This window comes from Ovis canadensis, chromosome 18 (assembly GCF_042477335.2).
Source record: "Ovis canadensis isolate MfBH-ARS-UI-01 breed Bighorn chromosome 18, ARS-UI_OviCan_v2, whole genome shotgun sequence".
Classification (NCBI taxonomy): domain Eukaryota; kingdom Metazoa; phylum Chordata; class Mammalia; order Artiodactyla; family Bovidae; genus Ovis; species Ovis canadensis.
Window position 1 is genome coordinate 14,013,202 of NC_091262.1, and position 144,179 is coordinate 14,157,380.

Consider the following 144,179-nt stretch of genomic DNA (forward strand, 5'->3'; position numbering starts at 1 on the left):
AAGTGCTTCATTGCTTCATGGTCATGTTCTTTCTACTGCACTGAGTACTCAAGAGCATAGTAAGCAAAAACATGCTAATGTATTTCAACATTTCAGATAGAAGCTTCTTAGAAGTGTCCATATTTTCAAAACTCATTGCTCAACAATATGCTGATTCTTCTGCAAACTTTGACTGAAAGATTTATATGCACCAACTTTAGGTTTTTGATTCATGGTATTTAGATAAAAGGATAATTCAAACAAATTCTACAAAATAAGACAGGCAAAACACCTGGCAGTTGTAATACAAAAAGGAATGTCAAAATTAGAATTTTCACTGTTTCCCTTTGAGTGCGAAAGGGTGGGACTTAGCATATGTCATTAAATTAAAGAATCATTAATTTAAGATGCTTTCAATGAAAGAAAAGTGCTCAATTGTAATATAGGCTAATGCTTACAATCCTTGGTGGTGGTGGTGGTTAATCACTAAGTCCTTAGTTTGTACTTATTGAAAGAATCCTTTGAAAATTATACAGAAATAAGTCCTATATATGTATTTATATGTGCAATATATAAATATCCTATTACACACACACACACACACACACACACACACACGGTATTGTTTAGTCACCAAGTCATGACTGATTCTTTTCAACCCCATGGACTGTAGCCTTTCAGGCTTCTCTGTCTATGGGATCTCCCAGGTGAGAATACTGGAGTGAGTTGCCATTTCCTTAAGTATCTTCAAAATATGTATCTAAATCTTCAGAATCAAGTTCAGACTCAGAACCATCGATATCCATGATGTTCTATGTAATATTGTTACCTGAAATGGTAACATGGCACTTCTTAATGAAAAATATGCCTTCTTTGTCCCTGAGACTTCCCTCCAAGACACTAGCACCAGTTCTGCTAAATATCATGGTTGTAATGTCACAAGAAAAATGTCAACAGGGGGTCTCAGACAAGTATATGTGTGCATATGCAATGACAACATGCTCTGTGAGATGCCAGAGGTTTATTTTTTTTTCCCTTTAGGATGGAGAATGTAAGAAAATGTGCACATCAAAATGGCTGAAACAAAATTGATGTTTGAATTGGTTTCTAAAAGGAGCACACATTTCTGAGCTGATTCTTGGAGAATTCATAGTTAGCTGGGATTCAGCAAGGTAAGATTCCCCACTCAGAAGGAAAGAATGGGTGTGAAGGAGATGGAAAGAAGCCTTGGGTGTCACAGTGATCTATAATATTAACAGGGTGGTGGTTTGGGAAGAAGCAGGAGTCTCACCCTATAGTGTTGACTCCCTCGGGGAGCATAATAAAACTCGAATCCTGTTCATAATTGCAGAATTTGGGGCTATGTTATACAGAATGCAGCAAGACTAGAGGCGACAGATGTGACAGACTGAAATAGCCATATTTGGTTTAGAATTCCAATGATAAGAGACTATTCTCTGTCACTTTGTGTCCATGCCATGTGTGGGGATCCTGGGGGATTAAAACACAGATCAAGCTCCCCATTCTCTGAGATTTCAATCCAGCGGGGATTCAAAAACTAAGGTTCTGGTAGAGAGCTGAGCTTGAGAACTCCAAGGATAGGAATCAGACATGGAATGGGGTGCCCAGGAAGACCTCTTGGAGAAGAACATTTGAGGAGTGCTTGCATGAGGAGCAGTGAGGGAAACCAAGACTGGAAGAGGGGGGAGACAGAAAAGTGTCTTTTACTCAGGCAAGGGCAGGTGAGGAAGCCAATCCATCTGAGGGCCCACTGGGCACAGTGACTTGTGAAGATATCAAGGGCATGAAGGGCAGACCTTGGTGGGACAGGACAGATGAAAGAGGGAAGGTCAGGAAGTGAGCCAGGTGAAGCCCACAGAGGAATGCCTGCGTGTTGAGGAATTTTGAAGGTCTGGGTCTTGTCCCTTATCAGTTATCCCAAGCCCATGAGGTTTACCTGTCAGAGAAGACAATCATAATAAACAGGGATGGCACCTGTCCACTCAGGAAGTCCCTGGATATTACAAGCAGGGGTTTCTGGGGCGGAGGAGGAGCAAAATTGAGGTAGACAGCGTAGGTTCTCAGTTTCAAGGACCGGCAAGGACCTTGAGTGCCCAGTTCACCTGCCTTCTGACCCTCAAGCCCTCCCCGCCCCACCGGAATGTAGGTTGCTGTTCCCTTGGTCATTTTTCACCAGTATGTGGTCCCGGTATTTCATCAGTATGCATTGGTCCCGGTGTTCAGATTGGCTTGCTCACAGCGCCATCTGGCGTCCACACGTGGGAGCTGAGAGCAGCCATAACAGGAAACTGGGGACAAAGCTGGTCCACAGCCGCGCACAGAAGGGACCACACTGGGAGCAAGACAGGTGAGGGTGGCCGCTGGAGCCCAGGCGCCTCAGTCCGGAGGTGGGCAGGGTTTTATGGGCCCCATCTCACTGGCTGCAGGATCCTTTTGTGTATGTGTTCTCTTAGAGACTCTTTGACTTCCTGACACAATCCTTGCCGATTTTCTTCATTGTCTCAATGCTAAGAGGTTTGTACTGCAATCCCTTCCTCAGCTTTTTGTTGGGGGTTTTCTTCAAATATATAATAATTGTTGGTAGATTATTAATACTTTGTCTATCAAGGATAAATAGTATTTCCTTTAGCTTATTTTAATCATTCTCAACTTCAGGGTTTGTTTTTTTTTCTTCTTCTTCTTCGTCTTCTTCCTTTCTCCCACCATTCCTCTGTCTCCTCCACACCCTTCTTTTCTGGCACATTGCCTCTAATAAATGTTATGTCTGACAAAACCCTAGCACGGCCTCTCTGAGCCCTCCTCTGGACTAAGCCTAAACTTCAGCCTATAAAGACAACAACAACAACAACAACAAAAAACCAGTTTCTAAGAGCCCATGCTGCCTCCCTAGGTTAACCCTGGACCTTCCCCACCCCCATTAAACTGTTAGCCTGAGAAAACTCGGGCAAAGGAATTTTCTGTTTATTCTGCTCCTGGAGATAAGCTCCTGTGTCTGTGGGAGCCTAACTTTGATAAATGCTGGCTGACAAACCCAGCCCTCCTTTCCCACTTCCTGTAACTCTCCCATTTCCTGACCCTCCTGAGCACCCCCTTGATGCTCCCATTCCTGCTCTTCCCTAGTTCTCCCATAAAAATGCTCAGTTACCTCAGAGCAAACAGAAGTGAAGTTTTGTTCGCACTGGCCCTTTTTCCTGTGACAGCAGTGTGTTTCTGATGAGAATCTATGTTTATCCTTTTAACTGCTGTTAGTTTTGTCTATCTTTGACAGTTAATCTGGCTCCATGGATGGGGTCTGGATCAGAAGGACCATTGAACCCTTGGAGATGACAGAACACTCAGCTGCAAAGAGACCCTTATCTAATCTCCCTTCTTCTTGCCCATTGCAGTATCTGGTGGTAAGCCCGGCTGCTGACCCAGTGCTCCAGACAAATGTATGCTGAAGCGTGATGAGGAGTAATTTTGGTTCCTACAATCCTGAGTACACTATCTGGGGTGAGGTTAGAATCTCAGACTTCTTGTCTGTGCAGAAATGGAGATCCTTGCCTGTCCCTTGTTTTGTTATTGTTGTTCAGTCACTCAGTCATGTCCGACTCTTTGCAGCCCCATGGACTGCAGCACACCAGGTTTCCCTGTACCTCACCATCTCCCAGAGCTTGCTCAAACTCATGTCCATTGAGTCGGTGATGCCATCCAAACATCTCATCCTCTGTTGTCCCCTGTTCCTCCTGCCTTCAATATTTCCCAGCATCAGTCTTTTCTAATGAGTCAGCTCTTTGCATCACATGGCCAGAGTATTAGAGCTTCAGCTTCAGCATCAGTCAGCAGTAGGCTTCATTCCTGGGATCCTGGGCTACAACAAAAAAGTTATCTGGATCTTTTTAAAATTGAGATATAATTGGCATATACTGTTGTATTATTTTTTAGTGTACAACATAAAGAGACATATATACCATCAAACAGTTTGTTAGCATCCATCACCACAAATAGTTACAATTTTTTTTATTGTGATGAAAACTTTTAAGGTTTACCTTCTTAGTAACTTTCAGATATTCAATGCAGTGTTGTTAACTGTAGTCATCACACTGTACCTTATATTGCCAGGACTTATTTGTCTTATCATTGGAAGTTTGTGCATTTTTACTTCTTTCACTCATTTTACCCATCCTTATCTCCACTTCTGACAACTGCCAATGTTTTCACTTGGCCCAAGTCCCTGTGTTTTGTTTTACCTTCCGCGTGTGTGTGTGTGTGTGTGAGTGCCAAGTAGTTTCAGTCATGACTGACACTTTGTGACTCCATGGACTGTAGCGTGCCGGACTTCTCTCTCCGTAGAAATCCCCAGGCAAGAATCCTGGAGTGTGTTTCCACGCCCTCCACCAAAAGATCTTCCCAATCAAGTGATCAAACCCTCGTCTCTTATGTCTCGTGCATTGGCTGATGAGTTCCTTACCACTAGTGCCATCTTGGAAACCTATTCCATATATAAGTAAGTATATGTATAAGTATTTGTCCTTCTCTGACTTATTTAGTTTAGCATAATCTGCTCAATATCAATCCATGTTGTGGCAAATTGTAGAATTTCCTCTTTTTTTCAAATTTAAATTTATTTATTTTTAATCGTAGAATAATTGCTTGACAATACTGTGTTGGTTTCTGCCATATATCAATGTGAATCAGCCATAGGTACATGTATGTCACCTCTCTCTTGATCCTTCTGCCCATCTGCCACCACATCCCACCACTTTAGCTTGCCACTTAGCACTAGATTTGAGCTCCTTGTGTCATACAGAAAATTTCCCCTGGCTATCTGATTTTACATATGGTAATGAAAGTGAAGAAGAACTAAAGAGCCTCTTGATGAAAGTGAAAGAGGAGAGGGAAAAAGTTGGCTTAAAGCTCAGCATTCAGAAAACTAAGATCCATGGCATCTGGTCCCATCGCTTCGTGGGAAATAGATTAGGAAACAGTGGAAAGTGTCTGACTTTTTAATTTTTGGGGTTCCAAAATCACAGCAGATGGTGATCACAGTCATGAAATTAGAAGATCCTTACTCCTTGGAAGGAAAGTTGTGACCAACCTAGACAGCATATTAAAAAGCAGAGACATTACTTTGCCAACAAAGGTCCATCTAGTCAAGGCTGTGGTTTTTCCAGTGATCATGTATAGATGTGAGACTTGGGCTATGAAGAAAGCTGAGCGCTGAAGAATTGATGCTTTTGAAATGTGGTGTTGAAGACTCTTGGGAGTCCCTTGGACTGCAAGGAGATCCAACCAGTCCATCCTAAAGGAGATCAGTCCTGAGTGTTCATTGAAAGGACTGATGTTGAATCTGAAACTGCAATACTTTGGCCACCTGATGCAAAGAACTGACTCATTTGAAAAGACCCTGATGCTGGGAAAGATTGAAGGCAGGAGGAGAAGGGGACCACAGAGGATGAGACGGTTGGATGGCATCACTGACTCGATGGACACGGGTTTGGGTGGACTCCGGGAGTTGGTGATGGACAGAGAGGCCTGGCGTGCTGTGGTTCATGGGGTCACAGAGTCGGACATGACTGAGCGACTGAACTGAACTGAATGTACACGTTCCAATGCTACTCTTTCGATTCATCCCACTCTTTCCCTCCCCCACTGTCCACAAGTCTGTTCTGTATATCTGCATCTGCATTGCTGCCTTGCAGATAGGATTGTCAGTAGCATCAGATATGTATGCAGCACCATATATGTATGAATATATGTATACATATATGAACACACATATATGTATGTATTTACAATATTTGTTTTTCTCTTTCCTACTTCATTCTGTAAAACAGGCTCTGGTTTCCTCCACTTCATTAGAACTGAGTCAAATGCATTCCTTTTATAGCTGAGTAATATTCCATTGTGTATATGTACCACAACTTCTTTATCCATTCATCTGTTCTTGGACATCTATATTGCTTCCATTTCCTAGCTATTGTAAATGATGCTGAAATGAACACTAGGATACATGTGCCTTTTTCAATTATAGGTTCCTCAGGGTTTGGGGGATTCTTAAGTCATATGGTAGTTTCATTCCTAGTTTTTAAGGAATCTCCATAATGTTCTCCATATAGCTTTATCAACTTGCATCCCCATCAATAATGCAAGAGGGTTCCCTTTTTCTCTACACCTTCTCCAGTATTTATTGTTTATACATTTTTTGATGGTGACCATTCTGACCTGTGTGACCTCATTGTAGTTTTGATTTGCATTTCTCTAATAATGAGTGATGCTGAGCATCTTTTTCATGTGTTTATTAGCCATCTATATGTCTTCTTTGGAGAAATGGCTGTTTAGGCTGTCTGCCCACTTTTTGATTGGGTTCTTTGCTTTTCTGGTATTGAACAGCTTGTACATTTTAGATATTAATGCTTTGTCAGTTGTTTTGTTTCCTATTATCTCAACCATTCTGAGCACCATCTTCTCACCTTGCTTTTAGTTTCTTTCACTGTGCAAAAGCTTTTAAGTTTAATTAGATCTCATTTATTTTGGTTTTATTTCCATTGCTCTAGAAGGTGGGTCATAGAGGATCTTGCTGTGATTTATGTCAAAGAGTGTTCTGCCTATGTTTTCCTTTAAGAGTTTTATGGTTTCTGCTCTTACATTTGGGTCTTTAATCCATTTTTATTTTATTTTTGTGTATTGTGTTAGAAAGTGTTCTAATTTAATTCTTTTACATGTCACTATCCAGTTTTTCCGGCACCACTTATTGAAGACACTGCCTTCTCTCTGTTGTATATTCTTGCCTCCTTTGTCAAAGATAAGGTGCCTATAGATATGTGAGTTTATCTCTGGGCTTTCTATGTTGTTCAGTTAGTCTATATTTCTCTTTTGTTCCAGTACCATACTTTTGTGATGACTGTAGATTTATAGTATAGTCAGGCAGGTTGATTCATCCAACTCCATTATTCTTTCTCAAGATTACTTTGGATATTTGGGGTATTTTGTATTTCCATACAAATTGTGAAATGTTTTGTTCTGGTTCTGTAAAGAATACCATGAGTAGTTTGATAGAGATTGCATTGAATCTATATATTGCTTTGGGTAGTATAGTCATTTTTATAATATTGACTCTTCCAATCCAGGAACATGGTATATCTCTCCATCTTTTTGTGTCATTTCGATTTCTTTCTTCAGTGTCTTATAGTTTTCTGCATGTAGGTATTTTGTCTCTTCAGGTAGATTTATTCCTAGGTATTTTATTGTTTTGTTGCAATGGTGAATGGAATTGTTTCCTTAATTTAAATTTCTGATTTTTAATTGTTGGTGTGTAAGAATGCAAGGGGTTTCTGTGTATTAATTTCATACTCTGTGACTTTTCTATATCCATCGATTAGCTCTAGTAATTTTCTAGTGGCCTTTTTAAGATTTTCTATGTAAAGAATCATGTCATCTGCAAACCATGAGGGTTTTGCTTCTTCTTTTCCAATCTGAATTCCTTTATGGGCTTCCCTGATAGCTCAGTTGGTAAAGAATCCTCCAGCAATGCAGGCGACCCCGGTTTGATTCCTGGGTCGGAAAAATCTGCTGGAGATGGAATAGGCTACCCACTCCAATATTCTTGGATTTCCCTTGTGGCTCAGCTGGCAAAGAATCCCCCTGCAATGTGTGAAACCCCTGGTTGGGAAGACCTCCTGGAGAAGGGAAAGACTACCCACTTCAGTATTCTGGCTTGGAGAATTCCATGGACTGCATAGTCCATGAGATAACAGAGTTGGACATGACTGAGCGACTTTCACTTTCAAGGATTCCTTTTATCTCTTTTTTCATCTCTGATTGCTGTAGCTAGGACTTCCAGAACTATGTTGAATAATAGTGATGAGAATGTTCACCCTTGTCTTGTTCCTGATCTTAGAGGAAATGCTCTCAATTTTTCAGTGTTGATAAAAATGTTTGCTGTGCGTTTATGATATATATGGCCTTGATTATGTTGAGGTATGTTCCTTCTATGTGTATTTTCTGGAGAGCTTTTAATCTTAAATGGGCGTTGAATTTTGCAAAATGCTTTCTCTGCATCTATTGGAATTATGTGATTTTTTCATCAAATTTGTTAATATGGTGTATCACATTGACTGGTTTGCATATATTGAAGAATATATTGTGATAAAGCCCATTTGATCATGATGTATGATCCTTTTCATGTGTTTCTGGATTCTGTTTGCTACAATTTTGCTGAGGATTTTTGCATTTATATTCATCAGTGATATTGGCCTGTAATTTTCCTTGTGTGTGTGTGTGGCAATTTTGTCTGGTTTTGGTATCAAGGTAATGGTGGCCTCATAGAATGAGTTTGGGAGTTTTCATCCTCTGCAATTTTTTGAAAGAATCTGAGGAAGATAGGTGTTAGCTCTTCTCTAAGCCTTTGGTATAACACCTGTGAAGGAATCTGGCCCTAGGTTTTTGTTTGTTGGAAGATTTTTTATTACAGTTTTGATTTCTTATGCTTGTGATTGATCTGTTCATATTTTCTATTTCTGCCTTGTACGACTTTGGAAGTTTGAGTGTCTTTAAGAATTTGTCCATTTCTTCTAGATTGTCCATTTTATTGGCATATATTAGCTCATAGTAGACTTTTGGGATCTTTTGTATTTCTGTGTTCTATGTTGTAAATTCTTTTTTATTTTTAATTTTTTTTTATTTGAGTCTTCATTTTTTTGGCTTGAGTCTGGCTAATGGTTTGTCAATTTTGTTTATCTCCTCAAAAACCCACCTTTTACTTTTGTAGATCTTTGCTACTGTCTCCTTCATTTCTTTTTCATTTATTTCTACTCTGGTCTATATGATTTCTTTGCTTCTACTAAGTTTAGGTTGTTTACTGCTGTTCTTCTTTTTCTAGTTGCTTTGGGTATAAGATTAGGTTGTTTGTTTGATGTCTTTCTTGTTTTTTTGAAGTAGGCTTGTATTTCTATATACTTCCCTCTTAGCACTGCTTTTACTGCCTTCCATGGGTTTTATATTGTTATGTTTTCATTGTCATTTGCTTCTAGGCATATTTTTATTTATTTATTTTTATTTCTTTAATGATCTGGTGGTTATTCAGAAGGGTATTGCTTAGCCTCCATGTGTTTGTGTTTTTTTTAATTATTTTTTCCTGTAATTAATATCTAATCTTATAGTATCGCAGTCAGAAAAAAATGCTTGAAATGATTTCAATTTTAAAAAATTTACCAAGACTTGATTTGTGGCCTCAGATGTGATATCTTCTGAAGAATGTTACATGTGCACTTGAGAAAAAAATGAAATTTATTCTTTTGGGGTTAAATGACCTGTAGATATGAAATAGGTCCAACTGGCCCAATGCATTGTTTAAAGCTCGTGGTTCCTTATTAATTTTCTGTCTGGATGATCTGTCCATTGGTGTGAGTAGGGTATTAAAATTCTCCATTATGATCATGTTACTGTCAGGTTTCTCTTTCATAGTAGTTAGCCTATGCCTTTTGTGTTGAGGTGTGCCTATGGTGGGTGCATATATATTTGTAATTTTATGTATTCTTCTTAGATTAATCCCTCGATCACTGTGTAATATCCTTCCTTGTCTTTGTAATGGCCTTTATTTTAAAGTCTATTTTATCTCATATGAGTGTTTCTACTTCCACTTTCTTTTGATCTTCCATTTGCATGCAATATTCACCCCTCACTTTCAGTCTGTGTGCCCTAGGTCTGAGGTGGATCTCTTAGCCACTCAGTCATTTTTGACTCTGTGCAACCCTGTGGACTGCACCACGCCAGGCTTCCCTGTCTTTCCCTATCTCCTGGAACTTGTTCATTTAGTTTGCTCATTTCCTTTGGGATCAGCTGGTTGATCTCCTTGCAGTCCAAGGCTCTCAAAAGTCTTCTCCAGTAACACATTTTGAAAGCATCAGTTCTTCAGCACTCAGCCTTCTTTATGGTCCAACTCTCACATCTGTAGATAACTGCTGGAAAAACCATAACTTGGACTATATAGACTTTGTCAGCAAAATGATGGCTCTGCTTTTTATTATGCTGTCTAGGTTTGTTTTTGCTTTCCTTCCAAGGAGCAAAAGTCATTTAATTTCATGGCTGCATCCAGCCACCATCCACAGTGATTTTTGAAGCCCAGGGAAATAAACTGTGTCACTGCTTTCCCCTTTCATTTATCGTGAAGTGATGGGACCAGATGCCTTTATCGTAGTTTTCTAAATGTTGAGTTTCAAGGCAACTTTTTCCCTCTCCACTAAGCCCTCATCAAAAGGCTCTTTAGTTCCTCTTCACTTTATTCTGCCAACAAAGTGGTATCATATGCATATCTGAGGTTGTTGATTCTCCCAGCTATCTTAATTCCAGATTGTGATTCATCCAGCCCAACATTTTGCATGTTATACCCTGCAAATGAGTTAGATAAGCAAGGTGACAATATACAGCCTTGCAGTACTCTGATCCCAATTTTGAAATAGACAGTTCCATGTCCATTTCTAACTGTTGCTTCTTGATCTGCATATAGGCTTCTCAGGAGACAGGTAAGGTGATCTGGTACTTTCATCTGTTTATGAATTTTCCACAGTTTATTGTGACCCACACAGTCAAAGGCTTGAGCATGTTCAACAAAGCAGATGTAGATATTTTTCTGGAATTCTGTTGCTTTCCCCATCATCCAACAAATTTTGGCAATTTGATCTCTTGTTCCTCTGCTTCTTCTAAACCCAGTTTGTACATCTGCAAGTACTTGGTTAACATACTGCTGAAGCCTAGCTTGAAGTATTTTGAGCTTAACTTTGCTAGCTAGCATGTGAAATGAGCACAGTTGTATGATAGATTGAACGTTTTTTGACATTCCCTTTCTTTGGGTATGAAATGTAAATTGACATTTTCCAATCCTGTTGCCACTGCTGTTTTCCAAATTTGCTCATATATTGAGTGCAACACTTTAACAACAACATCTTTTAGGATTTTAAATAGCTTAGCTGGAATTCCATCACCTCCACTAGCTTTGTTCATAGTAATGCTTCCTGAGATCCACAATGTAAAATTATAAATACCATCTGAGTATGAAATGTAAAATAAAAATGAATTTCATGATGCATATCAAACAGTAGGAATTTTTTTAACATAAAATCACGAGAGCCATATGTTTACATTTTTGTGTTTTTAGTTTTTTTATTTTTTTGGATAGTTACCTAATTTGTGGGCAAGGAAAATAACTCAGGGTGATGATTATATTTGTTTGTTTACTTCATGAAGTTTTCGTGATCAATTCACACATTATTGTTCAGCACAATTGGACTAAATAGATATAGGTGTGATAAAATACATAAATATTTCAACAATTATGTTTTATGTTTATATCTACTTAAAATAGTATTACAAACCTTTCTTTTGTAACTTGAAACCATAAAACTAATCTAAATTAAGGTAAATATTACATATTCATTAACATCTAGATCATTTACAGATAGAATAAAATATAGGAACTTTTAATTGCTGAACAAAACTTTGTTGACTTTTGGCACATTTTAATATATAGTATGTTGCTAAGTCACATCAGTCATGTCCGACTCTCTGCAACCCCATAGACGGCGGCCTACCAGGCTCCTGTCCCTGGGGTTCTCCAGGCAAGCATACTGGAGTGGGTTGCCATTTCCTTCTCCAGTGCATGAAAGTGAAAAGTGAAAGTGAAGTTGCTCAGTCCTGTCCAACTCTTCACGACCCCATGGACTGTAGCCTACCAGGCTCCTCCGTCCATGGGATTTTCCAGGCAAGAGTACTGGAGTGGGTTGCCATTGCCTTCTCCAAATATATAGTATAGAGAAGCTAAATATGTTTGGAATCCATTTTCAAACATGATAAAAAGCACATGCATCTAGAAATTTATGAAATCATGTATTCATAAATTTGCTGCAGAGTGGTAACATGTGCCAGACAGTTAACAATTACTTCCTAGTTTTCTCTGTAAAAGAAAGGCATCTGATGGTTAAAAAGTTTATTCAAGATTTATAAATGATACTACTAGGTATAATAATGTTAAAAAATAGCAAGGAAAAGAATACATGTATTTTTTAAATTGAGGTATATCTGATTTATAATATTGTGCTAGTTTTAGACATACAGCAAAGTGATTTAGCTGTATGTGCATGTGTTTGTGTTTATATATTCTTTTTAAAATTCTTTTTCATTATGGATTATTACAGGGTATTGCATATAGTTTCCTGTGAGAAACAGTAAATCATTGTTATTTATCTATTTTACATTTGGTAGTGTATATCTATTAATCCTATACTCCTAATTTATCCCTTCTCCCACTTCTGCTTTGGTAACTGTGTTTTTTCTCTATGTAAGACATGTTTATGATAGTGAAAGATAAGGAGAATATGTTTTCATTAACGTTAAAGGAGAGTAATTTTTCTGGAAGGATAATGATTTGTTGTTTCAGAATGATATATAGAAGGGCAAAACAAAATTAAACGGATTATTTTTAATTTTTAGATTGTTTATGGGAAAGGAATTTTGGAAAATGAATCATCTTGTGTGGTCAGAACTGGCTAAGATTGCAAGAATTTTACGAAGTTTATAAAACTCTGCCTTAGAATTAATAATACAATGATGCAAAACTAGAATTTGGTTCTCTTTCTCTCCTAAAACAAACAAAAACAAAATTAGTTAGATTAGTAGCATGAATTCTAAGAAAAGTTTGTGCCTCACCTATTAATTTTTTTGCCAAGGAAACCAATATTTTGTATATGAAAATAATTGTCTTTAAAACACCTTTGGCTACTTATTAAAACTGAGTTCTTATTATTAAAAGAGATTTTTTACAGCTCTAGAAATCTTATATATTTTGCTGTGAAAGATTTTAATTGTCACGAGGGATAAACTTATTGTTTCACAATGACTGATCCTATTTAGTGACGTTTTCAACCTTTGACATTTTTTACAATTTCCCAAAATAGAATTTTAAATAGAGTCTTTTTGACCTCAGACTAACTTTGAGAATGTACAAAAAGGCCCCTGGAAAATCTTAAAGTATTTATAGCTTATCTTGTAAAAGATGCCAAAGTTATTTAGTTCCTTTCATGTATGTTAAATTATGTAGACTACATTGTCAAATCAGAAATTATAAAGTTTTCAATATTCTTTTTGTCAGAATACTATGTTACAATGTATGCCACAGAAATAGATAATATCCCTTATCAAGTAAACTATATCAGAACTTTAACCATGGTCATTCCTTTTGAAACTTTGCTTTTTTAAAAATGTATACTTTCTGAGCTGAAAGAAATTTCTCTCAAACTGTTCTTAAAAGTATAGCAACTTGATAAAATATCCTTGTGTGATATGCAGTTGTTTTTTTTTATCTATATCCCTCCAGATTTTGATTCTTGTATTTGTGGCACTGTAGTAATTTGCATATGTTCAACAAAAATACCTTTTAATTTAACAGGACATAGTTGGAAACATTGATTATATTAAAAGACTTCAGAATTGTGTATTTGAGAATGATATTCATAGAATCAGATATTGCCTGAGAGCTTTAATGAACTAAGATTGACTTTAAGAAGCTAGTAGTTGAAAGTCCCCTTTCCAACCCTTTTTTTTTTTTTTGGCCTGGGAAGAAGAAAAATATAGGGAAAAATGTCAGTTGATGATTGTAAGGTTAAGATAGTGATGCAGACGCTGTATCAGATGCAGTTTTATTGATATAGCAAATTCACACATACTCTGATATCCAGCATATAGCTAGCTATTGATCTGACAAATGCTTACCTCACCATACTGTCCACTAGGAGCAGTTTCCTTGGTGTGGGCGTGAGGGGTGGGGGTGGTTGCCCAATGGGCGGTTCAAATTTCACTACTCAGTGGACCTCCACTGCGGTGTAGGGAAGATGGGCGTGGTTGGACTTATGATGGTACTGTGTCGCAGTCTCTCTTACCTTCACTGTCCTAACTTAGGAATATATCAACTCTCTAGTCTTGTGTCACAGTTTGCAGAGATGTTCATCACTTCTCCCTTCACAATTCCATTGATGCATGACATTATGACATTATGCTGATTGGACCTAGAAAGGGGAATAGCAACTAAACTTAGTAGTAATACATTTGCATATCAGAGGATGGAGAATAAATTCAAATAAAATTCAGGAAGCAACTTCAGTGACATTTATAGGAATCCAAAAGTGTAGCGCATGTCCATAAATCCCTTTTAATGTGAAGGGTAAATTGTTGTATCTGGTCCACCCCAAAACTAGGAGGCACAACACCTAGTCGGAGTTTTGTGTTTTGGAGGCAACATGTTTCTTGTGTGAGAGTGTTAGTCTGTCCTGTGTATCACATGACCAGAAAGATACTAGTTTTAAGTGGGACTCAGACAAGAGAATTTGAACAAACTCCAGGAGATAGTGAAGAACAGGGGATCATGGCATGCTGCAGTCCATGAGGTCTCAAAGAGGTGGACGTGACATAGTGACTGAACAACAACAAAGAGAAGGCTCTCTTAACGGATCCAGTATCCTGTCCAAACCACTCTGCCACTTGGACCACATAATCCAGCAGCTCCAATGGTTCTTAGTTTCATTTTTTCACAAGGATACTATTTGAAGGCATTGGCAGCCCCCAGAGGCATATCTCAGAACAGGTCTTTAGGATTTTAGAGCAAGGTCCTGCTCTCATTCTCCAACTAATTATTTGGGATTTTTCTAGGACTGCCAGAATATGCAAGATAGAATTCACAAGTGCATATTATAGTTTTCTATTGAAACATAACTTTTACCTCTTGTCACCACCTCTTCTGTGAGAGAGAATCATAGACTAATATGTTTGCAGAATTAAGTCCAGTCTTATTAAAAATGATTGATTGTTTGCATAAGTAGAGCAAGATTAGTGATTGACCACAAGGTGTCTTGAGTTTGCTGGAACTTTTCATAAAGGTGGCATTGAAATATGTATATCATATATGAAACGAATTGCCAGTCCAGGTTCGATGCATGATACTGGATGTTTGGGGTTGGTGCACTGAGACGACCCAGAGGGATGGTACAGGAAGGGAGGAGGGAACGGGGTACAGGATGGGGAACATGTGTATACCTATGACAGATTCATGTTGATGTATGGCAAAACCAATACAATATTGTAAAGTAATTAACCTCCAATTAAAATGAATAAATTTATATTTAAAAAAAGCCTGTGGAGAGTGTGAAGCCAATCCAAGAATTTGCCACTAGATTTTAACCTGTAATGCTTAATAGATTTAGGTGAATTTCTTTATTCTATATATTCCCCCAAATATTCTGAGGTCCCAGACGTGCTATAAACTGAACTTTTTAAATGACATATAAGTTAGGAAACCCCATAACCCAAGTACAGGTCAGATTTTCCAAGGGGAACTTTCTAAAAATGGTCCTTAAAGTCAATCTTAGTTCTTTAAAGCCCTCAGGTGATATCTGATTTGATGCACATTATATTCAAAGCCTTAGGATTATAACCAGTGTTTCCAAATGTATCCTACTGCAAGGAGAAATTGTCGTTGAACTTACGCAAATAACTATATTACCATAAATATAAGAATACTCATTGAGATTTTTAGAATTTTGAAAATAGAGATAAAAAGTAAGTATTCTATCTTTGTACACAAAGCTATAATTTACCAAACTGCAGAAAGTTACACATATTAATAGCTTAAGAGAAAAGGATATTTTTCAATCTCAGAAACAATACTAAAGAAACTATGGAAGTTTTCCTCCCAAATGTCCAAAACATTATAATTTTCCTTGTCAGTTCATTCATTCACATGGAATTAATTCTTATTCTGTGTGATTGGTGGTTTGCAGTTTTAGTGACATTAATGTCTTCATGCTTTCTGTATATTATTACTCAGTCCAGTGATATGGATTCAAATTTGGTCACATTAGGCCAACATAGGGGATTCTTGCTTGTAGTTAACTTTTAAAACTTTTACAAAAGAATCAAAGCAAAACATTAACTATCTGTGACTGTTAAGTGACTTAAAATGGCCATGATTAAATTTCTTATGAGAGCTTGCTGTATAAAGAAAACTAGTTATTTATGTGGCATGCAGCATTTTAACATAACTGGACAGTGAGGGTTTTGACAGATTTTTATGAAATTCATACAGTTTCTGGAATATCTGTATCAGAAACATTTAGCCACCTCATATAACCTAAGAAGTTTATTATCTCTATTATTTGATAGCATTTCCTACATAATTTAACATACTACGTAACCAAATTATTTTAGCATCTCCCTTTTACAAATTAAGAAACAAATCCTTTGAAACTTTCCAATGGCACTCTGGGGAATCTCACATCAGTTTGAAGTAAAAAGTCTCCCTTTCAATATTGATTTTGAGACTCTGTCAATATTATCAAAAGGTTTGAACAGTTCATTAAATAGTATCAGAGGAAACTGTGAAAGCGTACTTAGTTACATATTTAACCAAAGTGACAAATAACCAGAGGAAATGCAGGAAATGGCATAGCTGTAAAAAAAAATGTAGCTCTCTAAATGTTGAGAAAGCTCTATTTTCTTAAGCGATCAAAGGAATTATAAAGACAATATGAAGGAGACAAAATAAATTTAAGACACAAAATCTTGATTTACCAGGCACAATATGTAAAAGGTAAAGGAAAACATTTTTTTTCAATTTCTTCTCAACGTAGACCTGAAATCTAAGAAACCTTCATTTCTATAACAGAACTAAATTCTGATTTCACATCAATGTAGTATTATTCTTAAGACTAAGTTTAAAAAAAATAAATCCATTCATCATTAGCCAGATTTGATCATAGATTATGAAATTCCTTTTCAGGATTTTTCCCACAGTCTTTCTACAACACTTTAAAAATACCCATTCCATTTTAATCTTCTGTGTTCCTCTTTCATATTCTGTAATATTAACTAGTCAGTCTTTTTTAGGATAAAATTCATACAGTTGTTTTCATACATTGTTCATACATTGTTTTCCTCAATTAAAACACATCCTTCATCCCTCTTCTTATCAAAAACAAATCTTGCTTTCCATGCCTACAGAGTTTTGTTTTTTCTTTACCATATTAGCCCTAGAGTTTCATTTATATATGTTGAGACTTTCTCAACACTGGTCATGTTCTTTTACATAGAGAACTAGGAAGTAAACAGTTGTTAACTTTGACCAAATAGTATCATTCTGTAGCAAATTTATATCATTTCATAATTTTCTAGAGGCATATGCTCTTTTGCATGTAATTAATACTTTATCTTAAAAGTTTGGCTTATATACTCAGGAAATCATCACTGCTCTCAAGACAATGACTATACTACTAATACTCTCCTCCCCTGCAAAGTTTCACTGTGACCCTTGACAATCCCTCCTCTTTGCCCTTCTCTGACATCTCATTCCCAAGCAACCACTGATATACTTTCCATCACTATAGATTTTTTTTGCATTTTCTAAATTATATCAATAGGATCATACACTATGTATTTTTTTGTATGCTTGATACATAGCGTTGATAGCTTACAGTGAACGATGTTGGATTCATGATCTTCAAAGATTTAGCTTCAAGACCAGGGACCAGGATTGATCACTCAAGAGCTTTTGTGTAGCAGACTTTATTATTAAAGTATAAAAAGGGACAAAGAGAGCTTCTGACATAGACATCAGAAGGGGGACAGAGAGTGCCCCCCTCACTAGTGTTAGTAAAGGAGTTATATAATTTTTTAATAAGTTATTACAATAAAGCAAAATAATGTCTCAAGGTTGTAACGATCTTACTAGACTCACTCCCATAGTTTACATTTTTTTTTAATTTTAAAATCTTTAATTCTTACATGCATTCTCAAACATGAACCCCCCTCCCACCTCCCTCCCCATAACATCTTTCTGGGTCATCCCCATGCACCAGCCCCAAGCATGCTGCATCCTGCGTCAGACATAGACTGGCGATTCAATTCACATGATAGTATACATGTTAGAATGTCATTCTCCCAAATGATCCCACCCTCTCCCTCTCCCTCTGAGTCCAAAAGACAGGGAAAGAGACACAGATGTGCATAGTTTACATTTTAAGATAACAGGATTAGCCAGAAGGTTTTCAGGAGGGAGAAACTGTCCTCAAGCAGGATATATTATTGTTGTGTAATCCTTAGTACAGAGTTTAAACTGAGCTGTTTGATATGTAATCATCAGTTCTGGGCTTAAAGGAAAACAAAAATGTGTTATGTGACTATGACTAAGGAATGTAGAGGGAAAAAAAGAGATGCTTATCCTCTTCTCTTCCTTAAGAATTCCAGACCCCTTTCTCCTGTTTGGGGATCTTGGGCTTATCAACCTGCCTAGGAACTTACTCTCTCGGCGTAGCCATTCACTTAGTATAACCATTCTGATATTCTTCCATCCATATGACTTTTTCAAAGTCACATTTTTCTTTCTTAAATTTTATGGAGTATAGTTGATTTTAAAATATCATTTAAAATGATATTTCAGTTTTCAGTATACAGCACAGCAAAAGAGTTATACAAGTAAATATGCCCACTCCTTTATTAAAGATTCATTTCTGATACTGGCCATTAAAGAATATTGAGTAAAGTTCCCCATGCTATGCAGCAGGCTCTTATTAGTTATTTATTTTATATATAATACTGTATTTATGTCAATCCTAATCTCCCAATTAGTCCCCTTCTTAGTACTTGGATGCAATCTCAAAAACAACAGAATGATCTCTGTTCGTCTCCAAGACAAACCATTCAATATCACAGTTATCCAAGCCTATGCCCCAAACAGTAACGCTGAAGAAACTGAAGTTGAATGGTTTTATGAAGACCTACAAGACCTTTTAGAACTAACACCCCAAAAAGATGTCCTTTTCATTATAGGGGCTGGAATCCTAAAGTAGGAAGTCAAGAAACACCTGGAGTAACAGGCAAATTTGGCCTTGGAATGCAGAATGAAGCAGGGCAAAGACTAATAGAGTTTTGCCAAGAAAATGCACTGGTCATAGCAAACACCCTCTTCCAACAACACAAGAGAAGACTCTACACATGGACATCACCAGATGGTCAACACCAAAATCAGACTGATTCTATTCTTTGCAGCCAAAGATGGAGAAGCTCTATAGAGTCAACAAAAACAAGACCAGGAGCTGACTGTAGCTCTGATCATGAATTCCTTATTACCAAATTCAGACTTAAATTGAAGAAAGTAGGGAAAACCGCAAGACCATTCAGGTATGACCTAAATCAAATCCCTTATGATTATACGGTGGAAGTAAGAAATAGATTTAAGGGCCTAGATCTGATAGATAGAGTGCCTGATGAACTATGGAATGAGGTTCGTGACATTGTACAGGAGACAGGGATTAAGACCATCCCCATGGAAAAGAAATGCAAAAAAGCAAAAAGGCTGTCTGGGAAGGCCTTACAAATAGCTGTGAAAAAAAAGAAGCAAAAAGCAAAGGAGAAAAGGAAAGATATAAGCATCTGAATGCAGACTTCCAAAGAATAGCAAGAAGAGATAAAGCTTTCTTCAGTGTTCAATGCAAAGAAATAGAGGAAAAGAACAGAATGGGAAAGACTAGAGATCTCTTCAAGAAAATTAGAGATACCAAGGGAACATTTCATGCAAAGATGGGCTCAAAAAAGGACAGAAATGGTCTGGACCTAACAGAAGCAGAAGATATTAAGAAGATGTGGCAAGAATACACAGAACTGTACAAAAAAGATCTTCACGACCCTGATAATCATGATTATGTGATCACTCAAGTGGGCCTTAGAAAGCATCACTACGAACAAAGCTAGTGGAGGTGATGGAATTCCAGTTGAGCTGTTTCAAATCCTGAAAGATGATGCTGTGAAAGCACTGCACTCAATATTCCAGCAAATTTGGAAAACTCAGCAGTGGCCACAGGACTGGGAAAAGTCAGTTTTCATTCCAATCCCAAAGAAAGGCAATGCCAAAGAATGCTCAAACTACTGCACAATTGCACTCATCTCACATGCTAGTAAAGTAATGCTCAAAATTCTCCAAGCTAGGCTTCAGCAATACATGAACCGTGAACTTCCTGATGTTCAAGCTGGATTGAGAAAAGGCAGAGGAACCAGAGATCAAATCGCCAACATCTGCTGGATCATGGAAAAAGCAAGAGAGTTCCAGAAAAACATCTATTTCTGCTTTATTGACCATGGCAAAACCTTTGACTGTGTGGATCACAATAAACTGTGGGAAATTCTGAAAGAGATGGAAATACCAGACCACTGACCTGCCTCTTGAGAAATCTGTATGCAGGTCAGGAAGCAACAATTGGAACTGCACCTGGAACAACAGACTGGTTCCAAATAGGAAAAGGAGTATGTCAAGGCTGTATCTTGTCACCCTGCTTATTTAACTTTTATGCAGAGTACATCATGAGAAACGCTGGACTGGAAGAAACACAAGCTGGAATCAAGATTGCTGGGAGAAATATCAATAACCTCAGATATGCAGATGACACCACCCTTATGGCAGAAAGTGAAAAGGATCTAAAAAGCCTCTTGATGAAATTAAAAGTGGGGAGTGAAAAAGTTTGCTTAAAGCTCAACATTCAGAAAACTAAGATCATGGCATCTGGTCCCATCACTTCATGGGAAATAGATGTGGAAACAGTATCAGACTTTATTTTTGGGGGCTCCAAAATCACTGCAGATGGTGACTGCAACCATGAAATTAAAAGACGCTTTCTCCTTGGAAGAAAAGTTATGACCAACCTAGACAGCATATTCAAAAGGAGAGACATTACTTTGCCGACTAAGGTCCGTCTAGTCAAGGCTGTGTTTTTTCCTGTGGTCATGTATGGATGTGAGAGTTGGACTGTGAAGAAGGCTGAGCACTGAAGAATTGATGCTTTTGAACTGTGGTATTGGAGAAGACTCTTGAGAGTCCCTTGGACTTCAAGGAGATCCAACCAATCCATTCTGAAGGAGATCAACCCTGGGATTTCTTTGGAAGGAATGATGCTAAAGCTGAAGCTCCAGTACTTTGGACAACTCATGCGAAGAGTTGACTCATTGGAAAAGACTCTGCTGCTGGGAGGGATTGGAGGCAGGAGGAGAAGGGGACGACCGAAGATGAGATGGCTGGATGGCATCACGGACTCGATGGACGTGTGTCTGTGTGAACTCCGGGAGATGGTGATGGACAGGGAGGCCTGGCGTGCTGCGATTCATGGGGTTGCAAAGAGTCGGACACAACTGAGCAACTGAACTGAACTGAACTTGTCCTGTGATGACCATAAGTTTGTTTTCTACAACTTTGACTCTACCTCTGTTTTGTAAATATGTTAATTTGCACTAAGATTCCACATGTAAGCAATGTCATATGATATCTGTCTTTCTGTGTCTTACTTATTTCACTCAGTATGACAATTTCTAGGTCTATCCATGTTGCTGCAAATGCCATTATTTACTTCTTCTTTATGGCTCAGTAATATTTTATTGTATATACATGCCACATTTTCTTTGCCAACTTTTCTGTTTTGTTTTTTTAATTATTGGAGTATAGTTGCTTAACAATTTTGTGTTAATTTCTGCTGTACAGCAAAGGGAATGAGATATGCTATCCATATATCACCTCTTTTTTGGATTTCCTTTCCATTTAGTTCACCAATGAATACTGAATAGAGTTCTCCATTTCTGTGTCTCTATATCTGCTCTGCATATAAGCTCAACTAAACCATTGTTTCCTATATTCCACATCTATGTGTTAACATATATGCTTTTCTCTTTCTGACTTACTTTGCTCTGTATGACACTCTCTATGTTCATCCATATGTCTATGAATGACCCAGTTCCATTCCTTTTTATAGCTCAGTAATATCCCTTTGTGTTGTTTGAAGAGGGTGTTTGTTATGACCAGTGCATTCTCTTGGCAAAACTCTATTAGCCTTTGCCTTGCTTCATTCCTTATTCCAAGGCCAAATTTCCCTGTTACTTCCAGGTGTTTCTTGACTTCCTACTTTTGCCTTCCAATCCCCTATAATGAAAAGGACATCTTTTGGGGGTGTTAGTTCTAAAAGGTCTTGTAGGTCTTCATAGAATCATTCAACTTCAGCTTCTTCAGCATTACTGGTTGGGGCCTAGGCTTGGATCACCATGATATTGAATGGTTTGCCTTGGAAATGAACCAAGATCATTCTGTCGTTTTTGAGATTGCATCCAAGTACTGCATTTCGGACTCTTTTGACCATGATGGCTACTCCATTTCTTCTGAGGGATTCCTGCCCACAGTAGTAGATATAATGTTCATCTTAGTTAAATTCATCCTTTCCAGTCCATTTTAGTTCGTTGATTCCTAGAATGTTGATGTTCACTGTTGCCATCTCCTGTTTGACCACTTCCAATTTGCCTTGATTCAAGGACATAACATTCCAAATTCCTATGCAATATTGTTCTTTACAGCATCGGACCTTACTTCTATCACCAGTCACATCCACAACTGGGTATTGTTTTTGCCTTGGCTCCATCCCTTCATTCTTTCTGTAGTTTTGTCTCCTCTGATCTCCAGTAGCATATTGGGCACCTACTGACCTGGGGAGTTCCTCTTTCAGTATCCTATCATTTTGCCTTTTCATACTGTTCATGGGATTCTCAAGACAAGAATACTGAAGTGGATTGCCATTCCCTTCTCTAGTGGACCACATTCTGTCAGACCTCTCCACCATTACCTGTCTCTCTTGTGTGGCCCCACATGGCATGGCTTAATTTCATTGAGTTAGGCAAGGCTGTGGTCTGTGTGATCAGATTGGCTAGTTTTCTGTGACTATGGTTTTAGTGTGTCTGCCCTCTGATGCCCTCTTGCAACACCTACCGTCTTACTTGTGTTTCTCTTACCTTGGACGTGGAGTAGCTCTAGCAAAGCACAGCTGCTTCTCCTTACCTTGGACGAGGTCGCCCCTCCTGACCTTGAAAATGGAGTAGCTCCTCTTGGCCCTCCTGCACCTGCACAGCCGCTGCTCCTTGGACATGGGGTAGCTCCTCTCGGGCACAGCCCCTCAAGAATACAGAGAAGAACTGTACAAAAAAGATCTTCATGACCCAGATAATCATGATGGTGTGATCACTCACCTAGAGCCAGACATCCTTGAATATGAAGTCAACTGGGCCTTAGAAAGCATCACTACGAACAAAGGTAGTGGAGGTGATGGAATTCCACTTGAGCTATTTCAAATACTGAAAGATGATACTGTGAAAGTGCTGCACTCAATATTCTGGCAAATTTGGAAAACTTGGCAGTGGCCACAGGACTGGAAAAGGTCAGTTTTTATTCCAATCTCAAAGGCAATGCCAAAGAATGTTCAAACTACTGCACAATTGCTAGCAAAGTAATGCTCAAAATTCTCCAAGCCAGGCTTCAGCAATACGTGAACCGTGAACTTCCAGATGTTCAAGTTGGATTGAGAAAAGGCAGAGGAACCAGAGATCAAATTGCCAACATTCACTGGATCATGGAAAAAGCAAGAGAGTTCCAGAAAAACGTCTATTTCTGCTTTATTGACTATGCCAAAGCCTTTGACTGTGTGGATCACAATAAACTGTGGAAAATTCTGAAAGAGATGGGAATACCAGACCACCTGACCTGCCTCTTGAGAACCTATATGCAGGTCAGGAAGCAACAGTTAGAACTGGACATGGAACAACAGACTGGTTCCAAATAGGAAAAGGAGTATGTCAATGCTGTGTATTGTCACTCTGCTTATTTAACTTCTATGCAGAGTACATCATGAGAAACGCTGGACTGGAAGAAGCACAAGCTGGAATCAAGATTGCCGGGAGAAATATCATTAACCTCAAATATGAAGATGACACCACCCTTAAGGCAGAAAGTGAAGAGGAACTAAAGAGCCTCTTGATGAAAGTGAAAGAGGAGAGTGACAAAGTTTGCTTAAAGCTCAGCATTCAGAAAACGAAGATCATGGCATCTGGTCCCATCACTTCATGGGAAATAGATGGGAAAACAGTGGAAACAGTGTCAGACTTTTTTTTTCGGCTGCAAAATCACTGCAGATGGTGATTTCAGCCATGAAATTAAAAGACGCTTTCTCCTTGGAAGGAAAGTTATGACCCACCTAGATAGCATATTAAAAAGCAGAAGGTCCATCTAGTCAAGGCTATGGTTTTTCCAGTGGTCATGTATGGATGTGAGAGTTGGACTGTGAAGAAAGCTGAGCACTGAATAATTGATACTTTTGAACTGTGGTGTTGGAGAAGACTCTTGAGAGTCCCTTAGACTGCAAGGAGATGCAACCAGTCCATCCTAAAGGAGATCAGGGTTTTAAGGACTGATGCTGGGCTGAAACTCCAATACTTTGGCCACCTCATGCGAAGTGTTGACTCTTTGGAAAAGACCCTGATGCTGGAAGGATTGGGAGCAGGAGGAGTAGGGAACAACCGAAGATGAGATGGCTGGATAGCATCACCGATTCTATGCATATGAGTTTGAGTGAACTCTGGGAGCTGGTGATGGACAGCGAGGCCTGGCGTGCTGCGATTCATGGGGTCGCAGAGTCAGACAGGACTGAGCGACTGAAATGAACTGAACTGAACTGAACTGAATATCCCATTGTATACATATACAACATCTTCTTTATCCATTCCTCTGTTAATGGACGTCTCAATCATTTCCTTGCCCTGGCTATTGTAAATAGTGCTACAATGAACACTGGATTGCATGTGTCTTTTTGAATTGTGATTTTTCTCTGCGTATAGACCCAGTAGTGAGATTACTGGGCTACATGGTAGTCCTTCTACTCGCTATATTGTTGTTGTTTAGTCACTAACATGTCTGACTTTTTTGTGATGCTATAGACTGTAGCCTGCCAAGCTACTCTGTCTATGGGATTGATTAGTCACGAATATTGGAGTAGATTGCCATTTGCTTCTCCAGGCGATCTTCCCGATCCAGGGAACCTGCATCTCTTCCATTGCAGGCATATTCTTCACCACTGAGCCACCTGAAACCCATGCAGGAAAAAAAGCAAATTTCAAAAAGAAACACTACCCCAATATTTCTCATTGATTTTTCTTGTTTCTTGAGGTAGGACTGTGCTGCTATAAATGTCCCTCTTACAACTACTTTTGTTATGTCCATAGGTTTTGGATAATTGTATTTTCATTCTCATTTTTTTCTAGATTTTTTTTAATTCCTCTTTTATTTCTTGATTATTTAGTAGCATATTTTTTAGACTCCATGTGTTTGTGATTTTTTTTTTTTAGTTTTTTCCCTTGTAATTGATTTCTGATCTCATAGAGTAGTGGTCAAAAAACATTTGCTTGATAAAATGTAAATTTTATTAAATTTACTGTGGCTTGTTTTCTGACCTATCATGTGACCTATACTGGACAATGTTCCACATGCACTTGAGAAGAAAATGCTTCTTTTAGATAGCATGTTCTATAAATATCAGCTAAGTTTTTCTGGTCTATTGTGTTATTTAGGGCCACGATTTACATGTTAGTTTTCTGTCTGAATGATCTGTCCATTGGTGTAAGTGGGAAGTTGAAGTCTCCTACTATTAGTGTATTACTGTACGTTTTCCCACTTTATGGATGTTAGTATTTGTCTTATGTATTGAAGTGCTCTTATGTTGGGTGCATATATGTATACAGTTGTTTTATCTTCTTGGATTGATCTTTAGTTCATTATGCAGTTTCTTTCCTTGTGTTTTGTCAGAGTCTTTACTTTAAAGTCTATTTGTCTGATATGATTATTGCTACTCCATCTTTCTTTTAGTTTCCATTTGCATGGAATATCTTTTTCCACCCCCTCGGTTTCAGTCTGTGTTCATTGCTAGGTCTGAATTGGATCTCTTGTAGACAGCATGTATATGGGTCTTGTTTTTGTAGTCATTCACCCAGTCTGTCTTTTGGTTAAAGCATTTAATTCATTCACATTTGATTAAATTATCAATATGTATGTTTCTATTGCAATTTTCTTAGTTGTTTTGGTTTCCCTTGTAGATGTTTTTCTTCTTTTGTTTTTTCCTGAATAGAGAAGTCATTTTAGCATTGCTCAAAATGCTCAAAATTCTCTAAGTCAGGCCTCAAAAGTACGTGAAACATGAACTTTCAGATGTCCAAGCTGGATTTAGAAAAGGTAGAGGAACCAGAGATCAGATTTCCAGCATCTACTGGATCATTTAAAAAGCAAGAGATTTCCAGAAAAAACATGTACTTCTGCTTTATTTTCTACACCACAGCCTTTGACTATGTGGATCACAACAAACTGTTGAACATTCTTCAAGAGATGGGAATACCAGACCACCTGACATGCCTCCTGAAAAATCTGCATGCAGGTCAAAAAGCAACAGTTACAACTGGACATGAAACAACAGACTGTTTCCAAATGGGGAAAGGAATACATCAAGGCTGTATATTGTCACCCTGCTTATTTAACTTATATGCAGAGTACATCATGAGAAATGCCAGGCTGGATGAAGCACAAGCTGGAATCAAGACTGCCAGGAGAAATATCAATAACCTCAGATACACAGATGACAACACCCTTCTTGCAGAAAGCAAAGAAGAACTAAAGAGCCTCTTGATGAAAGTGAAAGAGGAGACTGAAAATTTTGGCTAAAAGCTCAACATTCAGAAAACTAAGATCATGGCATCTGGTCCCATCACTTCATCGCAAATAAATGGGGAAACAATGGAAACAGTGAGAGGTTTTATTTTGGAGGGGTCCAAAATCACTGCAAATAGTGAGTTCAGCCATGAAATTAAAAGATGCTTTCTCCTTGGAAGAAAAGCTATGACCAACCTAGACAGCTTGTTAAAAAGCAGAGACATTACTTTACCAACAAGGATCCATCTAGTCAAAGCTATGTTTTTTTTCCAGTAGCCATGTATGGATGTGAGTGTTGGACTATAAAGAAAACTGAGCACAGAAGAATTGAGGCTTTTGAACTGTGATGTTGGAGAAGACTCTTGAGAGTCCCTTGGACAGCAAGGAGGTCCAACCGGTCAATTCCTAAGGGAAATCAGTGCTGAACATTCTTTGGAAGGGCTAATGCTGAAGCTGAAACTGCAATGCTTTGGCCACCTGATGCAAAGAACCAACTCACTGGAAAACACCCTGATGCTGGGAAAGATTGAAAGTGGGAGGAGAAGGGGACAACAGAGAAAGAGGTGGTTGGATGGGATCACCAACGAGAGGCAAATGAGTTTCTGTAGGCTCTAGGAGTTGGTGATGGACAGAAAGGCCTGGCGTGCTGCAATCCATGGGGTCACCAGGGGTCGGACACAACTGAGTGACTGAGCTGAACTGATAAAAGCTGACTTGGTGGTGGTGGTTTAGTCCTTCAGTCATATTCAACTCTTGAGATCCTAGATGCCATGATCTTAGGACTGTAGCCTGCCAGGCTCCTCAGGAGTCCTGGGATTCTCCAGGCAAGAATACTGGCGTGGGTTGCCATTTGCTTCTCCAGGGGAACTTCCTGACCCGGGAATCGAACCCAGGTCTCCTGCATTGTAGGCAGATGATTTACCAACTGAGCTATGAGGGAAGTCCCTAAAGCTTGTCTGCTGGTGCTCAATTCTCCTAGTATTACTTGTCTGTACAGCTTTTGATTTCTCTGCTGAATCTGAATGAGAGCCTTGCTGGGAAGAGTAATATTGGTTATAGGGTTTTTTTTGCTTTCATTACTTTAAATATATCTTGCCTCTTCTTTCTGGACTGCAGAGTTTCTGCTGAAAAATGAACTGATAAATTTATGAGGATTCTTTTTGTTATTTATTTTCCCTGTTGCTTTTAATATTTTCTTTGTATTTTAGTTTGATTAGTATGTGATTAGTTTTCCAGAGCCAGGAATCCTCTGGAATTCCAGTGTCCTGATCTCAGTGACATTCCTACCCCAGAGGTTCAGGCCTTAACCCCCACCTGGAAATCAAGACCCTGTCTTCTACTCTGCTCAGGAAAAAAGAGGGGGAAATGGGGGAATAAAACAAATGAAATGAATATACTACCCAAAGCAATCTACAGATTCAATGCAATCCCTATCAAGCTACCAGCGATATTTTTCACAGAGCTGGAACAAATAATTTCACAATTTGTACAGAAATACGAGAAACCTCAAATAGCCAAAGCAATCTTGAGCAAGAAGAAAGGAACTGGAGGAATCAACCTGCCTGCCTTCAGGCTCTACTATAAAGCCACAGTCATCAAGACAGTATGGTACTGGCACAAAGGCAGAAATATAGATCAATGGAACAAAATAGAAAGCCCAGAGATAAATACACACACCTATGGACACCTTATCTTCGACAAAGGAGGCAAGAATATACAATGGATTAAAGACAATCTCTTTAACAAGTGGTGCTGGGAAAACTGGTCAACCACTTGTAAAAGAATGAAACTAGAATACCTTCTAACACCATACACAAAAATAAACTCAAAATGGATTAAAGATCTAAATGTAAGCCCAGAAACTATAAAACTCCTAGAGGAGAACATAGGCAAAATACTCTCCGACATAAATCACAGCAGGATCCTCTGACCGACCTCCCAGAATACTGGAAATAAAGGCAAAAATAAACAAATGGGACCTAATTAAAATTAAAAGCTTCTGCACAACAAAGGAAACTATAAGCACGGTGAAAAGACAGCCTTCGGAATGGGAGAAAATAATAGCAAATGAAGCAACTGACAAACAACTAATCTCAAAAATATACAAGCAACTTATGCAGCTCAATTCCAGAAAAATAAATGACCCAGTCAAAAAATGGGCCAAAGAACTAAACAGACATTTCTCCAAAGAAGACATACAGATGGCTAACAAACACATGAAAAGATGCTCAACATCACTCATTATCAGAGAAATGCAAATCAAGACCACAATGAGGTACCATTTCATGCCAGTCAGAATGGCTACAATCCAAAATTCTACAAGCAATAAACGCTGGAAAGGGCATGGAGAAAAGGGAACCCTCTTACACTGTTGGTGGGAATGCAAACTAGTACAGCCACTATGGAGAACAGTGTAGAGATTCCTTCAAAAACTGGAAATAGAACTGCCTTATGACCCAGTAATCCCACTGCTGGGCATATACAATGAGGAAACCAGAATTGAAAGAGACATGTGTACCCCAATGTTCATTGCAGCACTGTTTATAACAGCCAGGACATGGAAGCAACCTAGATGTCCATCAACAGATGAATGGATAAGAAAGCTGTGGTACATATACACAATGGAGTATTACTCAGCCATTAAAAAGAATACATTGGAATCAGTTCTAATGAGGTAGATGAAACTGGAGCCAATTATACAGAGTGAAGTAAGCCAGAAAGTAAGATATCAATACAGTGTACTAATGCATATATATGGAATTTAGAAAGATGGTAATGATAACCCTGTATGCGAGACATCAAAGGAGACACAGATGTATAGAACAGACCTTTGGACTCTGTGGGAGAGGGAGAGGGTGGGATGATTTGGGAGAATGGCCAATTTATGGGAACACTGATTCTCCACTCAGATATTCCACAGATTCTGGGTTTACCAAGCTGATTGTGGGGATTTAATCTGCAGTTCGTGCAGGTGCATCAAAAAGTTTTTGTTCCTCTTCCTTAGTTGCCCGGCCCCTGAGGCTCAGCTGTGGTTTTAGTCCCACCTCTGTGCGTGGACCACCTGTAGAAGTCTGTTCCTGAGGCTGCCCTGGAGTACTTGAGTCTGCATTCACTAGAAGGTAAGGCATGGCTCAGAGTTGGTGTCTGTCTAGGTTTGGGGACTCTGGTGATTACAGGTGCAAAGGAAAGATAGCAGCTGTGGGTACAAGAAATTGGACACTAGTGGGAACGTTTCCTAGCACCTGGCAGCCAGTGTGAGAAGGCCAGACCTGGTAGGGGCTTTACCTAACACCTAATGGGTCATCTGGTACCATCACTTCATGGGAAATAGATGGAGAAACAGAGGAAATAGTGTCAGACTTTATTTTGGGGGGCTCCAAAATCACTGCAGATGGTGATTACAGCCATGAAATTAAAAGATGCTTGCTCCTTGGAAGGAAAGTTATGCAACCTAGATAGCATATTCAAAAGCATAGACATTACTTTGCCAAAAAAAAAACGTCCATCTAGTCAAGGCTATGGTTTTTCCAGTGGTCATGTATGGATGTGAGAGTTGGACTGTGAAGAAGGCTGAGTGCCGAAGAATTGATTCTTTTGAACTGTGGTCTTGGAGAAGACTCTTGAGAGTCCCTTGGACTGCAAGAAGATCCAAACAGTCCATCCTAAAGGAAATCAGCCCTGGGATTTCTTTGGAAGGAATGATGCTAAAGCTGAAACTCCAGTACTTTGGCCACCTCATGCAAAGAGTTGACTCATTGGAAAAGACTCTGATGCTGGCAGGGATTGGGGGCAGGAAAAAGGGGATGACAGAGGATGAATGGCTGATGGCATCACCAACTCGATGGACGTGAGTTTGAGTGAACTCTGGGAGATGGTGATGGACAGGGAGGCCTGGCATGCTGCAATTCATGGGGTCACAAAGAGTCAGACACGACTGAATGACTGAACTGAATGGCGCAGGGGGTTGAAATGTCAGGAAAGATTGGCTGCAATGGTGGCTTTGCCCTCTGTACGTCACTCAACAGTGGCTTCTTGCTCCTGTGGCAGTCTGGACTTCTTCCACAAGCACTCCTAGCTGAAGGTATCCTTCCTTCCATCCCCTCAGGCTGTCTCCTCACAGCCAAAGACAGTTCTCCCCCTGGGTTTGTTCTTCAGTCCTCATGTTCCAACTCTAAGTCCCTATGTGCACCGGTGGACACATGTCCCAGTTCATTTCTGTCGCTCAGTTGTGTCCAGCTCTTTGCAATTCCATGAATCGCAGCAGGCTAGGCCTCCCGGTCCATCACCAACTCCTGGAGCTCACTCAGACTAACGTCCATTGAGTTGGTGATGCCATCCAGCCATCTCATCCTCGGTCATCCCCTTCTCCTTCTGTCCCCAATCCCTCCCAGCATCAGAGTCCTTTCCAATGAGTCAACTCTTCGCATGAGGAGGCCAAAGTACTGCAGTTTTAGCTTCAGCATCATTCCCTCCAAAGAAATCCAAGGGCTGATCTCCTTCAGAATGGACTGGTTGGATCTCCTTGCAGTCCAAGGGACTCTCAAGAGTCTTCTCCAACACCACAGTTCAAAAGCATCAATTCTTTGGCTTTCAGCCTTCTTCACAGTCCAACTCTCACATCCATACATGACCCCCGGAAAAACCATAGCCTTGACTAGACAGACCTTTGTTGGCAAAGTAATGCCTCTACTTTCCCATATGGTATCTGGGTTGGTCATAACTTTTCTTCCAAGGAGCAAGCGTCTTTTAATTTCATGGCTGAAATCACCATCTGCAGTGATTTTGGAGCCCCCAAAAATAAAGTCTGACACTGTTTCCACTGTTTCCCCATCTATTTCCCATGAAGTGATGGGGCCAGATGCCATGATCTTCGTTTTCTGAATGTTGACCTTTAAGCCAACTTTGTCACTCTCCTCTTTCACTTTCATGAAGAGGCTTTTTAGATCCTCTTCACTTTCTGCCATAAGGGTGGTGTCATCTGCATATCTGAGGTTATTGATATTTCTCCTGGCATCTTGATTCCAGCTTGTGCTTCATCCAGCCCAGCGTTTCTCATGATGTACACTGCATAGAAATTAAATAAGCAGGGTGACAATATACAGCCTTGACGTACTCCTTTTCCTATTTGGAACCAGTCTGTTGTTCCATGTCCAGTTTCAACTGTTACTTCCTGACCTGCATAGAGGTTTCTCAAGAGGCAGGTCAGGTGGTCTTCTATTGCCTTCAGAATTTTCCAGTTTACTGTGATCCACACCTAACAGAAGGAGAAGATATTAAGAGGTGGCAAGAATACACAGAAGAACTGTACAAAAAAGATCTTCATGACCAAGATAATCACGATGGTGTGATGACTTACCTAGAGCCAGACATCCTGCAATGTGAAGTTAAGTGGGCCTTCTGCATAGTCAAAGGCTTCTACATAGTCAATAAATTAGAAATATATGTTTTTCTGGAACTCTCTTGCTTTTTCCATGATCCAGCAGATGTTGGCAATTTGATCTCTGGTTCCTCTGCCTTTTCTAAAACCAGCTTGAACATCTGGAAGTTCATGGTTCACATATTGCTGAAGCCTTGCTTGCGAAATTTTGAGCATTATATTACTAGCATGTGAGGTGAGTGCAATTGTGCGGTAGTTTGAGCATTCTTTGGCATTGCCTTTCTTTGGGATTGGAATGAAAACTGACCTGTCCCAGTCCTGTGGCCACTGCTGAGTTTTCCAAATTTGCTGGAATATTGAGTGCAGTGCTTTCACAGCATCATCTTTCAGGATTTGAAATAGCTCAACTGGAATTTCATCACCCCCTCTAACTTTGTTCATAGTGATGCTTTCTAAGGCCCACTTAACTTCACATTGCAGGATGTCTGGCTCTAGGTAAGTCATCACACCATCATTATTATCTTGGTCGTGAAGATCTTGTTGGTACAGTTCTTCTGTGTATTCTTGCCACCTCTTAATATCTTCGGCTTCTGTTAGGTCCCTACCATTTCTGTCCTTTATCGAGCTCATCTGTGCATGAAATATTCCCTTGTTATCTCTAATTTTGTTGAAGAGATCTCCAGTCTTTCCCATCCTGTTGTTTTCCTCTATTTCTTTGCATTGATTGCTGAGGAAGGCTTTCTTATCTCTTCTTGCTATTCTTTGGAACTCTGCATTCAGATGTTTATATATTTCCTTTTCCTTTGTTTTCACTTCTCTTCTTTCCACAGCTATTTGTAAGGCCTCCTCAGGCAGCCTTTTTTTTTTTTTTCATTTCTTTTCCATGGCGATCCCTTGATCCCTTTCTCCTGTACAATGTCATGAACCTCCGTCCATAGTTCATCAGGCACTCTATCCAGTCGAAGGCAAACAAGGCTGTGGCATGGACCATCTATGTAGTTACACTATGTAAGTCATTTCACTGGCCTCCAACAGCCTTAGATGCTCCCTTTCTGTGCCAACTGATTTCCCCATCAGTCTGGGGGCTTCTCCAGAAGCAGGAACCTCTACTCTGATTCAGTTCTCCCCAAGAAGTGCAAGCACAGATCCCATCTTGCTTCCTCTCCTCTATTTTTCCTCTTCTTTCGTTCATTCTCCCCAGTTATGCAAGTATCTTTCTTGTCCTTTCTGGGTCCAAGGTCTTCTGCTAGTGTTCACCTGGTGTTCAGTGAGAATTGTTCCATCTTTAGATATATATATATTTTGAATTTGTGAATAGGGATGTACTCCACATCCTCAAACTCCTCCACTATCTTGTTTCCCCTATCCATTCTTCTGTTGATGGATACTTGGGTTTCCTGTCTGTTGCAAATAGTGTTGCAATGAACACTGGAGTACATGTATCTTCTCCAAGTATACCTCTGATGTTTATTAATAGAACTAAAAGTATTTAGATTTTCTAACCCTTCACATGGACATCACCAGATGGTCAAACTGAAATCAGATTGATTGTATTCTTTGCAGCCAAAGATGGAGAAGCTATATACAGTAAGCAAAAACAAGACTGGGAGCTGACTATGGCTCAGATCATGAACTCCTTATTGCCAAGTTCAAACCTAAATTTAAGAAAGTAGGGGAAACCACTAAACCATTCAGGTATGACCTAAATCAAATTCCTTATGATTATACAGTGGAAGTGAGAAATAGATTTAAAGGACTAGATCTGATAGATAGAGTGCCTGATGAACTGTGGACAGAGGTTCCTGACATTGTACAGGAGATACAGATCAAGACCATCCCCATGGAAAAGAAATGCAAAAAGCGAAATGGCTATCTGGGGAGGCCTTACAAATAGCTGTGGAAAGAAGACAAGCAAAAAGCAAGGGAGAAAAGGAAAGACATAAGCATCTGAATGCAGAGTTCCAAAGAATAGCAAGAAGAGATAAGAAAGCCTTCCTCAGCAATCACTGCAAAGAAATAGAGGAAAACAACAGAATGGGAAAGACTAGAGATCTCTTCAACAAAATTAGAGATAACAAAGGAACCTTTCATGCAAAGATGGGCTCGATAAAGGACAAAAATGGTATGGACCTAACAGAAACAGAAGATATTAAGAAGAGGTGGCAAGAATACACAGAAGAACAGTACAAAACAGATCTTCATGACCAAGATAATCATGATGGTGTGAACACTCACCTAGAGTGAGACATTCTGGAATGTGAAGTCAAGTGGGCCTTAGAAGGCATCACTATGAACAAAGCTAGTGGAGGTGATGGAATTCCAGTTGAGCTATTTCAAATCCTGAAAGATGATGCTGCGAAAGCACTGCACTCAATATGCCAGTCAATTTGTAAAACTCAGCAGTGGCCACAGGACTGGGACAGGTCAGTTTTCATTCCAATCCCAAAGAAAGGCAATGCCAAAGAATGCTTAAACTTCTGTACAATTTCACTCACCTCACTAGTAAAGTAATACTCAAAATTCTACAAGCCAGGCTTCAGCAATATGTGAACCATGAACTTCCAGATGTTCAAGCTGGTATTAGAAAAGGCAGAGGAACCAGAGATCAAATTGCCAGCATCCACTTGATCATTGAAAAAGCAAGAGAGTTCCAGAAAAACATCTATTTCTGATTTATTGACTATGCCAAAGCCTTTGACTGTGTGGATCACAATAAACTGGGGAAAATTCTGAAAGAGATGGGAATACCAGACCACATGACCTGCCCCTTGAGAAATCATATCCATGTGAGGAAGCAACAGTTGGAACTGGACATGGAACAAAAGACTGATTCCAAATAGGAAAAGGAGTATGTCAAGGCTGTATATTGTCACCCTGCTTATTTAACTTCTATGCAGAGTACATCAGGAGAAGGGCTGGGCTAGAAGAAGCACAAGCTGGAATCAAGATTGCCAGGAGAAATATCAATAACTTCAGATATGCAGATGACACCACACTTATAGCAGAAAGTGAAGAGGATCTAAAAAGCCTCTTGATGAAAGTGAAAGAGGAGAGTGAAAAAATTTGCTTAAAGCTCAACATTCAGAAAACGAAGATCATGGCATCTGGTCCCATCACTTCATGGGAAATAGATGGGGACACAGTGGAAACAGTATCAGACTTTATTTTTCTGGGCTCCTAATTCACTTCAGATGGTGATTGCAGCCATGAAATTAAAAGACGCTTGCTCCTTGGAAGGAAAGTTGTGACCAACATAGATAGCATATTCAAAAGCAGAGACATTACTTTACCAACAAAGGTCCATCTTGTCAAGGCTATGGTTTTTCCAGGGGTCATGTCTGAATGTGAAAATTGGACTTTGAAGAAAACTGAGCGCAAAAGAATTGACGCTTTTGAACTGTGGTGTTGGAGAAGACTCTTGAGAGTCCCTTGGACTGCAAGGAAATCCAACCAGTCCATTCTAAAGATCAATCCTGGGTGTTCTTTGGAAGGACTGATGCTAAGCTGAAACTCCAATCTTTTGGCCACCTCATGCGAAGATCTGACTCATTGGAAAAGACCCTGATGCTGGGAGGGGATGCTGGGAGGGATTGGGGACAGGAGGAGAAGGGGACGACAGAGAATGAGATGGCTGGATGGCATCACTGACTCGATGGACAAGAGTTTGGTTGAACTCCAGGAGTTGGTGATGGACAGGGAGGCCTGATGTGCTGCAGTTTATGGGGTCACAAAGAGTTGGACACGACTGAGCGACTGAACTGAACTGAAGCCTTATGAAAACAAGATGCCAAGGAGATAAACTTATGTACAGCAGGTAAATTTCTATATATCGTTTTATTTGGAAATGATATAAATATTCAGTGACTCTCCTTTTTTTGTTTGTTTGTTTTGTTTTACCTAGGATCATATAGCTTTAAAGTTCAAGCTGCCAAATAAGTTTGTGAAACTATTTTCATGTGGACATTTGTGAGCATAATTATTGAAAAACATACATATGAAAAGCATGATTATTGTACATGTTATATCATATGAAACATAAAATGTATAATGTTCATTTATGCATTTTACATGATTGCATCTATTTAATTCTCTTCTGTTTAACAATCATGTTTGATATTATAATGAAAATTTCCTCAACTGAGCAATAATCTAGCATTATCCTAAATTTTGAGGTGGTGACATATTATGCAAGTAAAAAAATCAAAAACAATTAATGTAAATATTTATTCATATTGTCTTTCCTTTTTATCTTTTTTATACCCACTGTTTTTGATGTGCATCAAGCAATTCATTTTTAATATACCTTTTGTCTTAGGATTGATTTATAGTTCTATTGCATAATCCTAGACATCTAGTGAACATAATTTATGCTTAACTAGTAAAAGTAGTAGAAAAAATAGAGTGTTTGCATTATACTTAACACTGACAACTTGGAAGTTATGCCTGTTTTACTTTACCAACAATTTTCAAATCTAGCTTTACCTCCCAAAGATTATCCCAGGTCATGGGAACTTTTAAAAATTGAATGTGTTCCTGTAGTTCATATAGTTTTAGGAATGCCTAATTTATATAATAGCTCATTTATCTCTAAATATATTTAAATATAATTCCTTTATTGGGTTTATAAATTAATTTAATAATAATGTCCATATGTAGAAAAATGCCATTATATGTTGACAGGCATGTGTGCATAAATATAGACATATAGTCAAGCCAACAGAAATCTTACAGTTTTCATTGTAAATTCTAGCCGTGGGTCAGTAAAACATAGCGATATAATAAAACTGGTTTATCTCTACTTATTATTTTCATCTTAATTGTTATGGAGACTACTCTGAAGATGTTCTTTTGCTGTGCTTGACATATAGTCTGATGGCAGCTATGAACTCAGTTTAACATCACTGACTGAGGAGACATCTGACAGCTCACTGGATATCTCCAGACCCCATCTGATTGGGTAAGACATTTAGTTCTGTTTTCAAATAGCCTTTCATTCTCTATTCAATCTCAGGTGGTTTCTTAAGGGGATCCCTTAGTCCGTTGAGAGCCTTTCATAGAGGGCAAAGTGGGGAGTAAAGTTCAAGTGACTGCAGGAAGCGGAAGGGCTGAGGTGGGATAAGTCTGTCAATGTGGACAGGAAAATGGAGAAGGTAGTGGTTTGAAGGGGGACATGTCAAAGGATCAAGAGAACTGGAGGGAAGATCCAAAGCAATAAAAGAAGGAAGCAGTCGCAGCCCTGATGAGAAGGGGCAGGTTTTAGAGAAGCCAGTAGGGGAAGAACCTTAAATGTCCTAAAAAGGCCACTAAAATTTCAAGTTATCCTTAGTAAAATCATGCCAACAAAAAGCAAACACAGAAGTGGCAGAACACAATTTCAGGAGGAGTTGAAGAAGAGGGTTTTCAGTCCAAGGAGAAGCTCCCATGTTGTTAACTAATGGTACCTTGATACTTTTGAACAGATAACTTTGATCTCCAACCCAACTTGTACCTGCCTGTGTTCTAGAAACAGACAAACCCACCACTATAATTAGCTTCTCTTTATCTGGAACTCTAAACTACTTTCTAAAGTGCAGTTCATTCTTAAGAACCAACATCTGTCCCTACTAGCAACAGGGAGCATTTAGAAGTTGAACTCAATAAAAGATCCCTGATCATCAGTCAGGAGTGGAGATCAAGTCTTCAAAAGTGTGCAGTTAGGATCTTGCATGAGTAGTCTGGACTCCAATGATTAAGAGTCCAGATTGATTGTATCCAAGCTGCAGTCCTGTAGCTATCAAAGAAAAATTGTAGATAGATATTAAAGTGTTCTGGAAAAGGCAGTGGCACCCCACTCCAGTACTCTTGCCTGGAAAATCCCATGGACGGAGGAGCCTGGTAGGCTGTAGTCCATGGGGTCGCTAAGAGTTGGACACAACTGAGCGACTTCCCTTTCATTTTCACTTTCATGCATTAGAGAAGGAAATGGCAACCCACTCCAGTGTTCTTGCCTGGAGAATCCCAGGGACAGGGGAGCCTGGTGGGCTTCCGTCTATGGCGTCGCACAGAGTCGGACACGACTGAAGCGACTTAGCAGCAGCAGCAGCATTTAAGTGTTCAAAACAAATTTTATTCATGACTGTTGAAATGGAGAAAAAGAGGGCTCAGTATAGAGCTGGTTCAATTCCAAATACGACAGTGGAAAGTGGAAATTGATAGCCAGGGAGCCATGTAAGACTCAGTGAGTGGAAAATAACTAAGAAGAAACATTAATGGGTATAGGAAGTTCTGGCTAATTAATAGAATTTTTGCTGAAAATTGTAATCCAGCTGATGGATGTGGAGGGTGGTCAGACATGGAAGGTAAGGGGCTCTTGCTTGGCTGACTTAACTGTGTTCTTGCTAAGGATTTTGCAAGGGGTGCACAAATGGGCCTAAAGGAACACCCAACTTCTTTGTTACAAGCCAGTCTTCAGTTATTGGAGTTCTTGAAGCACTTCAGTGTTCTTCGCTCAGCACAATGACCTCCCAAGTAGAAAGGAGTTGCCTTGGACACCAGCACACAAACAAGTGGAAAAGGCTGTTGGCACCAAAGCCCTGACCAATGTTGTCTGCAGCCTTCATGGGCAAAGATATTTAATTACCGAGAGCAGCACTTACGCTAATGTTTCTGGTGGGGTCATCAGTGATTGAGAAAACTACAAATAAATGACCCAAGAAATTGTTTCAAAGAAAAAGTAGAATCTTACCTAAGCCGTTCAAGACCAAGTCAAGGTGCAGAGAATTGGGGCCATGGGAACTTCTCCTTGACCTTGACCTATAGAAGGTAATGAACAGTAAGCAGGTTCCTGCCTGGGTCTGATGCAAGCTCAGGAACAATCCTTGGAGAAACCAAGAGAAAAGCAGGTTCCCACTTCCTAAGATTTTTCATCCAGGTGACCCTGCAAAGGTCCTATTTTTACAGTAATCACATAAACTTGTGTTTCTCTGGTAAAGACTGTTTAAACTGGATCATTTTTTGCTATTTTCACAGGTCTCCACTCCGTGCTGCCTGCCCCATAGCTGTCAGGTTACCCAGCATAGGAAAGTGTTAGAACATTACCAGCTGCCTTGGAGATCAAGCCCAACAAGCTCCACTCTGGTTCCCTTGACAATCTGTATTAGGTACTGATCTTTTTATTTTTCACATAATGTACCATTATATTTTGCATTTATATATTGGTATCACACTCTTTTATAGACTTGATGTCTTACTAGTGATGTATAATAACTTTCCAGTATTCTCCCAGCTGTTTTTACTTCCAGTAGATTTTATTTCTACGATCTGTGTTTTTTGAATCCACATCTCTCCTTCATCAGATCAGTTCAGTTCAGATCATTTCAATAGTTCCGTCGTGTCCGACTCTTTGAGACCCCATGAATTGCAGCACGCCAGGCTTCCCTGTCCATCACCAACACCCGGAGTTCACAAAAACTCATGTCCATCGAGTCGGTGATGCCATCCAGCCATCTCGTCCTCTGTCGTCCACTTCTCCTCCTGCCCCCAATCCCTCCTAGAATCAGAGTCCTTTCCAATGAGTCAGCTCTTCTCATGAGGTGGCCGAAGTACTGTAGTTTCAGCTTTAGCATCATTCCCTCCAAAGAAATCCCAGGGTTGATCTCCTTCAGAATGGATTGATTGGAACTCCTTGCAGTCCAAAGGACTCTCAAGAGTCTTCTCCAACACCACAGTTCAAAAGCATCAATTCTTCGGCACTGAGTTTTCTTCACAGTCCAACTCTCACATCCATACATGACCACAGGAAAAACCATAGCCTTGACTAGATGGAACTTTGTTGGTAAAGTAATGTCTCTGTTTTTCAATATGCTATCTAGGTTGGTCAAAACTTTTCTTCCGAGGAGTAAGCGTCTTTTAATTCCATGGCTGCAATCACCATCTGCAGTGATTTTGGAGCCCAGAAAAATAAAGTCAGACACTGTTTCCACTGTGTCCCCATCTATTTCCCATGAAGTGATGGGGCCAGATGCCATGGTCTTCATTTTCTGAATGTTGAGCTTTAAGCCAAATTTTTCACTCTCCTCTTTCACTTTCATCAAGAGGCTTTTTATATCCTCTTCACTTTCTGCTATAAGTGTGGTGTCATCTGCATATCTGAGGTTATTGATATTTCTCCCGGCAATCTTGATTCCAGCGTGTGCTTCTTCCAGCCCAGCCTTTCTCATGATGTACTCTGCATAGAAGTTAAACAAGCAGGCTGACAATATACAGCCTTGACATATTCCTTTTCCTATTTGGAACCAGTCTTTTGTTCCATGTCCAGTTCTAACTGTTGCTTCCTCACCTGGATATGGTTTCTCAAGGGGCAGGTCAGGTGGTCTGGTATTCCCATCTCTTTCAGAATTTTCCCCAGTTTATTGTGATCCACACAGTCAAAGGCTTTGGCATAGTCAATAAATCAGAAATAGATGTTTTTTCTGGAACTCTCTTGCTTTTTCCATGATCCAGTGGATGCTGGCAATTTGATCTCTGGTTCCTCTGCCTTTTCTAAATCCAGCTTGAACATCTGGAAGTTCATGGTTCACATACTGCTGAAGCCTGGCTTGCAGAATTTTGAACATTGCTTTACTAGTGTGTGAGGTGAGTGTAATTGTGCAGTAGTTTGAGCATTCTTTGGCATTGCCTTTCTTTGGGATTGGAATGAAAACTGACCTTTTCCAGTCCTGTGGCCACTGCTGGGTTTTCCAAATTTTCTGGCATATTGAGTGCAGCACTTTCGCAGCATCATCTTTCAGGATTTGAAATAGCTCAACTGGACTTCCATCACCTCCACTAGCTTTGTTCATAGTGATGCTTTCTAAGGCCCACTTGACTTCACATTCCAGGATGCTTGGTTCTAGGTGAGTAATCACACCATCGTGATTATCTTGGCCATGAAGATCTGTTTTGTACTGTTCTTCTGTGTATTCTTGCCACCTCTTCTTAATATCTTCTGCTTTTGTTAGGTCCATACCATTTCTGTCCTTTATCGGTCCCATCTTTGCATGAAATGTTCCCTCGGTATCTCCAATTTTCTTGAAGAGATCTCTAGTCTTTTCCATTCTGTTGTTTTCCTCTATTTCTTTGCATTGATTACTGAGGAAGGTTTTCTTACCTCTTCTTGCTATTCTTTGGAACTCTGCATTCAGATACTTATATCTTTCCTTTTCTCCTTTGCTTTTCACTTCTCTTCTTTCACAGCTATTTGTAAGGCCTCCTCAGGCAGCCTTTTTTTTTTCCATTTCTTTTCCATGGGGATGGTCTTGATCTGTATCTCCTGTACAATGTCACGAACCTCTGTCCATAGTTCATCAGGCACTCTGTCTATCAGATATAGTCCCTTAAATCTATTTTGCACTTCCACTGTATAATCATAAGGGATTTGATTTAGGTCATACCTGAATGGTCTAGCAGTTTTCCCTTCTTTCTTCAATTTAAGTCTGAATTTGGCAATAAGGAATTCACGACCTGAGCCACAGTCAGCTCCTGGTCTTGTTTTTGTTGACTGTATAGAGCTTTTCCATCTTTGGCTGCAAATAATATAATCAATCTGATTTCTGTGTTGACCTTCTGGTGATGTCCATGTGTAGAGCCTTCTCTTGTGTCATTTGAAGAGGATGTTTGCTATGGCCAGTGCATTTTCTTGGCAAAACTCTATAAGTCTTTGTCCTGCTTCATTCCATATTGCAAGGCCAAATTTGCCTGTTACTCCAGGTGTTTCTTGACTTTCTACTTTTACATTCTAGTCCCCTATAGAAAAAGACCTCTTTTTTGGGTGTTAATTATAGAACGTCTTGTAGGTCTTCATAGAACCGTTCAACTTCAGCTTCTTCAGTGTTACTGGTTGTGACATAGACTTGGATTACTGTGATATTGAATGGTTTGCTTTGGGAATGAAAAGAGATCATTCTGTCGTTTTTGAGATTGCATCCAAGTACTGCATTTCAGACTCCTTTGTTAACCATGATGACTACTCCATTTCTTCTAAGGGATTCCTGCCCGCAGTAGTAGATACAATGGTCATCTGAGTTAAATTCACCCATTCCAGTCCATTTTAGTTCCCTGATTCCTAGAATGTCGACGTTCACTCTTGCCATCCCTTGTTTGACCACTACCAATTTGCCTTGATTCATGGACCTGACATTCCAGGTTCCTATGCACTATTGCTCTTTACAGGATTGGACCTTGCTTCTATCACCAGTCACATCCACAACCTAGGTATTGTTTTTGCTTTGGCTCCATCCCTTCCTTCTTTCTGGAGTTATTTCTCCACTGATCTCCAGTAGCATGTTGGGCACCTATTGACCTGGGGAGTTCCTCTTTTAGTATCCTATCATTTTGCCTTTTCATACTGTTCATGGGATTCTCAAGGCAAGAATCCTGAAGTAGTTTGCCATTCCCTGTCCAGTGGACCACATTCTGTCAGACCTCTCCACCATGACCCACCCTTCTTGGGTTGCCCCACGGTCATGGCTCAGTTTTATTGAGTTAGACAATGCTGTGGTCCTAGTGTGATTAGATTGACTAGTTTTCTGTGAGTATGGTATCAGTGTGTCTGCCCTCTGATGCCCTCTTGCAACACCTACTGTCTTACTTGGGTTTCTCTTACCTTGGACAGGGGTATCTCTTCATGGCTGCTCCAGCAAAGTGCAGCCACTGCTCCTTACCTTGGACGAGGGATATCTCCTCACTGCCACCCCTCCTGACCTTGAACATGGGATAGCTCCCCTAGGCCCTTCTGCGCCCGCGCAACCACCGCTCCTTGGACGTGGGGTAGCTTCTCCTTGCCGCCGCCCCTGGCCTCGGATGTGGGGTAGCTCCTCTCGGCTGTTCCTGCACTGTTGCAGCCTGGCACTCTCGGCTGCCACCACTGACCTTGGACATGGGGTAGCGCCTCCCGACCACAGCCCCTGACCTCAGGAGTGGGGTAGCTCCTCTCGGCTGCTCCTGCACCGTCACAGCCTGGCACTCTCAGCCGCTGCACCTGACCTCAAATGTGGGGTAACTCCTCTTGGCCGCCGCCCCTCGGGCATGCGGTCCTCCTGGTTTCTGCCCCTGATGTCAGATAGTGTTTCTTAAATGCTTATATTAAAAGAAAAAAGTGGTGGGGACTGTGTGAAGAGAATACTATAGTCTGTTGAAGCAAAGAACCTGTGTCACTATCAAGTCAAAAGTGGACAACTACTCAGCAATGGAAGTTAGGAGTAATATGTCTGGAGCTCATCATATCCCTTAAGATTTTTCTAAGTGTTACCACATCTTGTGATTAAGGTCAATAATTAAAGAAAAAAACTCAATATAAGCAGGGCTAGTAGTGACGCAAAGCTTTTAGGAATGAAATTTGGGTCACCTTCAGATAAAGAGTAATTCAGGTGCTTACTGAGACAAAGGGAATACATAAATTACAGTAGAAGAGGTAGTGTAAATATTGGCTTTGATCTAGTACTTGTTACTGAAAGGAGGATTATAATTATCATAAATATTTCTTCCTTATTGTGTTAAGACACCTGTGTGTGTATATATGGTGGCAATAGTGGTAAAGAACCCACCTGCCAATGCAGGAGATGGAAGAGATGTGGCTTAGATCCCTGGGTGGTGAAGATCTCCTGGAGAAGGGCATAGCAACCCAGTCCAGTATTCTTGCCTGGAGAATCCTATGGACAGAGAAGCCTTGTAGGTTACAGTCCATAGGGTGACAAAGAGTTGGACACAACTGAAGAAATTTAACACGCATGCACACTTACATTTATTAAATATATATATATTTGTTTTCCATCTTCAATATTCCTTTATCATTCAACATGAGATGTTCTAACATTATATCATAGTATTTAAGCATTGTTAATTTTGTGACATACTGTTTTTATGCTATATCATGGAGAACAGTAAGTGTCATTTAAGGACTTACTTCCTCTTCTTGGGAAGAGGTGACTGTTTTTGGTTATACATAGGATGTTTTATCTTGTTATGCAGAATCATGACGTCATTGCTGTCTTTATTTGATGAATTAAGTATAGTTGAAGACATTGAGTATATTGTCAAGTTGGGAATGGGTGGATTTGTGATAGTTAACTTGATTGGGCTAAGAAAGTAAGGTATGTGGTAAAAGCATTTCTGAGTATGTCTGTAAGTGTTTCTGTGGATAGTAGCCTTTGTTCAGTATTCTTTGTAAAGACATTCACTCTCTTCAGTGAGAGCAGGCTTTACCCAGTCAAGATGGAGGTGATCAATGGAACAAAAAAAAAGAGAGAGAGAGATGTATTTTCTCTCCTCTGTTAGAGCTAAGGCATCCAGTTTTTCCTGCACTTGGACATGTGTTTCTGGTTTGTGCCTTTAGACTCTGGAAATTATACCAGCTGCTCACTGCTTCTGAGGTCTTTGATTTGGAAGTAGGAATTACACTATCAACTCCCCTCCTTCTTAGGCCTATATATTTTGCTAAATTATTCCATAGGCCTTCCTGGTTCTCCAACATGTAGATGGAAAGTTGGAGGGTTACTCAGCCTTAATAAATACCTGAGATAATTCTTATGATAAATACCCTCTTAGATCTGTCTCTCTGTCTATTATTATCATCATCTCCTATTGGTTCGAGTTTGCTGGAGAATTCTGGCAAATATAGATTTTGGTTCCAAGAGTGGTCCCTAAGGAACCTTGTGAATTTTAAGGATGATTTTCTGATTGTTTCTGGGTTTTCTGGAATCTACTCTCTAATCTTATTAGATTTAAAGATGATAAGGACTCTTTCCAGTAGTAAGCAGAACACTGGTAGACAAAGGTGTGCACTCTTTCCAGTAGTAGGCAGAGCACTGGTAGACAAAGGTGTGCACTGATATAAAATAAACCAGTTTCTGTATACCATGATTATTAAAATGGATCCCTCTTTCAAGGAAACTGCAGCTTTTTTTTTTCCCCCCTTACTGGAATAGACATTAAACTTGTTGCACATTCGCCTTACCTGTTTGTAAAGCTACTGCCAAAAAAGTCATTCATGGACTTAAAGAATGTCTCTCCCACTATTATGGCATATTGCACAACATTGTTTCTAATAAGTGAGCTCACTTCATCACAAAAGTAGTGTCATAATGGACCCATGCACTTTACATTCACTGGTAATATCACATTTCCCACCATCTGAAGCAGCTTGTTTGATAGAATGGTAGAAGGAACTTTAGAAGGCTCATTTACAGAGCCAGATGAGAGTACATTTGTTTCAGGGTTTTAACAAGATTTTCCAGTAGGCTGTGCATATTCTGAATCAGCATCCAATATGGTGTTGTTTTCTTCTATCCAGGATTCATGCATCTAAAACCCAAGAGGTGGAAAGCAAAAGGTGTTGTTTTTGCCTCTTGTTCCCTTATCTTTATGCTCTGTTGACCTTGAAGTCTTAGATACAGAGGAAAGTCTGCTTCCCCTAGGAGACAAAACAGTAATTCCCCCAGATGGATGTTAAGACCATCACCTAGTCACACTGGGCTCCTACTGCCTATGAATCAATATGAACAGCAGGGAGTTTGGGTGCTGCCTAGGGTGATTGATTGTGACTACTGTTGCAGAGAACCTATAGTTACACAATTGTTAAAATGATTTTAAAAAAAAACAGTTATTCAGAACTATTGGAATTGGATAAAAGAGCCCTCAGGATAGAACCAGGACCAATTCTGATATCCATCCATTCTTTGTTCAAAAGAATGAAGAGACATTCTTCTTCCCTTAAAACATATATAGTTTGTTTCTTCTCAGTCACCTTTGTTCATTAAAGACCTGCTAAATTATCTGTTGATATTTCATAATAGATATGTTTTAAGATGCTGGCCACAAAACACTGAATGAAGTGGGTTCCTATGAAAATTACAGAAAACAAATATTAGTATAAAACCCCATTTTCTGATTCCATAAGGAAGCCTGTTGAGAAGAATTCCTGATGTTGCCCTCAAAGCATATTCAAGTGATGAGTAGAGACAGCAATGGTCATCCAGTGAAGTTCCTCATTTGTAGTTTGGCTGCCGACAGTGATGGCTTTTATTTTCTGTTGAATTTTCTATGTGACACACATAGCAGTAGACATGATGTTTGCCCATACAAGATCATTTGTGGTGATTTACTTGAGGTTTATAGCTAGGCCTGAAACTTCAACTTGCAGAGATTCAGGAAAAGGGAAGTTCCAGTTCTGTAGGATTTCAAGTCAGATGGGAGAAAAATTGTAAACATTAATTGAAGAGTTATAGGCAGATTGGAATGTAAAAGTAGGAAGTCAAGAGATACCTGGAGAAACAGGCAAATTTGGCCTTGGAGTACTTGCCATACTTCATTTGTATGGCAAAGGCTAACAGAATTCTGCCAAGAAAACACACTGGTCATAGCAAACACTTTTTTCGACAACCCAAGAGACGACTTTACACATGGACATCACCAAATGTTCAATACTGAAATCAGATTGATCACATTCTTTGTAGCCAAAGATGGAGAAGCCGTATACAATCAGCAAAAACAAGACCTGGAACTGACTGTGTCTCAGATCATCAGCTCCTCCTAGCAAAATTCAGGCTTAAAGAAAAGTAAGTGGGGAAAGCCACTAGGCAATTCAGGTATTACTTAAATCTCCTATGAATATACAGTGAATGTGACGAATAGATTCTAGGTATTGGATTTTGTAAACATAGTGCCTGAAGAACTATGGAGAGAGGTCTCTAATATTGTACAGGCAACAGTGAACAAAATCATCCCAAAGAACAAAAAAAGCAAGAAGGAAAAGTGGTTGTTAGAGAAGGCTTCACAAATAGCTGAGGAAAGAAGAAAAGTGAAAAGAAAGGGAGAAAAAGAAAGATACACCCAACTAAACGCAGAGTTCCAGAGAATAGCAAAGAAAGACAAGAAGGCCTTCTTCAATGAACAATGCAAAGAAATAGAGGATAACAATAGGAAGGATAATGCTCAAAATCACTTTAAGAAAATTGGAAATATCAAAGGAACATTTCATCCAAATAGGGGGAAAATAAACGACAGAAATGGTAAAGACATAATAGAAGCAGAAGAGATCAAGAAGAGATGGAAAGAATAGATAGAACTGTACATTTAAAAAAAAAATCTTAATGACCTAGATAACCGTGATGGTGTTGTCACTCATCCAGAGCCAGACATCCTGGAGTGTGAAATCAAGTGGGCCTTAGGAAACACTGCTGCCATTAAAGCTAGTGGAGGCGATGAAATTCCAGCAGAGCTATTTCAAATCCTAAAAGATGATGCTATTAAAGTTCTGCATCAATATGTCAGCAAATTTGGAAAACCCAGCAGTGGCCACAGGACTAGGAAAGGTCAATCCCCTTCCCAGTTCCCAAGAAGGGCAGTACTGAAGAATGCTCAAACCACTGGAGAATTGCCCTCATTTCACATGCTAGTTCAGAGAAGGCAATGGCACCCCACTCCAGTACTCTTGCCTGGAAAATCCCATGGATGGAGGAGCTTGATAGCCTGCAGCCCTGGGATCGCGGGGAGTCGGACACGACTGAGAGACTTCACTTTCACTTTTCACTTTCATGCATTGGAGAAGGAAATGGCAACCCACTCCAGTGTTCTTGCCTGGAGAATCCCAAGGACGGGGAAGCCTGGTGAGCTGCCATCTATGGGGTCACACAGAGTCGGACACGACTGAAGCGGCTTAGCAGCAGCGGCAGCAGCACATGCTAGTTATGCTCAAAGTCCTCTAAGCTAGACTTCAGCATATGTGAACTGAGAACTTCCAGGTGATCAATCTGGGTTTAGAAAAGGCTGGAGATCAAATTGCCAACATTCACTGGATCATAGAAAAAGCAAGGGAATTCCAGAATAATATCTACCTCTGTTTCATTGACTATGCAAAAGACTTTACCTGTATGAATCATAACGAACTGTGGAAAACTCTTAAAGATATGGGAATACCAGACCATCTTACCTGTCTCCTGAGAAACCTATATGTGGGTCAAGAAGCAAAAGTTAGAATCCTGGAGAAACTGACTTGTTCAGGATTGAGAAAGGAGTTTATTGTCACCCTGTTTATTTAACTTACACTCAGAGCACATCATGGGAAATGCCAGGCTGGATGAGTTACAAGCTGGAATCAAGATTGCTAGTAGAAATATCAGTAATCTCAAATATGCTGATGATATCACTATATTGGCAGAAAGTGAAGAGGATGTAGAGAACCTCTTGATAAGGTTGAAGGAAGAGAGTGAAAAAGACAGTTTAAAACTCAGTATTGAAAAAATGAAGATCATGGCATCTGATCCCATCACTTCATAGCGAATAGAAGTGAAAAGGGTGGAAACAGTGACAGGTTTCCTCTTTTGAGGCTCTAAAGTCACTGCAGATGGGACTGCATTTATGAAATTAGAAGATGATTATTTATTGCCAGGAAACTTATCACAAACCTAGACAGTGTCTTAAAAAGCAAAGACATCACTTTGCTGACAAATGTTCATATAATTAAGGCTATAGTCTTTTCAGTAATCATGCATGGATGTGAGAACTGGACCATAAAGAAGGTAAAGAGCCAAAGAGTTGATGCTTTGAACTGAAGAGCTTCTTGATGAACATGAAAGGGGAGAGTGAAAAAGGTGGTTCAAAACTCAGCATTCTAAAAATGAAATCATGGCATCTGGTCCCATCACTTCATGGCAAATAAATGGGGAAGAAGTGGAAATAGTAACAGATTTTATTTTCTTGGCCTCCAAAATTACTGTGAACAGTGACTGCAGCCAAGAAAATAAAAAATACTTGCTCCTTGGAAGAAAAGCCATGACAAACCTAGACAGTGTATTAAAAAGCAGACATCTCTTTGCCAGCAAAGGTTCATATAGTCAAAGCTGTGTCTTTTCCAGTAGTCATGTATGGATCTGAAAGTTGGACCATAAAGAAGACTGAGTACTGAAGAGTTGATGCTTTTGAACTGTAGCACTGAAGAAGACTCTTGAGAGTCCCTTGGAAAGCAAAGAGATCAAACCAGTCAATCTTAAAGGAACTCAACCCCCGAATACTCTTTGGATGCTGAAGCTGAAGTGCTAGTACTTTGGCCACCTGATGCAAACAGCTGACTCACTGGAGAAGACCGTGATTCTGGGAAAGATTGAAGGCAGAAGGAAAAGAGGGCGACAGAGGATGAAATGATTGGATGGTATCAATGACTCAATGGACATGAGTTTGAGCATACTCTGAGAGACAGTGAAGTACAGGAATCCTGGTGTGCAGCGGCTCATGAGGTTGGGAAGACTTGGGCATGACTTGGTGACTGAACAACAACAACAACAGGCAGATACTGGAAGAAACTAGAATTCCAGCTTTTGCATTGACTGGCAAAATGTCCAAGATGAAATCCAAAAGGGAAGATTGTATTTTTTCCATTGGAACAATTTGTTCTTTCTCTTTAGGGTAACCAAAGTTCAACCAGAAACAAATTGAGATGAATTTGTTGGCCTATAACTTCATCTCGTTGCACTTTGATTCTTTACATACATAGGCATTTCTGTCTACTGCTGATTTTATTTATTTTTTTTTTAGTTTTTTATTTTTTAAATCTTAAAATCTTTAATTCTTACATGCGTTCCCAAACATGAACCCCCCTCCCACCTCCCTCCCCATAACATCTCTCTGGGTCATCCCCATGCACCAGCCCCAAGCATGCTGTATCCTACGTCAGACATAGACTGGCGATTTAATTCTTACATGATAGTATACATGTTAGAATGCCATTCTCCCAAATCATCCCACCCTCTCCCTCTCCCTCTGAGTCCAAAAGTCCATTATACACATCTGTGTCTTTTTTCCTGTCTTGTATACAGGGTCGTCATTGCCATCTTCCTAAATTCCATATATATGTGTTAGTATACTGTATTGGTGTTTTTCTTTCTGGCTTACTTCACTCTGTATAATCGGCTCCAGTTTCATCCATCTCATCAGAACTGATTCAAATGAATTCTTTTTTACGGCTGAGTAATACTCCTTTGTGTATAAGTACCACAGCTTTCTTATCCATTCATCTGCTGATGGACATCTAGGTTGTTTCCATGTCCTGGCTATTATAAACAGTGCTGTGATGAACATTGGGGTACATGTGTCTCTTTCAATTCTAGTTTCCTCAGTGTGTATGCCCAGCAGTGGGATTGCTGGGTCATAAGGTAGTTCTATTTGCAATTTTTTAAGGAATCTCCACACTGTTCTCCATAGTGGCTGTACTAGTTTGCATTCCCACCAACAGTGTAGGAGGGTTCCCTTTTCTCCACACCCTCTCCAGCATTTATTGCTTGCAGATTTTTGGATCGCAGACATTCTGACTGGTGTGAAGTAGTACCTCATTGTGGTTTTTAAACACCCTCGGGGAACAATGTAAAACAGTATGTGTGCAGAAATTAAACTGCTTATGTTTATGTCTGATGCGAGTTTGTTTAAGAAGGACAATTGTTCATTTCTGTGGTGTACAACATTTTAACATAAAAAACAAACAGCAAGTATGGACCAATTTGTATGAATTTCATACAATATCCTTTCTCAGAAACATTCTTCAACTTAACTTTAAAGTTTCAACATAACAAATAGGTTTTTGGACCTATTTTTAATTAGACATATGATAAAGTATAATAATTGATGAAAAGTTAGTTTAGAAACTTTCATACCACTTATATCTATTGAATTTCCTTGTTCTTAATAATTATGCTATGCTCCAATTGATCACAAAATTTTGAAATAAAGAAATGTATCCATCATCCTAAATTATTTTCTTATTTACATATTATGTAAGTTTTCCAAAATACCCAGAAACAAAGAACCTAAAATGTTAAATAAATGGTTGTTTCTTTTTTCCTCTTTTTTCTTTTTATTTTACTATTATTCTTGATATGCATGAAGCAACTCATTTTAATGAACATTTTTCCATATTTTAGTTGTATAGCTTTATAATCTCATACATCTGATAGAATTAACATAAAATTAAATACTATACCTAGACAGAAAAAAATACATTTGTTCATCATATTTAATGCTGAAAACTCTGAAGTTATGATTGCTTTAATTTTACCAATATTTTTTTAAAAAACTTTATGAATCAAAGATATCCCAGTTAAAGGGGATTTTAATAAATGGATTTATTTCTCTGTTTCTGAAAGTTGTAGAAATATCATTGAAATGCTCATTTATATGAAAATCAATTAGATTAGATATCATTTAAGGGATTTTGAGAGTGAAAAAGCTGGCTTAAAGCTCAACATTCAGAAAACGAGGATCATGGCATCCGATCCCATCACTTCATGGGAAATAGATGGGGAAACAGTGGAAACAGTGTCAGATTTTATTTGGGGGGGCTCCAAAATCACTGCAGATGGTGACTGCAGCCGTGAAATTAAAAGACGCTTACTCCTTGGAAGAAAAGTTATGACCAACCTAGATAGCATATTCAAAAGCAGAGACATTACTTTGCCCGCTAAGGTCCATATAGTCAAGGCTATGGTTTTTCCTGTGGTCATGTATGGATGTGAGAGTTGGACTGTGAAGAAAGCTGAGTGCCGAAGAATTGATGCTTTTGAACTGTGGTGCTGGAGAAGACTCTTGAGAGTCCCTTGGACTTCAAGGAGATCCAACCAGTCCATTTTGAAGGAGATCAACCCTGGGATTTCTTTGGAAGGAATGATGCTAAAGCTGAAACTCCAGTACTTTGGCCACCTCATGCGAAGAGTTGACTCATTGGAAAAGACTTTGATGCTGGGAGGGATTGGGGGCAGGAGGAGAAGTGGACGACAGAGGATGAGATGGCTGGATGGCATCACTGACTCGATGGACATGAGTCTGAGTGAATTCCGGGAGTTGGTAATGGACAGGGAGGCCTGGCGTGCTGTGATTCATGGGGTCGCAGAGTCGGACATGACTGATAGACTGAACTGAACTGAACTGATCACTCAGAGATATAAAATGCCCTATATCCATATCATATATACAGCGTGTAAAAACATGCATAAGAACTCACACAACTGCAAAATGAAATCTTATAGCTTTAGTCTAAAATCGTAGCTCTGACCCAGTAAAACAATCTCACAAGTTTATCACCTGTTTATATTTTTAACTGAATTGTGTTTCTGGAAAATGGGCAAGTTAGAATTGCTGCTGCTGCTGCTAAGTCGCTTCAGTCGTGTCCGACTCTGTGCAACCCCATAGAGTGCAGCCCACCAGGCTCCCCCGTCCCTGGGATTCTCCAGGCAAGAACACTGGAGTGAGTTGCCATTTCCTTCTCCAATGCATGAAAGTGAAAAGTGAAAGTGAAATTGCTCAGTCGTGTCTGACTCTTCGCAATCCCAGGGCTGCAGCCTACCAAGCTCCTCCATCCATGGGATTTTCCAGGCAAGAGTACTGGAGTCGGGTGCCACTGCCTTCTCCGAAGTTAGAATTAACTGTCCAAAAATATTTGTGGGAAAATTGTTAAGATTTCCCTTACCATGCCACGCAATTTGGTGGAGACTGTAGCCCATATTTTATTTTATTTTTTTGTTTTTATTTTTTTTTATTTATTTTTTTCTTAGTTTTTTATTTTTTAAATTTTAAAATCTTTAATTCTTACATGCACTCCCAAACATGAACCCCCCTCCCACCTCCCTCCCCATAACATCTTTCTGGGTCATCCCCATTGCACCAGCCCCAAGCATGCTGCATCCTGTGTCAGACATAGACTGGCGATTCAATTCACATGATAGTATACATGTTAGAATACCATTCTCCCAAATCATCCCACCCTCTCCCTCTCCCTCTGAGTCCAAAAGTCCGTTATACACATCTGTGTCTCTTTCCCTGTCTTGCATACAGGGTCGTCATTGCCATCTTCCTAAATTCCATATATATGTGTTAGTATACTGTATTGGTGTTTTTCTTTCTGGCTTACTTCACTCTGTATAATCGGCTCCAGTTTCATCCATCTCATCAGAACTGATTCAAATGAATTCTTTTTAACAGCTGAGTAATACTCCATTGTGTATATGTACCACAGCTTTCTTATCCATTCATCTGCTGATGGACATTGTAGCCCATATTTTAAAACAGTGATGGAAGAGATATCTAGTCTGGATGCCTCCAAACCCTAATGAGTGATTAAAATATCCAATTATTTTTCCAATCATTCTTTATCTTAATATTTTCAGTTACAAGTGGCTAGTTTTTTTGTACTTAGCCCATTGGGAGCCAGTGATGGAGGGTAGGGGGAAAGAATTTAAAGTGGTACTGGGGTACACGTGTCTCTTTCAATTCTGGTCTCCTCGGTGTGTGTGCCCAGCAGTGGGATTGCTGGGTCGTATGGCAGTTCTATTTGCAGTTTTTGAAGGAATCTCCACACTGTTCTCCATAGTGGCTGTACTAGTTTGCATTCCCACCAACAGTGTAAGAAGGTTCTCTTTTCTCCACACCCTCTCCAGCGTTTATTACTTGTAGACTTTTGGATTGCAGCCATTCTGACTGGTGTGAAATGGTACCTCATTGTAGTCTTGATTTGCATTTCTCTGATAATGAGTGATGTTGAGCCTCTTTCTATGTGTTTGTTAGCCATCCGTATGTCTTCTTTGGAGAAATGTCTGTTTAGTTCTTTGGCCCATTTTTTGATTGGGTCTTTTGTTTTTCTGGAATTGAGCTGCATAAGTTCCTTGTATATTTTTGAGATTGGTTGTTTGTCAGTTGCTTCATTTGCTATTATTTTCTCCCATTCCGAAGACTGTCTTTTCACCTTGCTTATAGTTTCCTTTGTTGTGCAGAAGGTTTTAATTTTAATTAGATCCCATTTGTTTATATTCGCTTTTATTTCCAGTATTCTGGGAGGTGGGTCATAGAGGATCCTGCTGTGATTTACGTCGGAGAGTGTTTGGCCTATGTTCTCCTCTAGGAGTTTTATAGTTTCTGGTCTTACGTTTAGATCTTTAATCCATTTTGACTTTTTTTGTGTGTATGGTGTTAGGAAGTGTTCTAGTGTCATTCTTTTACAAGTGGTTGACCAGTTTTCATATGTATGTTCCCTGCCCCCAAACCCCTCTCCCACCTCCCTCAATGCATCTGTATATCTTATTTTGTGATATGACCATATCTTCTGCCCAGGTTTTTTGTTTGTTTTTGATATTGAGTTGTTCGAGCTCTTTTGTATATTTTGGATATTAACCACTTGTTAGTCATATCATTTGCAAACTTTTTTTTTTCCCCATTCAACTTGTCTTTTTCTTACCATGATGGTTTCCTTTGCTGTACAAAATCTGTTAAATTTAATTAGGTCCCATTCATTGACATTTTCTATTGTGTCTTTTATGTTAAGAGATTTTTTTAAATTCCAAAAATTTATTGCCATGAATAATATCAAAGAATGTTCTGTGTATGTTATCTTCCCAGAGTTTTATGATTTAAGGCCTTAGATTTAGCTATGTAATCCATTTTCAGTTTGCTTTTATACCTGATATTAGAAAATGTTCTTAATTTTTTTTCCTTTACATGTAATTATCCAGTTTTCCCCTAAACACTTATTGAAGAGACTGTCTTTTCTCCATTTTATATTCTTGGTCAATGTTTTTAAAGAACTGTGTGGGCTTATTTCTGGACTCTATTCTGCTCCATTGATCTATGTGTCTGCTTTTTCCCAATACAATGCTGTTTAACTATTGTAGCATTGTAGTATAGTCTGAAGTCAGGGAGACTGATACTTCTGGCTTTGTTCTTTTTCTTAAGATTGTATGGCACTTTGGGGTCTTCTGTGGTTCAATATAAACTTTGGATTATTTGTTCTACTTCTGTGGAAAATTTCGTGGGTAATTTGACAGAGATTGCATTAAATGAAGATTGCATTGTAGATTCCTTTGAGAGATTTGGACATTTTAACAATATATACATTTTCTTAACCATGAACACTTGATATTTTCCATTTATTTGAATCATCTTTAGTTTTCTGCATCAATATTTTCTAGTTTCCAGAGTATAGGCCTTTCACTTCCTTGTTTCAATTATTCTGAGGTAATTTTTTATTTTTATATGATTTTCAATGAGGATGAATCTTTGCTTTCTATTTCTGATATTTTAGTATTAGTAAAAGGAAAAACAACAGACTTCTTTATTTTAATCTTGATAGGCCTGGCTAAAGATTTATAAATTTTGTTTATCTTTTAAAAAAACTATCTCTTGGTTTCATTTCATATTTCTACTGCAATCTTTATTTATGTCCTCCCTAATCCTTTTTATTTCCTTCCTTCTATTGACTTTAGCCTCTGTTTCTTCTTTTTCTAACACACTTTGTGGTAAATTAGGTTGATTATTTGAGACTTTATGTTCCTTGAAGTAGGCTTGTATTCCTGTAAATGTGTCTTAGGGATGCTTTTGCTACATTTCATGGATTTAGGGAAGTTGTGTTCTCATTTTTATTGGTTTTGAGTTATTTTCTGATTTCCATTTTTTTCTTTTTGGGGGATTAAAAAATTTTTATTGGAATCTAGTTGATTTACAATGTTGCATTAATTTCTGCTGTGCAGCAAAGTGCATCAGTTATACATACACATATATTGACTGTTTTTAGCTTCTTTCCCCATACAGCATCATGATTTGAGTTACATCATGAAATGATTATCATAGTAAGTTTTGTGAACATCCATCATCTCACATAGATACAAAAATTTTATGTCATTTTATTTTTATTTTTTAATTTTAATATAAATTTATTTATTTTAATTGGAGGCTAATTATTTTACAATATTGTAGTGTTTTTGCTATATATTGACATGAATCTGCCACAGGTGTACATGTGTTCCCTATTGTGAACCTCCCTCCCACCTCCCTCCCCATCCCATCCCTCTGGGTCATCACAGTGCACCTGATTTCCATTTTGATTTCTTAACAATTCTTTCTTTAACGCTTTGATTTTTAGTAGTATGTTGTTAAGTTTCCACACATTTGTGCTTTTCTCATTTTTATTCCTGAAATTAACTTCTAGTTTCACATTTCTCTGGTTTGAAAAAATGCTTGATATGATTCCTATTCTTTTAAATTTGCTGACACTGTTGCCTAGCATGTGATCAGTCCTGGATTTCATGAAAGAACTTGTATTCTACTGTTTTTTGAATGGAGTTTCTTATAAGCTCAGTTCAGTCATTCAGCTCTGTTCGACTCTTTGCAGCTCTGTGGACTGCACCATGACAGGTCTCTCTGTCCATCACCAACTCCCAGAGAGTACACGAACTCATGTCCATCGACTTGGTGATGCCATCCAATTACTTCATCCTCTGTCATACACCTTTCCTCCTGCCTTCAGTCTTTTCCAGCATCAGGGTCTTTTCCAGCATCAGGGTCTTTTCCAATGAGTCAGTTCTTCGCATCAGGTGGCCAAAGTTTTGGAGTTTCAGCTTCAGCATCAGTCCTTCCAATGAATATTCAGGACTGATTTCCTTTAGGATTCACTGATTTGATCTCCTTGCAGTCCAAGGGACTCTCAAGAGTCTTCTCTAATGGCACAGTTCAAAAGCATCAACTCTTCAGTGCTCAGCTTTCTTTATGGTCCAACTCTCACATTCATACATGACTACTGGAAAAAATGTAGCTTTGCCTAGATGGACCTTTGTCTGCAAAGAAATGTCTCTGCTTTGTAATATGCTATCTAGATTGGTCATAGCTTTTCTTCCAAGGAGCAAGCGTCTTTTAATTTCATGGCTGCAGTCACCATCTGTGGTAATTTTGGAGCCCAAAACACTCAAGTCTCTCACTGTTTCCATTGTTTCTCCATCTATTTGACATGAAATTTGGCACTAGATGCCATGATCTTCCTTTCTTGAACGTTGAAGTTAAGTAAACTTTTTCACTCTCCTCTTTCACTTTCATTAAGAGGTTCTTTAGTTCCTCTTCACTTTCTGCTATATGGGTGGTGTCATCGGCATATCTGAGATTATTGATATTTCTACTGGCAATCTTGATTCTACCTTGTGCTTCATCCAGCACAGCATTTCATATGATTCACTCGGCATATAAATTAAATAAGCAGAGTGACAGTATACAGCCTTGACATACTCCTTTCCTGATCTGGAAACAGATTGTTTTTCCATATCTGGTTCTAACTGTTGCTTCTTGGCCTGCGTACAGATTTCTCAGGAGGCAGGTCCAGTAGTCTGGTATTCCCATATCTTTCAGAATTATCCACAGTTTGTTGTGATCCACACAGTCAAAGGCTTTGACATAGTCAGTAAAGGAGAAATGTTTTTCTGGAATTCTCTTGTTTTTTCTATGATCCAGCTGATGCTGGCAATTTGATCTCTGTTTTCCTCTGCCTTTGCTAAATCCAGTTTGAACACCTGGAAGTTTATGGTTCATGTACTGTTGAAACCTGACTTGGAGAATTTTGAGCATTACTTTGCTAGCGTGTGAAAAGAGTGCAATTGTGCAGTAATTTCAGCATTCTTTGGCACTGCTTTTCTTATAGATGTCTATTACATTCCTTATAGATGCCAATTATGTTCAACTGGTCTAGTGTGTCATTTAAGACCATTCTTTTTTTTTTTTTTTTGCAGGTAAATCTTTTCTGTTTTTAATAATTAACAGAGGAGAAAAGCAATCTAAACATGATTGGTTTTCAATGTTTGTCTTCCATTCCCAGCTGGACCCTCAGTCAAAATAAATAAGCCATTCATTTGGCCAATCATGCCCCCCAGTCTTTTTTTTTTTTTTTTACTTTACAATAGTGTATTGGTTCTGCCACACATCAACATGAATCCACCACAAGCGTACACATATTCTTCATCCTGAAACCCCCTCCCACCTCCCTTCCCATACCATCCCTCCAGGTCATCCCAGTACACAAGGCTTAAGAATCCTGTATCAAACCTGGACTGGTGATTCGTTTCTTATATGATATTATACATGCCTCAGCGCCATTCCCCCAAATTGTCCCACCCTCTCCCTCTCCCACAGAGTCCCTAAGACTGTCCTATACATCTGTGTCTCTTTTGCTGTCTCGCATACAGGGTTATCATTACCATCTTTGTAAATTCCATATATATGCATTAGTATACTGTATCGGTGTTTTTCTTTCTGGCTTACTTCACTCTGTATAATCGGCTCCAGTTTCATCCACCTCATTAGAACTGATTCAAATGTATTATTTTAATGGCTGAGTAACACTCTATTGTGTATATGCACCACAGCTTTATCCATTCATCTGCTGATGGACATCTAGGTTGTTTCCATGTCCTGGCTATTATAAACAGTGCTGCGATGAACATTGGGGTACACGTGTCTCTTTCAATTCTGGTTTCCTCGGTGTATATGCCCAGCAGGGGGATTGCTAGCTCATAAGGCAGTTCTATTTCCAATGTTTGAAGGAATCTCCACACTATTCTCCATAGTGGCTGTGCTAGATTGCATTCCCACCAACAGTGTAAGAGGGTTCCCTTTTCTCCACACCCTCTCCAGTATTTATTGCTTGTAGACTTTTGGATTGTAGCCATTCTGACTGGCGTGAAATGGTACCTCATTGTGGTCTTGATTTGCATTTCTCTGATAATGAGTGATGTTGAGCATCTTTTCATGTGTTTGTTAGCCACCCGTATGTCTTCTTTGGAGAAATGTCCGTTTAGTTCTTTGGCCCATTTTTTATTGGGTTGTTTATTTTTCTTGAATTGAGCTGCAGAAATTGCTTGTCTATTTTTGAGATTAGTTGTTTGTCAGTTGCTTCATTTGCTATTATTTTCTCCCATTCCGAAGGCTGTCTTTTCACCTTGCTTATAGTTTCCTTTGTTGTGCAGAAGCTTTTAAGTTTAATTAGGTCCCATTTGTTTATTTTTGCTTTTATTTCCAATATTCTGGGAGGTGGGTCATAGAGGATCCTGCTCTGGTTTATGTCGGAGAGTGTTTTGCCTATGTTCTCCTTCAAGAGTTTTATAGTTTCTGGTCTTACATTTAGATCTTTAATCCATTCTGAGTTTATTTTTGTGTATGGTGTTAGAAAGTGTTCTAGTGTCATTCTTTTACAAGTGGTTAACCAGTTTTCCCAGCACCACCTGTTAAAGAAATTGTCTTTTTTCCATTGTATATGATTGCCTCCTTTGTCAAAGATAAGGTGTCCATAGGTGCCTGGATTTATCTCTGGACTTTCTATTTTGTTTCATTGATCTATATTTCTGTCTTTGTGTCAGTACCATCCTGTCTTGATGACTGTGGCTTTGTAGTAGAGCCTGAAGTCAGGCAGGTTGATTCCTCCAGTTCCATTCTTCTTTCTCAAGATTGCTTTGGCTAGTCGAGGTTTTTTGTATTTCTATACAAATTGTGAAATTATTTGTTCTAGCTATATGAAAGATACCGCTGGTAGCTTGATAAGGGTTGCATTGAAGCTATAGATTGCTTTGGGTAGTATACTCATTTTCACTATATTGATTCTTCCAATCCATGAACACGGTGTATTTCTCCATCTGTTAGTGTCCTCTTTGATTTTTTTCACCAGTGTTTTATAGTTATATATACCAGTGTTTTATACACACACACACACACGCACACACGCACACACACACACACACACACACACACACATATATATATATATATATATATATATATATATATATATATATATATATATATGTCTTTAGTTTCTTTAGGTAGATATATTCCTATTTTAATCTTTTCTTTGCAATGGTGAATGGAATTGTTTCCTTAATCTCTCTTTCTATTTTCTCATTATTAGTGTATAAGAATCCAAGGGATTTCTGTGGGTTGATTTTATATCCTGCAACTTTACTATATTCATTGATTAGCTCTAGTAATTTTCTGGTGGATTCTTTACGGTTTTCTATGTAGAGGATCGTGTCATCTGCAAACAGTGAGAGTTTTACTTCTTCTTTTCCGATTTGGATTCTTTTTATTTCTTTTCCTGCTCTGATTGCTGTGGCCAAAACTTCCAAAACTATGTTGAATAGTAGTGGTGCAAGTGGGCACCCTTGTCTTGTTCCTGACTTTAGGGGAAATGCTTTCAATTTTTCACCATTGAGGATAATGTTTGCTGTGGGTTTGTCATATATAGCTTTTATTATGTTGAGGTATGTTCCTTCTATTCCTGCTTTCTGGAGAGTTTTTATCATAAATTGATGTTGAATTTTGTCAAAAGCTTTGTCTGCATCTACTGAGGTAATCATTTGGCTTTTATTTTTCAATTGGTTAATGTGGTGTATTACATTGATTGATTTGCAGATATTGAAGAATCCTTGCATCCCTGGGATAAAGTTCACTTGGTCATGGTGTATGATCCTTCTAATGTGTTGTTGGATTCTGATTGCCAGAATTTTGTTGAGGATTTTTGCATCTATGTAAATCAGTGATATTGGACTGTAGTTTTCTTTTTGGTGGCATCTTTGTTAGGTTTTGGTATTAGGGTGATGTAGCCTCATAGAATGAGTTTGGAAGTTTACTTTCCTCTGCAATTTTCTGGAAGAGTTTGAGTAGGATAGGTGTTAGCTCTTCTCTAGATTTTTGGCAGAATTCAGCTGTGAAGCCATCAGGACCTGGGCTTTTGTTTGCTGGAAGATTTCTGATTACAGTTTCAATTTCTGTACTTGTGATGGGTCTGTTAAGATTTTCTATTTCTTCCTGGTTCAGTTTTGGAAAGTTGTGCTTTTCTAAGAATTTGTCCATTTCTTCCACATTGTCCATTTTATTGGCATATAATTGCTGATAGTAGTCTCTTATGATCCTCTCTATTTCTGTGTTGTCTGTTGTGATCTCTCCATTTTCATTTCTAATTTTATTGATTTGATTTTTCTCCCTTTTTTTCTTGATGAGTCCGGCTGATGGCTTGTCAATTTTATTTATCCTTTCAAAGAACCTGCTTTTGGCTTTGTTGATTTTGCTATGGTCTCTTTTGTTTCTTTTTCATTTATTTCTGCCCTGATTTTTAAGATTTCTTTCCTTCTACTAACCCTGGGGTTCTTCCTTTCTTCCTTTTCTAGTTACTTTAGGTGTGGAGTTATGTTATTTATTTGACTTTTTACTTGTTTCTTGAGATATGCCTCTATTGCTATGAACTTTCCCCTTAGCACTGCTTTTACAGTGTCCCACAGGTTTTGGGTTGTTGTGTTTTCATTTTCATTTATTTCTATGCATATTTTGATTTCTTTTTTTATTTCTTCTGTGATTTGTTGGTTATTCAGCAGCGTGTTGTTCAGCCTCCATATGTTGGAATTTTTAATAGTTTTTCTCCTGTAATTGAGATCTAATCTTACTGCATTGTGGTCAGAAAACATGCTTGGAATGATTTCAGTTTTTTTGAATTTACCAAGTCTAGATTTATGGCCCAAGATGTGATCTATCCTGGAGAAGGTTCCGTGTGCACTTGAGAAAAAAGTGAAATTCATTTTGGGGGGTTGAAATGTCCTATAGATATCAATGAGGTCTAACTGGTCTATTGTATCATTTAAAATTTGCGTTTCCTTGTTAATTTTCTGTTTAGTTGATGTATCCATAGGTGTGAGTGGGGTATTAAAGTCTCCCACTATTGTTGTGTTACTGTTAATTTCTCCTTTCATACTTGTTAGCATTTGTCTTATATTTTATGGTGCTCCTATGTTGGTGCATATATATTTATAATTGTTATGTCTTCTTCATGGATTGAGCCTTTGATCATTATGTAGTGTCCGTCTTTGTCTCTTTTCCCAGCCTTTGTTTTAAAGTCTATTTTATCTGATATGAGTATTGCTACTCCTGCTTTGTTTTGGTGTCTACTTATGTGGAATATCTTTTTCCAGCCCTTCACTTTCAGTCTGTATGTGTCCCCTGTTTTGAGGTGGGTCTCTTGCAGACAACATATATAGGGATCTTGTTTTTGTATCCACTCAGCCAGTCCTTGTCTTTTGGTTGGGGCATTCAACCCATTTATGTTTAAGGTAATTATTGATAAGTATGATCCTGTTGCCATTTACTTTATTGTTTTGGGTTCGGGTTTATACACACCTTTTGTGTTTCCTGTCTAGAGAAGATCCTTTAGCATTTGTTGGAGAGCTGGTTTGGTGGTGCTGAATTCTCTCAGCTTTTGCTTGTCTGTAAAGCTTTTGATTTCTCCTTCATATTTAAATGAGATCCTTGCTGGGTACAGTAATCTGGGCTGTAGGTTATTTTCTTTCATCACTTTAAATATGTCCTGCCATTCCCTCCTGGCCTGAAGAGTTTCTATTGAAAGATCAGCTGTTATCCTTATGGGAATCCTCTTGTGTGTTATTTGTTGTTTTTCCCTTGCTGCTTTTAATATTTGTTCTTTGTGTTTGATCTTTGTCAATTTGATTAATATGTGTTTTGGGGTATTTCCTCTTTGGGACTCTCTGGGTTTCTTGGAGTTGGGTGATTATTTTCTTCCCCATTTTGGGGAAGTTTTTAACTATTATCTCCTCAAGTATTTTCTCATGGTCTTTCTTTTTGTCTTCTTCTTCTGGGACTCCTATGATTCGAATGTTGAGGTGTTTAATATTGTCCTGGAGGTCTCTGAGATTGCCCTCATTTCTTTTAATTCATTTTTCTTTTTTCCTCTCTGATTCATTTATTTCTACCATTCTATCTTCTATTTCACTAATCCTATCTTCTGCCTCCATTACTCTACTATTTGTTGCCTCCAGAGTGTTTTTGGTCTCACTTATTGTATTGCTCATTATATATTGACTCTTTTTTATTTCTTCAGGTCCTTGTTAAACCTTTCTTGCATCTTCTCAGTCCTCGTCTCCAGGCTATTTATCTGTGATTCCATTTTGATTTCAATATTTTGGATCATTTTCACTATCATTATTTGAAATTCTTTATCAGGGAGATTCCCTGTCTCTTCCTCTTTTGTTTGGTTTGTTGGGCATTTATCCTGTTCCTTTACCTGCTGAGTATTCCTCTGTCTCTTCATCTTCTTTATATTGCTGTGTTTGGGGTGGCTTTTCTGTATTCTGGCTGTTTGTGGAGTTCTCTTTATTGTGGAGTTTCCTCACTGTGGGTGGGGTTGTATGGGTGGCTTGTCAAGGTTTCCTGGTTAGGGAAGCTTGTGTTGGTGTTCTGGTATGTGAAGCTGGATTTCTTCTCTCTGGAGTGCAGTGAAGTGTCTAGTAATGAGTTATGAGATGTCAGTGGGTTTGGAGTAACTTTGGGCAGCCTGTGTATTGACACTCAGGGCTGTGTTCCTGTGTTTCTGGAGAATTTGCGTGGTATGTCTTGCTCTGGAACTTGTTGGCCCTTGGGTCGTGCTTGGTTTAAGTGTAGGTATGGAGGTGCTTGATGAGCTCCTGTTGATTAATGTTCCCTGGAGTCAGGAGTTCTCTGGTGTTCTCAGGATTTGGATTTAAGCCTCCTGCTTCTGGCTTTCAGTCTTATTTTTACAGTAGTCTCAAGACTTCTCCATCTATACAGCACCATTGATAAAACATCTAGGTTAAAGTAGAAAAGTTTTTCCATGGTTAGGGACACCCAGAGAGGTTCACAGAGTTACATGGAGAAGAGAAGAGAGAGGAGGGAGTTAGAGGTGACCCAAATGAGATGAGGTGAAATCAAAAGAGGAGAGAGCAAGCTAGCCAGTAATCACTTCCTTATGTGTGCTCCATTGTCTGGACTGCTCAGAGATGTTCACGGAGTGTACAGAGAAGAGAAGAAGGAGGAAGGAGTCAGAGGTGGCCAGGAGGGTAAGGGGGAGAATCAAAAGGAGAGAGACAGATTCAGCCATTAATCAGTTCCTTAAGTGATCTCCGCCATCTGGAACACAAAAGGATTCACAGAGTTGGGAAGAGAAGAGAAGGGGGAGGGAAGAGATAGAGGGGAACTGGTAGACAAAGAGGAGAGTCCAAAGGCAGTGAGAGCAGTCAAGCCAGTAATCTCATGCCCAAGTAAAAATAGGTACTAAAGATTGGGTTCTTAAAGGTACAAAATTGACAACAAATACCTAAAAGCAAAGATTAAAAATCTAGAGTAGTGGTTGAATTTTCAAAAATACAATAATAAAGAAAAGAAGAAGAAAAAGTCACAAAAAATTATTAATATATATACATGAAGTTTGCTTTAAAAAATAGGGTCTTTTTTTGCAAAGTAATAGTAGGTTATAAAAATGAAAATTAAAGGAGTAATAGAGGACTTAAAATTTTTAAAAAATATATAGTAAAAATAGTAAAAATATATATAGGACTTTCTCTGGTATTGTTGTGGGCAGTGTGGGGTCAGTTCATTTTCGGATAATTCCTTGGTCTGGCTTATATTTCTCAAGATCTATAGGTCCCTTCCTATGTAGTCGGTACTAACTACAAGGTTTTAATCTATTGCCCCTGTCACTTCCAAGGAGGTTCCCTCTGTTTAGCTTCTTCTGTTTGCTGGTCTCTTCAGTGTCTGATTCCCTCCCTGACACAAGGGGGTTGTGGTGGATACTCTTTTAGGCTCACTTGTTCAGTCGCGCTGTGGGGAGGGAGGGACGCTGCAAACAATAACACTGGCAATGTCTCAGCCACACTGGGCCTATCCCTGCTCACGACGTGTATGCCCTCCCTACCCACACTGCTCAGGCTCTTGTTTGCTCACCCAGGAACCGTCCAAGGCTGGCCATGGGCAGCATGCACCTCCCAGGTCTAAGCCACTCAGGTTCAGGCACTCGGGTAGTCCTCAGAGGCGCAGACTTGGTTTGGCCTGCCTTTTGTGCCCTTCCCAGGTCTGAGCAGCTCAGGTGATGAGGTGTTTAGCAACCGTAGTCCCTGTGACTTATCGCCTCCTTGGTCCCTGCCGCTTGGTTTTCTGGGTGTACAACCGGTGCACCTTCTCAGGCAGATGTTGACTGTCCAGAACCCCAAGAAGTCTTAGTTAGCAAAGAAGCCTGCTTGCAGTTTGGTAGATAATGTCTCTCTGGTGTAGCAATTGCCCTCTTCCAGCTCTGGCTGCCTGTCACTGGAGGGAGATGGTCTGCACCCGACTAGCTCTGTACAATCCTTTGTTCTGAGTGGGCCTGGCGGTGTCTTAGGTTAGGGCTTTTCACGTGGTAGCTATCCCACAGTCTGGTTTGCTAGCCCAAGTTAGTTCCTTTAGATTGCCCTCGGAGCATTCAGGCCTGGTCTTTAAGCAATGCAGCCCGCGCCTCCCTGCCCAGCCCCAATTGCCAGTGGTGGGTGCAGGTGTCTGCGCTGCTTCTCCGCTGGGAAAGTTATCATTGGGTACATAATCTGTGGGGTTTAATTATGTACTTATTTTTCCTCCCAGTTATGTTGCCCTCTGTGGTTCCAAGGCTCGCCACAGATTCGGCAGTGAGAGTGTTTCCTGGTGTTTGGAAACTTCTCTCTTTTTAAGACTCCCTTCCTGGAATGGAGCGCCATCCCTACCTCTTTTGTCTCTTTTTTTGTCTTTTATATTTTTTCCTACCTCCTTTCAAAGACACTGGGCTGCTTTTCTGGGTGCCTGAAGTCCTCTGCCAGCATTCAGAAGTTGTCTTGTGGAATTTACTCAGGGTTTAAATGTTCTTTTGATGAATTTGTTGAGGAGAAGGTGGTCTCCCCGTCCTATTCCTCTGCCATCTTAAGACCGCCTCTCAAGACCATTCCTTCCATATGAATTTTCTGTCTGGGTGACCTGCCTCTTGGTATAAGTGGGGTGTTAAAATCGTCTACTGTTATTGTATCATTATCAATTTTATAATTTATGCCTATTAATATTTATGTATCTAGGTGCCCTGTATTAAGTCCATATAAGTGTTCCATTCAGTTCAATTCAGTCACTCAGTCATGTCCGACTCTTTGCGACCCCATCAACCGCAGCACGCCAGGCCTCCCTGTCCATCACCAACACCCGGAGTTCACCCAAACCCATGTGCATTGAGTCGATGATGCCATCCAACCATCTCATCCTCTGTCGTCCCCTTCTCCTTCTGCCCTCAATCTTTCTCCACATCAGGGTCTTTTCAAATGAGTCAGCTCTTTGCATCAGGTGGCCAAAGTATTGGTGTTTCAGCTTTAACATCAGTCCTTCCAACAAACACCCAGGACTGATCTCCTTTAGGATGGACTGGTTGGATCTCCTTGCAGTCCAAGGGACTCTCAAGAGTCTATTCCAACACCACATATAAGTGTAGTGAATATTATATTCTCTTTTTGCAATGAGCCCTTTATCATTATGCAATGATTGTTTTGCCTTTTACTATAAACTATGTTATTACATCTGTTTTGTCTGATATGGATATTGTTATGCTAGCTTTTTCATTTCCATTTGCGTATAGTTTATTTTTCAATTCTCTCACTTTCAGTCTATGCCTGTCTTTATCTCTTAAGTGATTCCCTTGTCGAAAGCTTATAGATGGATCTTGGTTGTTGTTGCTTGTATTTGGATTTCGTTTTAATTTAAAATTTATTTATTTTAATTTTTTTAATATAACCAACCACTCTGTCTTTTTTAAAAAAAATTGCAGTATAATTGCTTTACAATATTGTGTTAGTTTCTGCTATATAGCAAACTGTATAAGGTATTGTAAACATATATCACCTCCCTCTTGTACTTACCTCCCATCCCCCTCCACTGCATGCATCTAGACCTGAGTTCCCTGTGCTACACCACATTTTACACATGGTAGTGTATTTATGCGAAACCTCATCTCACAGTTCATCCCTCCCTTCCCTCCTTCCCTGTGTCCAAACATTGGTTCTCTATGACTGCATCTCTAGTCTAGCCCTATAACTAGATTCATCTGTATCGTTTTACTAGATTTCCACATACATATATTAATATATGATATTTGTTTTTCTCTTTCTGACTTATTTCACTCTGCATGGCACTCCCTAGGTCTATCATCTCTATATGACACAGTTCCATTAATTTTATGACTGAGTAGTATATCATTGTATGTATGTACCACATCTTTATCCATTCATCTGTTATTTGATTCTTAGGTTGTTACCATGCTGTAGCTGCTATAAATTTTTTGCAATGAGTATGGGAATGCATGTAACTTTTTCTTCTTCTTCAATTATTTCTTTTTAATTTATTTATTTTTAACTGAAGGATAATTGCTTTACAATATTGTATTGGTTTCTACCAAATAAAAACATGAATAACCCACAGGTTTACCTATGTCCTCTCCTACTTGAACATCACTCCAACCTCCCACCCCATCCCACCCCTCTACGTTGTTACCCAAGTTTGATTTCCCTGAGTCATACAGCAAATTCCCATTGCCTAATAATTTTACATATGGTAATGTTCGTTTCCATGTTACTCTCTCCATATATCCTACCTCTATTTCCTCCACCTCAAGCAGTGTCCATAAGTCTGTTCTTTATGTCTCTGTTTCCATTGCTCATCTGCAAATAGGTTCAAGAGTACAATCTTTCTAGATTCCATATATATCCATCAGTATATGACATTTGTTTTTCTCTTTCTGACTTACTTCACTCTGTATAATAGGCCCCAGGTCCATCTACCTAATTAGGACTGACTCAAATGCATTATTTTTTATGGTTAATATTCCATTGTATATATTTACCACATCTTCTTTATCCATTCATCTGTTGATGGAAATCTGAGTTGCTTCTATGTCCTGACTATTGTAAATAGCTTCAGTGAACATTAGGGCATATGTGTCTTTTTCGAATTATACTTTTCTCAGGGTGTATTCCCAGTAGTGGAACTGCTCTGTCTTAGAATTATTCATAGTTTTTTAAACAGTCTTCCTGGTGGCTCAGCAGTAAAGAATCTGCATGCAATGCATGAGCTCCAGGAGATGCTGGTTCAATCACTGGGTTGGGAACATCGCCTAGAGGACATGGCAATCCACTTCAGTATTCTTGCCTGGAGAATTTCACAGGCACAGGAGCCTGGCAGGCTACAGTCCATGTGGTCACAAGGAACTGGACACAACTGAAGTGATAGGAAAAAAAAATACTCTTCTCAATATTGGCTATATCAATTTACATTCTCACCAACAGTACACGAAGGATTCCTTTTCATCACATGCTGTCCAGCATTTATTGTTTATATATTTTTTGAGGATGACCACTCTGACCAGTTTGAGGTGATATCTCATTGTATTTCATTTGCATTTCTCCAATAATGGGCAACTTTGAGTGTCCTTCCATGCTTTATTTTTGGCCATGTGTTTGTCTTTTTTGGAGAAATGTCTATTTAGGTATTCTGCCCATTTATTGATTGGGTTGTGTTTTCTGTGTTGTTGTTGTTGTTGTTTGTTTTTTTATTTTGAGCTGCTTGCATGTTTTGGAGATTAATCCTTTGTGAATTAATTCATTTGCAATCATTTTCTACCATTCTGAAAGTTATATTTTCTTCTTGTTTACTGTATCCTTTTCAGTACAAAATCTTTTAAATTTAATCAAATCCCATTTTGTTTATTTTTATTTCCATTACTCTAGCAGATGGGTTAATGAGTATCTTGTTGCCTATATAAGCCTATGTTTTCCTCTAAGATTTTAGTTTCTAGTCTTATTTTTTTAAGAGCTGTTCCATTTATTTTTTTTATTTTTTATTTATTTTTTAAACTTTTTTTTAAATTTTTATTTTACCTTATTTTGCTTAAAATACTGTATTGGTTTTGCCATACATTGACATGAATCAGCCACGGGTGTACATGAGTTCCCAATCCTGAACCCCCCTCCCACCTCCCACCTCATATCATCTCTCTGGACCATCCCTGTGCACCAGCCCCACGCATCCTGTATCCTGTATCAAACATAGACTGGCGATTCGTTTCTTACCTGATAATTACCCAGTGGGATTGCTGGGTCATAAGGCAGGTCTATTTGCTACTTTTGAAGTAATCTCCACACTGTTCTCCATAGTAGCTGTACTAGTTTGCATTCCCACCAACAGTGTAAGAGGGTTCCCTTTTCTCCACACCCTCTCCAGCATTTATTGCTTGTATACTTTTGAATCGCTGCCATTCTGACTTGTATGAAATGGTACCTCATTGTGGTTTTGATTTGCAAAAGACAGAAATATAGATTAATGGAACAAAATAGAAAGCCCACAGACAAATCCACACACCTATGGACACCTTATCTTCGACAAAGGAGGCAAGAGTATACAATGGATTAAAGACAATCTCTTTAACAACTGGCGCTGGGAAAACTGGTCAACCTCTTGTAAAAGAATGAAACTAGATTACTTTCTAACACCATACACAAATGACCCAGCAATCCCACTGCTGGGCATACACACCAAGGAAACCAGAATGGAAAGAGACACATGTACCCCAATATTCATCACAGCATTGTTTATAATAGCCAGAACATGGAAACAACCTAGATGTCCATCAGCAGACGAATGGATAAGAAAGCTGTGGTACATATACACAATGGAGTATTACTCAGCCATTAAAAAGAATACATTTGAATCAGTTCTGACGAGATGGATGAAACTGGAGCTGATTATACAGAGTGAAGTAAGCCAGAAAGAAAAACACCAATACAGTATACTAACACATATATATGGAATTTAGAAAGATGGCAATGATGACCCTGTATGCAAGACAGCAAAAAAGACTCAGACGTGTATAGTGGACTTTTGGACTCAGAGGGAGAGGGAGAGGGTGGGATGATTTGGGAGAATGGCATTGAAACATGTATACTATCAGGTAAGAATCGAGTCACCTGTCTATGTCCGATGCAGGATACAGCATGCTTGGGGCTGGTGCGCAGGGATGACCCAGAGAGATGTTATGGGGAGGGAGGTGGGAGGGGGGTTCATGTTTGGAAATGCATGTACACCCATGGTGGATTCATGTCAATGTACGGCAAAACCAATACAGTATTGTAAAGTAAAATAAAGTAAAACTAAAAATTGAATAATTAAGAAAAAAAAAAAACTAAATTCAAAATGGATTAAAGATCTAAATGTAAGACCAGAAACTATAAAACTCCTAGAGGAGAACAGAGGCAAAACACTCTCTGACATAAATCACAGCAGGATCCTCTATGATCCACCTCCCAGGATACTGGAAATAAAAATAAACAAATGGGATCTAATTAAAATTAAAAGCTTCTGCACAACAAAGGAAACTCTAAGCAAGGTAAAAAGACAGCCTTCAGAATGGGAGAAAATAATAGCAAATGAAGCAACTGACAAACTAATCTCAAAAGTATACAAGCAACTTATGCAGCTCAATTCCAGAAAAATAAATGACCCAATCAAAAAATGGGCCTAAGAACTAAATAGACATTTCTCCAAAGAAGACATACGGATGGCTAACTAACACATGAAAAGATGCTCAACAAGTTTCCAGTCTTAGATTTAGGTCTTCAATCAATGTTGAGTTTACCTTTGTGCATAGTTTTAGAAAAGACAGAGGAACTAGAGATCAAATTGCCAACATCTCCTGGATCATTGAAAAAGCAAGAGAGTTCCAGAAAAACATCTATTTCTGCTTTATTGACTATGCCAAAGCCTTTGACTGTGTGGATCACAATAAACTGTGGAAAATTCTGAAAGACATGGGAATACCAGACCACCTAACCTGCCTCTTGAGAAACCTCTATGCAGGTCAGGAAGCAACAGTTAGAACTGGACATGGAACAACAGACTGGTTCCATATAGGAAAAGGAGTACGTCAAGGCTGTATATTGTCACCTTGCTTATTTAAGTTATATGCAGAGTACATCATGAGAAATGCTGAGCTGGAGGAAGCACAAGCTGGAAGCAAGATTGCTGGGAGAAATATCAATAACCTCAGATATGCAGATGACACCACCCTTATGGCAGAAAATGAAGAAGAACTAAAAAGCCTCTTGATGAAGGTGAAAGAGGAGAGTGAAAAAGTTGGCTTAAAGCTCAAAACTAAGATTCAGAAAACTAAGATCATGGCATCTGGTCCCATCACTTCATGGGAAATAGATGGGGAAACAGTGGAAACAGTGTCTGACTTTATTTTTTGGGCTTCAAAATCACTGCAGATAGTGATTGCAGCCATGAAATTAAAAGATACTCCTTGGAAGGAAAGTTATGACCAATCTAGACAGCATATTAAAAAAGCAAAGACATTACTTTGCCACCAAAGGTCCATCTAGTCAAGGCTATGGTTTTTCCTGTGGTCATGTATGGATGTGAGAGTTGGACTGTGAAGAAAGCTGAGTGCCAAGGGATTGATGCTTTTGAACTGTTATGTTGGAGAAGACTCTTGAGATTCCCTTGGACTGCAAGGAGATCCAACCAGTCCATCCTAAAGGAGATCAGTCCTGAGTGTTCATTAGAAGGACTGATGTTGAAGCTGAAACTCCAATACTTTGGCCACCTGATGCAAAGAGCTAACTCATTTGAAAAGACCCTGATGCTGGGAAAGATTGAAGGCAGGAGGAGAAGGGGACAACAGAGGATGAGATGGTTGGATGGCATCACCTACTCGATGGACATGGGTTTGGGTGAACCCTGAGTGTTGGTGATGGACAGGGAGGCCTGGCGTGCTGCGGTTCATAGGCTCCCAAAAAGTTGGACACGACTGAGAGACTGAACTGAACTGAACTGATGGTGTTAAGAAGTGTTCTAATTTCATTCTTTTACACTAGCTGTCCAGTTTCTCCAAAACCATCTTTGGAAGAAGCTTTCTTTTCTCCACTATATAATCTTGCCCCCTTTGTCAAAAATAAAGTATCCATAGGTGCAGGGGTTTATCTCTGGACTTTATAGCTTGTTTCATTTGTCTACATTTCTGTTTTTATGCCAGTACCATACTTTCTTGATTACTGCAGCTTTGTAGTGTATAGTAAAGTTAATTTCTGAAACTGCTTTTTTCTATCTCAAGATTGCTTTGGCTATTTGGGGCCTATTGTGTTGCCATACAAATTGTAAAATAATTTGCTGTAGTTCTGTGAAAAATGGTACTGGTAATTTTATGGGGATTGCATTGAATCTGTAAATTTCTTTGAGTAGTATAGTCATTTTCAAAATATTGGCTCCTCCGATCCAAAGGCATGACATATCTCTCCATCTATTTATGTCATCTTTGATTTTTTTCATCAGTGTCTCATAAGTTTCTTTCTACAGGTCTTTTGTCTCTCTAATTTTTAGGTATTTTAACCTTTTAGTTGTAGTGGTAAATGGAATTATGTCCTTGATTTAACTTTCTGACCTTTCATTATTAGTGTGTAGGAATACAAGGGGTTTCTGTGTATTAATTTTGTATTTTGTGACTTTACTAAATTAGTTATTTAGCTGTAGCAATTTTCTGGGGGCAAATTTAAGGTGTTCTTTGTAAAGCTGGTATTTGTCCTCTTAGAAGATGTTGCAATTACCCCTACCATTGAGCCTTTAGGCTGCCATAGAGCCTTCAGAATCTAGGGGTAGGCAGCCTCAGGCCAAACCCATCAGCAGAAAATTGTATTAAAGTTTTATGAACATGGCTCCGCCTATCAAAGCAAGACTGAGTTTTCCTGAAAGGCAGTTCGTCCCATCAGGAAATTTACACAAGCCTCTATCCACATCCATCAGAGAGCAGACAGAAGGAAAATGACAATCACAGAAAACTAACCAAGATGATCACATAGACCACAGCCTTGTGAAAGGTTTCACAGACTCAGTGAAACTATGAACCATGCCATGTAGGGCTACATAAGATGGATGGCTCATGGTGGAGAGTTCTGACAAAACGTGGTCCACTGGAGAAGGAAATGGCAAACCACTTCAGCATTCTTGCCTTGAGAACTCCCTGAAAAGTATGAAAAGGCAAAAACATATGACACTGAAAAATGAAGCCCTCAGGTCAGTAGGTGTCCAATATGCTACTGGAGAAGGGGGAGAATTAGCTCCAGGAGGAATGAAGAGGCTGAGCCAAAGCAGAATCAGTGTGCAGTTCTGGATATGTCTGATGGTGAAAGTAAACTCTGAAGCTGTGAAAAAAAAAATATTGCGTAGGAACCTGGAATGTTAGGTCCATGAATCAAGGTAAATTTGAAGTGATCGAACAGGAAACGGCAAGAATGAACATAGACATTGAACATAGAACAAGGAGTCAGTGAACTTAAATGGACGAGAATGGGCAATTTTAATTCAGATGATGATTTTATCTACTACTGAGGGCAAGAATACCTTAGAAGAAATGGAGCAGCCCTTATGGTCAATAAAAGTTGGAAATGCAGTACTTGGGTCCATGAATCAAGGTAAATTTGAAGTGATCAAACAGGAAATGGCAAGAATGAACATAGACAATGAACATAGAACAAGGAGTCAGTGAACTTAAATGGACGAGAATGGGCAATTTTAATTCAGATGATGATTTTATCTACTACTGAGGGCAAGAATACCTTAGAAGAAATGGAGCAGCCCTTATGGTCAATAAAAGTTGGAAATGCAGTACTTGGGTGCAGTCGCAAAAAACAGAATGATCTCTGTTTGTTTCCAAGGCAAATCATTCAACATCACAATAATCCAAGTATACGCCCCAACCACTAATGTCAAATAAGACAAAGCTGAATGGTTCTAGAAAGACCTACAAGACCTTCTAGAACTAACACCAAAAAAAAAGAAAGAAAGAAAGAAAGAAAGATGTCCGTTTCATCATAGGGAACTGGAATGCAAAAATATGGCATCAAGAGATACCTGGAGTAACAGGCAAATTTGGCCTTGGAGTACAAAATGAAATAGTGCAAATACTAAGCATTTTGTCCAGAGAACCCACTGGTCATAGCAAACACCCACTACCAACGACAACAGAGATGACTCTACACATGGATGCCACCAGGTGGTCAATTGTGAAATCAGATTGATTATATTTCATTTTATTTTTCACAGACAAAGGTGAAGAATCTCTTTACAGTCAGCAGAAACAAGACCTGGATTTGACCGTAGCCCAGATCATGAGCTCCTTATTGCAAAATTCAGACTTATATTGAAGAAAATACAGAAAACCACTAGCCCATTCAGTCATGACCTAAATCAAACCCATTATGATTATACAATGAAAGTAACAAACAGATTCAAGGGATTAGATTTGATAGACAAAGGGCCTGAAGAACTATGGACAGAAGTTTGTAACACTGTACAGGAGGCAGTGAACAAAACCATCCCCCCAAAAAGAAATGCAATGCAAAATAATTGTCTGAGGAAGCTGGAAAAATATCTGCAAAAAGAAGAAAAGTGAAAAGCAAAGAAGAAAAGGAAAGGTAACCATCTGAATGCAGAGTTCCAAAGAATAGCAAGGAGAGATAAGAAAGCGTTCTTAAGTAAACAATGCAAAGAAATAGAGGAAAACAATAGAATGGGAAAGACTAGAGATCTCTTCAAGAAAATTAAAGATACCAAGGGAACATTTCATGCAAATATGGACGCAATAAAGGTATAGACCTAACAGAAGCAGAAGATATTAAGAAGGCATGGAAGAAGACACAAAAGACCTGTAAGGAATAAAAGCTCTTAATGACCTGGATAGCTACAAGGGTATGATCAGTCACCTAGAGCCAGACATCCTGGAGTTTGAAGTCAAATGAGCCTTAAGGAAGCATTAGTATGAACAAAGCTAGTGAAGTGATGGAATTCAAGCCAAGCTATTTCAAATCCTAAAAGATGATGCTGTTAAAGTGTGGCACGCAATATACCAGAAAATTTGGAAAACTCAGCAGTGGCGACAGGACTGGTAAAGGTCAATTTTCATTCCAACTCTAAAGAAAGGCAATGCCAAAAAATATTGTGAACACTGTAAGTTGTTCTAATTTCACAAGATAATGCCCAAAATCCTTCAAGCTAGGCTTCAACAGTATATGAACCAATTCCATATGTACAAGCTAGATTTAGAAAAGACAGAGTAACCAGAAATTAAATTAACAACATTGGCTGGATCATGGAAAAAGTATGGGAATTCCAGAAAAAAAATTACTTCTGCTTTATTGACTATTCTAAAGCTTTTATGTAAATCATAGCAAACTATAGAAAATTATTAAAGAGATGGGAATACCAGACCACATTACCTGACTCCTGAGGAGTCTGTATGCAGGTCAGGTAGCCTCATTTAGAACTGGACATGGAACAACAGATTGTTTCAAAATTGAAAAAGAAGTACATGAACACTGTATGTTGTCATCCTGCTTATTTAATTATATGCAGAGTACATCATGTGAAATGCTGGGCTGGATGAAGCACAGGCTAGAGTCAAGTTTGACAGGAGAAATATCAATAACATCACATATTCAGATGACACCAACCAAATACCAAAAAGTGAAGAACTGAAGAGCCTCATGATGAACATGAAAGAGGAGAGTGAAAAAATAGTTCAAAAATCAGCATCCCAAAAATGAAATCATGGCATCTGGTCCCATCACTTCATGGCAAATAAATGGGGAAGAAGTGGAAATAGTAACAGATTTTATTTTCTTGGCCTCCAAAATTACTGTGAATGGTGACTGCAGCCAAGAAAATAAGACACTTGCTCCTTGGAAGAAAAGCTATGACAAACCTAGACAGTGTATTAAGAAGCAGACACCTCTTTGCCAACAAAGCTTCATACAGTCAAAGCTGTGGTTTTCCCAGTAGTCATGTATGGATATGAAAGTTGGACCATAAAGAAGGCTGAGCACTGAAGAGTTGATGCTTTTGAACTGTGGCACTGGAGAAGACTCTTAAGAGTCCCTTGAACAGCAAGGAGATCAAACCAGTCAATCTCAAAGGAAATCAACCCTGGATATTCATTGGAAGGACTGATGGTAAAGCTAAAGCTCCAGTACTTTGACCACCTGATGAAAAGAGTCAACTTGGAAAAGACCTTAATGCTGGGAAAGATTGAGGGCAGGAGGAGAAGGGATTGACAGAGAATGAGATGGTTGAATGGCGTCATCAGCTTAATGGACATGAGTTTGAGCAAGCTCCAGGGGATAGTCAAGAGCAGCGATGCCTGCTGTCCTTCAGTCCACGCGGCCATTGATAGACTTGACTGAGAGACTGAAACAGAGAACAGTGTATCGTATAATGCCATCTGCAAAAAGTGAGAGTTTTATTTCTTCTTTTTCAATCTGTATTCATCTTTTTCTTCTGTTTTGCTGTGCTGAGGACTTCCACAAATATATTGAATAATAGTAGCAAGAGTGTTTACTCTTGTCTTGTTTCTGACCTTAGAAAAAATTCTTTCAGTTTTTCATCATTGAGAATAATGTTTGCTGTAGGTTTACTGCAGAGAAGGCAATGGCACCCCACTCCAGTACTCTCGCCTGGAAAATCTCATGGACGGAGGAGCCTGGTGGGCTGCAGTCCATGGGGTCGCTAAGAGTCGGACACGACTGAGCGACTTCACTTTTCCTTTCATGCATTGGAGAAGGAAATGGCAACCCACTCTAGTGTTTTTGCCTGGAGAATCCCAGGGATGGCAGAGCCTGTTGGGCTGCCGTCTATAGGGTCACACAGAGTCGGACACGACTGACGCGACTTAGTAGTAGTAGTAGTAGGTTTATTGTGTATGTCTTTTATGATACTGAGTTAGGGTCCTTCTACACCCATTTTTGGATAGCTTTTTATTTTGAATGGGCCTTGAGATTTGTTGAAGGCTTTTTCTCCATCTGTTGAGCTATTCATATGATTTTTATCTTTCAGTTTGCTAATGTGGTATATCAAAATGATATATTTGCATATATTTATAAACCCTTCATCCCTGAGATAAGCCCCACTTGATCACAGTGCATGACCATTTTAATGTGTTCTGGATTCTGTTTAGTAGCATTTTGGAGGGAATTTCATCTATATTCATCAGTGATTTTAGCCTGTAATTTCTTTTTTGTGTGTGATACCTTTGTCTGGTTTTGGTATCAGGGTGATGGTGGCCTGGTAGAATCTGTTTGGGAGTGACCCCTTCCTCTGGAACTTTCCAGAAAAAGTTTGAGAAGCATAGGTTTTAGATCTAAATGTTTGATAGAATTTGCTTGTGAAGCCATGTATCACTGCCCTTTATTTTTGAGAGATTTTTGCAACAGTTTGTGTCAATTTCAGTATTTGATTTTCTGTTCATATGCTCTATTTCTTTCTGGTTAATTATTGGAAGGTTGTAGTTTTCCAAGAAGTTTCCCACTTCTTCCAAGGTTGTCCATTTTATTGTCATATAGTTCCTTGCAGTAAGCAACTATTTGCCACACTTATGATGCTTTGTATTGTTGTTTCAATTTCTCTTTTTTCATTTCTAATTTTGTTGATTTTAGCTTCTCTGTTGTTTCCTTGCTGAGTCTGGCTAATGATCTGTCAATTTTGTTTATTTTCACAAACATCCACCTTTTAGTTTTCTTGATTTCGCTATTGATTTCATTTCTTTTTAATTTGTTTCTGTCCTCATTTTTATCACTTTCTTTGTAGCTTTGTTTTCTTTTTTCTAGTTGATTTAGGTGTAATATTACACCTAAACACCTAATTGTTTATTTGATGTCTTTCTCTCTTCTAGAGGTAGGCTTTTACTGCTATAAACTTTCCTCTTAATACTGCTTTGATGACCCCATATGTTTTATGTTGTCCTGTTTCTGTTGTCATTTATTTTTAGTTTTGTTTTAATTTCTCCTTTGAGTTATTCAGTGACCTCTTGGTTATTTAGAAGCATGTCATTTAGCCTCCATATTTTTGTATTTTTTACAATTTTTTCCCTGTGATTAATAGCTAATCTCATAATGTTGTGGTCAGAAATGATGTTTAATACCATTTCAATTTTCTTAAATTTATCAAGACTTGATTTGTGACCTAAGCTGTGATCTATCTCAGAGATTCATCCATGTGCACCTTAGGAAAATAGAGTGTATTCTGCTGCTTTTGATTGGAAATGCCCTCCACATATCAGTAAGGTCCATCTGGTCTAAGTGCCATGTAAGACTTTCTGTTTCTTATTATTTTTCTGTCTTGATGATCTGTCCATTCATATGAATGGGGGATTAAAGTCCCCCACTATTATTGTGTTACTGACAGTTTTCCCTTTTATTGCTGGTAGCATTTGCCTTGTGTATTGAGGTGCTTTTATATTGGGTGCATATTTATTCATTTATTCTACTTTGTTTCCCTCTAGTGTATTTTTAATTTCAATTATTGTGTTGTTCATCACTGATCGCCTGTTCTTTTAATCTTATATGTCCTTGTTAAACATTTATTGTATTTTCTTGATCCATGCCTCCACTCTGTTTATCTATGCCTCCATTGTATTTCAGAGATTTTGGATCAACTTTCCTATCATTACTCTGAATACTTTTTCATGTAGACTGCCTACTTTCTCTTCATTTGTTTGTTTGTGTGGGTTTTTACCTTGCTCCTTTGTTGCTGTGTGTTTCTCTGTCTTGCCATTTCATCTGACTTACTGTGCTTGTGTTCTGATTTTCACGGACTGCAGAGTCACAGTTCTTCTTACAAACAGAGTCTGCTCCCAGTGGATGGCATTGGATCAGTGCTTTGCCTAGCCTGTCGGTGTGGACTTGTCCCTGTTTGCTAGTGCCAGAGCTTACTGGACATTGGTTGGATCCAAACAAACATGGGCAGACATAACCCTAAGACAAGTGGTAAAAGTTGTCTTAAAACTAAACAGACAAAAACACAAAATGAAACTCACACACTCACATTCATGAAGAGAAAGAAAAAGAAAAAAAGAGAGAAAACAGTAAAGAAGAGAACAAACTAAAAATCCTTAAATAAAAACAAACACTGCAAAAAAAAAAAACTACAAACTAAACTAGCAAAAAATGAAACCAAAAGAAAATCAAACACAGAAAGTAAACTGTAAAAGACAAAGAAAGCATAAAACAAGCAGACAAATATGATCATAGAAAAATATGTAAAAACAAAAGACAGATGAAAACAAAAGGAAAAATACAAAACAGCAAAGAAGTAAAGAAAAAATGTAAAATATAATAAAAGATAAAGCAAAACAAAGGACAAAAAGAAAAAGAAGGAAAATGCAGTAAATTTAAAAGTACAATAGAAATAGGAAAAAATAAAATGAAAACATATTTTTTAAACATATTTAAAGTAAAAGAATAAAAACTGAATAAAAATTAAATGAATAACAAAAAGTGAACAACAAAAGAGCAAAACAAAAAAGAACATGTCTATTTTTGAGAGAGAGGGAGAGAGTTGTAGTAGGAAGAAAATTTTCCTGTGGCCTCATCTGTTACTCTCTTTGCCCCCACTGTGAGCTAGAGCCTATCTGCCTATCTAGGAAGTCCTCCAGTATTTCTCGGAAGGTCTCTGGACCTGCTGTTGACACTGTGGGGCCAGCTCAAATTCTGACCTGGACTTACTCTAGCTTCTATTTGTATCCAAAGTCCACAATGGCCCCCAAAGTTCACAGCCTCAAATGTGGGAACACTTGTCTGTTCAGATATTCCACAGATGCAGGGTTTACCAAGCCAACTGTTGGGATTTAATCTTTTGCTTTTTCAGCTGCATGTGAGAATTCCCTTCCTCTTCAGTCACATAGCCCTTGGTCACATAGCTTTGGTTTTGGGCTCTCACTTCCCTTTGTATGTTGCCCACCTGCACCTGCTCCCTGCCCAGACAGGAGGTGGTGAAAGCATAGGCTAAGCTTGCTCACTCAGCCTGGGGAGAGGTAGGAATGTCTGAGGAGTTCCTCACACCGTTGGAATGTGTAAGGAGTTCCTGCAGCAACAGAGGCTGGAAAGGAAGTTGCTACAGCCTGAGGCAACTGTGCATTTTCCCATAGGAGTTGGCCCTTGATCGCAGTTTCAGGCTGCACAGATTCCCTGGAAGCCATGGACAATGACCTGCACTTGCTCAGCTTGGTGGCAGTGGTAGCAGCCATATCACCCACCTCTGTGGCTGGAGATAGCAGCTGAGATTTGCACCACCTCTGAAGCTCACATAGGCAGTGCCTTGCCAGCTGTGAGCACATGGTGTTAGAAGCTCCTTTCTCGGCCTGTGCCTCCCCTCACCATGCTGCAACAAGGATCTCTTGTCTCTCTGACAAGCCCAGAGTTCTTCCTGGACTGATTCAGCTGTGTCCCCTCAAACAGTTTTTATATCAGTCAACCCTAGTTTTCTCCAAAGCTTGAGCCTCAGCACCCATCACACGCCCATGCCAATGGGCATGCAGACAAGTGTCATAGTCTGGGAGCTGCTGGTCTCTAGATGGTCCTTCCTGTTCCCACCATTGAGTGGGGTGTTCTAGTGTTCAGAAACTTTTTCTCCCTCACAGTTTGTTCCAGAGGTACAGGTTCTGTCCCAAGTCCTTTGTCTATTTTCTTTTTCTTATTTATATTGGAGATTAGCTTGCTCTTTTGGAAGTCTGAGGTCTTCTACCAGCATTCAGTAGGTATTGTTCCACATGTAGATATATTTTGTTGTATTTGTGTATTGGAAGGTGATCACCATGACTCCTCCGCTATCTTGAAGGTCCCTTCAGGGATTGTTTCCTTAATTTCTCTTTCTGATCTATCATTGCTATTGTATAGGAATGCTATATATTTCTGTGTATTGATTTTATATCCAACAACTTTACCAATTCATTGCTGAGCTCTTATAATTTTTTGATAGCCTCTTTAGGATCTTTTTTAATGTACAGTATCATGTCCTCTGCAAGCAGCGACAGTTTTACTTTTTCTTTTTCAAGTGAGATTTGTGTTATTTCTTTTTCTTCTACGATTGCTGCAGCTAAGACTTCCAAAACTATACTAAATAAAAGTGGCAAGAGTGGATATCTTTGTTTTTATTGTTCCTAATCTCATAGGAAATCCTTTCAGTTTTTCACTTTTGAAAATGATGTTTCCTGTGAGTTTGTCATATATAGTCTTTATTATTTTGAGGTAGATTTATGTTCACTTTCTGAAGATTCTTTGTCATAAATCAGTGCTGAATTTTTTCAAAAACTTTTTCTGTATCTATTGAGGAAATCATATGGTTTTTATTCTTGATTTGTTGATGAGAATAACCTCAACCACATTGACTGATTTGCAGATATTGAAAAATCCTTCCATCCCTAGGACAAATTTCACTTTATCATGGCACATGAACTGTTTAGTGTGTTGGTAGATTCAGTTTGCTAGTATTTTGTTGAGAATACTGAGGTCTATGTTCATCAGTGATATTGGCCTGTAATCATTTTTGTGTTATCTTTGTCTTGTTTGGGTGTCAGGGTGATGTTGCCCTTGAAAAATGAGCTTGGGAGTGTCCTTTCCTCTGCATGTTTTGGGGAGTTTCAAAAATATAGGTTTAACCTCTCAATAATATTTGGTAGAATTCATCTGTGAAGTTACATGGTCCTGGACTTTTGTCTGTTGGGAGTTTTTGAATCACAGTTTCCATTTCAGTACTTACAATTAGTCTATTCATATTTTCTGTTACCTCTTGGTTCAGTCTTGGAAGGTTGTACTTTTCTAAGAATTTGTCTATTTCTTCCAAGTTGTCCATTTTATTGGTGTGTAGTGTCATGTAGTAGTCTCTTATGATCCTTTTGATTTCTGTGGCATGTGTTATAACTTCTGTTTTTTCATTTCTAATTTTAATGATTTGAGTCTTCTCCTTTGTTTTTCTTGCTGAATCTAGCTAAAGTTTATCAATTTGTTTATCTTTGCAGGGAACAAGCTTTTAGTTTCATTGATCTTTGGTATTGTTTTCTTCATCCCTATTTCATTTATATCTACTCTGACCTTTATGATATCTTTCCATCTACTAACTTTGGGTTTTGTTTGTTCTTTTTCTAGTTGCTTTAGGTATAAGTTTACATTGTTTATTTGACTTTCTTTTTCTTAAGGTAAGAATTTTCTGTTAAAAACTTCCCTCTTAGAACTGTTTTTGCTTCATCCCATAGGCTTTGGATCATTGTATTTTCTTGTCATTTGTCTCAAGCCACTTTTAAATTTCCTCTTTTATTTTTTCAGTAAGAAGAAATACCAATAATCCATTGGTTATTTAATAACATTGTTTAATCTCCATATGTTTGTGTTTTTTACAGTTTTTCTCTTGTAAATGATATCTAATCTTATAGCACTGTGGTCAAAAAAGATGGTCAGTATGATTCCAGTTTTCCTAAATTTGTGACACAGAGTGTGATATGTCCTGAATAATGTTCCATGTGCAATTAAGAAAGTGTATTCTGCTGCTTTAAGATGGAATGCCCTATAAATATCAATTAAGGCTATCTGGTCTAATATGTCATTTAAGGTTTGTGTTTCCTTATTAATTTTCTATTTGGATGACCTGTTCATTGGTGTAAGTGAGTGTTCAAACTCCCCTTTTTATGGCTGGCAGTGTTTACCTTATATATTGAGGTATTCCTATATATATTTTAAATTGTTATAACTTCTTGGAATGATACCTTGATCATTATATAATGCCATTCCTTGTCTCTTATAACAGTCTTTATTTTAAAGCCTATTCTGTCAAATATGAATATTGCTGCTCCAGAGTTACTTTGATTTCCATTTGCATGGAATATCTTTTTTCATCCCCTCACTTTCAGTTGTCATGTGTCCTTAGATCAGAAGTAGGTCTCTTTTCAGGAGCATATATACAATCTTATTTTTCTATCCATTCAGCAAGCCTATATCTTTTACTTGGAGCACTGAATCTACTTATATTTAAAATAGTTATTGACATGTATCTTCCTACTGCCATTTTCTTGATGGTTTGGTTTTAAATTTGTAGGCCTTTTTTCTTACATTTCTCTTTTACTTTCTTCTCTTGTGGTTTGATGACCATCATTAGTGTTATGTTTGTGTAGTTGTTTCTTTTCTGTGTTTCTATCTGTTGTAGTTTCTTGTTTGTTTGCTTGTATTTCTCATTTCCCCTGCCTAGAGCACTTCCTTTAGCATTTGTTGTAATGTTGGTTTTGCGGTGCTGAATTCTTTTAGCTTTTGCTTTGTACGATTTTGTTTTCTCTTTTAGATCTGAATGAGACTCTTTCTGGGTAGATTATTCTTGCTTTTACATTTTCCCCTTTCATCACTTTAAATATATTATGCCATTCCCTTCTGACCTGCAGAGATTCTGCTGAAAGATCAGCTGATAAACTTATGGGGATTCATTTGTATGTTATTTATTGCTTTTCCCTTGTTGCTTTTAATTTTTTCCCTTATGTTTAAGTTTTGTTAGTTTGATTAATACATGCACTGACATGTTCCTCCTTGGGTTTATCCTGAAATAGACTCTTGGGCTTCCTGAACTTGGGTAACTATTTCCTTTCCCATGTTATGGAAGTTATGAACTATAATCTCTTCAAATATTTTCTCAGGCCCTTTCTCTATTTTTCTTCTTCTGGGACCCCTATAATTTGAATGTTGATGAATTTAATGCTGTCCCAGTAGTCTCTTAAATTGTCCTCATTTCTTTTCATTTTTTCTTTTCTTTATTCCATTACACAGAAGCAGTCACCACCATCCTGGCCTCCAGGTCATTTATCAGTTTTTCTGCCTGAGTTATTCTGCTATTGATCCCTTCTAGTGTATTTTACATTTCAGTTATTGTAGTGTTCATCACAGTTTGTTCCTAAGTTCACCTAATTCTTTGTTATGCATTTCTTGCATCTTCTCTATTTGTGCCTCTGTTCTTTTTCTGAGATCTTGGTTCATCTTTATTATTACTACTTTGAATTCCTTTTCAGGTAGACTGTCTATCTTCTCTTCATTTAGTTGCACTTGTATGTTTTTAATCTTACTCCTTCATCTGCAACATATCTCTCTGTCATCTCACTTTGTCTTACTTTTCTGTGGTCTCCTATCCGCTGACTGCAGGATTGTAGATCCTCTTGCTTTTGGTTTCTGCTCCCTGCTGGGTAGATTTGGTCTAGAGGCTTGTGGTGTTATCGCCTCATTAGGAGTTTTGACTGGTGTCATGGTGAGCAGAGCATGCCTAGGATTTTGAGTGGAGCCTCCACTTTGCTCTGTGGTTGTCACTGCCTTGTCAAGGGTAGGATCAGCTCCCTCAGTGATGGAGTAGAAGTCCCCAGTTCTGTTTTTTAGCCCTGTTTCTGATCTACAGTGCAAGGAAGACAGGATTGAAGTACTCCTACTGGGAGAGAAGCCATGAAGTATATCTCCTTAGGGGCTATTCATCTGTGAATGTGCTCTGTTATGTCCCTTTTTGCCAGTTCTGCAACCTCACAAAGTATATGGCTGTTGGCACTTCAGTCTTGGCTTCACCTTAACTGTGAGTATGTGAGCAGTTTACCCCGTGACTTTCTGGCATTGTTTTCATCAGGCCACCAGCACAGACCCACTGAGGCTGTGTTCCAGTACTGCAGTAACTGTACACCTGGATATGCTGTAGAACTATGGAGGCAGCTCTTTCTCTGGCCCAGGCCCCACCACAAAGTTCACTGCTGCTAAACCCAGAGCTGTCTCAGCTCTAGGAACACTTGTTGTTCTTTTGGATGTTTAGAAGACACTGAATTAAGGAAGCCATCAGCAGAGGGCTAACTCTGAAGTTTGTGCAACTATGAGGAGATATTTTAGCTCTTTTTCCTTAGTCACATGGCCTCGGGGGCTCAACTGTGTTTTCAGCCCCACTTCTATGTGTGGTCCTCCCACAAGAGTCTGCTCCAGACATTCCTGGAACACACAAGCCTGTTAGGCAAGAAAGGGGAGAGGCAGTGATAAGGGCAAGTGCTCAGGTGGTGTGGGGGCTGGACAGTGGTGATGATGGTGAGAATGTGCAAGCTGAGTCCAGTTGGGGCCCTCCGTGTGCCTGTGGTGGCAGAGGCTGGTCCGTGTAGAGAAGTCACAATGGCAGCCCTGCCCTTTGTGTGTCACCCAACAATGCCACTTGGCTTTTATGGCGGTCTGAGCTTCCTCTATGAGCACTCCTGATTGCAGAACTCCTTACTCCCATCCCCTCAGGCTGTCTCCTCACAGCCAATTGTAGTCCCCTTCATGGTCCTGCTCTCCAGTCTCCACATTCCAGCCCCCAGCCCCCATGTGCACGGGTGGACCCCTGTCTCAAGCTGGGACCTGTAGAACTGTGGCATGGACCATTTGTGTAGTTTTTACTCTGTCCTGCCTGCCTGCACAAGACTGGTTGCTATGTTCTCTGGGTCCCCAAAGCTCTCCTTCTGTCCCAACTAATCTCCCTGCCAGTAAGGGAAGGGGCTTCTCCCTTTTCTCTTGTTGCTTTTTTTTTTTTTTTGTCCTTTACATTTGATAGTTTAATTATAATATATCTCAGGGTAGCCCTGTTTGAGATCCTTTGAGCCTCATGAGTCTGGATATTCATTTATCTCTCCAGTTTGGGAAAAATTTCAGCCACTGCTGCATTAAATATACTTGTGCTGTCCCTTTCTCTCTCATTCTATGAGTCCTAAAATGCAAATACCATTTCTTTTCATCATGACTCATAATTTCTGTAGGCTTTTGTCTTTCATTTTTATTCTTTTTTGTTTTTGCTTTTCTGACTGGATAATATCCAGTGTCCTATCCTCCAGGTTGCTGATTCTTCTTCATGAGTCTGCTTTTGAAACTCTTTATTGAATTCTTCAGTTATTATTATTTTTTTAATTTAAATTTATTTATTTTAATTGGAGGCTTATTACTTTACAATATTGTATTTGCTTTGCCATACATCAACATGAATCCACCACGGGTGTACTCGTGTTCCCCATCCTGAACCCCCCCTCCCACCTCCCTCCCCGTACCATCCCTCTGGTTCATATTTTTAATTTTAGGGTTTGTATTGTTTCCTTTTGATGGTTGCTGTTTCTTTGTTGGACTTCTCATTTTGTTCATTATTTCCTTTCCTAATTTCATTTAGTTTTCTGTTTTCTTTTAGTTCATTAAGCTTCCTTAAGAAGGTTATTCTGAATTATTTGTCTAACAGTTAATGTTTTCCATTTCCTTACGTTCAGTTATTAGAGCTTTACTAGTTTCCCTCGGTATGTCATATTTATCTGATTCTTCATGATTCTTGATTTCTTACATTGTATCTGTGCATTTTAGTAATCAGGGTCCTCTTCTAGGCCTTACAGATTTGCTTTGACAGAGACATTGCTTCACCAGTCAGCTCATTCTGGGTTTCTATGTGTCTGTTGGTAATGTCATGGGCAGGTGAGGTTTGCAATTATGTCATATTTGGGGATGAAGCAAAGCTCTGAAGACGAGGATGGGGATGTGTCACTGAATGAGAACAGTTGGATGTGACTGGCCAGCTTGGTTCTGTACCCAAGTAAGGCTGTAGGATAGATCTTCATGTGCTTGATTCTTTGGTAAGGCTTACTGGCTGGGACTTGATACTATATCCAGTAGTGAAACAAGTTACAAATTAGCTTCCCTGCTCTGGCACGACAGCAGGACAAAACCCAGGCCCTGTACAGATCATTATTTGGGGACTCAAATCAGATCAGAGTATGCACTGAATGTCTCAGTGAGGTGAAGCTGATGGTTTTACTCTGCAGAGTGGGGAAGTCCATGGGGTATGCTCTGTTCAAATAGCACCATGTGGAAGGATGTTGAATATACTAGGCAGCTTCCCTTATTCTCTGTTTAAATTCTCTCATCAGAGAGGCTGAAGGCTGTATTCTAAAATGAGTGGGTCTGTGAATTAGTCACTGCCTGGCCAGGGGGAGAAGCAGCTCCAAATCCAGGCTCTATGTTATCTTAACTAAAGCAATCTTCCTCCCCAAGTTTCCTGATCAAACAGAACAGTGGTTTTTCTCTGTAAACTATAGGCCCCACCTGCTCTCCTCTTTGCTTGAGTGCCACAAGGTTGCACAGCTTTCAAGACTTGTTACCAGCCCTGTTGGTCATATGGGGCAAAAAGACACTCTCCACAGGCTATGTCAGAGCTTCCTTGCTTGCACAGAAGGAGGAGAGACTGCCTTATGCTACACTCATTTTCCCAATTAAGCTATATAGTTAGGAGAAACTGGAAGTTACTCTCACCCTTGGCTATGAATTCATCTCACTACCTATTTCAAGCTTCATACTCATTACTGGCTTTGCTCTGAGGACAGTAAACCCTGCCCACCCACCTCTTGACCTGACCACCATGGAGCCATATTTCTCCCAGGAGTTGTCACTAGCCCTTTTTGTTAGATGAGGCTAGAGAATAATCTCAAACAGCAGTTGGGCTGTGATTTAGCTCCTTTCCTGGACACGCAAGTGAAGCTCTAGGGCTGGTAAAACTCATTTGATCTGAATCAAGCAGATCTGCACCCTGCTAAGTTCCCTGGTCAGAGTAGTCCCCTGATTTGCTTCTGCAGATGAGCAAAGCCACAAATTGGGATTACTACTTGGACATGGAAGATGTGAACTCAGTCTGGCAGCTACTGTGTGCTGGCTGTTTCAATCCCTTACCCTCTTTTCCTTCATAGTCAGATTTCCAATAGTTGAGCCCCATGGATTTCCCTGAAATCCCTATGTTGCAAGATCAGAGTAGAGGATCCCATAAGGTGACCCACAATGCTGGGGAGGTTTGATGTGTCTTGGGGTTCTCTTTTCTTAACAGAGAAACTGGAGGTTCAGTAGACACCTCCTCGTGTGCTGTGCTGGGATGGGGTAGGAGAAGAATGGTCATTGTGTAGACCAAGACATATGTAGAGTCTGTCTTCGTTTCTGTGGAGCAAAAGAATGCCTCAGATTTATCACTATATTAAATTCTCCCAGTGATATCTTGTTCTTAAATAGTTGTTACCCTTCTTCTTACTTCCTATGTGGCTCAGGGATTAAAGTGTCTGTCTGCCAATGCAAGAACCTCAGGAGACATAGGTTCAATCCCTGGGCTGGGAAGACCCCCTGGAAGAGGAAATGGCAACTCACTCCAGTACTCTTGCCTGGAGAATCCCCATGGACATAGGAACCTGGAAGGCTACAGTCCATGGGGTCATAAAGAGTTGGACACAACTGAGCATGCACACACAATTTCTTCTGAGGGGGAACAAAGTGAGAAACAACCTTTGTCACTATTGTTACAGAATTAAACTTGGGTCATTCATTCACGTGCCAACACACACACACACACACAATCTACTGACATTGGATTGTAGTAAAGAAAAAGTACAGAATTTATTGCAAGGCACCCAATGTGAGGCTGAGAAAGAAAAATGGTCAGCTCATGCTCAAAATACCTGAACTTCCCTGTGGCTTTCAGGGAGTTGTTAAAAAATTAAAATGGAGGAGAAGACTGCAGGATTTGTGATCAGCTCATGAGCATTCTTCTGACTGGCTGGTGGTGAGGTAACTGGGTGATATTTCAAGAGTCAGCATCATCAACCTTCTGATTCCAACCAATCTGGAGTCTACCTGCTTTGGTCAGCATGCAATTAACTTCATCCACGTGGTGAAGGTTTTACTATATGCAAAACAACTCAAGAATATGGCTCAGGACATTATCTGTAAACCTTGAGGAGGAACTAAAGATCTTTGATTTTGTTTTATGGCTAAAATATTATTTTGCCTTGCTTTACTGTTTTCCTTTCTTTCTCCATTTTCTCATTCTCTGATTAAATTTGCTCTTTGGAACTTAGGGAAAGCCAAGGAGGTTAAAGCATTTCTAGAGACAAGAGACAGGTGACACAGGAGTTCTACCCCCAGCAAGGCCCCACAGTGCCCTGCTCAATTTCACCATTTTCCAAATGATTATTGAAATACTTCTCTCCAGAGGTCACTCTTTAGTTACAATTCACATGGACACAAATATCTTTAGATTATTTTTGTCAACTAAGAGTAATCTATCCACAAGCCTCTTACCCCAATTTTATTGTCACCAATTTTATAGCCACGGTTCTTTCACGATCCTATCAAGACATACCATTGGCCATAGCCCATGAATCCATATATAATTGAATATATGGGCATTTTTATATCCCAGGAAAAAGAATGATCAGGTGTCCTGCCTATATTTCTCCCCCAGGAAGACTTCCTTTTACTGCTGTTCTTCATGATGTCCCAGAAATGGACCTAGGTGCTACAGCTCTCCACTTTTGAGTGTTGTCTACATGTGGTACAGGACTATCTGTAGACCTATTGCATGTCTTTTCACTCTCTGTCAACTGATCAGAGTTACCCTCCATTATGAGACAGGTATAAATTGGGAGAGATAAAATGATGTGTAGCCAGATTAAAAACTTTAAGCACTTAGTCCATTTCATGGAGTTACTTGTGTTCTCAATACATACCCTGACCTGATCATGTGTACCACATTTTTTACATGATGTATGATTTTCGTGTGCTCCCAACTTAATGACTTCGTCACTCATATACCACTCAGTCCATGATGGGGAACTCCAGTTGCATGGTAATTTGATTGCTCATGGTCAAGCATTCAATTCCTGGTAAGCCCAGTAACAGTGTAAGGATTGTTTCTCTCTGTTCAACATGTCTAATTATTAGAGAAATGAAAATCAAAATTAAAATGATGTATCACTACATGCCAGTCAGAATGGCCATCATTAAAAATCTATAAACAATAAATGCTGGAGATAGTTGGAAGAAAGAGAACTTTCCTACAGAGTTGTTGGGAATTGTAATTGTGTAGGCTGGATGGCATCACTGACTCGATGGACATGAGTCTGAGTGAACTCCGGGAGTTGGTGATGGACAGGGAGGCCTGGCGTGCTGCGATTCATGGGGTCACAAAGAGTTGGACACGACTGAGTGACTGAACTGAACTGAATTGTAAATTGGTGTAGCCACTATGGAAGAACAGTATGGAGATTCCTTTAAAAACTGAAAATAGAGCTGCCATATGATCCAGCAGTCCCAATTCTGGGCATATATATGGACAAAACTATAATTCAAAAGATGCATGCACACTTATGTTCATAGAAGGATTATTAGAATAGCCAAGACATGGAAGCAATGTAAATGTCCAACAACAAATGAATGGATAAATAAAATGTGGCATATAAATATAGACAAACACCTGATGGAATACTACTCAGCCATAAAAAATAATTAAATAATGCCATTTGCAGTAACCTAGAAACTGTCATGTTAAGTGAAGTCAGTCACAAAGGAAAAGACAAATACCATATGAAGTCACTTATATGTGGAATCTAAAATATGACACAAATATCCTTATTTTTGAAACAGAAATGAACTCAATGGTATAAACAAGAGACATGTGGTTGCCATGGGGGAAACAGGGTGGTGTAGGAACAGGGTGGATTAGGTCTTGGAGATTAACAGATGTAAACATTTTTAAATGGAATGGATAAACAAGGACATTGTGTAAAATAGGACATTATATATAAATGTCTTATAATTAACCTAGGCAGAATATTAAAATGCATCACTTTACTAACAAAAGTCCATATAATCAAAGCTATGATTTTTCCAGTAGTCATATATAAATGTGAAAGTTAGACCATAACAAAGGCTGAGCACCAAAGAACTGATGCTTTTGAACTGTGGTATTAGAGAAGACTCTTGACAGTCCCTTGGACGTAAAGGAGATCAGACCAGTCAATCCTAAAGGAAATCAACCCTGGATATTCGTTGGAAGAAATAATGCTGAAGTTGAAGCTTCAATAATTTAGTCGCCTGATTCAAAGAGCCAATTCATTGGAAAAGACCCTGATGCTGGGAAAGATTGACGGCAAGAGGTGAAGGGGATGACAGAAGATAGGATGACTGGGTGGCATTTCACCAACTCAATGGACATGAGTTTGAGCAAACTCAGAGAGATAATGAAGGACAGGGAAGCCTGGTGTGCTGTACTTCATGGGGTCACAAAGAGCTGGACATGACTTAGTGACTGAACAACAGCAACAACAATAAATCATAATGGAAAAGAATATAAAGAAAAAAAGAAAAAGTTATTTCTCTTAATTAGAGTAAATATTTGTAGATGAGATCAGTGTCTTTTCCAAAACCTAAAACATATGTGGAGTAAAAAAAAGCTCTAAAAAATAAAATGTCAATGAAACTTCTAGAACCATTGTGAAGTGGCTCAGTTGTGTCCGACTTTTTGTGACTGTAGACTACCAGGACTGTAGACCACCAGGCTCCTCCATCCATGGGATTTTCCAGGCAAGAACACTGGAGTGGGTTGCCATTTCCTTCTCCAGAGGATCTTCCTGACCCAGGGATCGAACCTGGGTCTCCTGCACTGCAAGCAGACACTTTAAAATCTGAGCCACAGATTATGAACGTAAAATATGAAGCAGCCTCCTGAAAATTGTTCAAGGACTATCTGTGCACTCCCTTGTAACATCCTTAGCTAGAACTCTGCTAAGTCAATTTAGCAAGGGTCTCTAATCCTCCATGTATGATTACTTTCTGTATCTAATCAGGTTTCTCCTACTGCACCATCCACCAGGTGATGTCTGGGAAACCTAACATGACTTGATCAAGAATTAAACTAACCAAAATCCCCTTACATCCCATGAGTTTTCCTAGTAATTTTTCTTCTGCTACTCCCTCCGGCTTCTTTTGTATGCATTCTTACCTGTACAATTATATCCTCAGAATTTAACTTGGTTCAATACTGAGAACTCTCCTATCCTATAGTTCAAATAAGTCCGTTTTTACTAACTTATTGTTTAGTTTAGGGCTTTCTCTGGCAGTAATCAGAATAAATCACCCTAGCCAGTACACAAATCTCCTTTCTGCTTGTTAATTCAGAAGTATGAGGAGCCTACTGTGGCTAGGTGGGCTCCCATTCAAATGAATCACTTCCATCCAACTTCCATTCAAATGAATCACTGTTTTGTCTCCTGATGGAAGTATTCCATCTTCTGAAGCTATTATCTCTAGGCAGCAGAGCACAAATTTGAGGGACAGGAAGCAAATATTGTGCTAGTATCATTTCCATGTCAGATTCCTAGACCTGTGGTCCTGGATATAAGAGAAACAGCACCATATGTTGAAAACTGATTCAGAGCATGTACAACTGCCTGGAGAACCTTCCTAGAGCCCTGCAACCTATGCCTACCTAATTGACTAAGCAGTTGAATCTTCTAAAGGCCTATCTACCATTCTATCAATCAACTGCTTCAGAATGGTGGGGAACATGTTATGACCAGAAAATTCTATGTGTATCGACCTATTGCTGCACTTCTGTTGATTACGAGTTTCTTGATTAGAAACAATGCTATGCAGAGTATCATGACAACAGATAAGGCATGCTATAAATGCATAAATGGTTGTTTTATTTGAAGCATTGCATGAAGGGATGGCAAACCTATATTCGGAGGAAGTGTATATTTCAGTAAAGACAAAGCACAAGCCATTCAATGATGGAAGTAGTCCAATGTAATCAACTTGACACCCGGTACCTGACTAAACATGTCAGAAAACCTATAACAGGGATGAAGTATTGCTACCTGCTGCTGTCATTTTGGAAACTTAGCTTTGATGAGTGGAAATCAGTATCGTTGAGCCCTTACATAACCCCCATTCCTACTATAATTGCTACTTTGTTAATGAGTCTTTTGGGTAATGACAGGGGTTCTGGAAAAAAGCTGACTGGTATCCATATATATTTCTCCTATCCACTTAATTGTTGAAGTACTGCTCTGCTGAGGTCACACAACATACACACATATTTTGTTATTTTGCTCACTGAGAGAATTGTAGTCACCTACTTCTTGCCAAAATTCACTGGTCACCAATTTCCAATCATGTGCAAGTCCCTGACCACCAAGTCATCCTATTGGCCACAAATCATGAATCAGCATGATTTAAACCAGGCAATCCTAAGGGAAATCAACCCTGATTGTTCATTGGAAGAACTGTTGCTGAAGCTGAACCTTCAATATTTAGGCCACCTGATGCAAAGAGTCAAGTCATTGAAAAAGACCCTGATGCCAGGAAAGACTGAGGCAAAATGAGAAACGGGCAGCAGAAGATGAGATGGTTAGATAGCCTCACCAACTTAATGAATGTAAATTTGACCAAAATCCAGGAGACAGTGGACAGAGGAGCCTGGTGTGCTACAGTCCATGGGGTCACAAAGAGTAAGACACAACTTAGCAACTGAACAACAGCAACACGAATCAGTGTATAATTGCCCTTCTGGCCATCTCTCTTTCCAAGCAACGTGAACAATCAAGTGACTGCCTGAAATTCTACCCACTAAAGAATTTCTCCTTACTCCTACCTTTCATAAAAGTTCCAGAGAAGGGATGTATGGAGGCAGCTCTCCAAATTTTGTGTCTTCATATTGTATAGAATCATCATTAAACAAGGAAAGTGTTTTTCCCTTCTTTGTCAACGACCTAAAGAAATTTTCCTAGAGGTCATAATTGCAGTTTGAGACAGGGTAAATTATGTAGCAAGAGTAAGTACCATACACATTTGGGCCTCTTCTTCATGTGATTTACTTGTGCTAACAGGACATGCCCTTACCCAATCACATATGTAACACTTTTATTTAAATATAGTAATTTAGTGCACTCCAAACTTTATGAGAAGAGTAACACTCAGTCCATGATGAACAGTGCTAGTCATATGGTAACTCAGTGCCCCATGGTCAAGCATTTAGTATATCAAGAATGCATATTGTCACCCTGCTTATTTAACTTATATGCAGAGTATATCATGAGTAATGCCGGGCTGAATGAAGAAGCACAAGCTGGAATCAAGATTGCTGGGAGAAATATCAATAACCTCAGATATGCAGATGACACCACCCTTATGGCAGAAAGAGAAGAGGAACTAAAGAGCTTTTTGATGAAGGTGAAAGAGGAGAGTGATAAAGTTGGCTTAAGACTCAACATTCGAAAACTAAGATTATGGCATTCGGTCTCAATACTTCATGGCAAATAGATGGGGAAATGAAGGAAACAATGGCAGACTTTATTTTCTTGATCTCCAAAATCACTGCAGATGGTGACTGCAGCTATGAAATTAAAAGACACTTGCTCTTTGGAAGAAAGGCTATGACAAATCTATATGGTGTATGGAAAAGCAGAGACATTACTTTGCCACCAAAGTCTGTATAGTCAAAGCTCTAGTTTTTCCATAAGTCATGTATCGGTGTGAGAGTGGGACCACAAAGAAGGCTGAGCACTGAAAAACTTATGCTTTTAAACTGTGGTATTGGAGAAGACTCTTGGGAGTCCCTTGGACTGCAAAGAGATGAAACCAGTCCATTCTAAAGAAGATCAGTTCTGGGTGTTCACTGGAAGGACTGATGCTGAAACTGAAACTCCAGTACTTTGGCCACCTGATGTGAAGAGCTAACTTGTTAGAGAAGACCCTGATGCTGGGGAAGCTTGAAGGTAGGAGGGGAAAGTGATGACAGAGGACAGGATGGTTAGATGGCATTACTGATTCAATGGACATGAGTTTGAGCAAGCTCCAGGAGATGGTGAAGGACAGGGAAACCTGGCAGGCAGCAGTCCATGGGCTCCCAAAGAATCGAACACAACTGAGCAACAACAAGGCTCAATAACAAGACAAGTCTACCTTCTACTTGTTGAAAGTAGACTGGATATTTGTGGATTGTAGCAGCACCTTGCACCAACATCCTAAAAGACTGCATCGTGCTTTACTTATAAGGGCTGCCAAAGGCTCCAAACAAAATATCTGCAAATGAAGCTTCCAGAATTACTGGGTCTTCTGAAATATATGTCCCAGTGATAAAACAGCTTGTACAGTAAGCTAGACCGGCTCCAGAGCCTTCTTTTGTTTTGGACCCTACTAAAAACTAGCAGATTTTCTGGTCATTTGATAAATTACTCATTTAAGAAGTACACCCAAATGAATAATATTTTTTTTGTCTCAGAAATGCAAGGTGGCCCACTAAAACTGTGCTTCTTTTGGTTATAGTAAAGACCCTCTGAAAAAATCCTATACTTCACCTTAGAAGGGGTTTCTGGACAATTTGTAAATTACTGAACTCTTAGAAATTTTGCTGAAGTAATAGGTCCTGAATTTTAATTGTATTTATTTCATATTCTTTGATATACAAATGTCTTGTCAATGATTCTAGAGAAGTTGTTATTTGTGCTCACTAGGTCCAGACAACAGAATGTTTTCAATGTGATTAACCAATGACATATTTTGGAAAGGAAATGTGATAAGATTCCTGTAAAACTAGGTGGTGACATATAACTAGAGTTAATATGCCTCTTAAGTGGAAATGTGAAGGCTTTCACTGGCCTTGTCAACTAAAAGGAGAAAACATTTTCGTGTGCTTTATGGAGAGTTATGAGTAAAATGTATTTCCAAAAAGATTAATAACTTATGAGAAAAATGGCATCTGGTACAAAAGCTGCAGTAGGAGCTACCATCTGGTTAAAACTGGTTAAATCCACTGTCTTTCTCTCAGACCCAATTGTCTGTTATACAGTCTAAATGGAAGAGCTGAATTTAGATTTGATGGGAATCACCACCCTTGCATCATGCAGTTCCTTGAAGATAGCTTGGATCTCTGCAATCCATGCTAGAATGCAAGGATTTTTCCGAGGGAGAGCTACCTCTAATGACTTTCATTTGGCCTTTCCCACTATAAAAACCTTCATGAGATAGTTAAAGCTTAGGCAGGCAGTCCAAGACCCTTATAGGAGGAGAAGGCAAACATTCCTTTATCCATTATTTTGCCTAGTCATGTAGGTCATGTTTCTTTTAAGCTCTGTACTGGTATTGCAACAATATATCTTGCTGAGGACCCAGCCTTTTTTAGGTCCATAACTAATGATTGCACAACACAATATATCTTACTCATGGGTATGCTTTTCTTAGACTCTATGTTAATGATTATAACTGACAAATCTTGCCTGGAAACCTGTTTCTTAACAATATATCTCACCCAGAGGCACGTTGCTCAGAACCTGTTCTTCCTGGTTAATCTTGTGCTGAAGTTATCTCAGGATGTATGCCTTGGGAAAGAGTCTGGTGGAACTCTTACAACTTTGAGGAATTTTTTTTTAATTTATTTTTTTCTTTTTATCTGTTTTCAGCACCCAGTTGAGAAGTATACAATGCCCTCTTAACTAGTGAGGGTGGGTTCTCTCCTACCCTTTTCAGAGCCTTTTTCTGGACGCTTTTTCTATCCTTTTCACTCCAATAAAACCTTGCTACACAAAACTCTGAGTGTCTGAGACTGCATCTTTTGGGTCCCAGAGTGAAATTTTCTTCCTCAGAGACCACGAATACCGGCACTGCTCACCATAAGCTGTCAATCACTATGAAGTTCAGACAACCAACATGGGGATTCTGCTAGCTCTGAAGTATTTCCACCTCATTATGCATTTTAAAAATGGGAAAATAACAAAAGCATGGGTTCAGAGAACTTCTGGACACATATTGAGTTGAACACTTGCTGAAATTTCTATGATTACTTGACCCCCAATCTGTCACAATGATATTTTGGGTGTCCAGGGGAAAAAAACGTCATTTCAGAACTGTGTCCAGCAGTCCTTGAAAGTTCTAATTATTTTCTTTTCTCCAGTACACTATCTTGATAAAAATCAGTACATGTTTTGAGGGAAGGCTAGAAGAAAGATTAACAATATTTTTTTATTGTAATAGGGTCTTCCATAGAGGGGACCTCATCTCCCATTCATTCAAGGGACTTTAGTTTAGCAAACTGACTCAAGTCAAGGAAATGTTGAAAGGACTAAGAGTCACAATTTTACAAGTCATTAGACTATTGTTCAGTTGACCTAGACTTGTTCTGCTTATACAGATCAAGGAAGAATTCAATAAAATACCTGTTTTTCACCTCTAAAAACACACTAGCCAAAGCTGTTGGGGGGGGGGGGGTGTCTCTGCAAGTTCGACTATTATGATTGTTATTTTGACTTGCTTTCCACTAAAATAATTATACCTTCTTTTGTCTATCTTACTTGAGTGAAAAAGCCATTTGGTTTCTGCCACCATGTAATCTAAATCCCACTACATTTAGATTTTCCAACTGAGTGGCTACAGTCCTCACTATGAGATCTTAATTACAGAGATGGGCAATACTAGAACACTTCAAGGATGCAGGGCACCATGCCCAACATTATTTATCTAAATATTGGTAAAAGATATGTCTTGTGGACCCTCCCACAGTGGGTGAATAGGTCGTAATTAACAGATATAGTCTAATATTTAAGTCTCCTTAAGCTTTTAGGAGATCAAACCAGTCCATCCTAAAGGAAATCAGCCCTGAATATGCATTGGAAGGACTGATGCTGAAGCTCCAATACTTTGTTCACCTGATGCAAAGAACTGATTCATTGAAAGAGACCCTGATGCTGGGAAAGATTTAAGACAGGAGGAGAAGGGGACGACAGAGGATGAGATGATTGGATGGCATCACCAACTCGGACATGAGTTTGAGCAAATTCTAGGAGTTGGTGATGGAAAGGGAAGCCTGGCATGCTGCAGTCCATGGGGTCACAAAGAGTCAGACACAGCTGAGTGACTGAATTGAACTGAAGCTTTTATTTTATTGGGCTTCCCTAGTGGCTCAGATGGTAAAGAATCCGCCTGCAATGAGGGAGATCTGGATTCAATCCCTGGGTTGGAGATATCCCCTGGAAAATGAAATGGTTACCCCCTCCAGTATTTTTACCTGAAGAATCCTCACAGACAGAAGAGCCTGGTGGGCTACAGTCCATAGGGTCGCAAAAAGTCAGATACGACTGAGCAACTAAGTACACACACAATAAATATGAGCCCCTCCATATTTATTAAGCCAAGTGAAATTGGTGATTTCCGTCATTTTGGTCATCTGATGCAAACAACTGACTCCTTGGAAAAGTCCCTGATGCTGGGAAAGATTGAAGGCAGAAGAAGTGGGCATTAGATAGTGAGGTAACTGGATGGTATCACCGGATGCAATGGACATGAAATTGAGCAAACTTCGGGAGATGGTGATGGACAGGGAGGCTTGGCATGCTGCAATCAATGAGGTCACATGCAGTTGGACATGACTGGGTGTCTGAACAACAATGGAAGAAGAAAACTGCCACTTTCTGCCATCTGCAAGCAGTAACCAAGAATGGTGGTGATGAAATTCAGTGATAAATGGGCTTTTGCCTGAGAATGAGACGAGTTTAGAGTGTAACTCCTAGTCTCATCAATGGGTTCAGATCCGAGGGATTGTTGGTCTAAGACCCAGAGTCTGCAGCCAGAGAAGATGGAGCACTTATATATAAGGGTAGGAAAAGATAGATATCCCAACTCTAAAAGAGGAGAGAAATTTTTTACTTTGTTAATACTATTTTGTTCTATCAAGAATATCTGTTTGAATTAGATGATGCTCACCTGCTTTGTGGGAATAAATTTCTTTACTCAGAGGGCTGAACAAATGCTACTCTCATCCGGGAACATCCACACAGATACTCAGAAATAATGTTTTACCTTTGGAACTTTTCTTTTTTTTTTTCTTTTTTAAATTTTAAAATCTTTAATTCTTTTTTTTTTTTTTTAGTAACAAAAGATATTTTTTATTTATTTTTTATTTTTTTTTAATTTTTAGTTTTTTATTTTTTAAATTTTAAAATCTTTAATTCTTACATGCGTTCCCAAACATGACCCCCCCCACCTCCCTCCCCACAACATCTTGGTACTTTTCTTAAACAGTCGATTGATGCATAATATTAACTATTAAAAGTCTACAAATTTTCAATGTGACATATATGTGTGTTGTCTACAATAATGTTTTTCAAAAGAAAACAACAATGAGGTCATCTGTTGTTGTTCAATCACTAAATCCTGTCTGACTCTGCAATCCGTGATTGCAGTTTGTCAAGCTCCTCTGTCCTCCATTGTCTCCCAGAGTTTGCTCAGATTCATGTCAATTGAGTCAGTGAAGCTATCTATCTTTTTTTTTTTTAATTTTAGTTTTTTATTTTTTAAATTTTAAAATCTTTAATTCTTACATGCATTCCCAAACATGAACCCCCCTCCCACCTCCCTCCCCATAACAACTTTCTGGGTCATCCCCATGCACCAGCCCCAAGCATGCTGCATCCTGCGTCAGACATAGACTGGCGATTCAATTCACATGATAGTATACATGTTAGAATGTCATTCTCCCAAATCATCCCACCCTCTCCCTCTCCCTCTGAGTCCAAAAGTCCGTTATACACATCTGTGTCTCTTTCCCTGTCTTGCATACAGGGTCGTCATTGCCATCTTCCTAAATTCCATATATATGTGTTAGTATACTGTATTGGTGTTTTTCTTTCTGGCTTACTTCACTCTGTATAATCGGCTCCAGTTTCATCCATCTCATCAGAACTGATTCAAATGAATTCTTTTTAACAGCTGAGTAATACTCCATTGTGTATATGTACCACAGCTTTCTTATCCATTCATCTGCTGATGGACATCTAGGTTGTTTCCATGTCCTGGCTATTATAAACAGTGCTGCGATGAACATTGGGGTACATGTGTCTCTTTCAGTTCTGGTTTCCTCGGTGTGTATGCCCAGCAGTGGGATTGCTGGGTCATAAGGTAGTTCTATTTGCAATTTTTTAAGGAATCTCCACACCGTTCTCCATAGTGGCTGTACTAGTTTGCATTCCCACCAACAGTGTAGGAGGGTTCCCTTTTCTCCACACCCTCTCCAGCATTTATTGCTTGCAGATTTTTGGATCGCAGCCATTCTGACTGGTGTGAAGTGGTACCTCATTGTGGTTTTGATTTGCATTTCTCTAATAATGAGTGATGTTGAGCATCTTTTCATGTGTTTGTTAGCCATCCGTATGTCTTCTTTGGAGAAATGTCTATTTAGTTCTTTGGCCCATTTTTTGATTGGGTCGTTTATTTTTCTGGAATTGAGCTGCATAAGTTGCTTGTATATTTTTGAGATTAGTTGTTTGTCAGTTGCTTCATTTGCTATTATTTTCTCCCATTCAGAAGGCTGTCTTTTCACCTTGCTTATATTTTCCTTTGTTGTGCAGAAGCTTTTAATTTTAATTAGATCCCATTTGTTTATTTTTGCTTTTATTTCCAGAATTCTGGGAGGTGGATCATAGAGGATCCTGCTGTGATTTATGTCTGAGAGTGTTTTGCCTATGTTCTCCTCTAGGAGTTTTATAGTTTCTGATCTTACATTTAGATCTTTAATCCATTTTGAGTTTATTTTTGTGTGCGGTGTTAGAAAGTGATCTAGTTTCATTCTTTTACAAGTGGTTGACCAGTTTTCCCAGCACCACTTGTTAAAGAGATTGTCTTTACTCCATTGTATATTCTTGCCTCCTTTGTCAAAGATAAGGTGTCCATATGTGTGTGGATTTATCTCTGGGCTTTCTATTTTGTTCCATTGATCTATATGTCTGTCTTTGTGCCAGTACCATACTGTCTTGATGACTGTGGCTTTGTAGTAGAGCCTGAAGTCAGGCAAGTTGATTCCTCCAGTTCCATTCTTCTTTCTCAAGATTGCTTTGGCTATTCGAGGTTTTTTGTATTTCCATACAAATCTTGAAATTATTTGTTCTAGTTCTGTGAAAAATGTGGCTGGTAGCTTGATAGGGATTGCATTGAATTTGTAAATTGCTTTGGGTAATCAGAAATCTTCAAGCAAACAAAAGCCCAGGTCCAGATGGCTTCACAGCTGAATTCTACCAAAAATTTCGAGAAGAGCTAACACCTATCCTCCTCAAACTCTTCCAGAAAATTGCAGAGGAAGGTAAACTTCCAAACTCATTCTATGAGGCCACCATCACCCTAATACCAAAACCTGACAAAGATGTCACAAAAAAGGAAAACTACAGGCCAATATCTCTGATGAACATAGATGCAAAAATCCTCAACAAAATTCTAGCAATCAGAATCCAACAACACATTAAAAAGATCATACACCATGACCAAGTGGGCTTTATCCCAGGGATGAAGCTATCTATCTTATTCTCTGCAGCTTCCTTCTGCTTTTGCCTTCAGTCTTTCCCAGTATCAGGGTCTTTTCCAATCAGTTGGCTCTTTGCATCTCCTGGCTAAAGTATTGAAGTTTCAGCTTCTGCAACAGTTTTTCCAATGAATATTCAGGGTTGATTTCCTTTAAGATGGACTGGTTTGATCTCTTAACTGTTCAAGACTCTCTAGAGTCTGCTCCAGCGCCACAATTCAAAAGTATCAATTCCTCAGCAATCACCCTTTGATATAGACCAGCTCTCACATCCCTACATGACTACTGAAAAAAAGAAAAAAAAAACAGCATTGACAATATGGACCTTTATTGGCAAAGTGATGTCTCCTATTTTTAATACATTGTGTAGGTTTGTCATAGCTTTCCTTCCAAGGAGCAAGCATCTTTCAATTTCATGGCTGCAGTCATCATCAACAGTGATTTTAAATCTCAAGAAAATAAAACTTGTCACTGTTTCCACTTTAAACCTTTCTATTTGCCACGAAGTGCTGGGACTGGATGACATGATCTTAGTTTCTTGAATGTTGAGTTTCAAGTCAGCTTTTTCTCTCTCAACATTTGCCCTCTTCAAGAGGCCCTTTAGTTCCTCTTCACTTTCTGCCATTGGAGTGGTATCATCTACATAACCTGAGATTGTTGATATTTCTCCTGGCAATCTTGATTCCAGTTTGTGATTCATCCAGCCTGGCATTTTGCATGATGTATTTTGCACATAAATTAAATAAATAGGGAGACAATATACAACCCAAAGTACTTCTTTCCCAGTTTTGAACCTGTTCATTGTTCCATGTCCAGTTCTAACTGTTGCTTCCTGACCCACATACAGATTTCTCAGAAGACAGGTGAGGCTGTATAATACTCCCATCTCTTTAAGAATTTTCCACAGTTTTTAGTGATTCACACAGTCAAAGGCTTTATCATAGTCAATGAAGCACAAGCAGATGTTTTTCTTGAATTGCTTTGCTTTCTCCATGATTCAACAGATGTTGCCAATTTGATCTCTGGTTCCTCTGCCTCTTAGATACCCAGCTTTTACATCTGAAAGTTCTCAGTTTATGTACTGCTGAAGCCTAACTTGAAGGCCTTTTGTTGGTTTGTGTTTTTGTTTTTCTTTTTGATCTTTGTTGTATTTTTGTCTTTTTAAAAGCATTTTAATATAAATTTATTTATTTTAATTGGAGGTTAATTACTTTACAATATTGTATTGGTTTTGCCATACATCAACATGAATCCACCACAGGTATACATGTGTTCCCCATCCTGAACCCCCCTCCCTCCTCCCTCCCCTTACCATTCCTCTGGGTCATCTCAGTGCACAAGCCCCTAGTATCCAGTATCATGCATCGAACCTGGACTGACAATTAGTTTCATAAAAGCATTTTTGTGTGCTGATTTTATTTTTCCTTGATTTTTTTTGTTTGGTTTCTGCTTTTTATGTTTTTATTGTTTGTTTTCAGTTTTGGTTATTTTGGTTACTCCTATTACCTTTTTTTAAAGTTTTATTTTGCTTTCTGTTTCTTTGCTTCTTTTGTTTTTGCCATTGGCTTTAGGAATTGTCTCTTTTCTGTTTGTGCTGTTGCTGTATTTTCTGTTTGTTTGTTTTTACTATTTGTCTTGGGGTTGGTTTGTTGTTGTTTTGTTTTCCTTTTATTCAGGCCCACATGGTTTCTCGGCTCTTTGTTCCTAGGCTAAGGGTCAGATCTGAGCTTCTCAGGTGGGAGCACTGAGCATCTGGAGTAGAGCATTGTGTCCAGGATCCTGGATCCAGAGAGAATTCATGGCACCAGGGAATATTCATCAGTGTGAGCTCTCCCAGAGTTCTCCATCTTGACACCAAGACCTAACTCCATCCATCTGCCTGTTGGGTTCAGTACTGGGGCACCTCAGCCACACGCTTAGCAATACAGGAACACAGCCCCACCCATGAGCAAACAGGTTGCTTGAAATCATATTAAACTCACAGACACCCCAAAAATACACCACCAAATGCAGCCCTGCCCATCAGAGGGAAAAACTCAACTGTACCCATCAGAGTGCAAGCGCTAATCACTCCCCCCAGGAAGCCTATGCAAGCCCCACCCATCAGAAGCTAGACAGACACCAGAAGCAGGAGGAACTATGACCCTGCAGCCTGTGGAAAAGAGGTCATAAACATGGTATTTAGACAACGTTAGATGACAGAGAAATATGTTGCAGAAGGAACAAGATGAAAACCCACAAAAACAAATAAATAAAAATAAAATAGTTCATCTACCTTAAAAAAGTATTTAGATTAATGATCATAAAGATGACCCAAGAACCTGAAAATAGAATGGAGGAATGGATTGAGAATATAAAAGATACAAAAGAAAAAATAGTGAAATTGAAGAACAAACAGTGATGAACAACACAGTAACTGCAATGAAAAATACACTGTGCAGAATCAGTAGCAGAATAAATAAATAACGGACAAGTTACCTGGAAGAGAGAATGGTGGAAATAATTGTTGCAGAACAGAATAAAGAAAAAAGAATAAAAGAAATGAGGACCATCTCAGAGATCTCTGGGACAACATTAAATGCAAAATTATTTGCATTGTAAGGATCCCAGAAGAAGGAAAGAAAGGAAATGGGTCTGAGAAAATATGTGAAGAGATTACAGTTGAAAGTTTCCCTAATATGGGAAAGGAAATCTTGTCCAGGAAGTACAGAGACTTCCACAAAGGTTCAACTCAGGGACGGCTATTCTGATACACATACTAATCAAACTCACAAAAATTAAATACAAAGAAAAATAGTAAAGGCAATAAGGGAAAAGCAATAGATACCATATGAGAGAATACCCATAAGGTTATCAGCTGATTTTTCAGCAGAAAATCTGCATGCCAGAAGTAAATGACAGGATATATTTAAAGTGATTAAAGGGGGAAACCTACAACTGAAATTACCATATCCAGTGAGATTCTCATTCATATTCAACAGAGAAATTCAAATCCTTACAGATAAGCAAAAACTAGGGGAATTTAGAATCACCAAATTAGCTTCACAACAAATGCTAAAGGAACTTTGTAGAGGGAAATACAAGAGAATAAAAATACCAACAAAAGCTAACCCAATACAAGAAAATGGTTTAAAGGACATACATAATGACAATTAAGTTAAATGTAAGTAAATTAAGTACTCCATCCAAAAGACACAAATAGGATAAATGGATAGAAGAGCAAGATCCATATATACTGTCCATACAAGACCAACTTCAGACCTAAAAAGACATACAAACTGAAAGCAAAGGAATGGAAAAGACATTCCATGCAAATGGAAAATTTTAAAAAGCTGAGGTATCAATACTCATAAGAGAAAAAATAGACTTTAAAATAAAGACTCTGCAAAGAGAAAAGAAAGACACTGCATAATGATCAAGAAATCAATCCAAGAAAATAAAAAATTGTAAATGTTTGTGATCCCTGCATTGGAGAACCTCAATACATAGGGCAAACATTAATAACTTTAAAAGGAGAAATTGACAGTTGATGCTGTTAAAGAGCTGCACTCAATATAACAGCAGTAGCCACAAGACTGAAAAAGGTAAGTTTTCATTCCAGTCCCAAAGAAGTGCAATGCCACAGAATGGTCAAATTATCATACACTTGCATTCATTTCATATATTAGCAAGGTAATGCTCAAAATTCTCCAAGCTAGGCTTCAACAGTTTATGAACTGAGAACATACTGATGTGGAAACTGGATTAAGAAAAGGCAGAGGAACTAGAGCTCAAATCTCCAACATCCATTGGATAATAGAAAAAGCAAGGGAATTCCAGAAAAGCATATACTTCTACTTCATTGATTACACTAAAGCCTCTGACTCTGTGGATCACAACAAATTGTGGAAAATTCTTCAAGAGATGGGAATACCCTACCACCCTACCTGCCTTCTGAGAAATCTGTCAAGAAGAAACTGTTAGAACTGATCATGGAACAATGAACTGGTTCAAAATTGGATAAGGAGTACATCAAGGCTGTATATCTTCATCCCACTTATTGACCTTATATGCAGAGTACATCATGTGAAATGCCAGGCTGGATGAAGCTTAAGCTGGAATCAAGATTGCAGGGAGAAATATCAATAACCTCAGATATGCAGCTGACACCACCCTAATGGTAGAAAGTGAAGAGGAACTAAAGAGCCTTTAATGAAAGTGAAAGAGAAGAGTGCACAAACTGGCTTGACACTCAACGTTCAAAAAGCGAAGATCATGGCATCCAATCCCATCGCTTCATAGCAAATAGATGAGGGGGAAATGGAAACATTGACAGACTTTATTTTGGGGGGGCTCCAAAATCACTGTGGATGGTGACTGCAGCCATGAAACTAAAGGACACTTACTCCTTGGAAGAAAAGCTATGACCAACTTAGACAGCATATTAAAAAGCACAGCTGTCACTTTGCTGACAATGGTCCATATAGTCAAAGCTATGGTTTTTCCAGTAGTCATGTACAGATCTCAGAGTCAGACCATAAAGAAAGCTGAGAATTGAAGAATTGATGTTTTTGAACTGTTGTCCTGGAGAAGACACTTGACAGTCCCTTGGACAGCAAGGAGATCCAACCAGTCATCCTAAATAAAATCAACCTTGAATATTCATTGGAAGGACTGATGTTGAAGCTGAAGCTCCAATACTTTAGCCTCCTGATGTGAAGAGTCAATTTATTGGAAAAGACCCTAATGCTGGGAAAGATTGAAGGCACATGAAAGGGGAGTGACAGAGGATGAGGTGGTTGAATAGCATCATTGACTCAATGAACATGACTTTGAGCAAACCCTAGCAGATAGTGAAGGACAAGGAAGCTTGGAGTGCTGCAATCCTTGGAGTCAGAAAGAGCTGGACACTATGTAGCATCTGAAAAGCAACAAAAATAATTGAGAACTTTAACACTCCACTTATATCTACCTTCAGAAGAAAAAGAAGCCTTAAATGACACATTAGACCAGACAGTCTTAGTTGATATTTTTAAAACATTATAGATGAAAGAAAAAAAAAACTGCACTTTGTTGTTTTGTTTTGTTTTGTTTTTTCCCAAATGCACACTAAACCTTCTCCAGGCTAACCACATCTTTGGTCACAAATCAAGTCTTGGTAAATTTAAGAACGTTGAAATCATATAGGGCATCTTTTCTGATGAAAACCTTGTGATGCTTAGGGCTGGTGCACTGAGACGACCCAGAGGGATGGTACGCGGAGGGAGGAGAGAGAGGGAACACGTGTATACCTGTGGTGGATTCATGTTGATGTATGGCAAAACCAATACAATATTGTAAAGCAATTAGCCTCCAATTAAAATAAATAAATTTATATTTTTTTAAAAAAAACAATTACAAACAAACTAAAACTCAACACATGGAAGCTCAACAATATTCTCCTAAATAGTCAAGGGCTCACTGAAGAAATCAAAGATAAAATTAAAAAAAAATACTTATATACAGATGACAATGAGTATACGATGATCTGAAACATCAGAAAAAGCAGTTTTAAGAGGGAATTTTGCAGCAATACAATCTTACCTCAAGAAACAAGAAAAATTTCAAATGATCAACCTAAACTTACAATTAAATAACTAAAAAAAGAACAAATAAAGCACAAAGTTAGTAGAAGGAAAGAAATCATAAATATCAGAGAAGAAATAAATGAAATAACAATGGAGAAAACAATAGAAAAGATGAATGAAACTAAAAACTGGCTCTCTAAAAAGATAAAATTAATAAACCTAAACTCATCAAAGACCCAGATGCTTGGAAAGATTGAGGGCAGGAGGATAAGTGGGCCACAAAGGATGACATGATTGGATGTCATCTTCAACTCAATGAACATGAGTTTGAGCAAACTCTGGGAGATAGTGAAGGACAGGGAAGCCTGGAGTGCTGCAGCTAATGGAGTCACAAAGAATTGGACATGATTTTGCCACTGAACAACAACAGGCTCATCGAGAAAAAAAGAGAGGACTCAAATCAATAAAATGAGAAATGAAAAAGGAGATGATACAGCTGAAACCACAGAAATACAGAGAATCATAAGAGACTACTACAAGCAACTATATGCCAATAAAATGGACAACCTGGAAGAAATGGAAAAATTCTTATAAAAGTGCAAGCTTCCAAGACTGAACCAGGAAGAAATAGATAACATGAACAGGGCAATCACAAGTAATGAAATTGAATCCATGATAAAAATCTCCCAACCAAAGAAAGTTCAGGACCAGATAGCTTCATAGAAGAACTCTATCAAACATTTAGAGAAGAGTTAAAACCAACCTCCCCTCTTCCTTTATCACTCCCTTATCATGGTGAGAAGGCTTGCATAACTCAATGAAGCTATTAGACATGCAGGGCCACCCAAGATAGACATGACATAGTGAAGAGCTCTGACAAAATGTGGTCTACTAGAGGAGGAAATGGCAAACCGCTCTAGTTTTCTTGCCATGAGAACACCATGACACTGAAAGATGATCCCTCCAGGTCAGAAGGTGTTCAATATGCTACTGGAGAAGAGCAAACAGCAATTACTAATGCCTCCAGAAAGAATGAAGCAGCTGGGCCAAAGTGGAAACAGCATTCAGTTGTGGATGTGTCTGCCGATGAAAGTAAAATACAATGCTGTAAAGAACAGTACTGCATAGTAACCTGGAATATTAGGTCCATGAATCAAGGTAAATTGGATATGGTCAATCAGGAGATGGCAAGAGTAAACATCGAAATCATAGGAATCATTGAACTAAAATGGACAGGAATGGGTGAATTTAGTTCAGATGACCATTATATCTACTACTGTGGGCATGAATCCGAAAGAAAAAATGCAGTAGTCCTCATAATCAACAGAAGAGTCTGAAATGCCATACTTGAGTGCAAAGTCAAAAATGACAGAATGATCTCTGTTCCTTTTCAAGGCAAACCATTCAACATCACTGTAATACAAACCTATGCCTCAAAGACTGATGATGAAGAAGCTGAGGTGAATCAGCTCTATGAAGACCTACAATCTGCCTAGAGCTAACACCATATATATATATCCTATTCATCACAGGGAATTGGAATGCAAAAATAGGAAGTCAAGAGATACCTGGAGTAACAGCAAGTTTGGCCCTGGAATACAAAATGAAGCAGGGCAAAAACTAACAGAAATCTGCTGAGAGAACACATTGGTAATAGCAAACACCCTTTTCAACAACACAGGAGCTGACTCTACACATGAACATCACCAGATAGTCAATACCAAAATCAGATTGATTATATTCTTTGCAGACAAAGATGGAGAAACTCTATACAATCAGCAAAAACAAGACCTTGAGCTGATTGTGGCTCAGATCATCAGCTCCTTATAGAAAAATTAATGGTTAAGAAAACAGGGAAAACCACTAGACCAGTCAGGTATCATTTAAATCCCCTATGATTAACAGTGGAGGTAATTGATAGATTCAAGGGATTTGATATGGCAGAGAGAGTGACTGAATAACTAGGGACAGAGGTTTTTAATATTGTACAGAAGGCACTGACCAAAACCAAGCCAAATAAAAAGAAATGCAAGAAGACAAAGTGGTTGTCTGAGGAGGCTTTAATAGCAAACAAAAGAAAGAAGAGAAGCAAAATGCAAGGGAGAAAGGAAAAGATGTAGCCAACTGAATGTAGAGTTCCTGAGAATAGCAAGGAGATACAAGAAGGCCTTCTTCAATGAACAATGCAAAGAATTAGAAGAAAATAATGGAAGTGGAAAGACTAGAGATTTCTTCAAGAAAATTGGAGATACCAGAAACAATTTTCATGCAAAATGATACAATAAAGGAAAGAACTGGTAAAGACCTAGTAGAAGCAGAAGAGATCAAGACAAGATGGAAAGAATACACAAAAGAACTGTACAAAAAAATGTTAATGACCTAGATAACCTTGTTGGTGTAGTCATTCCCTAGAGCCAGACATCCTGGAGTATGAAGTCAAATGGGCCTTACGAAGCATTATGGTCAATAAAGCTGCAGTGATGAAATTACAGCAGAGCTATTTAAAATCCTAAAAGATGATGCTATTAAAGTGTTGCAATCAATGTGTCAGCAAATTTGGAAAACTCAGCAGTGGCCACAGGACTGGAAAACATCAAACTTCATCCAAATTCCCAAGAAGGACAGTACTAAAGAACATTGAAACTACCTGACAATTCCCCTCATTCCCATGCTAGTAAGGTTATGCTCAAAATCCTGCATGCTAGACTTCAGCATTACATGAACCAAAACATTTCAGATGTCCAAGCTGAGTTTAGAAAAGGCAGGGGAACCAGAGATCAAATTGCCAACATTCACTGGATCATAGAAAAAGCTAGGGAATTCCAGAAAAATAGCTACTGTTCTGTTGACTATGCTAAAGCCTTTGACTGTGTGAATCATAACAAACTGTGGAAAACTCTTAAAGAGATGGGAATACCAGACCATCTTAACTGTCTCCTTAGAAACATGTATGCGAGTCAAGAGGCAGTAGTTAGAACCTTAAATGGACAATTGACTGGTTCAAAATTGAGAAAGGAGCAGTACAAAGCTGCATATTTTCACCCTGTTTATTTAACTTATATTCTGAGCACATCATGTGAGGCTAGGCTAGATAAGTTAAAATCTGGAATCAAAATTGCTGGGAGAAATAGAACAATCTCAAGTATGCAGATGATACCACTCTAAAGGCAAAAAGGAACTAAAGAACTTCTTGATGTCGGTGTAAGAATAGGGTGAAAAATTCAGCATAAACCTGAGTATTTTAAAAACTAAGATCATAACATCGAGCCCCATCACTTCCTGGCAAATAGGATTAAAGTGGAAGCAGCGACAGATTTCTTCTTCTTGTGCTCTAAAATCACCGCTAATGGTGACTCAGTTCAGTTCAATTCAGTCACTCAGTCATGTCTGGCTCTTTGCCACCCCATGAATTCCAGCACGCCAGGCCTCCCTGACTATCAACAACTCCCGGAGTTCACTCAGACTCATGTGCATCGAGTGATGCCATCCAGCCATCTCATCCTCTGTCATCCCCTTCTCCTCCTGCCCCCAATCCCTCCCAGCATCAGGGTCTTTTCCAATGAGTCATCTCTTCCCATGAGGTGGCCAAAGAATTGGAGTTTCAGCCTTAGCATTAGTGCTTCCAATGAACACCCAGGACTGATCTCCTTTAGAATGGACTGGTTGGATCTCCTTGCAGTCCAAGAGACTCTCAAGAATCTTCTCCAATACCACAGTTCAACAGCATCTTCGGTGCTCAGCTGTCTTCACAGTCCAACTCTCACATCCATACATGACCACTGGAAAAACCATAGCCTTGACTGGACGGACCTTTTTTGGCAAAGTAGTGTCTCTGCTTTTCAATATGCTCTCTAGGTTAGTCATAACTTCCCTTCCAAGGAGTAACAGTCTTTTAATTTCATGGCTGCAGTCACCATCTGCAGTGATTTTGCAGCCAACAAAAATAATAATAATAAAGTCTGACACTGTTTCCACTGTGTCCCCATCTATTTCCCATGAAGTGGTGGGACCAGATGCCATGATCTTAGTTTTCTGAATGTTGACCTTTAAGCAAACTTTGTCACTCTCCTCTTTCACTTTCATCAAGAAGCTTTTTAGTTCCTCTTCACTTTCTGCCATAAGGGTGGTGTCATCTGCATATCTGAAGTTCTTGATATTTTCTCCTGGCAATCTAGATTCCAGCTTGTGCTTCTTCCAGTCCAGCGTTTCTCATGATGTACTCGGCATATAAGTTAAATAAGCAGGGTGACAATATACAGCCTTGAAATACTCCTTTTCCTATTTGGAACCAGTCTGTTGTTCTATGTCCAGTTCTAACTGTTGCTTCCTGACCTGCATAAAAGTTTCTCAAGAGGTAGATCAGGTGGTCTGGTATTCCCATCTTTTTCAGAATTTTCCACAGTTTAATGTGATCCACACATTCAAAGACTTTGGCATAGTCAATAAAGCAGAGATAGATGTTTTTCTGGAATTCTCCTGCTTTTTCCATGATCCAGCAGATGTTGGCAATTTGATCTCTGGTTCCTTGAACATGTGGAAGTTCATGGTTCATGTATTGCTGAAGCCTAGCCTGGAGAATTTTGAGAATTAATTTACTAGTGTGTGATATGAGTGTAATTGTGTGGTAGTTTGAGCATTCTTTGGCATTGCCTTTCTTCAGGATTGGAATGAAAACTGAGATTTTCCAGTCCTGTGGCCACTGCTGAGTTTTCCAAATTGGCTGGCATATTGAGTGCAGCACTTTGACAGCATCATCTTTCAGGATTTGAAATAGCTCAACTAGAATTCCATCACCTTCACTAGCTTTGTTCGTAGTGTTGCTTTCTAAGGCCCACTTGACTTCACATTCCAGGATGTCTGGCTCTAGGTGAATGATCTCACTATCGTGATTATCTGGGTCATGAAGATCTTTTTTGTAAAGTTCTGTGTATTCTTGCCACCTCTTCTTAATATCTTCTGCTTCTGTTAGGTCCATATCATCTCTGTCCTTTATTGAGCTTATCTTTGCATGAAATACTGCCTTGGTATCTCTGATTTTCTTAAAGAGATCTCTAGTCTTTCCCATCCTGATCTTCTCCTCTACTTCTTTGCCACCATGAAATTATAAGATGATTGCTTCTTGGCAGGAAATCTATGACAAACCTAGACAGTGTATTAAAAAGCAAAATCATAATTTTACCAACAAAAAGCCATATAGTCAAGGCTATAGTCTTTCCACTAGTCAATGTGCAAATGTGAGAGTTGGACCATGAAGAAGGCAGAGCACCAATGAATTGATACTTCCAAACAGTGATGCTGGAGAAAATTGTTGAGAGTCACTTGGACAGCAAGGAGAGCAAACCAGTCAATCCTAAAGGAAATCAACCCTAAATATCCATTGGAAGGACTGATGCTGAAGCTGAAGCTCCAATATTTTGGCCACCTGATGTGAACAGCTGGATTATTGAAAAAGAACCTGATGCTGGGAAAGATCGAAGACAGAAGGAGAAGAGAGTGAGAAAAGATGAGATGGTTGGATGACATCACCAATTCAATGGACATGAACTTGGACAAATCCTGAGAGATAGTGAGGGACAGGGAAGCCTAACGTTTTGCAATCCATGGTGTCACAAAGATTTGGACACGACTTGGCAACTGAAAAACAACACCTACTACATAGCACAAGGAACTCTACTTAACACTCTTTAATGGCCTATACAAATATTTATAAAAAGTATATATATGAATATATATAGTTCTTTGGCCCATTTTTTGATTGGGTCGTTTATTTTTCTGGAGTTGAGCTGCATAAGTTGCTTGTATATTTTTGAGATTAGTTGTTTGTCAGTTGCTTCATTTGCTATTATTTTCTCCCTTTGCTGTATGCCTGAACTAACACAACATTATAAGTCAACTATACTCAAAAGTTTTTAAAAATCTATAAAGTGATGATAAACAAGCGAGTTTTTACTGCTACATTTTATTGAGTCAGGGCTAACACTTTAGAATGAAAGCTATAAGACCTCTGCACCTATCCAAAAGCTTATGCATATTTCTATATACGTGTATGCATATAGTTATATGTGACATATTCTATGTCTGGATGCTATTACTAAGTCAATTTATAAAACCGCTGATAGGAGTTCTATTCAAATTTGCTTAGATACAAACAATAATACATACCAACTGTTTGTAAAATTATCAGACATATGGAAACAAATCAATTTTTTAAAATTATCTTTATTTGAGATAAACATTGAAAAATAAAATGTACCGTGCATTATGATTAATTGGAAAAGGTGCTCTTTTGGAAGACCCATGTACCTCAGGATATTTTGAAAAACAGATAGAGAGCCTTTTATCCAATCTACATGTATTGCAGGCAAAATCTAACAAGATCTTAGATTTCTACCCTAAGGTTGAGGTTGATATTGGAAAGTCTAATCTGAGATTCCCAAAAAGTTCCAACAAAATAAACTCAAGAAACTTAGTGGGCTACCAATAAATTCACTGTAATTATTTAAATAAACAGACCAAATTTCATGAGACTGCTTATTTTGCAAACAAGTTTGTCTGACTCCATTCTCTCTCTTAGAATATTTAATGATAGTAGAAAGAAAAAAAAATATGTTTCAGAGGAAAATTAGAAGGTACTCTTGTGGAATCAGTCTTGCATAATTTATGTCTAGAAAAAAAGCTAAATTCTTCTAATGTCCTGCAATATCTGGTTACTTCTCTACAAATTAACGTTTTCAATGTTTTTCTCTTCTAAATTTGAGTCACTGAGAACTAAATTGTCTTCTCCCTGAAGTCCTGTAAGCTGAGCCTGGACAACATGATAGGACTTCAAGGAAATAACCACAGTAGATCATGGATAGATAAACTTTATGGCTGCTGTTGTGTGGGCCACTCAGAAAATTCACTGAGTCACCTGATGCCACACATACATGCAGTAACAATGGTACACAGGTATCAACAACTCTCATGCCCCTGCAACTCTTCTCCTACCTTTCAGGTCTTCACTTTGAGTGTTGGATCTCTTTCCCTCTCTGAATTCAGAATCATAATGCTTCAGCTTTTTATTTGTTCTTTGACACCACATAACTCATCCTTTCCATTTTTGTGGATTTTTTCAGGGAATTCAGTTTATTGAGGTGTTCAGTTCAGTTCATTTCAGTCGCTCAGTCGTGTCCGACTCTTTGCGACCCCATGAATCGCAGCACGCCAGGCCTCCCTGTCCATCACCAACTCCCTGAGTTCACTCAGACTCACGTCCATCGAGTCAGTGATGCCATCCAGCCATCTCATCCTCTGTTGTCCCCTTCTCCTCCTGCCCCCAATCCCTCCCAGCATCAGAGTCTTTTCCAGTGAGTCAACTCTTTGCATGAGGTGGCCAAAGTACTGGAGTTTCAGCTTTAGCATCATTCCTTGCAAAGAAATCCCAGGGTTGATCTTGACATAATAAATGTCACCCTTTGGCTTCAGTGTGGAGCTGCCCACTGACATGTGGGCTTAGCATTGCCAACTTTTCAAGAAAAGCTGGCAATTCAGATTTTTCAAATATTGGGAAAAAACAATAGGCCCTCTCATTCTGCTTCCCTTTCTTCTCTCTCTCTCTCTCTGCATTAATCTAATTTTTGAATTGAAATTAACAAAAAGTAAAATTCAGCACTTGTGCCATTTTAAAGTCTACAATTCAGTAAATCTACTACATTCACAATGTGAAGCCATCACAATAATCTAATTCCAGAATGTTTCATCACCTCCAAGAAGAAACCCTGTACCCATTATTGATGTCCATCAACTGATGAACAGATTTTTAAAAGGTGGTATATCCACACTATGAAATATTATTTATCCATAAAAAGCAATGGAGTACTGATAATGGTATAACATAGATGGAATCTGAAGAAGTCATTCAAAAAAGGCTACATGTTGTATTATTTAATTGATATAAAATGTCATAATAATCAAATCCACACAGACAGGAAGAAGATGAGGGGTTGCCTGGGAATGCAGGTAATGGGGAATGGGGATTGGCTACTATTATGGCTCTTTTGACATACAGACTTTCGGTTTGTCACCACTGGATAAAGCCAATTCATTCTCTATGTAGCTGGAGATTCAAAGAAGGCAGAGGCTGTCTTGCAATCACTCAGTTTCTGCTTTCAGATAAAGCTCTGAGGACCTTTTGCCACCTCTCACAGGGGGATCCCCAGAGATCTCAAGTCCCCATGTTTCGTGCTTTACTCTTGGGAATCAACCTATGTTCCATATTAAGACCATTCTCTAGAGAGAATTCAATCACCTCAACTCAAGGGGGCAAAGGCATAGAACATGGAGACAATTACAGATGTGAAAACTGAGGCACAACTAGATTAAAGTCACTTGCCCAAAGTCACATAGCTAGTAAGTGACCAGAACCAGGGTTTGAACCCAAGTATGCTGCTGCTGCTGCTGCTGCTGCTGCTGCTGCTGCTGCTGCTGCTGCTGCTGCTGCTAAGTCGCATCAGTCATGTCCAACTCTGTGCAACCACATGGACAGCAGTGCAACAGGCTCCTCTGTCCCTGGGATTCTCCAGGCAAGAATACTGGAGTGGGTTGCCATTGCCTTCTCCAATGCATGAAAGTGAAAATTGAAAGTGAAGTTGCTCAGTCGTCTCCGACTCTTAGCGACCCCATGGACTGTAGCCTACCAGGCTCCTCCATCCATGGGATTCTCTGATGGCTGCTTAATTTTAATAGTTATTCAAATATATGAAATAACAAATGAGTGACTTAATTGAATGAGTATATTATGAATAGATGAATGTATGGATGTACCTACAGGTTTGAAAAAAAGAGGATAGCTTTTGGAATCATATAGACTTGTGGTGAAAACTCAGATCATCCCATGACTTACTGGGGGACTTTGGGTCATGTTCTTGTTCTGATCTCAGTTTGCTCATCTGAAAAATGTATCTGGGAAGATGCTAAATGTTTACTTACAGCTTCCTCTTGGGGTCATCAAGCAAGGCAACAAAATATGGGTGGGGATATCAGGTTTGTTAAGCATAGACAATATTAAAATTGCCTTTATCAGTTTATTTCCTTTTACAGAAGGAATTTTTCAAGCTTAATTAGCTACAAAACAACAGCTACAATTTGTTGTTATTATTTGTTTTCTGTCACTATCTCTAAACTTTCTCTCTCTCTCTCATTCTGTTTCTCTGCATCACTCATTCATTTATTTGTTCATTCACTCAACAAACATTTTGAGAAAACCCGTTTGCCTAATCTTCTACTAGGTGGTTCTGGGATCACAAAGTTTGATCAGAATCATTCCCACACTCCCTCTCATTTACAGCCCTATCTCTCTAACATATTTCTCAGCAAAACTTCTCCATGGAGACTGCTTGCACTCCACATCCATAATCTTTCTGAGTCTGCAGAGACTTCCATGTTGAGTAACACAGTGTAATCGCTACCAATCTGTCTTAACTATACTTACTCTTTCATTAGCATTCAACCCAGTTGGCCACTCCCTCCTTCTTGAAACTCTTTCTCTTCCTGGTTTCTGGGGCACCATGCAGTTCTGATTTCCCTTCTAACTTTCTGGCTGATCTCATTCTCCTTCATGAATTAGCCTTTTTTTCCTCCACTTGTGCCTTTCAAAATAAGAACATTCTTGGGACCCCTTCTAACCCATATCCTCTACACTAACTGCATGCATCTGAAAGTTTTACCTGTCATTTGGGACAGGATGATTCTTATGGTCACTCTCCTGCCCAGATGTCATTTCCCAAGTTTTACGCCTGTGTATCCCACAGCCTCCTGCATAACCCAAATCAAGGTCATCATCATTCTCCACAAACCTATTTTCAGACCACATATTCTCCGTCTTTGTGGTGATCCCACCATCTCTATAATGCCCTGGTGCACACCCTAGGGGGGCCAATTTCTCTCAAGGACCCAGTTTCCTCTCTGTCTTCAGAGATAATCTGTACACTCTCAAGACTGCTTCAAGCACTAAACATTACCTTTCTCTGAATATATCTGTTGAGTTTTGGTCCTCTGCAGCCACTGGCTTTCTACATGCCCCCTCAGCCCAGCCCACCCTATACTCCCAATGAATTCAACATCTTTCTCCTGAGATGGAGATGTTGTTGGATGCTGAATGGTTCCAGCATCTGACAATTCATGAAGCTGAAAATAACAGCTCCTTATCCCTCCTCCTCAGCCTTTTTCTTCTTGTTCCTACCTCTCTTGTCCCGTCTTTCCTCTCTACCCTCAGCTTATTCTCATTTTAGGCCTCCCCTTCCTCCTCTCTGGTGCCTCACTCTAATCTATCTTGATTCTTGGTCTCCAGACTAGTTCTTAGACATCCCATATCATTATTTCTGTATCCAAAGCTGACCCTGATCCTCTCCAGCTCATCTCACATGTGGCTCCCTAATAACCCGGGGAAAAGACCCAGCTTCACAGCCTGGCCTTCAAGGCATTGCACAATCTGGCTTCAGCTCTCATTTGGGGTCCTTTCTCCTGACCTGGCATTTCAGGCTTCAGAAATGCCAACTAATTTACACATACCAGATCCCACTGTGTCCTTTGCACCTGCTATGCCTTTCCTAGCATTTGCATTGTCAGGATTGCCCCTTTGTGTGAAGAGTCTTTACCTTATCTTAAATTCTGAAGTGTCAGGTGCTCTTATGAGGCTCTCACACCTCACCATGTTTGGTCAAATATCAGTCCTTCCCTCTGGAAGCCCACATATGGAATTCACTGGGAGTACAAAGGTCAGGAATTGAACCTGGGTCTCCTGCATTGCAGGTGAATTCTTTACCAACTGAGCCACCAGGGAAGTGTTTATATACTACTGTGATATAATGAGAAATACAAGTTTGATGTTCTTCCCAGGTTCTTGGCACAGAACTTCTAAAATTCTTGGAATTTTCAGAATGGTAGGGATGAGAAGAGAATTTTTAGCTGTTCACCCCTACCTCAGAAACTAGGTTTTTAACTTGTGTTACTTGTTTGTCCTTTATTTTCATAGAACGCCTCCCCAATAAATGCTTGATGGTTAGTGCTAAATAGTATACTCTTTTACTAAGTCTCAACACATGACTTGGTTGGCTCTTAATAAAGAAGAGACAACCAACCAAGAAGAGAACTACTATTGTCCTAAGAAAATAAGAATGTCTTATTTTTCCTTTGAACAAAAGGGAGTACTGAAAAAAGATTAGATGTTTGAAAAATCTTTAGCAAGACTCCTAAACCTTCTCCTTGGCTTGCTTTTGTACTTCTTTGTAAAAATATTTTCAAGAACTCAACTAAGTCAATTTAGCAAAATTTAGCAAAATTGACTTAGTGAATTTATTGAGTCTAGCTAAACTTCACTAGCTCATGCTGTATTCATCACTGACACTTGTTCTACACTGAGATATTTTTCCCCATTACAATAGTATTGAAAAAAAAGTGTGTGTGGGTATGTGTTTTGCTTAAACATATGTCTTCTTTTTTCCCTTTGACTGTCATCAAAATTTGAAAAAAGAAATCCAATTCAGTTCTCTCTTCCCTATCTTTTGGTTCAGAGGCTTGAGAAGCCACAAGAGGCCATTGTGCAATCTCAGCTTCTTATTCACTGGACTCATTGCTTTGTCTCTTGGTGAGAGCAGTCCTTCCTTTGAAACTAAGACCTATATGTCACCCCAGTATAAACTTGAAGGAACAAGACACAAAAAAGTGGCTATTGGGTTAATAGTAATACTGAGTGGTACCACTCCAATTTCTACTCTGCTTTCTGAACCCATGTATGCAGACTACTAGAAAAAAACATATACCATATATTAGTTACTGATTCAAAATATTAAGAGTATATTGATGAACTTTCCCCCAACCCTGCAACATATTGCCACCTAGCTAACACTGTAACTGAGTGCCCTTTCGAGGAGGGCCTCCCACCATTCTATCAGGCCAGCAGTTTCAGGATGCAGGAGAACATGGTGAAACTGGTAAATCTCACAAGCATGAGCTCAATGCCACACTTATTTTGCTGTGAAGTGAATTCCTTAACCCCAAACAACTATGTATGCGATACTATGACAGTGAATAAGGGATTCGGTAAGTCCAGAAATGTCAGGTTTTTCAGAAGCACTGCATTCAAGGGAAGCAAATCCTTATCCAGAGTATATGTCCACTCCACTATGGGCAAAATACGAACTCTCTGGTGATGGAAGTGTTTCAAGTTAGGAAATCTGCTACCAAGTTAGCCGCCTGAGCACTTGAGAAATGGTGCCATAACAGCAGTATCATTGTTTCTGTCTGCTTCTGGCCAATTTGCCACTGGGAATTGGTGACTACAAACTCACCGTGCTGAACCCATACATAACTTCATTCCTGCCACCATGGGCACTTCACTATGAGCTCCTTAGTTAATGATAGAGTTGTTTGGGGGGGAAAGGCCGACTGGTATCACAGATGTATAGAACAGTCTTTTGGATTCTGTGGGAGAGGGAGAGGGAGAGGGTGGGATGATTTGGAAGAATGGCATTTAAACATGTATAATATCATATAAAACGAATCACCAGTCCAGGTTCGAAGCATGATACAGGATGCTTGAGGCTGGTGCACTGGGATGACCCAGAGGGATGGTACGGGGAGGGAATTGGAGGGGAGTTCAGGATGGGGAACACGTGTATACCCATGGCGGATTCATGCTGATGTATGGCAAAACCAATACAATATTATAAAGTAATTAGCCTCCAATTAAATAAATTTATAGTAAAAAAGAAGAAAAAAGAGATATGTCATCTTATACACAAGTATTTAAATTTTCCTCTGCTTAGATGACCTTTTGGTAAGAATTCACATGAAAAATATCTTTATTTTTTATTATTGCTATCAATTTTCCAGTCATGTTTCTCTCGAGTCTTTACAATCAAAATTCATACTATTTGACACAATGTATGAATTAGTATATAATCAAACTCCAGTCATTTATGTGAACATGGAGGTACACTGTCCAAAACCCCAACTAATGAGTAGATTTCCATTTGCATCTGTCCAGGAATGTCCCAAAGAGAGACTGTGGTGCTGCAGCTGTCAGCTATTGTTTGGTGCCTGCATACTGTGAAGAACCACCTATAAACCAAGTCTGTGTCTTTTCTTCCTCTGTCAACTGATAGTGGGGAACTCCCCACTATGTGATACAATTAGTCTCAGAGAGACAAGGCAGTGTTGCAAGAGTAAGGACCATAGAAATATGGGTCACTAATCCATGTAACTTTGCGTGTGTAGCCTGCATGAGTCTAATCTCATACACACATAAACATACACACACGCACATCATATACATTTGATGGAAATTTGTTATACGCACCCAACTTGATAAGTTTGTAGATCATGATGGAAGTTCAGAGGATCCATTGTCAAGTAATCGTTCTGTAAATGCAGTAGCAGGCTTAGAGATGTTTCTTAAAAGAAGAATATTTAATTTGGGGAGATAGAAGGACCTATTTTCAAAATCCTAAAAACCTGCACTACTAACATTCAAATATAGGTCCTGTGAAAGGTTCCAAATAGTATTCCTTCCCACCAATAAAACCAAAATCCATCAGGTTTACTGGGATATGTGTATCAAGTAGTAAGGCAGTTCGCACAGCATCTTAGGAATGTTGCAGAGTCTTTCTGGGCCGCATTAAAAACTAGCAGCATTTACGTTACTCAGTAAAAGTGCCAGAGTTAAATCTTCAAATGAAGATTATTTACCCCTCTCCCCAAAAAGTTCAGATGCCCATCAGACATTCTGCATCTCTTTGGTGGTAGAAGGGTTCATATGTGACAAACTATGCTTCACCTTAAAAGGAAAATCTGAACAAATTCTATAACTCTATTTCACTGAGGCACAAGATACCTAAATTTTAGCTGAATTGATACCCCACTCTCTGCTGTATGTATGTGTTATAAATGGCCTCAGTTCAATTCAGTCACTCAGTCGTGTCCAACTCTTTGCAACCCCATGGATGGCAGCACACCAGGCTTCCTTGTCCATCACCAACTCCCAGAGCTTGATCAAATTCATGTCCATTGAGTTGGTGAGGCCATCCAACCATCTCGTCCTCTGTCGTCCCCTTCTCCTCTGCTTTCCATCTTTTCCCACTGTCTTTTCCAATGAATCAGTTCTTCACATCAGGTGGCCAAAGTATTGGAGCTTCAGCATCAGTCCTTCCAATAAATATCTGAGAATGTTTCCTTTAGGATGGACTGTTTGGATCTCCTTACAGTTCAAGAGACTCTCAAGAGTATTCTCCAACACCACAGTTCGAAAGCATCAATTCTTTGCAGCTCAGCATTCTTTATGGTCAAACTATCACATCCATACATGATTACTGGAAAAACCATAGCTTTGACTAGGTGGACCTCTGTTGGCAAAGCAATGTCTCTGCATTTTAATATGCTGTCTAGGTTTGTCGTAAGTTTTCTTCCAAGAAGCAAGCGTCTTTTAATTTCATGGCTGCAGTCATCATCTGCAGTGATCTTGAAGCCCCAAAAAATTAAGTCTGTCACTGTTTTGATCATTTCTCCATCTATTTGCCATGAAGTGACGGGACTAGATGCCATGATCTTTGTTTTTTGAATGTGCCTAGAGTATTAATGAGCCTAGAGTAGTTGCTATTGCTATTTACTAGGTCCAATGAGCATAATATAATAAATGTACTGTGTAATGAGTCAGTGTGGTATCTTGTAGAAGGGAAAGAAATCATGATTACTGCAAATGAAACTGTGGCACAGGACTTGGTAGTTGAAATACTCCCATGGTAGGAAAATAAAAGTATATTCCTGACCTTGCCACCTGAGAAAAAACACTTAAAGTGGCCAAGTGAACAGGTATTGAGATTTGCTGAAACAATAGTTGCAAATACTGGGTACCAGAGGATATGTAACGTTGCCCAAGCAATACAGTTAGAGTCATCACTAGGTTAACTTGAGATAATCCACTGTCATTTCCCAAGATGTTTCATTCTTCTGCATAGACCAAATAGAAAAGAGGTGATTGGGATGTGATGGGAATCACCACACTGCATCTTTCAAGTCCTTGGTGGTGGTATGAATATTTCAGTTCCATCAGGAATAAAGCATTGACTTTGAATGACTATTTTCATAGATAGAAGGAGTTTTAATAGATTCTATTTGGCTTTTTCCATCACAGTAGCCCTAGTCCACAGGTCATGAGACCAATAAGGGAATTACGTGGCTGCTAAGTTTCTCTCTTCCAATTGTGCATTCTAGAACTAGTGAAATGCAACAGAATGGGTCCAGGAACCACTGAAAAAGCTGTGAGGCTGACTTGAGCTAAAAGCCACAGATCCTGACTCCTATTCTGGTCCCTATTTTGACTGGAGGTATATAGTGACATTTTGGGTATCCTAGAAAAAATGTGAGTTCAGTATTCCTTGAAAGTTGTAATTGTTTCCTTTCCTTCTATTTATGGTGTTAAAGAGTGTTAAAATTCCCATTTGTGAAAGGCTGAGAGAAAGATTAACAATATATGCTTTTATTCATGTGCTAGATTATTTCTCAAGAGAATATGCCCTCCCTTTATTTAGAGGGTTATAGGTCTGTGCATGTGTGCTCAGTTGCTCTGTTGTGGCTGACTCTTTGTGACCCCATGAACTGTAGCTTGCTAGGCTCCTCTGTCTGTGGAATTTTTCCAGCAAGAATACTGGAGAATTCCTCCATTTCCTCCTCCAAGGGATCTTCCTGACCCAGGAATCAAGCCTGCATCTCCTGGATTGAGAGGCAGATAGATTCTTTACCACTAAGCCACCTGGGAAGCCCATTGTCTCAACTCCAGGAATTGATTAAAGGTCTGTGGTTTCTATCTGTATGACTGAAGATAGACTTTTGCTCAGTTGTCCTTGAAATTTACTTCTTGTATATATCAAGTAAGAATTTAGTGGTCTCGCTAAATTTAGTGGTCTCGCTAAATTTAGTAGTCTCACTTCTAGGGGCACAAACTAGCCTAAACCATAGGTGTGTGCTGGTCAGACTATTAAGAATGCTTTGCACTGAAATTGAAACAGTGATTTTAAAAAATCCCAACCAAAAACAAAAAAGTCCAGGACCTGATGGCTTCACAGGCAAATTCTATTAAACATTTAGAAAAGAGATAACACCTATTTTTCTGAAACTGTTCCCAAAAATGCAGAAAAAGAAAACTTCCAAACTCATTCTATGAGGCCATCATCACCCTGACACCAAAACCAGACAAAAATAGCACAAAAAAGGAAAATTACTGGCCAATATCACTGATAAACATCGATGGAATTATCCTCAACAAAATATACTAGCATTCTGAAACCAACAGTACATTAACAAGATCATATACCATGATCAAGTGGGATTAATCCCAAAGATGCAAGAATTTTTCAAAATCCACAAATCAATGTGATATACTACATCAACAAACTGAAGACTAAAACTATATGATAATCTAGATATATGCAAACATCTTTTGACAAAATGTTGCACCGAGTTTGATGTTTTTTTAATCTCCAGAAACAGGGCATAGAGAGAACATACTTCAACATAATAAAGGTCATATACAACAAATCTACAACAAATATAATGAATGCTGAAAAGCTGAAAGCATATCCTCTAAGATCAGCAACAAGACAAGGATGTGCCCTCTGCCACTTTTATTAAACATAGTTTTAGAAGTCCTAGCTACAACAATCAGAGAAGAAAAAGAAGTTAAGAGAATCCAAGTTGGAAAAGAAGTTAAATCATCACTGTTTTCAAAAGACATGATACTATACATAGAAGATTCTAAAGATGCTACCCAACACTACTAGAGCTCAGAAATGAACTTGATAGAGTTACAGATTACAAAATTAGTACACAGAAATCTGTTGCAATTCTATACATTATCAACAAAATATCAAAAAGAGAAACTCAAGACACAGTCCCACTTACCATCACATCAAAGAGAATAAAATACCTAGGAATTTTGTCTTCCTAAGGAGACAAAAGACCTGTACTCCAAAAACTATATTTAAAAAATGTTGATGAAATAAATCAAAGAAGTTACAGATGAAAAAATTAACCATATGTATGGATTGGAAGAATTAGTAATGTCAAAATGACTATACTACCCAAGGTACTCTGCAGATTCAATGTAAGCCCTACAAAACTACCAATTGCATTTGTCACAGAACTAGAATAAGAATAATCTTGAAATTTGTGTGACAGCACAAAAGATCCCAAATAGCTAAATCAATCTTTTTTTAGGGGGGGTATTTTATTTTTAATTTTTATGGGAGTATAGTTGATTTACAATGTTGTGTGTTTCATATGTACAGTAGAGTGAATCAGTTATATATATATATATATATCCATTCTTTTATAGATTCTTTTCCCATATAGACTTTCAATAGTATTTTTTTTGATGGGAGAAAATAATAGCAAATGAAGAAACTGACAAATAACCAATCTCAAAAATATAAAAGCAACTCCTGCAGCTTAATTCCAGAAATAGGAACCACCAAATCAAAAAATGATCCAAAGAACTAAATAGACATTTATCCAAAGAAGACATACAGATGGCTAACAAACACATGAAAAGATGCTCAACATCACTCATTATCAGAGAAATACAAATCAAAACCACAATGAGGTACCATTTCACACCAGTCAGAATGGCTGCGATCCAAAAGTCTACAAGTAATAAATGCTGGAGAGGGTGTGGAGAAAAGGGAACCCTCTTACACTGTTGGTGGGAATGCAAACTAGTACAGCCACTATGGAGAACAGTGTGGAGATTCCTTCAAAGACTAGAAATAGAACTGCCTTATGACCCAGCAATCCCAGTGCTAGGCACACACGTTTAGGAAATCAGAATTGAAAGAGATACGTGTAACCCAATGTTCATCGCAGCACTGTTTATAATAGCCAGGACATGGAAGCAACCTAGATGTCAATCAGCAGAGGAATGGATAAGAAAGCTGTGGTACATATACACAATGGAGTATTACTCAGCCAATAAAAAGGATACATTTGAATCAGCTCTAATGAGGTGGATGAAACTGGAGCTGATTATACAGAGTGAAGTAAGCCAGAAAGAAAAACACCAATACCGTATACTAACACATATATGCAGAATTTAGAAAGATGGTAACAATAACCCTGTATGCAAGACAGCAAAAGAGACACAGATATATAGAACAGTCTTTTGGAGAGGGAGAGGGTAGGATGATTTGGGAGAATGGCATTGAAACATATATAATATCATAAGAAACGAATTGCCAGCCTAGGTTCAATGCAGGATACCGGATGCTTGAGGCTGGTGCACTGGGATGACCCAGAGAGATGGTATGGGGAGGGAAGTGGTAGGGGGGTTCAGGATTGGGAACACGTGTGCACCCATGGCGCATTCATGTTGATGTATGGCAAAACCAATACAGTATTGTAAAGTAAAATAAAGTAAAACAAAAAAAATAAGGAAAACATACATTAAAATGATGTTGTGGGCAAGGAAAGCTACTCATACTACATGAAAGGGAAAAGTATGTGATGAAATGGTATATTCAGTGTGATATTCTTCTAAATCAATTTTGATGAAGAAAAACAGAGCTGGAGAAATCAGGACCCCTGACTTCAGACTGGACTACAAAGCTACACTCATCAAAGCAATATGATAGTGGCAGCTCAATGAAACAGGATAGAAAACTCAGAAATAAACCCATGCACCTCTGGTCAATGAATCCACAACAAAGAAGGCAAGACTACACAATGCTGAAAAGGTAGTTTCTTCAACAAATGGTACTGGGGAAACTAGACAGCTACATGCAAAAAAATGAAATAGATTATTATTTTAAATCATACACAAAAGTAAGCTCAAAATGGATTAAAGACCTAACTGTGAGACTGGACACTATACAACTCCTAGAGTAAAACATAGGCAGATCACTCTTTGACTTAAATCTCAGGAATATCTTTTATGATCTGTCTCCCAGAATAAAGTAAATAAAAAGAAAAATGTAGGTAAAACACTCTCTGACATAAATCACACCAGGATCCTCTATGAACCACCTCCAATAGTAATGGAAATAAAAGCAAAAATTAACAAATGGGACCTAGTTAAACTTAAAAGCTTTTGCACATCGAAGGAAACTATAAGTAAGGTTAAAAGACAGCATTCAGAATGGGAGAAAATAATAGCAAATGAAGCAACTGACAAACAACTAATCTCAAAAATATGCGAGCAGCTCATGCAGCTCAATTACAGAAAAATGAATGACTCAATCAAAAACTGGGCCAAAGAACTAAATAGACATTTCTCCAAAGAAGACATACAGATGGCTGACAAACACATGAAAAGATGCTCAACATCACTCATTATCAGAGAAATGCAAATCAAAACCACAGTGAGATACCATCTCATGCCAGTCAGAATGGCTGTTATCAAAAAGTCCACAAGCAATAAATGCTGGAGAGGGTGTGGAGAAAAGGGAACCGTCTTACACTGTTCGTGGGAATGCAAACTAGTACAGTCACTATGGAGAACAGTGTGGATATTCCTTAAAAAACTGGACATAGAACTGTCATGTGACCCAGCAATCCCACTGCTAGGCATATACACAAAGGAATCCAGAATTGAAAGAGAAATGTGTAACCCAGTTTTCAACGCAGCACTGTTTACAATAGCAAGGACATGGAAGCAACCTAGATGTTCATTGGCAGGCAAATGGATAAGAAAGCTATATACACAATGGAATATTACTCAGCTATTAAAAAGAATGCATTTGAATTAGTTCTAATGAGGTGGATGAAACTGGAGCCTATTATATAGAATGAAGTAAATCAGAAAGAAATACACCAATACAGTATATTAATGCATATATATGGAATTTAGAAAGATGGTAACGATGACCCTATATGTGAGACAGCAAAAGAGACATAGAGATAAAGAACAGAATTTTGGACCCTGTGGGAGAAGGGGAGGGTCGGATGATTTGAGAGAATAGCATTGAAACATGTATATTACCATATGTGAAATTGAGTGCACATCCAGGTTCGATGCATGAAACAGGGTGCTCAGGACTGGTGCACTGGGATGACCCTGAGGGATAGGATGGGGAGGGAGGTGGGAGAGGGGTTCAGGATGGGACATATGTACACCCGTGGCTGATTCAAGTCAATGTATGGCAAAACCACTACAATATTGTAAAGTAATTAGCATCCAATTAAAATTTAAAAATTAATTTTGAAGAAGGATTCAAAACAAAAACAAATGAGATCTACTTAAACTCAAAAGCTTTTTCTCAGCAAAGGAAACAGAAAACAAAACAAAAAGACAACCCACAGATTGGGAGAAAATATTTGTCAAAGATATGACTGACAAAAGGTTAGTCTCCAAAATTTACAAACAGCTCATGATGCTTAGGAGCATCAAAGCAAACAACCCAATCAAAAAACAGGCAGAAGACTTGAATAGACTTTTTTCCAAAGAAGACATATAGATGGGCAAAAGGCATATGAAAAGATGTTCAACATCACTAATTATTATTGTTGTTCAGTCGCTCAGTCATGTCCAACTCTTTGAACTCATGAACTGCAGCACGCCAGTGTTCCCTGTCCTTTACTACTTCCCAGAGCTTGCTCAAACTCATGCCCATTGAGTCGATGGTGCCATCCGACCATCTTGCCCTCTGTCATCCCCTTCTCTTCCTGTCTTCAATCTTTCCCAGCATCAGGGCCTTTTCCAATGAGTCAGCTGTTTGCATGAAGTGGTCAAAGAGTAAGAACTTCAGTTTAAGCATCAATCCTAATGGATATTTGGGGTTGATTTCTTTTAGGATTGAAGAACTATACAAAAAAATGATTTTCATGAACCAGATAATAACGAAGGTGTGATCACCAACCTAGAACCAGACATCCTGGAATGTGAAGTCAAGTGGACCTTAGGAAGCATTACTATGAATAAAGCTAGTGGAGGTGATGGAATTCCAGTTGAGCTATTTCAAATCCTAAAAGATTATGCCAAGAAAGTGCTGCCCTCAATATGCCAGCAAAGTTGGAAAACTCAGCAGTGGCCAAAGGACTGGAAAAGGTCAGTTTTCATTCCAATCCCAAAGAAAGGCAGTGCCAAAAAATGCTCAAACTATCACACAATTGCACTCATCTCACACACTAGTAAAATAATGCTCAAAATTCTCCAAGCCAGGCTTCAACAGTACCTAGACCATGAACTTCCATATGTTCAAGCTGGTTTTAGAAAAGGCAGAGGAACCAGAGATCAAATTGCCAAATCCATTGGTTCATAAAAAAAAACAAGAGAGTTCCAGAAAAACATCTACTTCTGCTTTGTTGACTGTGCCAAAACCTTTGATCGTGTGGACCACAACAAACTCTGGAAAATTCTTCAAGAGACAGGAATACCAGACCACCTGATCTGCCTCTTGAGAAATCTGCATGCAGGTCAGGAAGCAAGTTAGAACTGGACATGGAACAATAGACTGGTTCCAAATTGGGAATGGGGTATGTCAAGGCTGTATATTGTCACCCTGCTTATTTAACTTATATGAAGGGTACATCATGAGAAACGCTGGGCTAGTTGAAACACAAACTGGAATCAAGATTGCCGGGAAAAATATCAAAAACCTCAGATATGCAGATGACAACACTCTTATGGTAGAACGTGAAGAAGAACTAAAGAGCCTCTTGATGAAAGTGAAAGAGGAGAGTGAAAACTAACATCATGGCATCTGGTCCCATCATTTCATGGGAAATAGATGGGGAACCAGTGAGAGACTTTATTTTTCTGGGCTCCAAAATCACTGCAGATGGTGACTGCGGCCATGAAATTAAAAGACACATACTCCTTGAAGGAAAGTCATGACCAACCTAGACAGCATATTAAAAAGCAAAGGCATTACTTTGCCAACAAAGGTCCGTCTAGTCAAAGCTATGGTTTTTCCAGTGGTCATGTATGGATGTGAGAGTTGGACTGTTTAGAAAGCTGAACACCAAACAGTTGGTACTTTTGAACTGTGGTATTGGAGAAGACTCTTGAGAGTCCCTTGGACTGCAAGGAGATCCAACCAGTCCATCCTAAAGGAAATCAGTCCTGAATATGCATTGGAAGGACTGATGCTGAAGCCGAAACTCCAATACTTTGGCCTCCTGATGCGAAGAACTGACTCATTTGAAAAATCTGATGCTCAGAAAGAGAAGGCAGGTGGAGAAAGGAATGACAGAGAATGAGATGGCTGGATGGCATCACCAATTCGATGGACATGAGTGTGAATAAACTCTTGGAATTGAAGATGGATGGAGAGGTCTGATGACCTGCAGCCCACTGGGTCGCAAAGAGTCAGACACGACTGAGTGACTGAAGTGAACTGAACTGAGGATTGACTGGTTTGATTTCCTTGCAGTTCAAAAGATTCTCAAGAGTCTTCTCCAACACTGCAGTTCAAAAGCATCAATTTTTCAATGCTTAACCTTCTTTAGGGCTTCCCTGGTGGTGTAGAGGGTTAAGCATCTGCCTGCAAAGAGGGAGACCCGGGTTCGATCCCTGGGTCAGGAAGATCCCCTGAAGAAGGAAATGGCAATCTTCCAGTACTCTTGCCTGGAAAGCTCCCATGGATGGAGGAGCCTGGTAGGCTACAGTCCATGGGGTCACAAAGAGTCAGACACGACTGAGCAACGACACATTTAACATTCTTTATGGTCCACCTTTCACATCCATACATGACTACTGGAAAAAACAAAGCTCTGAATATACAGACCTTTGTAGGCAAAGTAATGTCTCTGCTTTTGATACACTGTCTAAGTTTGTCATAGTTTTCTTTCCAAATAGCAAGTGTCCTTTAATTTCCACTAATTGTTAGGGAAAAGAAAATCAAAATTACAATGAGATATCACCTCATGTCAGCCAGAAGGGCTATCATCCCAAAAGCCCCAAACAATAAGTTCTGGTGACCATGAAGAAAAAAGAATACTCCTACACTCTTAGTGGGAATATGAATCAGTACAGCTACAATGGAGAACAGTATGAAAGTTCCTTAGAAAACTAAAAATAGAGTTACCATATTCCTGCAATCTTACTCCTTGGCATATATCCAGAGAAAAGCATGATCCAAAAGGATACATGTACCCCAATGTTCATTGCAGCACTTTTTTCAGTAGATAAGACATGGAAGCAACATAAATGTCTATCAAAGGAGGGGTGGATGAAGATGTGGTACATATATACAGTGGAATATAACTCAGTCATGAAAAAGAATGAAATAATGCCAGTTGCAGCAATAGAGATGGACCTATGAAAGTGAAAGAAAGTGTTAGTCATTCAGTCATGTCCAACTCTTTGCAACCCCAAGGACTGTATCCCACCAGGCTCCTCTGTCCATGGGATTCTCCAGGCAAGAATGCTGGAGTGGATTGCCATTTCCTCCTCCAGGGGATCTTCCTGACCCAGGGATTGAACCTGGATCTTCTGCATTGCAGGCAGATTCTTTACAATCTAAGCCACCAGGGAAGCCGTACTGAATGAAGTCAGTCAGAAAGAGGAGAAATGTTGTATGATGTCCTTTACATGTGGAATCTAAAAAGAAATTTTACAAATGAACTTCCAAAACAAAAAGAGACTGACAGACTTAGAAAATGAACTTACATTATGATTGCCAGGGGAAAGAGATAGGGAGTTTGGGAAGGTCATGGTACACACTGGTATACTCAAAATGGTTTAACCAACAAGGACCTATTGTACAATATATGGAATACTACTCAATGTTATGTACCAACCTGGATGGGAGGGAGTTTGGGGGGTGAACAGATACATGTATATGTATGGCTAAGTCCCTTCACTGTTCAACTGAAACTACCACAAAATTGTTAATCACCTATACCCCAATACAAAATAAAAAGTTTAAAGTTTTTTATTTTTTAAATGAGGAGATATAGATGTAAATTTCTTTGTGAAAACATTGGTGAATGTTGTGTCTTTTGGTTTCTACCAGTATGAGGGATTAGACCTGAAATGACAAATTCAGCTTCAAATTCCCTTTTCTACATTAAATCAAGAGGGATCAGGCATATCAATTTTACTTATGGTTGGCCATTTTTTAGTCTATATTTCAGCCAACAAACTGTTAGAATCCTTTCTGTTTTCCTGTGTTGCAACAATAAATGCAGAGTTTCTACCTTGTTGGCCTCTTATAAGTAAATTCAGCCTAAGAGTGTGTCATCCACCTTCCACCTGCGCCCTTAGAAAGCCCACATACTGAGTGACAGGTGTGGATGCCCTGGTGAGTGCATATATGTGCTGTCACTTCAGTCGTGTCCAACTCTCTGCAACCCTATGGACTATAGCCCACCAGACTCCTCTGTCCATGGGATTCTCCAGGAAAGAAAACTGGAGTGGGTTGCCTTGTCCTCCTCCAGGGGATCTTCCTGACCCAAGGATCAAGCCCACATCTCTTATCTCCTGAATTGGCAGGTGGATTCTTTACCACTAGTGTCACCTGGGAAGAGTGTCTAAGGCCAAAGGAAAAAGTTATACTTCATGATGGTTCATTCCTTCTGTTCTGCCTTTTCCATTTATCTTCCCCACTAGGTTGTAGATGAGGTTAGCCTGGTTATTTCTTTTTAATATAAGCTATTTTTACAAGCAGAACATGGCAGATCAATAAAGTTCTTACACAACTAATAGATATTTTAAATAAATGGTTCATGTATAGTTCTAGTTCTATTTCAGTCACTTAGTCGTGTCCGACTCTTTGTGACCCCACGAATCGCAGCACGCCAGGCTTCCCTGTACAACACCAACTCCCGGAGTTCACTCAGACTGACGTCCATTGAGTCCATGATGCCATCCAGCCATCTCATCCTCTGTCGTTCCCTTCTCCTCCTGCCTCCAATCCCTCCCAGCATCAGAGTCTTTTCCAATGAGTCAACTCTTCTCATGAGGTGGCCAAAGGACTGGAGTTTCAACTTTAGCATCATTCCCTTCAAAGAAATCCCAGGGTTGATCTCCTTCAGAATGGACTGGTTGGATCTCCTTGCAGTCCAAGGGACTCTCAAGAGTCTTCTCCAGCACTACAGTTCAAAAGCATCAATTCTTCAGCACTCAGCCTTCTTCACAGTCCAACTCTCACATCCATACATGACCACAGGAAAAACCATAGCCTTGACTAGATGGACCTTAGTTGGCAAAGTAATGTCTCTGCTTTTGAATATGCTATCTAGGTTGATCATAACTTTTCTTCCAAGGAGTAAGCGTCTTTTAATTTCATGGCTGCAGTCAACATCTGCAGTAATTCTGGAGCCCAAAAAATAAAGTCTGACACTGTTTCCACTGTTTCCCCATCTATTTCCCATGAAGTGATGGGACTGGATGCCATGATCTTCGTTTTCTGAATGTTGAGCTTTAGGCCAACTTTTTCGCTCTCCTCTCTCACTTTCATCAAGAGACTTTTTAACTCCTCTTCATTTTCTGCCATAAGGGTGGTGTCATCTGCATATCTTAGATTATTGATATTTCTCCCGGCAATCTTGATTCCAGATTGTGTTTCCTCCAGTCCAGAGTTTCTCATGATGTACTCTGCATATAAGTTACATAAACAGGGTGACAATATACAGCCTTGACGTACTCCTTTTCCTATTTGGAACCAGTCTGTTGTTTCACGTCCAGTTCTAACTGTTACTTCCTGACCTGCATACAGATTTCTCAAGAGGCAGGTCAGGTGGTCTGGTATTCCCATCTCTTTCAGAATTTCCCACAGTTTATTGAGATCCACACAGTCAAAGGCTTTGGCATAGTCAATAAAGCAGAAGTAGATGTTTTTCTGGAACTCTCTTGCTTTTTTCCATGATCCAGCGGATGTTGGCAATTTGATCTCTGGTTCCTTTGCCTTTTCTAAAACCAGCTTGAACATCAGGAAGTTCACGGTTCACATATTGCTTAACCCTGGCTTGGAGAATTTTGAGCATTACTTTACTAGCATGTGAGATGAGTGCAATTGTGCGGTAGTTTGAGCATTCTTTGGCATTGCCTTTCTTTGCGATTGGAATGAAAACTGACCTTTTCCAGTCCTGTGGCCACTGCTGAGTTTTCCAAATTGGCTGGCATATTGAGTGCAGCACTTTCACAGCATCATCTTTCAGGATTTGAAACAGCTCAATTGGAATTCCATCACCTCCACTAGCTTTGTTCGTAGTGATGCTTTCTAAGGCCCACTTGACTTCACATTCCAAGATGTCTGGTTTAGATTAGTGATCACATCATCATGATTATCTTGGTCGTGAAAATCTTTTTGTACAGCTCTTCCGTGTATTCTTGCCACCTCTTCTTAATATCTTCTGCTCCTGTTAGGTCCATACCATTTCTGTCCTTTATCGAGACCATCTTTACATGAAATGTTCCCTTGGTATCTCTAATTTTCTTGAAGAGATCTCTAGTCTTTCCCAATCTGTTTTTTTCCTCTATTTCTTTGCATTGATCACTGAAGAAGATTTTCTTATCTCTTCTAGCTATTCTTTGGAACTCTGCATTTAGATGCCTATATCTTTCCTTTTCTCCTTTGCTTTTTGCCTCTCTTCTCTTCACAGCTATTTGTAAGGCCTCCCCAGACAGCCATTTTGCTTTTTTGCATTTCTTTTCCATGGGGATGGTCTTGATCCCTGTCTCCTATACAATGTCATGAACCTCATTCCATAGTTTATGAGGCACTCTGTCTATCAGATCTAGGCCCTTAAATCTATTTCTCACTTCCACTGTATAATCATAAGGGATTTGATTTAGGTCATACCTCAATGGTCTACTTTCTTCAATTTGAGTCTGAATTTGGTAATAAGGAGTTCATGATCTGAGCCACAGTCAGCTCCCGGTCTTGTTTTTGTTGACTATGTAGAGCTTCTCCATGTTTGGCTGCATAGAATATAATCAATCTGATTTTGGTGTTGACCATCTGGTGATGTCCTTGTATAGAGTCTTCTCTTGTGTTGTTGAAAGAGGGTGTTTGCTATGACCAGTGCATTTTCTTGGCAAAACTCTATTAGTCTTTGCCCTGCTTCATTCCGCATTCCCAGGCCAAATTTTCCTGTTACTCCAGGTGTTTCTTGACTTCCTACTTTAGCATTCCAATCCCCTATAATGAAAAGGACACCTTTTTGGGGTGTTAGTTCTAAAAGGTCTTGTAGGTCTTCATAAAACCATTTAACTTCAGCTTCTTCAGCATTACTGGTTGGGGCCTAGGCTTGGATCACCATGATATTGAATGGTTTGCCTTGGAGACGAACAGAGATCATTCTGTCGTTTTTGAGATTACATCGAAGTACTGCATTTCGGACTCTTTTGTTGACCATGATGGCTTCTCCATTTGTTCTGAGGGATTCCTGCCCGCAGTAGTAGATGTAATGGTCATCTGAGTTAAATTCACCCATTCCAGTCCATTTTAGTTCACTGATTCCTAGAATGTCTGCGTTCACCCTTGCCATCTCTTGTTTGACCACTTCCAATTTGCCTTGATTCATGGACCTGACATTCCAGGTTCCTATGCAATATTGCTCTTTACAGCATTGGATCTTGCTTCTATCACCAGTCACATCCACAACTGGGTATTGTTTTTGCTTTGGCTCCACCCTTCGTTCTTTCTGTAGTTTTTTCTCCTCTGATCTCCAGTAGCATATTGGGCACCTAATGACCTGGGGAGTTCCTCTTTTGGTATCCTATCATATTGCCTTTTCATACTGTTCATGGGGTTCTCAAGGCAAGAATACTGAAGTGGCTTGATGTATAGGAAAGGAAAAAAAATGGTAGAGTAAAAGGACCTTGAGCTTATCTCCATTAATGAGCACACATAAATCACAGCTAACTGCTGGAAAAACAAGAAAAAGGCTAGACCCTATTAAAAAGATGAGATACATAAAAAGACATAAAGAAGATACAAGTAGGAGATGGTAAACAGATGCACCCATGATATAATCAAACCCCTTCCCCCCAAGTGCGTGATCAAAAAACTGGAGACTATATTGCAGACATTCCCCCACAGGAGAGAGTTTTGAGCCCCTCATCACACTCCCAAGACTGGGGTTCCAGCTTCAGGAGGAGGAACCACAGAGCATTTGACTTTGAAGGCCAGCAGAGCTTGATTGCAGAAGCTCCACAGGAATAGGGGAAAGAGAGACTCCACTCTTTGAGGGTACACATAAGGCCTGTGCACATCAAGACCCAGAACATGACTTCACAGGAGCCAGGTCCAGACCTATGTAATGGTCTTGGAGGGCCTCCTGGAGGGATGAGGGGTGGCTTTGGTTGACTCTGGGTTTAAGGACACTGGTGGCAGAGCTATCTTTGAGTATTCATTGGGATGAATTCTCCTAGATGCTTACATTTTGGCATCAACTGGGCCCTGCATAATAGCATGTAGGTTCCAGGGCTGGTGTGCCTCATGCCAAACATCCAACAGGGTGGGAACAGAGCCACGTCTACCCAAAGACAGGATGCTTACAGATTTATGGGTACACAGTAACCTCTGAATATGTCTCTTGGCAGGGCCATGTGCACCAGAGAGTCCCAGTCCCACCTACCAGTGAGAGGGCACTAGTTCTGAGGCAGGAGATATTTGGGGTCCAGGCTAGACATTTACAACTGGCCCCCTGTTCACACATCTTAGGGAGGGAAAATGATGTGTTCCAGACTGGACATTCACCACCAACCCCATGTTTACATTTCTTGAGGAAACAGACAAATGGGCTCCAGTCCACATATTTATGCCTGGACTCCTGACTACATTTTGAGATCTATACTTGGATGTAAGAAACAATAACAGGAATCCAGACATTGGATAGTTTATGGTAAAAACAGAAGGGCCAACCCTGTTAAGAGATTAAGAGGTCATACATTTCTCATCCTCGGGGCAAGGATGATGCTACATATGCACAAAATGTTTCATGGGGTCAAAATGCAGGGGATGCCAGAAATAATAAGTTTTTCTATCCCCTCCCATATGATTCTGTGATGAAATCCATCTTGACTGAGAGGTGAGAGCACTCCCAGGGGAGGTCCTGAGACAAATTAACCAGGGGGGTCAGAGAAAGACCACTGATTGAGATGACTGTTCCCTTATACAGAATTTAAAGTTCCCAAAGGCATAACATTAGCAACTCTCTAGCTGAGTTTACCCACATGTCTTTCTATTTATACTCTGTTTTCCTAATAAATATTTTACTTTCTTCTATTCTATCTCCTTGTCTGATTTTTCCGTACAAGGTAGACAAAGAATAGAGACTTAGATCTTAACTACTGGCTGCTGTGGCCTAGCAGTTAGGACTCTTGGTTGCCAACGAGACAACCAGTATTTGATTCCCAGCCAGATGACTGAGACCTTGCTTCCAGTTGCTGCTTACTGCAAGCCATTATTCACTGCTGCACCTGTCCAAAAGCAGCCCCTCCCATGAGGAAGTTTCACAAGCCTCTAGATCAGTCATATACACTATGGGACAGACACCAGAAGCATGAAAACTACAATACTGGAGCCTGAAGAATTGAATTCACAAAAAAGGAACTACCTTGGAACAAGCAGGTTCTGACCCTTGGGTGATAAGAGGGGAGTGTATTTCTGGGACACTCAGGAAAGGCCCCACAGAGGCCATTTCTCCACGATCTAAAAACATAAACTTTCACATAGGTTAAAAAAAAAAAGCTAAGAATAAAATTACCATGTGACCCAACAACCCCACTATTGGGCATATACACTGAGGAAACCATAACTGAAAAAAAGATACATGCATACCAATGTCCATTGCAGCACTATTTACAATAGGTCAGTTCCATTCAGTTCCTTAGTGTTGTCTGACTGACACTTCAACGACTGCAACCCACCAGGCTTCCCTGCACTTCACCATGTCCCAACAATTGCTCAAACTCATGTCCATTGAGTCGATGATGCCATCAAACCATCTCTTCCTCTGTCACCTCCTTTTTCTCCTTCCCTCAATCTTTCCTAGCATCAGGATCTTTTCCATTGTGTCAGTTCTTTGCATCAGGTGGCCAAATATTGGAGCTTCAGTTTTAGCATCAGTACTTCCAATGAATATTCAGGGTTGATATCAGTTGTTTAAGCTTAGATTTCTTTTATGTTACAACTCTCACATTTATACATCACTACTGGAAAAACCATATCTTTCACTATTCAGACCTTTGTCGACAAAGCGATATCTCTGCTTCTTAATATGTTGTCTAGGTTTGGCATAGTTTTTCTTTCATGGAGCAAGTGTCTTTTAATTCCATGAGTGCAGTCACTGTCTGCAGTGATTTTGGAGCCCAAGAAAATAAAATCTGTCACTGTTTGCATTGTTTCCCTATGTATTTGCCATGAAGTGATCGAACCAGATGCCATAATCTTTGTTTGTTGAATGTTGAGTGTTAAGACAGCTTCTTCACTCTCCTCTTTCACCTTCATCAAGATGCTCTTTAGTTTCTCTTTGCTTTCTGCCTGCCATAAGGGTGGTATCATCTGCATACCTGAGTTATTAATATTTCTCCTGGCAGTCTTGATTCCAGCTTGTAATTCATGCAGCATGGAATTTCACATGATGTACTCTTCATACAACTTAAATAAGTAGGGTGACAATATACAGCCTTGACTTAATCCTTTCTCAATTTTGAACCAGTCCATTGTTCCATGTCCAGTTCTAACTGGTGCTTCTTGATCTGCATACAGATTTCTCAGGAGGCAGGTAAGATGGCCTGGTATTCCCATCTCCTTAAGAATTTCCCAGTTTGATGTGATCCATATTTCATCCCTGGGTTGGAAAGATCCCTGGGAGGAGGGCATGGCAACCCACACCAGTATTCTTACTTGGATAATACCCATGGACAGAGGAGCCTGACAGATTACAGTCCATGGAGTCACAAAGAGTAGGACACAACTAAGCAACTGAAAACACCACAGAACACACAGTCAAAGCCTGTAGCATAGTCAATGAAGTTAGATGTTATTTTGGAATTCTCTTATTTGTTCTATGATCCAATGAGTGTTGGCAATTTGATCTCTTATTCCTCTGATTTTTATAAATCCAGCTTGTACATCTGGAAGTTCTCAGTTCATGTACTGTTGAAGCCAGACTCGGAGAATTTTGATCATTACCTTGTTAGTATGTGAAATGAGTGCAATCGTGCAGTAGTTTGAACATTTTTTTGGCATTGCCTTTCTTTGGGATTGGAATGAAAACTGACCTTTTCTAGTCCTATGTCCACTGCTGGGTTTTCCAAATTTGCTGGCATATTGAGTGCAGCACTTTCATAGCATCCTCTTTTAGGATTTGAAATAGCTCAACTGGAATTCTATGACTTCCACTAGCTTTGTTCGTAGTAATGCTTCCTAAGTCCCACTTGACTTACACTCCAGGGTATCTGCCTCTAGATGAGTAATCACATCATTGTGGTTACCCAGGTCATTAAGATCTTTTCTTGCATAGTTCTTCTGTGTATTCTTAACACTGCTTCTTAATATCTTCTGTTTCTATTAGGTTCATAACATTCCTGTCCTTTATTTTGCCCGTGTTTGCATGAAATGTTCCCTTGGCATCTCTAATTCTCTTGAAGAGATCTCCAGTCTTTCCATTCTACTGTTTCCCTCTATTTCTTTGCATTGTCCACTTAAGAAGTCTTTCTTATCTCTTCTTGCTATTCTTTGGAAGTCTACATTCAGATGCATATACCTTTCCTTTTCTCCTTTGCCTTTCACTTCTTTTCTCAGGTAATTGTAAGGCCTCCACAGACAATCATTTTGCTTTTTTGCATTTCTTTATCTTGGGGAAGGTTTTGATCATTGCCTCCTGTACAATATTATGAACCTCCATTCATAGTTCTTCAGAAACTCTGTCTATCAGATCTAATCCCTTGAATCTATTTGTCACTTCACTGTATAATCCTAAGTGATTTGGTTTAGGTCATATCTGAATGGCCTAGTGGTTTCCCCTACTTTCTTCAATTTAAGTCCAAATTTGGAAATAAGGAATTCATGATATGAGCTACAGTCAGCTCCAGATCTTGTTTTTGCTGACCATATAGAACTTCTCCATCTTCAGCTGCAAAGAACATAATGAATCTGGTTTCAGTATTGACCATCTGGTGATGTCCATGTGTAGTGTTGTCTCTTATGCTGTTAGAAGCAAGTGTTTGCTATAACTAGTGCATTCTATTGGCAAACACTATTAGCCTTTGGCCCATTTTATTTTGTACTGCAAGGACAAGCTTGCCTCTTACTCCAGGAAACTTTTGACTTCTTACCTTTGCACTCCAGTCCCCCATGATGAAAAGGACATCTTTTTTGGTTTTTGTTTTGTTTTGTTTTTGGTTTTTTTTGTTTGTTTGTTTTTGTTTGTTTACTTGTTTGTTTTTGGTGCTAGTTCTAAAAGGCCTTGTAAGCCTTCGTAGAACTGATCAGCTTCAGCTTCTTCAGCAATAGTATTTGGGGCATAGACTTGGATTATTGTGATATTAAATGGTTTGCCTTGGAAATGAACCAAGATCATTCAGTAGTTTTTGAGATTGCACCCAAGTACTGCATTTTGAACTCTTCTGTTGACTATAAGGGCTACTTCAATTCTTCTAAGGGATTCTTACCAACAGTCCGTCAGTCAGTCAGTCAGTTCAGTCGCTCAGTCGTGTCCGACTCTTTGCAACCCCATGAATCACAGCATGCCAGGCCTCCCTGTCCATCACCAACTCCTGGAGTTCACTCAGACTCACGTCCTTCGAGTCAGTGATGCCATCCAGCCATCTCATCCTTGGTCCTCCCCTTCTTCTCCTGCCCCCAATCCCTTCCAGCATCAGAGTCTTTTTCAATGAGTCAACCCTTCACATGATATGGCCAAAGAACGGGAGTTTCAGCTTTAGCATCATTCCTACCAAAGAAATCCCAAGGTTGATCTCCTTCAGAATGGACTGCTGGATCTCCTTGCAGTCCAAGGGACTCTCAAGGGTCTTCTCCAACACCACAGTTTAAAAGCATCAATTCTTCGGCACTCAGCCTTCTCCACAGTCCAACTCTCACATCCATACATGAATACTGGAAAAAACCATAGCCTTGACTAGATGGACCTTAGTCGGCATAGTAATGTCTCTGCTTTTGAATATGCTATCTAGGTTGATCATAACTTTTCTTCCAAGGAGTAAGCATCTTTTAATTTCATGGCTGCAATCACCATCTGCAGTGATTTTGGAGCCCAAAAAAATAAAGTCTGACACTGTTTCTACTGTTTCTCCATCTATTTCCCATGGAGTGATGGGACCGGATGCCATGATCTTCGTTTTCTGAATGTTGAGCTTTAAACCAACTTTTTCGCTCTCCTCTTTTACTTTCATCCAGAGGCTTTTTAGTTCCTCTTTCTGCCATAAGGGTGGTGTTATCTGCATATCTGAGGTTGTTGATATTTCTTCCAGCAATCTTGATTCCAGCTTGTGTTTCTTCCAGTCCAGTGTTTCTCATGATGTACTCTGCATACAAGTTAAATAAGCAGGGTGACAATATACAGCCTTGACGTACTCCTTTTCCTATTTGGAACCAGTCTGTTGTTCCATGTCCAATTCTAACTGTTGCTTCCTGACCTGCATACAGATTTCTCAAGAGGCAGGTTAGGTGGTCTGGTATTCCCATCTCTTTCAGAATTTTCCACAGTTTATTGTGATCCACACAGTTAAAGGCTTTGGCATACTCAGTAAATCAGAGATAGATATTTTTCTGGAATTCTCTTGCTTTTTCCATGATCCAGCGGATGTTGACAATTTGATCTCTGGTTCCTCTGCCTTTTCTCAATCCAGCTTGAACGTCAGGAAGTTCATGGTTCACGTATTGCTGAAGCCTAGCTTGGAGAATTTTAAGCATTACTTTACTAGCGTGTGAGATGAGTGCAATTGTGCGGTAGTTTGAGCATTCTTTGGCATTGCCTTTCTTCAGGATTGGAATGAAAACTGACCTTTTCCAGTCTTGTGGCCACTGCTGAGTTTTCCAAATTGGCTGGCCTATTGAGTGCAGCACTTTCACAGCATCATCTTTCAGGATTTGAAATAGCTCAACTGGAATTCCATCACCTCCACTAGCTTTGTTCGTAGTGATGCTTTCTAAAGCCCACTTGACTTCACATTCCAAGATGTCTTTTTCTAGATGAGTGATCACACCATCATGATTATCCAGGTCTTATAATGGTCAACTGAATTAACATCATCCATTCCCATCCATTTCAGTTTACTGATTCCTAAAATGTCGATATCTACTCTTGCAATCTCCTGTTTGACCACTTCAATTTTACCTTGATTCATGGATGTAATATTCCCAGTTCCTATGCAATATTGTTCTTTACAGTATGGGACTTTACTTACACTACCACATACATCCATGACTGGACATTGTTTCTGCTATGGATCAGCCTCTTTATTCTTTCTGGAGCTATTTCTCCACTGTTCTCCTATAGCATACTGACCTAGGGGGTCCAACTTTCAGTGCCATATCATTTTGTCTTTTCATACTGTTCATAGGGTTCTCAAGGCAAGAATGTTGAAGTGGTTTCTCATTCTCTTCTCCAGGAGACCGCGTTATGTCAGAACTCTCCGCCATAACCTGTCCATTTTCGGTGGCTCATAGTTTTATTGAGTTAGACAAAGAACTAACAAGGCTCTTGATGAAAGTGAAAGAGTAGAGTGAAAAAGTTGGCTTAAAGCTCAGTTCAGTTCAGTTCAGTCGCTCAGTAGTGTCTAACTCTTTGTGACCCCATGAATCGCAGCACACCAGGCCTCCCTGTCCATCACCATCTTCCGGAGTTCACTCTGACTCACGTCCATCGAGTCAGTGATGCCATCCAGGCATCTCATCCTGGGTCGTCCCCTTCTCCTCCAGCCCCCAATCCTTCCCAGCATCAGAGTCTTTTCCAATGAGTCAACTCTTCGCATGAGGTGGCCAAAGTACTGGAGCTTCAGCTTTAGCATCATTCGCTCCAAAGAAATCCCAGGGCTGATGTCCTTCAGAATGGACTGGTTGGATCTCCTTGCAGTCCAAAGGACTCACAAGAGTCTTCCCCAAAACCACAGTTCAAAAGCATCAATTCTTTGGCCCTCAGCCTTCTTCACAGTCCAAATATCACATCAATACATGACCACAGGAAAAACCATAGTCCTGACTAGGTGGACCTTAGTTGGCAAAGTAATGTCTCTGCTTTTGAATATGCTATCTAGGTTGATCATAACTTTTTTTCCAAGGAGTAAGCATCTTTTAATTTCATGGCTGCAGTCAACATCTTCAGTGATTCTGGAGCCCCAAAAAATAAAGTCTGACACTGTTTCTACTGTTTCCCCATCTATTTCCCATGAAGTGATGGGACCAGATGCCATGATCTTCATTTTCTGAATGTTGAACTTTAAGCCAACATTTTCACTCTCCGCTTTCACTTTCATCAAGAGGCTTTTTAGCTCCTCTTCACTTTCTGCCATAAGGGTGGTGTCATCTGCATATCTGAGGTTCTTGATATTTCTTCCAGCAATCTTGATTCCAGCTTGTGTTTCTTCCAGTCCAGCATTTCTCATAATGTACTCTGCATATAAGTTAAATAAGCAGGGTGACAATATACAGCCTTGACATACTCCTTTTCCTATTTGGATCCAGTCTGTTGTTCCATGTCCAGTTCTAACTGCTGCTTCCTGACCTGCATACAGATTTCTCAACAGGCAGGTTAGGTGGTCTGGTATTGCCATCTCTTTCAGAATTTTCCACAGTTTATTGTGATCCACACAGTCAAAGGCTTTGGCAGAGTCAATAAAGCAGAAAGAGATGTTTTTCTGGAACTCTCTTGCTTTTTCGATGATCCAGCGGATGTTGACAATTTGATCTCTGGTTCCTTTGCCTTTTCTAAAACCAGCTTGAACATCAGGGAGTTCATGGTTCATGTATTGCTGAAGTCTTGCTTGCAGAATTTTGAGCATTACTTTACTAGCATGTGAGATGAGTGAAATTGTTCGGTAGTTTGAGCATTCTTTTGCATTGCCTTTAACATTCAGAAAACGAAGATCATGGCATCCAGTCCCATCACTTCATGGCAAATAAATGGGGAAACAGTGGAAACAGTGTGAGACTTTATTTTTTGGCTCCAAAATCACTGCAGATGGTGATTGCAGCCATGAAATTAAAAGACATCTACTCCTTGGAAGAAAAGTTATGACCAACCTAGATAGCATATTCAAAAGCAGAGACATTACTATGTCGACTAAGGTCCATCTAGTCAAGGCTACGGTTTTTCTTGTGGTCATGTATGGATGTGAGAGTTGGACTGTGAAGAAGGCTGAGGGCCAAAGAATTGATGCATTTGAACTGTAGTGTTGGAGAAGACTCTTGAGAGTCCCTTGGACTTCAAGGAGATCCAAGCAGTCCATTCTGAAGGAGATCAGCCCTGGGATTTCTTTGGAGGGAATGATGCTAAAGCTGAAACTCCAGCATTCTGGCCACCTCATGCGAAGAGTTGACTCATTGGAAAAGACTCTGATGCTGGGAGGGATTGGGGGCAGGAGGAGAAGGGAACGACAGAGGATGAGATGGCTGGATGGCATCACAGACTCGATGGACGTGAGTCTGAGTGTACTCCAGGAGTTGGTGATGGACAAGGAGGCCTGGTGTGCTGCAATTCGTGGGGTCGCAAAGAGTCGGACACGACTGAGCGACTGAACTTAACTGAACTGATCCATGTGATCAGTTTGGTTAGTTTTTTGTGATTGTGGTTTTCATTCTGTCTGCTTCTGATAGATAAGGGTAAGAGACTTACAGAAGCTTCCTGGTGGGAAATGCTGGCTGTCAGGAAAACTGAGTCTTACTGGTGGGCAAGGCAATGCTCAGTAATCCTTCATCCAATTTTCTGCTGATGGGTGTGGCTGTCTTCCCTCCCTGAGGCCACGTTATGGGAGGGATAATGGCCACCTCCTCCCAAAGGATTTATCCCAGCATGCCATGCCTCCCAGGACTGCTGCAGTCAGTAGCCCTGACCCCATAGCAAGCGACTGTTGACCCACCCTTCCACTGAAGACTGCCAAATATTCACCAGCAAGTCTGGCATAGTGTCTTCTGGGGTCTCTAATCCTTTCTCCTGGATCCTAATGTGCACCAGGTTTTGTTTTTGTCCTCCAAGAGTCTCTGTTTCCCTGCCCTGTGGAAGTTCAATAATCAAATTCCACTGGCATCAGTGTCAAATTTCCTGGGGGTTCTCAGTCCCTTTGCCAGATCTCCAGGTTAGGAAATGTTGTGGGCCCTATAACTTTCACAACAGTGTGAAAACTTCTTTGGTATAATTGTTCTCCAGTTTGTGGGTTGCCTGCTTGGCAGCTCCTTTAAAGGGCTAATGGCAACCTCCTCCAAGAGGACTTATGCCTCATACCACACATCCCAGGACTGCTGCTGCCAGAGCCTCTGTCCCTGCTGCAGGCCCTTGCTGACACATGCTGCCACAGAAGACACTCAAACACTCAAAACCAGCTCTGGATCAGACCCTTGTGGAGGTCATGATCCTTTCCCTGGTTCTTGGTGCACACAGGTTTTGTTATTTCCATGCCATAGCTAGGACATGGAAATTTGGAAAACTCAGCAGTGGCCACAAGACTGGAAAAAGTCAACTTTCATTCCAATCAAAAAGAAGGAAAATGCCAAAGAATGTGCAAATTACCACACAATTATACTCATTTCTTTTTCTATCTTTTTTAAATATAAATTTATTTTACTTGGAGGTTAATTACTTTACAATATTGTATTGGTTTTGCCATATATCAACATGAATCTGCCATAAGTATACACGTGTTCCCCCATCCTGAACCCCCTCCCTCCTCCCTCCCCTTACCATCCTTCTGGGTCGTCTCAGTGCACCAGCACATGCTAACAAGGTCATGTTCAAATTTTTCTAGCTAGGCTCCAATAGTACATAAACTAAGAACATCCAGATCAAAAACCAGATTTAGGAAAAGCAGAGGAACTAGAGATCAAATTGCCAATATCTATTAGATCATAGAAAAGGCAAAGGAATTCCATGGGGAAAAAAATCTACTTCTGCTTCATTGACTGCACTAAAGCTTTTGACTGTGTGGATTGCA

The 144,179-nt window shown here is 39.4% G+C and overlaps 1 long non-coding RNA gene across 1 annotated transcript; it reads left to right on the forward strand.

Annotated features, from left to right (window-relative positions):
- Nucleotides 1-2,256: 2,256 nt before the first annotated feature.
- Nucleotides 2,257-95,794, forward strand: LOC138423176 (uncharacterized). The gene is made up of 7 exons (XR_011250158.1): nt 2,257-2,347; nt 3,387-3,492; nt 4,333-4,486; nt 29,571-29,685; nt 36,812-36,900; nt 38,952-39,082; nt 95,668-95,794. It is a non-coding gene; the product is annotated as an uncharacterized lncRNA (long non-coding RNA).
- Nucleotides 95,795-144,179: the final 48,385 nt, after the last annotated feature.